The sequence below is a fragment of the Aquarana catesbeiana genome, linkage group LG01, assembly GCF_042186555.1.
Source record: "Aquarana catesbeiana isolate 2022-GZ linkage group LG01, ASM4218655v1, whole genome shotgun sequence".
NCBI lineage: Eukaryota > Metazoa > Chordata > Amphibia > Anura > Ranidae > Aquarana > Aquarana catesbeiana.
The window spans coordinates 473,137,022-473,281,200 of record NC_133324.1 but is presented as its reverse complement, the minus strand read 5'-3'; the positions used below and the strand labels follow the sequence as shown (position 1 = coordinate 473,281,200).

Below are 144,179 nucleotides of genomic sequence, written 5' to 3'. Positions count from 1 at the left end.
TCTACAGGCGTCTCCAGAATGGCAGCTTGGACTTGCCACCTCCAGAGGACAATGTTGAAGGTCTCCCATTTGTGTTCGTTGCTGATGAAGCATTTGCGCTGGGGGACCACCTGATGCGGCCATTCCCGATGAGGACCCTCACCCCGGAACAGAGGGTTTTTAATTACCGGCTGGCCAGAGCCCGAAGAGTGGTGGAGAACACATTTGGAATCCTGGGCAGCCGGTTCCGATTATTTCTGACACCCATCCATATGGCGGAGTATAAACTGAACCATATAATACTTGCCTGCTGTGTTCTCCATAATTTTTTAAGAAAACATTCAGCCAACTATGCTGGCTCAGTTGGGCCTGAGGCCAGAATCCCAAATCCATCAACACTGACGGCGCTTGAAAGTGGCCGTCCTGGCTTGCCCTCCCTGAGTGCCCGTGATGTCCGGTTACGCTACCTGGAGTTCTTTGCGGGTAGGGGGGCTATCAATATGCCAGACAATATGTGAAACCTTTTTCAAATAAAAAAACAACCAAAAGAAATTCTTTGTGGACATTTACTGCTTGTGTTTGTTTTAGCTGACCCTGACAGAAATGTGTTGAGTGCAGAAAATGTCGTGATTGGGTAACCTTATAAAAAACAGTGTTGGCTGGTACTTCCTAAATGCAAAAACACATTTCACTACAAGTGCACTTGCAACTGCACTGAACCTGCACTTGTAGTGCAAAGTGTATTTGCCCTTAGGAAATAACCCCCATTTTTGCATAAAACAGCAATTACATCACCCCAAAAGTGTTGTAGTGTTGAGACAATAATCCACACATTCTTGAGTAAGGCACTTTTTTATACCTGCACAATCACATGTGCATTTACGAAAGGTTTTTAAAACAAACCAACATGTTTGTTGTATAACAATTTTTGCAGTAGCATTATCAAAAATCGAAATATCCATTTCAGATAAAACAGGCCTGTGTAAACCAACAAGAAAGCCAAAAAACTTGAACTTACAAAGTTCACATTAGGTAAAACCTGAAGGCTATATCAGACATCAGTATTTAGGAACTGGGTTTGATATAGCGTTCAGATGGGGGGAAATCACCCCTGGAAAAGCCAAATTTGGAAAATGCACACCAATTTACGAATGTCAACATGTGCTATCTGCCATCAGGGGGGATCAAGGGACGTGTTTTGGGGGAGCAAGCCCTTCCTCAACGCGACTTTATAATTGAGGAAGGGGTTGCACCCCCAAAACGCGTCCATTGATCTCCCGTGATGGCAGATAGCACATGTTGGCACACTGTGTGCATCCTCCAAATTTGGCTTTTCTAAACATTGAAAAAATTTTTGGAAGATTGGACCACAATAAAACAGGTGATTTTGTGGGGTTTAAATTCGCCCCAAAACATCAATGATGTTATTATTTTTTTTAATAACATCATTGATTTTTTGCTGGATGTTTTGCAGTTCGGCATTACACCCCATGATCTCCCCGATCAGGATCTGGGCACTTTCAGAAGTAAAGCGTTCTCTATCCCTCACATCACGATCACCTAAAAAGAGATAAAGAACAAAAAAAAAAGGTCTCAAAAATCTGCCACCATCCATCTCTTTTACCTGAGCCTGTGGTCGCGGACACTCACCTGTTGTGGTGCCAATCTCCACCACGTCTTCTTCTTCCTCCTGCTCAGCATCTTGTGTTTGCGGTATTTCCCCTTCTTCCAGAGGTGGGGGGTCTCTTTTCTCCTCAGATGAGGGGTGTCCTCCGAGTCTTTTCTCCCCTATGTAAAACAAAAATGGTATACTTAGCACACAGATATTTGATGGCAGAACTAGAAATAGGAAACATTGCTTGGAAGTGGGGTACAATTGTCTATTTTAGCAGAGTTCCAAGATGTATATTTTTTAGTGTCCTTTGTCAAGCTGCAATACTTTACCTGTTTGGTACAAGCTTCACAGATGTAGCCCCCCCTATAGTATACACTGGAGCACCTGTGTGCCCCCCTAATAAAAATGGTGTTCTTGTGTCCCACACTAGTGCTCCAGTGTCCAGATGTGAAAACAGCTGCTCAGTGTCCTCTCCTTACAGACAATCTAGTTGGCATTTCATTCTAGTAACAAACCCATCTACACAAACAAATATTTGGCATCCAAGTAGGCCCCAAAAAATGTGTGAAAATGCATATGGCCTAAACAATGGTGTTCTAGGGGCCGAAAGAAAAATGTTTGACACGAACGAATAATGGGCCCATGAACATTAAAGTTGCCCTTTTAAACGTTACAATTAATAAAAGCATATGGAGCAGAACGAACGGAATAAAGACAGAAAGAATAGGAACACAGCACAACTACTTACTTTTTTGCAGCACTCTCTGGATCTTTCGGTACTGCTCTGGCTCTCTCAACTTCAGGTCCGACCACCGCTTCCTGAGCTGATCTTTAGATCTTCGTACCCCGAAATTCCTCTCAAGACTCCTGACCACTTTCGCCATGATCTTGGCCTTTCGGATGTTGGGGTTGGGGTAAGGCCCATATTTTCCGCCATAGTCGGACTTCCTCATGATGTCAACCATCTCCAACATCTCCCCAAATGACATATTTGTGGCCTTAAAACGTCTCCTTCTGGATCGGGACGTGCCTGGATCCGGCCTTTCCTCCTCCTCCTCCTCCTCGTTGCTAGAATTAGCATGCACCTGCTGTAACTCCGCCATCATGCTCTTCACCCACTGCGCCAAACGAAAAGGGACGGGGAATAGACTAGAAAGAACATCAGGGGCGGGTGGAGTTACACACATGCGCAGTGTGTATAAAGCGTAACACGCGTGCGTATTACGTACGATCTGTGAGCGGAGGAAGGAGCATTGGACGCGCCGATCGTAAGAACGAAGGTAAGAGACAAACTTGTGCCTATACTGCTTCTAGATTGAGGCCTATATTGTAACAAGATTAGGAGAGTTTTGTCTGACATTAGGCTTTGTCTTGTGTTGTGTCTTGCAGTGAACATGGATATCTTAATGAAAGACAATGACTTCATGTCAGTATTCGTAGAGATGCTAAGTGAGCTGCCCTGTCTGTGGGAGATTACCCACCCCCATTTCAAGAACCAAGCAAAGAGGAAGGCAGCACTGGAGCAATTGTGTGAAATTGTGAAGCAGGTGATCCCCACGGCAGACATCACTTATTTAAAGATTTTCATTGGTGGCCTGAGGAGCACATATCTGAGGGAGCGCAAGAAAGTCCTGGATTCACAGAGATCTGGAGCAGCAGATGACATCTATGTCCCCAGGATGTTGTACTACGACAGGCTGCACTTTCTGGCAGGCCAGACTGAACCCAGGCCATGCCTCTCCAGTCTTCCTTCCACGCTTCCTTCCCCCCCGGCTGAGGCTTCTGATGCCCAACCTGGGCCTTCCAGGCCACATGTGGAGGAGCCCAGATTGAGCCAGGTATAGCATTCCTCTAAATATTTCTGCTTGTCCAATCAATGATGTTAACTAGATGTTAGTTGGGAGTACTAATTTAGGATTGTGATTGATGATGCAAAACATTACAACTATGTCCCTTTTTCATACACAGGGAAGTCTCAGCCAGGAGGTGGCCGGGCCGAGCCGGCTGGCTGATATCAAGGTCCCTCCACCCCCCCTGAAAAGAGAAAGTGGCAGTAGGAGGAGTGCCCTAGAGGAGGCTGCTATAGCATTCTTTTGGAGGGCTACAGAGGTCCTGGGAGCACCCCACACCATGGAGGAGAACATTGCTGCCTTCATAGCCTATAAAATGCAGAGGGTGGAGGAGGGCCAAAAAGTCTTGTGTGAGGCCCTCATATCGGAGGCTCTGGAGAAAGGTATGAGGGGCCAAATTACACCTCACACACATCTTGGGGATGGTCCTCCTCCTCCTCCTGCAGGTCCTCCCAGTCCTCCTCCAGGTCCCCCCAGTCCTCCTCCTCCTCCAGGTCCTACTCCTCCTCCTGCCACATGTCCAACTGCACAGCCACAGCCCGGAAGGAAGCGTGGAAGGAAGACCAGACAGTGATTGCCCTGGGTTCAGTCTGGTCGGCCAAAAGATGCAGCCTCTTGTGGTACCACAGCCTGGGGACACAGATGTCATCTGCTGCTATCCGGATCTCTGCGAATCCTGGACCAGACTGCCCTCCCTTAGATATGGACTCCTCAGGCCACCAATTTTGATGTTGAAGAATTGATGTCTGCCGTGGGGGTCCCAGGCTTCACTAATTTCTGCTGTTGATCCAGTGTTGCCTTCCTCTTTGTTTGGTTCTGATCCCTTAATAAAGGATTTTTGTTTTGAATTATACTCTCCTATGTGTTTTACTTCAAAAAGGACAGTTGGTTTGTGAGGATTCAGGTACATTTCAAATATACAATGTGAAATGAACAAGGGACACCAACAACAAACAATCTCCTTGAGATTAAATAATAAAAGATATCAATGGTGTTGGGGTAACTTGACACACAAAACACAGACAAAAATATTCGGGAGTAAAAATAAAAATAACATTGAACAAAGATCAGCCTTGGCAAAAATTCAAACATTAAAGAAAAAAAAAGGCTGAAAATCCAAAAAATAAAAAATAAAAAAAAATATAAAACTGTCAGATGTGACAACTAATAACAATATATTCAGGGAATCCCACTAAAAAAACACAAATAAAAGTTTGTGAGAAGTGTGTGTGAATATGAGCAGCAAAACTACTTAATTCTTGTCACATTATAAAGAAGAAGAGAGTGCGCTGTATTAAACCATTTTTAACATTGCAGCGTGACGAAAGTGCTGTATCCATTGCGAACGCTAAGTTTACCAGAACGAGCTGTTCCGTGTCGGAACAGGCCACACACGGTCGGAATTGACGCGATCGGATTTTGTTGTCGGAAAATTTTATCTCCTGCTCTCCAACTTTGTGAGTCGGAAAATCCGATGGAAAATGTCCGATGGCGCCCACACATGGTCGGAATTTCCGACAACACGCTCCGATTGGACATTGTCCATCGGAAAATCCGACCGTGTGTACGGGGCATTACACTTCACACCTTACAAATAGGACCCAGAATGTTACTCATAAAAAAAGTTACAATTAAAAGAAGCACGGATAGCTGATATCAATTTCACAATAATACGAATGGATTTTTTTAGAGGGACTTTGTCAGAGAGAAAAATGCTGCAGGTATAAATTCAGGAACCTAGAGGTATCTGCACACATCTGCAGCTACCAACAAATACTGGACATTTAGACACGCATTCTGGATAGTGTCAGAGATACCTCCTGTCCCCACACGTTGCTAATGGCCCATCACTATGATTCAGAGATGGCAGAAAGGGGCCTGCATGCTTCTGCACCATCAGGACATGCTGGAACTGCAAGAACAGCCCAATATCTAGCTGTAACTGCTAGCTTTTGGAGACTGCTGCAAATGATGTGGGTGCCTGCACTTTAAACCTACAGTAGATAGATTATCTTTGAGGTCAACAAGAACCAAATAATATAAAAATTATGCCAGAAAGCAATCAGCAAAGGTAATAATTTACACAGTTTTCTCCACATTCTGGGGAAGTCATAAAGGGTGTCATAGACACGCTTTAAATTTCTGTTGAGGCGCAGCACTGAAAGTGATGGTGCCTGCACCTGATTCCTGTACCTGTCAGAGACAAGGACTGTACACTAATCTGTCGATGCCTGGACTGGCTAAGGTCAGAGTGTCCATACTAGAAATTCCTTCCTCCATGCATTCCTACCCTCCCCAGCCTCTGTGAGGCCACACTAACACGTACACAGCAGAGAAGTTTTAAACAACATCAGGTTTGCTTTACATATGGCAATGGGTGGATTCATATTCAGTCCAATAGCTTTTGAACCGCCCACTGCAGTGTGGTGTCAATCACAGGCAAGAGGGACCTGATGTAGAACAATTCTCATAGTTCCCTTCAAGCTCCATCAACTCACATTCATGGCCACAATATGGGTGGAGCCAGATGAGCAACTCTGAGAGATTAGCTATCCATCCGTCTTGCCTGTGATTGACAGCACACAGCAGTGGGCAGATTCCAAGCTGCTATTGGACTGAATAGTGGCTCTGAATCCACACACTGACATCAACTGTCATTCACAGGCAAAGCACCTGATGGAGAACTAGTCTCTCAGATTTTCCCATCAGGTTCTACCCATGGTCATTTCAGTGTGACTTACTTTTGATTTACTACAGTTTTGCTACATTAATTGCTAGGACCAGGGAGGCCTTTCTCCTAGCAATACTGTAAAAAAAAAAAAAACACAAACATAATAATAAAGTAATGAACATACAACACCACCCTCCCCCAGTACGCCAACTCCTTACTACTGTCAGTTTGCTTATCTGTGAATTAGTAGTAATTCTTTTGGAATCTGTCCAGCCATAGTAACGCATTCTAAAGGTGGTGATAGTAAGAACTACTTGAATCTGGCGCATGTCTCCTACCTGTACCGATACTGGTGCAAGGCTTTCAGGAATTAGGTGAAGGCCATATTAAAGGAGCCATTTTTAATTTTTTTTTCATCTTTTCATTTCTTCTCTCTCTATTTATTTATTTTTTTTTCTCTTCTTCTTTATGGGGCAGATATCTGCCCACGAGGAAAACTCAATAGCACAAAGTAGTCATTATGGAAGAACAGGTAAAATACCCATAGATATGGATCTTTTATCTGGTTTTTATGAACTGTTCTGGAGAATGAATTTTAGTTATGTAATAACAATAATATAAAGATATATGGGAATATGCTATCTATGTGCTGTGAGTGGAACTTGTGTAAATGTAAATTTTAATAAAATGTGATTATTCAAAAATTAAAGGAGCCATACCATCAGAAAAGTGAGGTTACTGCTTTTTATAAATTCCCCTAAATGTGTCTTCAAGCATTGTCCAGAAGGGCCTATGTAAATGTTTTATTTTCTCAGAGTCAGAATAAGTACAGCCAGCCCCCAACATGGCAATTAGGGATGAACTGAACACCCCCCAGTTTGGTTCGCACCAGAACATGCGAACAGACAAAAAATTTGTGGGAACATGCGAACTCCGTTAAAGTCTATGGGGCACGAACATGAAAAATCAAAAGTGCTAATTTTAAAAGCTTATATGCATGCTATTGCCATAAAAGGTCTATGGGGAACCGGGTACTGCCCCAGGGGGCATGTATCAATACAAAAAAAGTTTTAAAAACAACCATTTTTTCAGGAGCAATGATTTTAAGAATGCTTAAAGTGAAACAAAAAAAAATAAATTTTCCTTTAACCACTTCAATACTGGGCACTTTCCCCCCTTCCTGCCCAAGCCAATGTTCAGCTTTTAGCTCTGTCGCTGTTTAAATTACAATTGCGCGGTCAAGCTATGCTGTACCCAAACAAAATTTTTATAATTTTCTTCCCACAAATAGAGCTTTCTTTTGGAGGTATTTGATCACCTCTGCGGTTTTATTTTTTGCTAAACAAATAAAAAAAGACCGAAAATTTTGAAAAAAAATACAGTTTTTCTTTGTTTCTGTTATAAAATGTTGTAAATAAGTACGTTTTTTCCTTCACTGATGGGCACTGATGAGGCTGCACTGCTGGGCACTGATCAGTTGGCACTGATTAGCACGGATGAGGTTGCACTAATGAAGTGGCACTGATGGGCACTGATGATGGTCACTGATGGGCACTGATAGGCGGCACTGATGGGCACTCATAGGTGGCACAGATGGGCACTGAAAGGCTGCACTGATGGGTACTTATGGGTGACACTGGTAGGCAGCACTGATGGGCATGGATTGACACTGATAGGTGGCACTGTTGGACACTGACGAGTGGCACTGATTGACACTGATAGATGGCACTGATTGTCATCACTGATTTGGAGGCACTTGCAGGTATTGCTGGTGGTCACTGATTGGCATCATATGTTGGCACACATTGCCACTCATGGCCACCAGGGATGCCATCCCTGGTGGTCATCCGTTGTGGCCATCCCTGATGGTCATGGTGGCATCCCTGGTGGTCCAGGGTGGGCATCCGAGGGGGGGCTGTACTGATAAATAATAAGCGCAGACTAGGGTTGCCACCTGTCCGGGATTCACCTGGACAGTTTGGGTTTGTAATCATGTGTCCGTGTTTCAGACTGCCTGAAACCCGGACACATGATTCAGACTGGACTATGGCTTCACAGCAGTTGACTAAGCTGAGAGTGTCTGTTACATTCTTTCACACTGCCCAAAGCCAGCACTAACAATCCCTCCCCCCAAAAAAAAACACACAGATGAGAGAGGAGAGAGGGCTTAATCTACACCTCTTTCTCCCGCCCCTACCCCTCTGTGTCTGCCCACACTCCAATCCCTGGTGCTGTGCCTCAGAAAAGGATACTGGGGGCCGAAAATTGGAAGTCTAGCAGCCTCAGATACATCTGAATGAGAGTTGCCGACTGCGAAGCTCACCATCCATCCCTGTCTGTGACCGAAGTCTCCCCCCCTTCCCTCTCCTGCCTCTGAGTGAGTATACTAAGGTAATTCAGGGTTCTCAGAGAACCCCTTACTTCAACGTTCCCCTTTACACCAGAGGCCCCTTACAGCAGAGTCCTCTCCGTACATCAGAGTTCTCAGTGTTCCCCCTCTTAAATCAGGGTTCCCAGAGCATCCCTTATGTTAGAGTCCCCAGAGTTCTCCTTTACATCAGAGTCTGCAGAGTCCCCCGTTACAGTGAAAGGGAGCTCTGTGGACTCTGATGTAAAGGGGGAACTCTTGTTAATAACGTCATATGATTAGAAGTGTTATTTAAAAGCAAAGTATATGTATAGTTTATACTATTAAAAAAAAAAATTGCTGTGCACCGCTAAAGTGTTCGGGTTTGACTGTCAGACGCGAGTGAAGAAAAGCCGATAAACTCTTCCTGCTCTTCCTGTTTACATTGTTATCAGCTGTGACTGGACACAGCGGATCATGTGGTAAAGAGTCTCTGTCAGAGACTCTTTAACTAGATCAGAGTTGCGGTGTGTCAGGCTGACACACTACAACGATCGCCCCGATGCGCTCCCGGGCGAGCAGCAGCTTGTTATCCTGACCATGTCATATGACATCCGGTCAGGATATCACAACCACTTTGCTGACATCATTTTGCTATATGCTATATCCACAATTTCGCCCCCAGCTACATCACTTGCTTAGTCTCTAAATACCAACCTACTCGCTCTCTTCGTTCCTCTCAAGACCTCCTGCTCTCTATCTCCATTGTCACCTCCTCCCATGCTCGCCTCCAGGCCTTTTCCAAAGCCTCTCCAATCCTATGGAATTCCTTACCCCAATCTGTCCACTTATCTCCTACTTTATTAGCTTTCAGAAGATCCCTGAAAACCCTTCTCTTCAGAGAAGCCTATCCTACCCACACCTAACAACTGTACTTTCTTTTTTTTTTCCCCATCAGCTCATCCCCCACAGTTATTACCTTTTGTCTCCACTTGACCCTCCCTTCTAAATTGTAAGCTCTAACGAGCAGGGCCCTCTGATCCCTCCTGTATTGATTTGTATTGTAAGTGTACTGTCTGCCCCATGTTGTAAAGCGCTGAGCAAACTGTTGGCGCTATATAAATCCTGTATAATAATAATAATATAGCGGGTGGCAAGTGGTTAAATATCGTGCCTGGGGGTCCCCTTAGTCTGCCTGTAAAGTGGTGCACCTGTCTGATGTGTTTTACAGCCCCGCAGCAAAATTACATTTCTATAGGAAAAAATGATATTTAAACCTGCTAGCAGCTGTAATGTATTGTCAGCTCCTGGTAATATAGATAAAAAACAAGGAAAAAAATGGCATGTGTCCCCCCCCCAAGTCTATACCAGGCCCTTTGGGTCTGGTATGGATAATAAGGAGAACTCAATGTAAATTTTTTTTTAAAAAATTGGCGTGGGAGTCCCCCCCAAAATCCATACCAGACCCTTATCCGAGCATGCAGCCTGGAGGACAGGATAGGGGAGGGGGGGCAAGCGAGCACCCCCTCTCCTGAACCATACCGGGCAGCTTGACCTCAACATGGGGAGGGTGCTTTGGGTTCCCCCTTGTTACAGGGGGGTTCCATATTCTCATAAGCCCCACACCCGCAGATCCCAAACAACCAACGGGCAAGGGTTGTGGGGATGAGGCCCTTGTCCCCATCAGCATGGGGACAAGGTGCTTTGGGGGGCTAGTGGCCTGGTATGGTTCCTGACCTGCCAGGTTGCATGCTCGGATAAGGGTCTGGTATGGATTTTGGGGGGACCCCCACACCATTTTTTGTTTACATTTTGGCATGGGGTTCCTCTTAAAATCCATACCAGACCTGAAGGGCCTGGTTCGGATTTTGGGGGGGACCCCCACACCATTTTTTGTTTACATTTTGGCACGGGGTTCCCCTTAAAATCCATACCAGACCTGAAAGGTATATATTAAATACACTGCCTGCATGCCACTAACTAACCTGCCTGCCTAATCTAGCTCAATCTATCTCCATCCACACACTATACATGGCCGCTATGTAAGCAGCTTTATATAGTGTGGGGCGTGAACTTAGTCCCCCTGAGCCATGATTGGTCAGGTGCATGCTTTGGCCAATCATCAGACGTCAATGCACTGCGATCTTGCAGTGCATTTTAGGGGGCGTTCCGCGTTGCTCGAATTTCCCGCGAACGCTCCATATGTTCGTTTCATTTGCGAGCAAACGACCAACCCGATTCGGGCTCATCCCTAATGGCAATGTCCAGGCCTACCAACAGATTACCAAAATATGTTAATTCTCCACTATGATGTAATAGAGACACATCTAGTATATATATATATATATATATATATACACACACACAGAGGGGACCCACTGCATCTCTGGAGCTCAGCCACAGTGATCTTTGGGTTCTTCTTTACCTCTCTCACCAAGGCTCTTCTCTCCCGATAGCTCAGTTTGGCTGGACGGCCAGCTCTAAGAAGGGTTCTGGTCGTCCCAAACGTCTTCCATTTAAGGATTATGGAGGCCACTGTGCAGGAGCCTTAAGTACAGCAGAAATTTTTTTGTAACCTTGGCCAGATCTGTGCCTTGCCACAATTCTGTCTCTGAGCTCTTCAGGCAGCTCCTTTGACCTCATGATTCTCATTTGCTCTGACATGCACTGTGAGCTGTAAGGTCTTATATAGACAGGTGTCTGACTTTCCTAATCAAGTCCAATCAGTATAATCAAACACAGCTGGACTCAAATGAATGTGTAGAACCATCTCAAGGATGATCAGAAGAAATGGACAGCACCTGAGTTAAATATATGAGTGTCACAGCAAAGGGTCTCAAAAATTTGGGACAATGTGATATTTCAGTTTTTCTTTTTTAATAAATCTGCAAAAATGTCAACAATTCTGTGTTTTTCTGTCAATATGGGGTGCTGTGTGTACATTAATGAGGAAAAAAATGAACTTAAATGATTTTAGCAAATGGCTGCAATATAAAAAAGAGTGAAAAATTTAAGGGGTCTGAATACTTTCCGTCCCCACTGTATGTGATGCTGCATTTCCTGGGTAGTGGGAGCAGGTGTGCACCGCCAGCGGCTTGCTCCCGCTGTGATTCTACAGAGCGATAGCCGATCTGCAGGTTCTGCAGACTCGATGTCTACCTGCACCCACAGATCATTCGGTACACAGGCAGAACGTCAGTCTGTCTATGTAAACAATGCAGATTGCTGTTCTGTCAGTAAGGAAGGCATGGATACTGTGTTCCTGCAAAGCAAGGACATAGATCCATACCTTCCCCTACTAAAAGCATCTCCCACACTACACTAAAACACTAGCTAGGCACACAGTTAACCCTTTGATCGCCTCTGATGTTAACCCCTTCCCAACCTGTGTTATTAGCACAGTGACAGTGCATACTTTTAGCACTGATCACTGTGTTAGTGCCACTGGTTCCCAAACAATATCGCAGTCCTGCTATAAGTCGCTGATTGCCACCATTACTAGTAAAAAAAAAAAAAAAAAAATCCATAAATATATCCCATAGTTTGTAGACGCTATAACTTTTGCACAAACCAATCAATATACGCTTATTGGGATTTTAAAAAAAAAAAATGTAGCCAAATACATATTGGCCTAAATTGATGAAGAAATTCAATTTTTTTACAATTTTTGGATAGGTTTTATAGCAGAAAATAAAAAATATTTTTTTATTTTCAAAATTGTTTGTCGTTTTTTGTTTATCGCGCAAAAAATAAAAACCGCAGAGGTGATCAATTACCACCAAAAGAAAGTTTGTGGGAAAAAAAGGGCAAAAATATTTTTTATTTTGGTACAGTGTCGCACGACCGCGCAATTGTCAGTTAAAGTAATGCAGTGCTGTATCGCAAAAAACAGTCATGGGGGGGGGGGGGTAAATCCTCTGGAGCAGTTAATTTGATTTTTTTTTTTTACTTTGTTTTGATATCCTCAATAACCATAAAAACAAATCACATTATAGTTTACTAAAGTCACTTCCATGAAAAATGGTTTATAATTAGTTTCTATGGCTTTCTGTAATTACATTAGCTATTGCGTTAAACAATAATAATATTTTGTAAAAAAATGTTATCAATAAAAAAATAAATAATTCTTAAAATAATAATAATCTTTGTTTTTCCTACAAGTATATAGAGAGGCATTTTTAATTAGCATTTTCTTAAACATTCTAAATATTGGTTTGTACAGCAGGCGTTAATAAAAGTCAGGCATGTATACTGTTAACTACCAAACATAACTGTGTGTTCAATACAAGTCAAAGATTTCCTGTCAACATACCCCTCCCTGAGGTATCAATTACAATGGAGATATTACAGTTCTCCTGGTGACAGAGAAGTGGCAACATCAGTAACAGTTTAACAAAATAACTCTGTTACAGTGCTGAACGAACAGCTGAGCAGGCTCGCATCGCTTCAACTGAGTAACATACATTATTTGTACTCAGTCTGTCTTGGCTAAGGATGTTACCCTTACTGGATGTTAATATGGCATTAGCGAAAGGAGACTTCAACCTTCTAAGAAATCTTGTGGTGTCTGGCACAGACGTTAACATCCAAGACAAGGAGGGCCGTACTGCTTTGATAAACTGCTGCCTTCATGATGGAGAGAATTGGGCTTTGGGATCTGCTAGGCTGCTCCTTACTTATGGGGCAAAAGTAGGTCTGTGTGACAAGGTAGGTCGAAATGCCTTAATGTATGCTATCATGTATGGGAGAAAAGATCTTGTCAAGCTTTTCCTTGATGCACTGGACTATGACCTGGTACACACCGATAAGTGGCATCACACAGCACTGTGGTATGCAACTCACTGTGGAAACACTAACATTACAACAATGGTAAAAGAAGTTTCAAAGAAGTATTGTTCAGATGCAGAAGAGTCTGGAAAAAATCTAAATTTAAATACTCCTATTCAATACAGAACTTCACAACAACAGCAACAACATAAACCAAATACAAGTGACTATACAAAGAACAGATTTAACAAAAAACATTCTACACCCAATATCAACAGGACACCATATTTGCTGCCTTTTAAACCATTGCCGGCAAACCTTTGGGAAAAAAGAGTGAAATTCTACAGTAATAAAGAAAATCTCTCCAGGAACAGCGTTCAAAGACCCATAAACTATCTCCCAGCACTGCAGAGAACCACAAAGCTCAGCACCATTCCAAAGAAGGAAGGAATCCAGGAATGCTCACCTCACTATACCTGGAGAGAAGACATAAAAGGACTGACTGCCATACTGGAAATACAGCTGACTTCGTCATACCACACAAAAGCCAGACTTTTGCCTCCAAGTATAAAAAGGTATCCTAAAATTCCCAAGGATGAGATAGAAGGAAATTTGAAAAATGAGGCACAGGGAAAAAGAAAAGGTAAAAACAGGAGGTTATCATTTGACGGGCTTGATGTCTTGCAAAACAGATTATCTGCAAAAGGTCTTTTCCGGAGGAGATGCAGTGTGGCTGTAATCCCTTTAATCAGATTTAAAAATTACAAATCATCATTTTCTGTTGAACAGGAATATCAAAAATTCAAAAGTTCCTTCGCTTAGCTTATATAGTTGTTTACCCCTAAAATTTTAATGAATCAATGGCAGCATTACATCTGGCCTACCAATGCCCAGGGGTTTAGTTGCTCATAATGTTCAGTGTGGCTTTATTCAAAGCCTAACTCTGGGAAATTTGAAAGTTACCCCTTGCAGTAAAACTGCACCAACATTCCCAATCCTCTGCTCCTTTCTGCTTTTAGACCTGTCCCCTCAGTACCTTCTCCCCTATGCTCCAGCAGTCTAAGGTTTGGATGTCATCAAGACCAAAGCAGGGACCATAGCCAAGCCAAATGTCAAGGGACAGTCCACCACTGGACTGCAGGGGAGTGCCACCTGCTGGGGGAGCAGAGGATCAGGTAAATAAAAGTGATTTTACTCTACCCTAGACTAAACAAGAAATTAAAGAAGTTATTCAGTCTGTAGGAAAAAAAAGGCTGTAGCTACAAGTACTGTAGCTGCTGACTTTTAATTTAAGGACACTTACAGTACCTGTCCAGGAATCCAGCGCTGTCCAAACCCAAGCCAGTTTTTCGCTGGTCTTCGGGTCCCTAGTGTCTATTGTGGGAAGTCAGCTGTGACTCCTTGCTGCTTCACAGCCAGCTTCTTACTGTAAATGTTAATTGTGAATGGTCCTGCAGCCTCCTGGAATCTGTCCCAAGAGGTTGCAGGCAGAGAGGGGGGCTAACTTCTGGTAGAATTGCCTAGGCAATTCCAGTGGAAATGGGATTTCGTACCTTCCAAAAAGGTTACCCCGCCCCCAATAAAAATGAACTTCCAATATTATTAGGAAGGGGAGGAGATTCTTTAAAGTGCAACTTCCCATTTAGTGTAAAATTCCACTTTAACTCTTGCAGTATGGGCACAGCCCCACTTTAAGTGATCATTTTCATGTTTCCTGGAGTTGTCCTTTAAAATAACTTTAAAAGTATTAGAAGTGGCTGACCTCGCCTTTGAGAATTTAGTCAACTGGCTGTCAAACTGTTGCTTTTGGTTCAATGCTTTTAGAGTCTCAGACCTGGAACAAGCATAGAAATAAGAGATTGCGACACTTTTTGGTGCCCATGTACAACTTGTTTGTTTCAGGTATGTGACACAAAATTATGGAAGTTAGACAAAGTCAGGCAACTAGCATTTTCAAAAGAGGGCCAGCAACGGTATCCATCTATACTTTTCTTATGATAGAGTCAATTTAATGGGAAAAAAGTTTCTGGCATAAAATGTATTACAATGAGGCTTTGGTATAATAAAGTTTGGACTGCTTGCACAGTATTAATCAAGCTCTATATTTCTGTTTAGCACTTAAAAAGATCTGATGTGGTAGGTTTTTATATTTGTTCAATAAACCAAAAAGTACCTATAGGTCATCTAACATGAAGATATTATGTTTAAACTTAACTACTGCATATTTAAATACCTGCAGTTTGCTTTAGGCCCCATTTACACTATGCGTAATAAGAACGTTTGTTCCTGCATGCTTTTTTTTGCACGCTTTTCATGTTTTCATGCATTGCACATACTGTAGGTCAGTCCATGCACTTGAATGGGCTGCACTATGGGTGACAAATAAAGCTCATGTGACAAATTGTGGCACTTCACCAGGCGTGTCTGGTGATATGCGTTTTGTCGTGGGCCAAATGTCACCATAATTGCACCATGTTTGGAGGGCCATTAAAAGAGAAGTATGGGTTTGGGCTTTTTTTTAGATTAATACTTACCTATGTGGATGCAGCATGAGTCCGATGCTGCATCTGTCCCCTCCCGGCGCCTCAGAGTGATTGAACATTGCCGAGCACTCGGTTCTTACAGCTCCCTGAGCAGAGAGCTGTAGACTATCAGTCACAGCTCTCCGCTCTGCTCCCTCCTCGTTCATTGGAGCGCTGTTCTGTGGAGGGGGCGGGGGAGGCCGGCTCAGTCTCTCAGCGGCTCAGTGGCTTGCTGAGAGACTGAGCCGGGTGTTGGTCCAGGCACCTGGCAGATCCAGACTTCATTATCACGATAACGGGGTACCTGGACTGACAACTGTGACATCAGTAGAGAGAAGATTTCAGCCCACTCTCTGCTGAAAACGGGTCACAGGAGTGCAAAACTAATTGCACTCCTGTGATCCATAGGTGAAGTACAGCCAAAACGAGCCACTGGCACTGCTAGCACATCACATGTTTTGCCAAATTTCTGGAAACACAAATAGAAACATGGGATTCTGCCCGCATCTTTAGAGTGACCAGGTGTGAATGCATGCCTAGAAGCTCAATCAGTTATAATTTTTTTAATGTAATTGCTACATTCATAATTGTATCCGTTCAATCAGTTGTATCTGTGCTAAATAATTTCCACTTAGTATTTGCACTAGGTTGCTGTGAAAATGTAGGCAGAAACACAACAAAATGCGCAACTTGCTTTCAGTGCCATTATTTCTTAATGGCACCTCAAATGTGGTTTAAATTTGACGTGTTTTCTGCATGACAAAACACACAAACATTGCAGCAAAACATGCATCACAAACATGCCTGGTTTAGCACCAAAATTAGTACGTAAGCATCTTTGGTGTGTTTGTTGCACATAGGACAGGCTATTGAAATGAACGGGCTACCCTATGCAGAATGAATGAAAAATGTGCAAAAAAAACATGTGTGGGAACGTGCGTTCCTGCTATGCCTAGTGTGAATGGGGCCTTTCAATCATGTATATTTAACTTATTAGCAATAATATCTACCTATAAACAGATTTTGGTTTCTGTGTATGTAGGATTTGCCATGTTTACTCTGACAAGAAGAACTGACCATTGTTTTGTCTTTTATATAAAATAAACATGTAAAGTGCTCTTATTAACTAATTAAATAAATATATTATAGAGCTCTGCGGTCACTGTAATTCATCTGCTGTCAAATAAAGTACCTGACTTTTTGTTTGATTACACAAACAATATTTGACTAAGACTTGTTCTTACATGTACCAATAAATCATCTTTTCTTTTTTCAGATAGATTATTAAGTACATTAAATACAATACCATCTTAAAATTAAGATAGTGTTATAGTAAAGCCATGCTTTCTTTTCAGCTCATAGGACGTGACAAGGCTAAATCAACAGATATTTTCTGTACTTGCTGAAAATATTACTAGCCTGAAAAAATGAAAAATAATGTAACCACCACATCTGAGGATTAGTAGGCTGCAATATATTTAATTTGTAGTTTTAAGGTTAGATATGCATTAATACATGAAAAAAGCATAGGTAGTCTGCATTTTCCAATTGGTATAGCATACAGTGGGGGTCATTTACTATAGCGCTGCACACTAATTAGCACTAATTACTGATAATTAGCGCTAAAACGGTATTCACTATAGCACTGCTGAAAAAATACTCCCAAAATCGAATTTACTATAGCTCCTAGAAAACAAATAGCTCCCAAACCCTTACTCTGCTAGAACCTGGAGTAGTGCACATGGAAATAATGTTTTGAGCATGATATGATTGCCTAAATGGTACTGAAATATGCAGTATATTGTTTAAAGATAATATGCTTTTAAATTGTGTGAAAAAGTGATTTCTACACTGAAATATCTTTAAAAGTCTGAGAAGAGATAAATTCCCCATCTCTGTACAACTAGGTGCCAACACAACTTAGCATGCTCAGAAGGGAAACTACTCTCATTTTAACTCCCATGACTTTTTTTTACAGGGCGCTATAGTAAATACCAAAATTAGTGCTGGGATAAAATGCGTTTTTGAGAGTGAAAATCCGCACTATATAGTCCAATGCAAGTTTCAGCCATTGATAATAATGGTACAATTGTAACTTCCCCAAATAAATACTTTTAATGTTGAGATGAAATGTATTTTTCTCTGAAATAAATTTTCATTGCAACAATGTTGCTTCTTCTTTATCTATTATTTTTTTTAAGAATGCTAGAATGTGGAAAGTTTTCATGTTTTGGTCAAATATATTTTTCTCTGTCACTTTCACTTGTTACTCTCCATCTCACAAAAATCTTTACCCAAACTCACACAGGTGTCTTTACAAACCACAAACAACACCATTGCTGATGCAAATTTAAAACAAGTCACAATTTTGTGTGTTATTTAGTATTTCCAAATGATCAGGATTTGAGCCCAAAAAATGTGATATGTGTACCAACATCGGAAACCAGAACATCATTCCCAAAATTCAGAGGGTACACTCACCCAAAAGAACCACCAAATATCACAAAATAAATCAAGAAGCATAACTCCGGACTGATGTTATTCCACCACCTATAGGTATATGTCCAAAGAAATGCAGTATTTATGTGTATTTATGTGTAGGAGGGTTCCCCCACCATTGGAAATCACATCATATGTTTTTCATGGGCAAGGACAATAATCAGCCATACTGAGCCTTCAAAACACATGGCATATGCCAGAAACAGGTTGCTCAATGGCTCTCTGGCCTTCCACAGTACTTCTGCATTGATTAACTCATTGCACCCCTGAGACTTAGGACTGTTCGACAGCACCAAGATGCAGCCCCTATACGTGTGGCAGCACAGTGGCTAAGTGGTTAGCAGTACTGGGGTTGATAGTTCGAATCCCAAGCATGCCACTTTGTGTAGAAAATTTGTCCTACGTTGTTAAACATAACTCCTGACTCAGGTCCTTCCATTAATTATGTCAAAATGTAGTACTTATGTGTAGGAGGGTTCCACCACCATTGCAAATCATGTCATATGTTTTCCATGGGCAAGGACAATAATCAGCCTTAACATTTCCCCACCACCACTAATTGCAGCCTCTTACCAAGGAAAAACTAACCAATTTCGATATGGGTCAACATGCTGATAGTAATCACCCATACCCAGCGGGAATGCTATTTCACGGCCGTGAATTTGCCTGGGCCGGTTTATGACACGCCTCCAGGAAGTGTACTGCTGCTCAGCCTCTAACATGGCCGGGTCACTCCTTTCACAAGAAGAGCAGCTGCTGATTTGCAAGGTAAGTGCAGGCGGTGTCTTGTTCTCTGGGTTGGGGAGATGTGCTAGTAAGCTTTGATTATTTGGGAGGGGGGAGAGACTGTTGTGTGTAGTGATCCTTCACACACATTCACTTCCCGGGCATGCACACACGTCACTGCCTCTTTTCTGCACATTAGACTTCCGGCAAATACACTTTCCTGGTGCCTTCATGGCAGCATACACATGGTTGGTTACTCCGCCCCCAACCAACCCACAGGACCAATTTAAACTCTATAAAAGAAGAGAGAAGAGAGTCAGCCCCCCATACGCTATTCTTTTTTCTGTCCTCAAACCTGCAGGATCATGGATCACCTGGATACACCCCTTACTATACCACTATGTTGGTACAACCATTGCAGGTTCATGCTCCCCTGTATATGGAGTCCCATTACTTAGGCTGCTAAAGGCGCCAACAAGTTTGGGAACCTGTTTTTCTGTGGATCTTTTTGGGGGTCAGGAGCTCAGGCATTCCCTCCGGATCTCTGCAAAGTAAACTGCTCCTAAGAAAATACAGCCCCCCTGTGGTTGTATGAACTGAATTATTGTATCCAGACGCCGCACATGGGAATAAAGAGATCCAATCGTCCTGGGAAAAAGAGCAGAAGCAGCGTAAGTATTGTTCTAAGGCTTGGTTTGACCGTTGCTTTGGGGATGATAGGCTGAAGATAGACATACTTTAATTGAAAGCATTCTGCAGAGCTCCCTCCAGAACCTGGAATTAAATTGCACCCCTCTGACTATTTCTTTTATGAAAGTCTTTGCCGTGTTTGCAGCAGATGGTGTACCCATCATGGGTAGCAGAGGGCAACTGGGGTGTGCTGGATAAGCTGATTGGGCAATCGTGCGAGGAGTGATCCCAGGTTATGGAACAGTAGAGCAAACCAGGAACAGAGTCAATAGCCATGCCAGGGGTCATACACAGCAGGATTAATACGAGATGAGGTACACCAGGATAAACCAGGAACGGAGTCGGTAGCCAGACCAGGGGTCAAACCCCGTGCGGTCAAACAAGATACAAGTGCGGAAACTGGAGAATAGTCAGGTCCAAGCCGGGGGTCAATGCAGGCGGAGAGCAGGAGAAGTCAAGCAAGCCGGATAGTAAACATGAATCAGATGCAGATAGTAGGTACAGGAGACACAGGAAGCTGACGATAATCCAGCAACCTGCATGCATCTGCAGCAGGTTTAATTAGGCCAGAGGGCGCCAACAATGCCACGGTATGTGCACCCGCCGCTGCATACTTATGTGCGCCCGTCGTCGCGCACCTGTGTGTGCGCATGCGCACAGGGATTCGCCCACCGCGACCATGATGGATGCTGGCAGGATTGCCCATCATACGGCCATTTCCCTGACAGTGCCCCCCAAGGGGCAGCCTCCGGATGCCTAATCGGGCCCATCTTTCGGGGTATTGGGCTTGAAACCTCTGCAACAGTCTAGGTGTGTGAATATTGTCTGCTGGTTCCCAAGAATTTTCTTCTACTGAGCACAATTTCCATTTGATAAGGAATTGAATTGTCCTACCTCTCCGACGACAGTCCAGAATGGCTTCTACCTCATACTCTGTTTCATCTCACACTGAGACTGGAGGCGGTGGAGCTTCGTCGCTTCTTGGAAAAGGACTGGAAACAACAGATTTTAGTAAAGAAACATAAAACACTGGGTGGATCTTATAGAAGCTTGGTAGTGACAGTTCAAATGCTACTGAGTTAATTTCCCTTTTGAATGGGCCTATAAACCTTGGTCCCAGCTTGCGGGAGGGGCAAGGAAGCCTAAGATTCGTTGAAGGTTCAACCTTAAAGACAGGGTTTCTCCTCCTCTTGTCGTACTGTTTCTTGTAATTCTCTTGGGCCTTTTTACATGGTTACCTGGAGGGTTTGGTAGTTAGCCTGGATAGAATTTATTCTGTCCTGAACTGCTGGGACTGAAGCCTCCGGTATGACATTGGTCAAGAATGAGGGATGGAACAGATAATTGGCCCAGAAAGGTGACCGATTCATGGTTGTATGAACTGAATTATTGTATGTAGACTCCGCACACGGGAGTAAAGAGATCCAATCGTCCTGGGAAAAAGAGCAGAAGCAGCGTAAGTATTGTTCTAAGGTTTGGTTTGACCGTTGCTTTGGGGATGATAGGCTGAAGATAGACATACTTTAATTTAAAGCATGCTGCTCCCTCCAGAACCTGGAATTAAATTGCACCCCTCTGACTATTTCTTTTCTATTTCTTTTATGAAAGTCTTTGCCGTGTTTGCAGCAGATGGTGTACCCATCATGGGCAAAAAGTGTGCCATTTTGACAAACAATCCACGACTACTAGGAAGGTTGTAAACTCTCTTGAGGGAGGTAGCTCTACTATGAAATCCATAGATATTTCCTGCCATGGTTGCTCTGGCACTGGCAGTGGATGTACAGTCAGGTCCATAAATATTGGGACATCGACACAATTCTAATCTTTTTGGCTCTATACACCACCACAATGAATTTGAAATGAAATGAACAAGATGTACTTTAACTGCAGACTTTCAGCTTTAATTTGAAGGTATTTACATCCAAATCAGGTGAACGGTGTAGGAATTATAACAGTTTATATATGTGCCTCCCACTTTTTAAGGGACCAAAAGTAATGGGACAGAAAAACAATCATCCATCAAACTTTTACTTTTTAATACTTGGTTGCAAATCCTTTGCAGTCAATTACAGCCTGGAGTCTGGAACGTATAGACATCACCAGATGCTGGGTTTCATCCCTGGTGATGCTCTGCCAGGCCTTTACTGCAACTGTCTTCAGTTCCTGCTTGTTCTTGGGGCATTTTCCCTTCAGTTTTGTCTTCAGCAAGTGAAATGCATGCTCAATCGGAGTCAGGTCAGGTGATTGACTTGGCCATTGCATAACATTCCACTTCTTTCCCTTAAAAAGCTCTTTGGTTGCTTTCGCAGTATGCTTCGGGTCATTGTCCATCTGTACTGTGAAGTGCCGTCCAATGAGTTCTGAAGCATTTTGCTGAATATGAGCAGATAATATTGCCTGAAACACTTCGGAATTCATCCTGCTGCTTTTGTCAGCAGTTACATCATCAATAAATACAAGAGAACCAGTTCCATTGGCAGCCATACATGCCCACGCCATGACACTACCACCACCATGCTTCACTGATGAGGTGGTATGCTTTGGATCATAAAAAAGTTCCTTTCCTTCTCCATACTCTTCTCTTCCCATCACTCTGGTACAAGTTGATCTTGGTCTCATCTGTCCATAGGATGTTGTTCCAGAACTGTGAAGGCTTTTTTAGATGTTGTTGGGCAAACTCTAATCTGGCCTTCCTGTTTTTGAGGCTCACCAATGGTTTACATCTTGTGGTGAACCCTCTGTATTCACTCTGGTGAAGTCTTCTCTTGATTGTTGACTTTGACACACATACACATACCTCCTGGAGAGTGTTCTTGATCTGGCCAACTGTTGTGAAGGGTGTTTTCTTCACCAGGGAAAGAATTCCTCGGTCATCCACCACAGTTGTTTTCCGTGGTCTTCCGGGTCTTTTGCTGTTGCTGAGCTCACCGGTGCATTCTTTCTTTTTAAGGATGTTCCAAACAGTTGATTTGGCCACACCTAATGTTTTTGCTATCTCTCTGATGGGTTTGTTTTGTTTTTTCAGCCTAATGATGGCTTGCTTCACTGATAGTGACAGCTCTTTGGATCTCATATTGAGAGTTGACAGCAACAAATTCTAAATGCAAATAGCACACTTGAAATGAACTCTGGACCTTTTATCTGCTCCTTGTAACTGGTATAATGAGGGAATAACACACACCTGGCCATGGAACAGCTGGGCAGCCAATTGTCCCATTACTTTCGGTCCCTTAAAAAGTGGGAGGCACATGTACAAACTGTTGTAATTCCTACACCGTTCACCTGATTTGGATGTAAATACCCTCAAATAAAAGCTGAAAGTCTGCAATTAAAGCACATCTTATTTGTTTCATTTCAAATCCATTATGGTGGTGTATAGAGCCAAAAAGATTAGAATTGTGTTGATGTCCCAATTTTTATGGACCTGACTGTAACAACCCCCAAGACTTGACGTTGGACCCCTTATTCCGCTGACAGGTAGTGCAGGAGTTAACTTATTCCCTGCAGTCGGATTTCAAAGTAGGCCACCAAAAAGATCATTGGACAAGCTCCATAGTCTTTCGCACCTTGAAGTGGCCAGCAAGTTGGTGATCATGCAAAGTCTTTAGGATCTGGATTCTGGCTTGCTGTGGAACAAAGATTTTATCCTGATACCAAAGGAACCCTTCCTGGTTTCTTAGGGAAGATGCCTGTGGTTCCGAGCATTGGGAGGAAGCCTGTTTAAGTGAGGAGCTCAGATCGGATTGGATCATGAGGAAGTTTTGTGGTGACAGGATTGTGCTGGGAGCTATTTCTTCGGGAGTATCAGGAAACATTCGGGACAAAGCATCAGCCTTCTAGTTTTTGGACCCAGGGAGGTAGGTAATGTGGGAATTAAACCTAGCAAAGAACAGAGCCCACAAGCCTGTCGGGTCTTAAGCGCTTAGTGGTGCGAAGATACTCTAGGGTTCTGTGATCCGTGAATATCATAATGGGGTGAGAGGCACCTTCAAGGAGATTTCGCCAATCCTCCAGAGCAGTTTTAATGGCCAAGAGTTCTCGATTACCCACATCATAATTTTTTTCTGACTGATTCATCTTCTGTGAAGAGAAGGCCACGGGATGAAACAACGACTTAGGCCCCTGGCGCTGAGATTAAACTGCCCCTGTGGCAACTTCAGAGGCGTCAACCTCCAAGATGTAAGGCAGAGCAGGATCAGGCTGTTGTAGGATTGGTGCAGAGGTGAATAAAGATTTCAGCCTATCAAAAGCAGATTGAGCTTCTAGAGACCACAGGAACCAAGCATGTGGACGTGTTACTTGGATGATAGGTGAAATGATGGAAGAAAAGTTCTTTATGAACCTCCTATAGAAATTTGCGAAGCCCAAAAATCTTTGCACCCCCTTCTTGTCCGATGGAGTTGGCCAATCCAGGATTGCCTGTACCGTTTGTGGATCCATAGCTACACCACCAGTGCAGATGATTAGCCCCAGAAACTATTGATTTATTTTCAAAATCGCACTTTTCCGCTTTCACGTAAAGTCTTTGTTTTCTCAACGTGTGCAGCACTGTCTTCACGTGTGTTCGATGAAGCATCAGGGTAGTTGAGAATATGAGGATGTCATCCAGGTAAATGATGACAAAGTAGCCTAGATATTCTTGGAAAATATAATTTACAAAATGTTGGAACGTGGCCGGGGTGTTACACAGTGTTCTGACCGCTGTCTTTCATTCCTCACCCTTTCGGATGCGAACGAGATTGTAGGCCCCCCATAGGCCCAGCTTGGTAAATATCCGAGGAGTACGGAATCTCTGAAAGAGTTCAAGGACTAGAGGGAGAGGGTAGTGGTTCTTTATGGTAATTTTATTAAGTTCCCTGTAATCCACACATGACCTTAAGGTCTTGTCTTTTTTCTCAACAAAAAAGATTCCGGCACCAGCAGGAGAGGAAGAGGGACGGATGAAGCCTTTTTCTAAGTTTTCATCAATGTATTGTTGCAATGTTCCTAATTCCATCTCAGAGAGGAGAAATATATGACCAAATACGATTTCGGCCCCTGGGAGTAATTCAATCGGACAGTCATATGGCCGATGTGGTGGTAGAACATCAGCTTTTTTCTTGTCAAAGACATCCAAAAACTCCTGGTAGGCTGGTGGTACACTCTGGTTATTGGCAGGTACAGGTTGAACTGTCAGGCAACTGGTAGCATCTCTGGATTCAGGAACAAGGCTCAGCTGTAGGCAGTAGGGGGAGGTAAACATAATTTCTCTCTTGATCCAGTTGATTTGGGGATTATGGGCTTGGAGCCAAGGAGTACCCAGGATGACTGGGAACATGGGCAAACTCAGGACGTCAAAACGTATTCATTTCTGATGGCTATCAGTAGTAACAAAGTAAGGAGCAGTCTCTTGTGTAACGGGACCAGAACTAGGCAGGGTACCATCAGCCAGGAGAACTTCCAACCTACATTTCTTGGGGAGCAGGGGTAGACCAAGTTTTCTTGCCAAGTTCAAGTCCAGGAAACAGCTGCATACCCCGGAGTCAACTATGGCCTGGAGCCGAACCCCCTCTTCTGTAACGTGATGGGAAGGATAAGGTGAGAAGGGGAAGTTCTGGAAACCTGGAAGTACACTGGGGTGTAATTGAGTGGCTTGCTGGGCCTTATAGGACAGTTGCACAGTAAGTGTGCATTTCTTCCACAATAGAGGCATAGACTGGCTTGACGCCGACATTGTTTTCCCACAGGAGTCAGTGCAGATCGCACCAGACCAATGGGCATAGCGCCAATTTCCGGGGTAGATGTACTCTCTGTTCCCATAAACTGTGGGCCCATGCCTGGGGTTCATTGGACAACAGGGAAATAAGGAACCCAACTTTGACAATCTCAGTGGAAAAAGTCCGGGGCTGCAGGGCCAGATATAGTAAGCAAGCATTAGATAAGGATTGGATAAGCTGATTGGACAACCATGCGAGGAGTGATCCCAGGTTATGTAGCAGTAGAGCTAACCAGGAACAGAGTCTATAGCCAGGCCAGGAGTCATACACAGCAGGATCAATCCAAGATGAGGTACACCAGGATAAACCAGGAACGGAGTCGGTAGCCAGGCCAGGGGTCAAACCCCGTGCGGTCAAACATGGTACAGTTACTGAGACTGGAGAATAGTCAGGTCCAAGCCGGGGGTCAATGCAGGCGGAGAGCAGGAGAAGTCAAGCAATCCGGGTAGTAAACAAGAATCAGATGCAGATAGTAGGTACAGGAGACACAGGAAGCTGACAATAATCCAGCAACCTGCATGGATCTGCAGCAGGTTTAAATAGGCCAGAGGGCACCAACAATGCCACGGTGCGTGCACGTTGAGCACCTATGGACCTGAGCCCGTAGAAGCAGATGGTACCGTTAAATGTTGTAGCCTACTCTCTAACTGGAGGTATCCTTCCTGTAGTCTTTGGACCACTTGAGTAAGGGTAATGGCCTGCTGGCACAAAGCCTCTATTGGGAACGCACCTCTGGCGGTCTCAGACATGGCTGGATTATACTGTCAAGTCCTGGGTGCGATCATGATGGATACTGGCAGGATTGCCTGTCCTACGGCCATTTCCCTGACACCCCCAGTGGCGGCAGTTTTAGGATGTGTGCGCCAGACCCCGCCCTTCCTTTTTGACCACTCATGATCGCATAGACATCACGCTTCCCATAGTGCTCTGTGTCCAGCGCCCAAACACAGTGCACTTAAAGAACCTTTTTGATTTTTTTTTCTTAAAGAGCCCTTATTTTTGTGACTAGGGGGGCGGCGCCCTTGCGCCCCCTATGGACGGGCCGCAACTGCAGCCCCCACCTGTTTGGGCTCTCTTCAGCTCCTTCCATTTTTTTTACTGGCAAGAGAGCTTCTTGAATTGGCAGTAATTATACGGCAAAGAGTGGCCGCATGCGTCCCCTCTCTGTGGATCATCGGTGGCGCTTTGCGCACGCTCCGTGTGAATAGTTTATCCCCTTCAGAGGCTGAGCCGTGTCGCAAGAGATGTGACGTCATTGGCGCATGCGCGGTGGCTTTGTGAAGCCGTTGGTGGCCATCTTGGTGCACCCAGGCTAAGCTATCTATATATAAGGAGCTGCGTGCCTTCATTATGGCAGCAGCTCTCACTAGGGAAGCATCTCCTGTGAGCCAGGAGAGGGTCCCTCTTATAAGCAGACTCGTGCTTTCTCATTATGGAGCCACCCCAAGGCAAGGGAAGCGTGAAAGAGTAAAAAATAAATACATTTTATTAAAAAAAAATACATTATGATTTTTTAATTAAAAAAATAAAAAAAGTAAAAAAAATATATATATATCTTTTTTTCTTCTCTGATCAGTTTAAAAAAAAAAAAAAGTTAACCCTTTTGGTTTCCTTTTGACAGCTGCTTCCCGCAGCCCAGTGTCACAAAAAGATCCTCAACATACCATTAGGTAAGTGGCTGCAACTGCCAGGTAAGTTCAATGAAAAGAGCATCCGGGTGTTTTGTATGGAAAAACAGGATTTCCTGTCTTTTTCTTCTTTACAGCCCACAACGTCAATAATCCCGCAGAGATTCGCTGGATAAGAGGTCCAAAGGTCACAGTACTACAAGAAGGGAACACTCTTCTTCAACTCATGCATCTCATGGCAGGTCTCATCGCAGGTCCCCCCTACATACGGCTAGAAGAGCTTCCTCTCCACATTGCTTTGCCTGCCCCAGAGACAAGACTTGCTGGGTCTGTGGAAGGGAAACACTTCCAGAAAAATTGGTCTGCAAGGTGTGTTTTCTGGAGGCAACTGGGGATAAGAAAAAGGAAAAGCAAGAGTCCTATGAAAAAATTGATAAAGGACTCAATTCAGGAGTTAGCTTTGTCCCAGGATTTAGCAACTCCCTCAACAAGTGAGTTTTCCGCAGAGACCCTGGTTCAGCAAACTAATGCAGATTTCAGTTCAGATGACGAAAAAGACACGACAGAAGAACATTGTTCCTCTTTTGGTTTTGGGTTAATTGAACCATTTGTAGTTGCAGTGAAAGATGGGATCCAATGGGAAGAAGCTCCTGAACCTCCTGCCAAGTCCAGGAAATACTTTCCTCATTGAAAGAAAAAAGCACCAACCTTCCCGCTTATGGAAGAAATAAGGGAGGAAATTACGGAGGAATGGCGGAAGGTGGAAAAAAGGCCGGTCGCCTATAACCGTTTGCACAAGTTATATCCCCTAGCTGACTCAGATGTGCAGCTATTCGATTCCTTACCATCAGTAGATGCTTCTATCATAAGGTTAGCAGGAAATACCACAATGCCCTTAGAATATACAGTTTCCTTTAAATAAGTGCTTGATCGCAAAATTGACGCAGACCTCGAAAAATCTTATCAAGCAGCTGGAGGGGCTTGTAAACCAGCAGTGGCCCTGACTTCGGTTTGCAAAGCGACAAAGGCTTGGACTGATAATATCGAGTTAGCTTTGAAGCAAGGTATCAAGTCAGACGTGATTATTAAAGCCCTTGATAAATTGAAATTGGCTTCAGATTTTAAGGCTGAAGCTACCATCGATACATTGAGATGTTCTGCACGAGCCATGCTATACTCAGAGACCGCCAGAAGAGCACTTTGGTTAAAACCATGGTCAGCGGACCCCTCCTCCAAACAAACATGGTGCTGCATACCCTATGACGGAAAACCCCTTTTTGGCAAAAAGCTTGATACATCCATTAACCGAGTGACAGGGGATAAGAGTGGCCTAATACCTAAGGATAGGAACAGGAGGAAAAAGTTTGCAGTTCGCCCTCCCTTTCAACAGAGGAACAAGGACACCAGGTCATATAGGCCAGGGAGAGAATATAGAAGAGGCTGGAGAGGTTCCCAGGCTACCTTCTTAAAGATGGGAAAGCAGAAGACTCTACTACGCCCGAAAACCAAAAGTCTTTTTGACTTCCTGCCCACCCAGTGGGGGCTCGTCTCAGGGCCTTCGCTCAAGTTTGGGTGAAATCTTGCACAGATCAGTGGGTCACATCCATAATACTCCACAGGTACTTCTGGAGGTTCAGGCACCACCCACTCCATTTTTAGTTTCTACCCACCAAGATCCCAAGTTCCAGAGAGAAACGGGAAATTCTTATCCAGTATGTTCAGACGCTAACACATCAAGAAGCAGTAATATCAGTTCCAGAGTCAGAAAATTTTGGGGGGTTTTACTCCCGAATCTTTTTAGATCCCAACAAAACAGGAGGCTGGAGGCCGGTTATGGACTTAAAGAGACTAAACAAATTTATCAGTCTAGAACATTTCAAGATGGAATCTCTCAGTATAGTAATCCTAGCAGTACAACTGGAGGATTGGATGGTCTCTATAGACCTCAAAGACGCTTTCCTACATATTCCAATTCATCATGATTTCCAGCCCTTTCTACGATTCAAAGTGGGGGAACTCCATCTACAGTTTCAATGTCTGCCTTTCGGCATATCGACAGCCCCCAGGACCTTTACGAAGGCGTTGGTGGCAATTCTAGCTCCTCTTCAGGAGAAGGGGATATTCATCCTACAATATCTAGACGATATACTGATCCTGTCTTAACACAAAGAAATGCTCCAAACTCACCTTCAGGAAGTGGTGAACACATTAACAAGATATGGTTGGCTAATAAACTATCCGAAGAGTCAGTTTTTTGCAGCACAAAAAATGATATACCTTGGGACATTGTTCAATACCCCAAAGAGAGCGTTGTCACTCCCTCCGGAGAAGATCCCTCTAATCATAGCCAAAGTAGGGAGAGCTATGGCGAGCAGAACAATGTCAGCAGTGAAGTGTCAGCGTCTCCTGGGATCTTTTTCCTCATGCATCCCAATGGTGAAGTGGGCCCGGTGGCACCTCCGCATTTTTCAGCCAGGGTTTCTCTCCCAATGGAAGAGGGGATCCCTATCTCAGAAGATTCTGATTACGTGTTTGATGATATCCAGTCTATGGTGGTGGACAAGACCCCACAATCTGTTAAATCATTGCCATCTTGGCCCCATCTCTTGGATCACTCTTACATCAGATGCAAGTCATCTGGGTTGGGGCACCCACTTCGAAAATCAGTTGGTCCATGGGAAATGGCAGTTCGACAAAGAAGGCATAGTGTCCAACATTTTGGAGCTAAGAGCAGCCTGGATGGCGATATCTCATCTGGCATCCTCTGTGAGAGGCAAGTCCATCTTGCTACAGATAGACAACAAATCGGCAGTAGCCTATGTCCAGAACCAAGGGGGGACACACCACGGTAACGAGGTCCAACGAGGTAGCCCCGATGTACCCAATACCCATTCACATGGGGGGGGGGAGATCTGGGGGCCCCTTATTAAAGGGGGCTTCCAGATTCCAATAAGCCCTCCACCTTCAGACCCCGATAACCAATGGCCAGGGTTGTAAGAGGCCCTTGTCCCCATCAACATGAGGACAAGGTGTTTTGCTGGACACCCCCCAATGTTGAGGACATGTGGCCTGGTATGGTTCATGAGGGGGGGCGCTTGCTCATCCCCCCCAATCCTGACCTCCAGGCTGCATACTCGGATAATGGTCTGGTATGGATTTTTGGGAGGGGGGTCCCACGCCAAGTTTTTTGTTCATTTTGGCATGGGGTTCCCCTTAAAATCTATGCCAGACCCAAAGGGCCCGGTATGGATTGGGGGGGGACCCTATACCAATTTTTTTAAATATTTTTGGGGTTGAGTTCCCCTTAAAATCCATACCAGACCCAAAGGGCCTGGTATGGACTGTGGGAGGGGGGACCCCACACCATTTTTTTCAAATTTTTTCCCAAAGGAATAGCCAATGCCACATCAGCATGAGCATGGTTGTTTATATTATATTAAATTAATGGGTCATTTGCTAAATTATTTATATTTATTTATATTATATTTATATTTGCTCTATATTATTGTATAGAATTAAAAACATCAAACACTAGTAAAAGGACTTTGTATGAATAATTGTGCTCAGCCCAATAGGCTAGTGGTCAGCGCTTATACCTTAAAAAACTCAGGCCTTGAAAGACTCATGGGTTCAAATCCCACAGAGTGATACTAAAAGATTGCATTGGTGAAAAAAAGGCGAATGACCATTAGCCAATTAGCCAAAGCAGCATATGCTGAAAATAGGCAAATGCCAATTAGTCAATGTACTTTAGTTTATTATATTAACTCTTCAATAGGGATGAGCCGAACACCCCCCAGTTCGGTTCGCACCAGAACCTGCGAACGGACCGAAACTTTGCAGGAACGTTAGAACCCCATTGAAGTCTAAGGGACTCGAATTTTCGAAATAAAAAGTGCAAATTTTAAAGGCTAATTTGCATGGTATTGTCCTAAAAAGGGTTTGGGGACCCGGGTCCTGCCCCAGGGGACATGTATCAATGCAAAAAAAGTTTTAAAAACGTCAGTTTTTTCGGGAGCAGTGATTTTAATGATGCTTCAAGTGAAAAAAAAAAATGAAATATTCCTTTAAATATCGTACCTGGGGGGTGTCTATAGTATGCCTGTAAAGTGGCGCGTGTTTCCCGTGCTTAGAACAGTCCCTGCACAAAATGAAATTTTTAACCACTTCCCTACCGCACATAGTCAAATGACATCCTTGACTTTGTGCGGTGATATCTGAATGATGCCTGCAGCTAGAGGCATAATTTAGATATCATTATTTCCAGCCAGCGATTCTCTGCACCATAAGAATGATCATAGTGGCAGTTCCACTGCTTGATTGTTCTTATAGGTGACGGGAGGGGACGTGCCCCCCACCGCCATCTGGTGCTTCTCCGGGCTCTCCTGTGCCATCGGGGGCCCAGAGAAAGAATTGTCCGGCGCCGGATGACTACGATAGAGATGACTGGTGACCACATGGTCACCAGTCATCTTTATGACCGTCGGAGGCCCGGGCGCAATGTTATGACGTCACGCCCAGGTTCAACAAAGCCGCGATCGCAGCTGTCAGCATGAGATCGGTGAAATTTTTTTCACCGATCTCATGCTTTCCAGCCTGGAGGAGAGATATGGGGTCTTATTGACACCGCATATCTACATAAAGAGGACCTGTCACATAGATTCCTATTACAAGGGATGTTTACATTTATCAGTGATCAAAAAAATAAAAATATAAAAAAAAGTGTAAAAATAAAAAAAGTAAGTAAAATAATAATAATAATAAAATTTTTTTTTTTCTAAAACTCCCCTGTCTCTGGTAGCTCACGCTCAGAAGCGAACGCACACGCAAGTCCCGCCCACATATGTAAAAGCCGTTCAAACCACACATGTGGGGTATCGCTGCGTGCGTTAGAGCGTGCGCAACAATTCTACCACTAGAAATGCTCTGTAACTCTAAACTGGTAACCTATAAAAATTTTCAAACGTGGCCTATGGAGATTTTTAAGTACCGAAGTTTGGCGGCATTCCATGAGTGTGCGAAATTTTGAAGCGTGACATGTTAGGTATCTATTTACTCAGCGTAACAACATCTTTCACATTATACAAAAACATTGGGCTAACTTTACTGTTTTGTTATTTTTTAATTCATGAAACTGTTTTTTCCAAAAAAAAGGTGTTTGAAAAATGATTGCGCAAATACCGTGCGAGATAAAAAGTTGAAATGACCGCCATTTTATTCCCCAGGGTGTCTGCTAAAAAAAATATATAATATTTGGGGGTTCTGAGTAATTTTCTAGCAAAAAAATTTGGATTTTTACATGTAGGAGAGAAGTGCCAGAATAGGCTCGGTATGGAAGTGGATAAAGGAATAAAAGTAATTTAAAACTGCTTGCGGCTTTAATGTAATGTCAGGTCCCAACAATATGGATGGAAATCAGTGAGACAAACGGCATGGGTACCCCCCCAGTCCATTACAAGGCCCTTTGGGTCTTGTATGGATATTAAGGGGAACCCCGCACCCAAATTAAAAAAAGGAAAGGCGTGGGGCCCCCAGGCCCTATACTCTGAACAGCAGTATACAGGCGGTGCAAACAAGACAGGGACTGTAGGTTTGTTGTTAAGTAGAATCTGTTTGTAATTTTGAACTGGTACATTTTTAAAGTGTAGCTCCAGCCAAAAAATCTATTTAGGAAAGGGTTATCACCCCTGTGACATTTGTTTTGCTGTCTGTGCTCCTCTTCAGAAGATTTCACCTCACTTTCTGTTACAATGACAAATGTTTTTAGAAAATGTGGGGTTTTTAGTGAAACAAGGATTGGTGATAAAGCATCAGTGGAAAAGAGAAACGTTTTTTCCATATTAACTCTTACAGGAGAGAATTTCCCTTCCTAGGGGTAGATTTCATCTCACTTCCTGTTGTCTCCTTCCATTTGCAAGTAGGAGTCGTTTGTAAGTTGGATGCTTGAAAGTAGGGGCCTGCCCTATATACTCTGCAGAAATTGTAGCCTTAGGTGTTGGTGTTGCCATAACACTGTAAGCCCTCACAGGGTCCTGCTGTGAAATATTAGATCAAGAATTGTAATTACATGCCCCTGTTGAACAGGGGCAGAAAAATTGGGCCTTAGGCACTGGTGCTGGTGCCACAACACTGCAACCCCTCACAGTCACTCTAGTTGGAGCGCAGGAACGAGCCCTGTTGCAAAGAATTGCATCAAAAATTGTATACAGTATACAGGCGGTGCAAACAAGACAGGGACTGTAGGTTTGTTGTTAAGTAGAATCTGTTTGTAATTTTGAACTGGTACATTTTTAAAGTGTAGCTCCAGCCAAAAAATCTATTTAGGGAAGGGTTATCACCCCTGTGACATTTGTTTTGCTGTCTGTGCTCCTCTTCAGAAGATTTCACCTCACTTTCTGTCACAATGACAAATGTTTTTAGAAAATTTGGGGCTTTAGTGAAACAAGGATTCGTGATAAAGCATCAGTGGAAAAGAGAAAGTTTTTCCCATATTAACTCTTACAGGAGAGAATTTCCCTTCCTAGGGGTAGATTTCATCTCACCTCCTGTTGTCTCCTTCCGTTTGCAAGTAGGAGTCATTTGTAAGTTGGATGCTTGAAAGTAGGGGCCTGCCCTATATACTCTGCAGAAATTGTGGCCTTAGGTGTTGGTGTTGCCATAACACTGTAAGCCCTCACAGGGCCCTGCTGTGAAATATTAGATCAAGAATTGTAATTACATGCCCCTGTTGAACAGGGGCAGAAAAATTGGGCCTTAGGCACTGGTGCTGGTGCCACAACACTGCAACCCCTCACAGATACTCTAGTTGGAGCGCAGGAACGAACCCTGCTGCAAAGAATTGCATAAAAAATTGTAATTACACGCCCCTGTAAAACAGGGGCTGAAAAATTGGGCCTTAGGCACTGGTGCCACAACACTGCAACCCCTCACAGATACTCTAGTTGGAGCGCAGGAACGAGCCCTGCTGCAAAGAATTACATCAAAAATTGTAATTACATGCCCCTGTTAAACAGGGGCTGAAAAATTGGGCCTTAGGCACTTGTGCCACAACACTGCAACCCCTCACAGATGCTCTAGTTGGAGCGCAGGAACGAGCCCTGCTGCAAAGAATTGCATCAAAAATTGTAATTACACGCCCCTGTTAAACAGGGGCTGAAAAATTGGGCCTTAGGCACTGGTGCTGGTTCCACAACACTGCAGCCCCTCACAAATACTCGAGTTGGAGCACAGGAATGAGCCCTGCTGCAAAGAATTGCATAAAAAAATTGTAATTACATGCCCCTGTTAAACGGGCTGAAAAATTGGGCCTTAGCCACAGAAACAAAAATATTCTTACAAGCTATCAGCATGATCATTGAGGAGGAAGAGGATAGTCATTCAGCATAACAGGATAGTCACTCAGCATCAGCATAGGCAGTCTTGAAGGGATCTGACATTTTAAAAAAATGTATTCGGTTACATCAGCATCAGGTGCTTGGTATCTGGTGGTGATCCAAGACTGATTCATTTTTATGAAGGTCAGCCGATCGACCGAGTCGGTGGACAGGCGCACCCTGTGATCGGTTACAAATCTTCCAGCAGCACTAAATGTGCGTTCCGAAAGAACGCTGAATGCAGGACAGGCCAGTAGCTCAATTGCATACTGTGCAAGCTCTGGCCAGTGATCCATCCTCAAGACCCAGTAACCCAGAGGATTTTCAGTGGGAAAGGTGTCCAAGTCAGATCTTGAAAAAAATGTTAATGTGTGGGTGTGGCGCTGTCCTAATTAGGAACGCATGTGCAAATGTAAATTTAAATATAAATAAGATCCTCTAGTATGTGTGCCATCACTGTGATAATAAACTAACTACACCATTGAAAAACCAGTTTCATATTACGATTACGTAATTACGATTATGTAATATGATACCATAGCCAAATAGACTTTTGCAAAGGTAGTGGACGAAAAATATATACAATGCGTGAAATTAATGTGATCCACTCTAGCACATGATGTCCAAAACATACATAAGTGAATGCATATAGGGGTGGGGGGGAAGAGGAAAGGCAGGGAAAAAGTGAACCAAAAATATATCTTAGCTGCAATAGAAAATAGTGTTGCTAAGAATGCTCATAAGGTGCATATATGAAAAAAAAGTGACTTGTGCTCTGTGCAGCAATAGTAATTTCAAACAGTCTTTATAGGTTTTGCTTGCATTTAAAATAAACAGGTGTATCCAAAACACATCTTCTAGTATTTGTTTTCAGTGGTGACCAAGTGGTTGTATCTCATGCTCTTATTATGCAAACACTTACCAGCTTCCTTAACCCCTGCAGGGGTGACAAGCAGTCACAGTCTATGCCACTGTGCGGCAGTCCTTGGCACTTTCAGGATCGAGGTGGCATTTAGACATAAAAGAGAAAAGGGATGCCCATAACGTAAAACCATAAAAAAGTTTTATTTGAGAAAGATGACAGAGCGGTACTCACATACTGGTAGCTCATATAAAGCAAAAATGTCATCAGTAGAACCGTCAGATTCAAATCCTGTGTTCCCTGGGAGATGATGCAAGACGTAGGTTTAGGCCACGCCCTGGATTTGTCTATCATTGAGATGTTGTGGTCTTCTTCCATGTAAATTTCATCAGTTTGCCATTTGTAGACCTACTGGTTCTTGTAGTCCAGCACATCTCTTTTACATTTTTTTGTTGTATCTCCTTGTCATATTTCTTTACTGCTTCTTGTAGGCTATTTTCTTTATCTTTATACTCCCTTGTTTCAAGGAATGGTATCAATTGATCTCTTATTTGCAGTATTTCTGATTCTATGTTTTATAGTTTATACTGCCTTCGTACCACTATTTTACGCAGAGTCTGGTGGGATATAGCAACAATAGAAATGTATATCACAGAAAAAATCACTCCCAGAAGGCTTAGATGGGATATCTCACCAAACGATGCGGTTAATGATAAAGGATTGATGGAGGAATGGTATAAATTCTTCAATGATAGCGAAATCGCATTACTGCGTACAATAGTGGTACGAAGGCAGTATAAACTAAAAAACATAGAATCAGAAATACTGCAAATAAGAGATCAATTGATACCATTCCTTGAAACAAGGGAGTATAAAGATAAAGAAAATAGCCTACAAGAAGCAGTAAAGAAATATGACAAGGAGATACAACAAAAAAAACAAAAAAAATGTAAAAGAGATGTGCTGGACTACAAGAACCAGCAGGTCTACAAATGGCAAACTGATGAAATTTACATGGAAGAAGACCACAACATCTCAATGATAGACGAATCCAGGGTGTGGCCTAAACCTACGTCTTGCATCATCTCCCAGGGAACACAGGATTTGAATCTGACAGTTCTACTGATGACATTTTTGCTTTATATGAGCTACCAGTATGTGAGTACCGCTCTGTTATCTTTCTCAAATAAAAGTTTTTTATGGTTCTACGCTATGGGCATCCCTTTTCTCTTTTATGTCTAAATGCCACCTCGATCCTGAAAGTGCCAAGGACTGCCGCACAGTGGCATAGACTGTGACTGCTTGTCACCCCTGCAGGGGTTAAGGAAGCTGGTGAGTGTTTGCATAATAGGAGCACGAGATACAACCACTTGCTCACCACAGAAAACAAATACTAGAAGATGTGTTTTGGATACACCTGTTTATTTTAAATGCACGCAAAACCTATAAGGACTGTTTGAAATTACTATTGCTGCACTGAGCACAAGTCAGTTTTTTTCATATATGCACCTTATGAGCATTCTTAGCAACACTATTTTCTATTGTAGCTAAGATATATTTTTGGTTCACTTTTTCCCTGCCTTTCCTCTCCCACCCCCTTTTCTCCCCCCCACCCCTATATGCATTCACTTATGTATGTTTTGGACATCATGTGCTAGAGTGGATCACATTAATTTCACGCATTATATATATTTTTCGTCCACTACCTTTGCAAAAGTCTATTTGGCTATGGTATCATTTTACATTCGTAATATGAAACTGGTTTTTCAATGGTGTAGTTAGTTTATTATCACAGTGATAGCACACATACTAGAGGATCTTAGTTATATTTAAATTTACATTTGCACATGCGTTCTTAATTAGGACAGCGCCACACCCACACATTAACATTTTTTTCATACTCAGCTTTTTCCACCTTGGTGGTGACTGCTTCTGTGGAGGCAGCAGTCCTATCCTACCTTTTGGTTATTTCACTTCATTTATATTCTCTGTTGCGTGGGTTCACTATTATATTTGTTTACAAGTCAGATCTTGCCCCTAGGTATTCCTGCACCATGTAAAACAGATGCTGGTGATGGTTGCTGGAACCGATCATACCTTGGGGCTGCGGACTAAAAAATTGTCTGAACGCATCGGTCAGACAGCCACCTTCTCCACCGCTCCTTCTTTGACTGACCGAAGCCTCGGCAACACGTTGTCCAGGAACAGGAGTTTGTAACCTCCCAGTCTCTGGGAACGCGTTGCACAGACCTTTCTGCAAGGCTTCCCGAAGATGTTTCATTGTCTGCTCCCTCTGCGACGGCAAGATAAGGTCTGCAACCTTACTCTTGTAACGTGGATCAAGGAGGGTTGCCAGCCAGTATTGATCCCTCTTCTTGATACCACAAATACGAGGATCCTTCTGCAGGCTTTGCAGGATCAGGGAGGCCATGCAGCGTAGGTTTGCTGAGGCATTCGGTCCGGAGTCCTCTGGGTCACTAAGGACGACATGATCCGCAGCCACCTCCTCCCAGCCACGTACAAGTCCATGGGTTTCTTGGGACTGTAAATGATCCCTTAAAGACTGCTGCTGATGCTGAGTGCCAGGCTCCACCTCCATGCTGACATAATCCTCCTCCTCCTCCTCGTCCTCTTCCTGTGTGATCGGTGGGCATGCAGAAACACTGTCTGGATAAAGGGGGCCTTGAGAGCTAAGGAAGTCCTCCTCTTCCTGCCTCTGTTCTGCCTCAAGTGCCCTGTCCATTATTCCACGCAGCGTGTGCTCCAACAGGTGGACAAGGGGGACAGTGTCACTGATGCATGCACTGTCACTGCTCACCATCCTCGTGGCCTCCTCAAATGGTGACAGGACAGTGCATGCATCCCTGATCATGGCCCAACCCAACAACCTCCTCTGATCCTGTCCTGTGCCATAGTCGCACAGGTACTCATTGATGGCCTTCTGCTGCATGTGCAGCCGCTGCAGCATGGCCAACGTTGAGTTCCACCTGGTGGGCATGTCACAGATTAGGAAGTTCTTGGGCAGGTTAAATTCCTTTTGGAGGTCTGCCAGCCGAGCACTGGCATTATATGACCGTCGGAAATGCACACAGACTTTCCTGGCCTGCCTCAGGACATCCTGTAAGCCCGGGTACCTGCCCAAGAACTGCTGCACCACCAAGTTAAGGATGTGAGCCAAACAGGGCACATGAGGGCGTGGCTTAGCGATGGCTGTGTGAAGACGTGTTTTTCTGGAGCTCCCTGCCCGAACCCACTTACACAGACCGAACAACATCTTTTAACCCATGTGAGCGAGGCATGAACTACTCCACACAGGACGAGATCATCTACCAGGAGATCTAATCACCGATCTATTCAGCCGGGGATCCCGTACTTCTTTAACGGCAAAACAGCCCTCTCTCCAGGCGCCATTGTGGCTGCTCCATGTGCAACATCTATGGCTGCTGCTTCGGCGAGATCGCAGAGCTCGCCTCCTGCCAACACACAGACACCTATTCCCCTCACGGGAACGCCGGCAATATTCTGCTCAAATATGGAGGGAAACTCGGCTTTCGGGCCCCCCATAGAGGAAGACCTCCGCAGCATGCTCAGAGCCCTCCCTACAAGAGCTGATATAGAGGCCCTCATACAGAGAATTGAGGAGGCCCACAGTAAGGACATCCAGGAGGTGAAAACAGACTTACATAATGTGGAGAATCGCGTCACCTCTGGAGAATGCAGACTTACGGCCCTGGAGGAGAAAATACAGGTATTGGAGCAAACACAACAGGCACACTCGTTAGAAGCCCAGGAGATGCAATTACACATAGAGGAAATGGAAGACCGCAGCCGCCGAAACAACCTAAGGTTGCGGGGGATCCCTGAGGCCACCGGTCCTGAAGATTTGGCCGAAACGGCTACGGCAATTTTCCGTGGGCTCCTGTCGGATCCACCGCCTAGTATGGAAATAGACAGGATACACCGCACCCTGGGGCCCAAGTCGTCAGTCCCGGCCAGACCCCGAGATGTCCTGTGTAGGCTGCACAGGTTCGCCCAGAAGGAAATGATCCTGAGAAATGCCTGGGAACAGGGAGAGATCGAATTCGATGGTGCCCACATCCAAATCCTCCCAGACTTATCCAGGGCCACGCTACAACGTCGGGCCATGCTAACACCAGTGCTGGAAGAAGCAAGACGACGAGGATGTACATACCTGTGGGGATACCCGTTGGCAGTTACCTTCCGGGCGGAACGATCATCCTTCACACTGTGCACTCTGGAGGATCTCCCTGCTCTTTTCACCTTCCTGGAGTCAGAACCAATTACGGTTCCGAATTGGCTACAGAAGATACCCCGTCCTACAGGTCGCCTAAACCTGACTGCTGGAAGAGCTAACCCACCCGCACGCACCCAACGGTCTAGGGGACGATCCCGCATCAGGCCTGGAAATAATGATGTCCGTGAGTCCTAACGGAAGATCGGAATCCTGAGAAACCGCACTTTTTTTTTTTTCTGTCTGTTCTTTATTTGTTTTTTATTACAGACGTTAAATTTTCTGTCCCCCTGGCTTTTGATGGCAAACACTTGTGTATACCCGCGGACAGCCCTAAATGCATAACTCCTCCTAACTGATCTGCAACGGGACATCTGGGAGGTGAGGGTGAGGGGGTGTATGCCGATGCTATGGAAGGCTGGATGGTGCTCTTGCACCCTGGCCACAGGCCCTCCCAGGGAACCGCCACTGAGGCTTTTTACCTACCATATAGGGGTATAGACACCTTCCGTAGTACCGATAACCCAGATGCTATTAAAAGACCAGGGATGGAGGGAGCTAATGGGTGGGGGAGGACGGGGCTGTGCCGCCAGAGATATAAACGCAAACATAATTGGTTGAAAAAGTTACTGGGTGTTCTTGTTCGGTTACCATTGTTCAGGTTAATCATACACAGGGGATGCTGGGAATGTATAACATTATATGTCAGTGATGCCACCTGGTTTCTGCAAATTTATTAACCTCGTTCACATACCCATATACAACAATAGGTCTGGGGGAGTTGGGAAACGGCGGGGCCCTCCATACATGGCCTCGGCTTAACTCTCCTCCACATAGGCAAACGCTTCTGCTTGGGTAATACCAAGAGGCGTGGAAGCAATTTTGTTTTTGCTTAGTCTTGTAGACACAATTGTAGGGGTGGGTGTTTCCTGAGGAAGTTATACTCGGAGTGCACCTAACCACTACGTACTTCTAACCTACTAACTACTCTCTCTCTACTTTACCTACTTTTCCTTATTTCTCTTCCGTTTTCTTTCCCTTGACCCCCCCCTCTCCCACCCCCCCCTCCCCTACATCCCTACCTTTAACCCGCTCATAAACATGGAGGAACTAAATGTGATCACCCTTAATGCGAAAGGGCTCAACGTCCCTGAGAAGAGATGCATGCTTTTAAACGACATGAAGCGACTGAAAGCAGACATTGTGCTGATACAAGAGACGCATTTTAAAGACAATAAATTACCGATACTCAAAAACAGACATTATCCGACAGTTTACCATTCTACCCACTCAGCAGCCAAATCTAGGGGGGTATCTGTTCAGATTTCAGCAAAAGTCCCGTGGACCCTGACAGACATAAAGACAGACACATTAGGGAGATTCCTGTTTGTAAAAGGTCTCATAGGAGGCAGTAAGGTGACCATTGCCAATCTATATGCCCCAAACACTCAACAAGACTCCTTCATACAAAGACAACTAAACACGCTCCAAAAATTTACTGAAGGCCAACTCATAATTGGGGGTGATTTTAACATCCCACTACTCCCTGCAGAGGACACCTCTACAGGTTCCTCATCGATCACAAGAAGTACACGTAAAAAGATACACTCGGCACTCCACACATCACAACTGGCCTTTTCACGGCCACACCAAGCATACTCACGCATTGACCTCTTTCTAATACCCCAAAACCAATTACACGCAGTCAAAGGCTCGAAGATTGGCAATATCACCTGGTCGGACCACGCACCAGTCTCAATGACTTACGCACTAGCCGACTACTTAAAGGGACAAAGGAACCCGTGGAGACTTAATGAAAGCCTTCTACAAAATCCAGAAGTAGTGGCAGACGTGACGACAGAAATCACACGGTACTTCCACACTAATACTACGGACGACGAAAATGGCGGCCTGACTTGGGAAGCACATAAGGCGGTGATCCGTGGAGTGCTTATAAAGCATGGTGCACGGTTGAAAAGGCAAAGAAACACACAACTAACAACACTACTGACTAAGTTACGCGCTCTAGAAAGAGACCACAAACAGAACCCGACCGGGACCCTAGCAAGTGAACTAGACACAGTACGCACACAGATCACGAATCTTTTGCAATTTAAGGCGAAGGCAGCGCTCCAGATATCTCGGGGGAGAATATACGAATCGGGCAATAAATGCAGTAGATTACTAGCTCAATCACTCAAAGCGCAGAAATTAGCGACTTACATCCCACATATATTCAGTCCCACGGGACAAAAGAAGACTATACCCCAACAGATCACACAAGAATTTATGTCTTACTACAAGACACTGTATAACTTGCAGACACCTCCAATCCCTACTGAACACATAAAGGACTATATCACAAACTCTCATATGCCCACTCTTCCGACTGCAACACGAGACCTCCTTGACGAACCTATAACAATGTCTGAACTTCAAACAGCAATAAAACATGCCAAAAAAGGGAAATCTCCAGGCCCTGATGGTCTGACCATACAATATTATAAGACGCTACTCCTGACACTAGGACAACACATGCTCAAACTTTTCAATGACTTAGGTAAGGGTAACGCATTCCACCATGCAACCTTACTGGCCCAAATTGCAGTGATCCCCAAAGAAGGTAAAGACCCGACGCAATGCGGGAGCTATCGCCCAATATCTCTATTAAACACGGACCTAAAACTATTCACTAAAATACTTGCCTCCAGAATACAACAACAGATACCCAGCTTAATCCATCTAGACCAAGTAGGCTTCGTCCCATCCAGAGAAGCACGGGACAATACTACCAAAGTATTGAACCTACTCAATAAAGCAACCACACATAACATACCGACGGTCTTCCTTAGTACTGACGCCGAGAAGGCATTCGACCGGGTAAATTGGTCATTCATGTTTGCCACCCTAAGACACATAGGCCTGGGAAATAATATGTTAAATTGGATCTCTGCTATTTATACTTCACCGTCGGCAAAGGTCAGGGCTAATGGAGTAACCTCAGATACTTTTCCAATCACGAACGGTACACGTCAGGGTTGCCCACTGTCGCCCCTACTCTTTGCACTCTCATTGGAACCTTTCCTATGCCATGTAAGACGGAATCCAGATATAAATGGAGTATCCATTAACCAAACGCAACATAAAGTCTCCGCTTATGCGGATGATTTGATGTTTTCACTATCAAATCCAATAATCTCACTCCCGAATCTATTGAAAGAATTCACTGAATACGGCAGACTGTCCCACCTAAAAATTAACTTTGCAAAGTCGGAGGCAATGGGGGTGGGGATTCCACCTACTCAACTCACACATCTTCAAGCCAGCTTTAAGCTGAAGTGGACGAGCAGGGCACTCAAATACTTGGGCACACTTATTCCCCCATCACTATCTCAGTTGTATGAGCTCAACTTTCCCCCCTTGCTAAAGAAAATTAAACTGCTTCTCACCAACTGGCAGAGCAGTCTACTTTCATGGCTAGGCCGATGCAACATTTTAAAGATGTCCATCCTGCTAAAAATTCTATATCTATTGCAGGCAGTCCCCATACACATCCCCTCTGAATTTTTTAAGCGAGTACAATCAACTTTCACAGACTTTGTTTGGGCAAAGAGGAAACCCAGGATATCCAACAAAATACTAGTACTTCCCAAAAAAGATGGAGGCCTTGCACTACCGAACGTCCGGGCATACTATCACGCAATACATATAGGAAGGCTCATAGACTGGTCTCGCCATAAAGAGACCAAAATGTGGACCCTTATAGAGCAATCACACACCAATATTCCCCTAGAAGACACTCCTTGGTGTTACCAAGGTATGCCTATGGAACTCAGACGCCATCCATTGATAGGCAACACGGCACGAATATGCGCACAACTCATCTCCTAGACGACACTCACTTCTCAAAATTCACCTTTATATCCCATAATAGGCAATCCTCTGTTTAAACCGGGATTAGAAGATGGAACCCTCCGGAAACTGGGAGAGGAGGGACTACATCTAGCAACACATTTTAGCACGGGGGGACGCTGGAAAACATATAGAGAATTGTCTGACCCCAATGGTCTATTCAGACTGGACTTTTTGCGTACTCTCCAGCTGAGACATTTCCTCAATTCCATACCACCCCCACCCGCGGAAAATACTCGAACACTAACGACACTAGAGACAATCCTTACAGAGACAGGTACTTTAACACACACATTATCGCTTGCTTATGGTCTCCTGAATACCCCCCCTCCAGACTTTGTCCCACCTGGGCTATTAAAATGGGAGACTGAGTTGGATGGTAGGTTCAGCGATGTAAAGAGACAACGTATTCTTGGATTCACGCATAGATCATCCGTCTGTGCCAGGACCCAAGAAACAAATTACAAAATACTATCCCGATGGTATAGAACCCCTGAGCTATTACACAAATACTCCCCTGCGATACCGGATACATGCTGGAGTTGCCAGAAGGAAAAAGGGACCCTCTTACATGTATTCTGGTCTTGCCCCAAGTTGGCGCATTTCTGGAAAGTGGTGAGAGAAACAGTACAAAACTTTACGGACAGGACAATTACCGATGACCCCCGCATTCTTTTTACTACACGCGACAGACACCCCAGACAAAATCTACAAGAAGTCGGTGATACGCCATTTACTGGATGCTGCTAAGGCGTGTATTCCACTCTGCTGGAGATCTCCACTACCCCCGACCATAAGTATGTGGTTGGAGAGAGTGGAAGAAATAAGGAGAATGGAGGACCTTTTCCTGACGGCACAACACAGAGAAGAAACATTCTCTAAGACCTGGCAATTATGGACTAAGTTCATATACTCGTCAGCGGGCCAAACTTTAAGAACACCACTGTAATCCAGTTTGTGCGGTCCAATCCCTGATAAACTCCAAACAAATGTCGCCCCATGTTTATGGGTCTCAAAACCCTCCCACCCCCCCCAACACCAAGCTCCATGTCCCCTCCCTCCTTTTCCCCTAACCTTTTTCCCCCCTCTCTCCTTCCTTTCTCTTCTCTTCGCTACCACCTTGATTCTTTCTATACATTTTTCCAAATTTTTCTCCATACAAAAAAACCTAAAAATGGGATCAGGCCCGTGGACACTAACCGGCCAAACACCAAGTGAGAGATTAAAATAGGAGTGTACCCTCTTGAGCATTTTGGTTCACACCAAATTAGTACTGACATTGTTAGAAGGTTTTACTAGAAATAAGTTACCGCAATGCACAATGTTTATCCTTATGTCACTCTGTACTAAACATGTTATAAATGTGATGATGTATACTTTGTGGGTCCATTTGGACCGGGTTCCACTTATAAATAAACAATTTAAAAAAAAAAAAAAACAGGGCACATGAGTCAGTTGTCCCTGTCGGAGGGCGGAGAGGAGGTAGGTGCCATTGTTGCAAACCACCATTCCTGGCTTAAGTTGGCAACCACCCTTGAACCTGCCCCTGCAGAGCTGACAGAATCTCTGCCCCAGTGTGGCTCCTGTCCCCCAAGCACACCAGCTCAAGCACCGCATGTCATCTTTTGGCCTGCGTACTTGCGTAGCCCCTTGAACACCTACGGAGCACCGCTGGTTCAGAGGACAAAGCACAGGAAGAGGCCATAGAGGAAGAAGAAGAGAAGGGGTAGAGGAGAGAGGTGTGTCAGAATCACCAGTAGTGGCATTTTGGAGGCGTGGTGGCAGAACAACCTCCAACACTACTGCACCTTGTCCTGCATCCTTCCCAGCTGCCAGCAGAGTCACCCAATGTGCCGTGAAACTTAGGTAACGTCCATGTCCATGCCTGCTGGACCATGAGTCAGCAGTAATATGCACCTTACCGCTGACCGGCCTGTCCAGCGAGGCCAATACATTGCCTTCCACATGCTGGTAGAGAGCCGGAATCTTCTTCTGTGAGAAAAAGTGGCGTTTGGGAACCTGCCACTGAGGAACCGCACATTCCACAAACTCACGGAAGGGGTCAGAGTCTACCAACTGAAAAGGTAGCAGTTGAAGTGCTAGCAATTTTGCCAAGCTAGCATTCAACCGCTGGGCATGTGGATGGTTGGGAGCGAAAGTCTTTCTGCGGTGCAGCAGCTGGGGCAGGGAAATTTGCTTGGTACAATCTGACGTCAGTGTACCGATAGCAGATTGCCCGCAAGTACTTGGCTGTGACACACCTAATTCTACACCTTCATTCCTCTCAGTGCAGGTCTCAGAGAGGACTGAAGGTATAGTGGGGTTGGAGATCCCAGCTGATGAGGAGCAAGGAGAGGTCCTCTTTGTTCTTTGGTGTGGGTCTTTTAGGTATGCTTGCCAACGAACTGCATGGCAGGTCAACATATGTCTGGGCAAGCATGTGGTGCCCAAGCGGGAGATGTTTTGGCCACGTGAGATACGCTTGAGACATATGTTGCAAATAGCAGCGGTGGGATCTGATGCACTCGTCTCCAAAAAAGGCCCACACCAAAGAACTTTTGGAATAACGCGCAGAGACAGCAGCGCCCTGCACATGCGGAGCTCTGCGGTGTGATGCAGTCAGTGTGCTGCCCTTAGGCTGGCCCCTGGAGGGCATCCTGCCTCGTTGGTGATGTGCCTCCTCCTCTTCCTCCTCCTCCTCCTCCTCTCTCCTATCAGGCACCCAAGTGGAGTCAGTGACCTCATCATCCCCTCCCTCCTCATCACTGGAGCAAACTTGGCAATATGCTGCAGCAGGGGGAACATGACTGCCAGAATGCTGTCCTTCTTGGGCACCCCCTCTGTCTGGGCTCACATTACTGCCTTCCTCTAGCTGAGTACCATCATCGGAGCCTTCAAAACGCTGGGCATCCTCCTGGAGCATGTACCCAACACTGTGGTCAAACAGTTCGGGAGACTCCTCAGGAGGACATGGTGGGGCTAGGGAAGGAGTCACTAATGCCATTGAGATGAGGGAAGAGGCCACGTTGGCAGCAGCTTTGCCAGACAAAGTACCCTGAGCCTGGGTGAGAGAGGATGAGGAGGATGAAGACGGCTTGGTCATCCACTCGACCAAGTCTTCCGCATGTTGCAGCTCAACACGGCCAGCTGCCAAAAAAAAGGCCAAGCGTGTCCCACAGCCACGTGCTGATGAGGATGCACCGTGTCCACGACCAGCACTGTTGCCTCTAGACACAGAGCCTGCTTGCCCTCTTTTATTGGCTTGTGACTGACTGCCTCTCCTTGTTGGCCTTCCAGACATACTATTGACCTGCAGTGAGATGTAGCTGCACAAAACTGGGATGTATATATATATACAGATTATACTGCAACTAGCAGAACCAACTGCCTGCCTGTAGTATTTTTAGTATGAGAACACCTGCACTTCAGGTAGCTATACTGTAGGTGCAACTGTGCAGGGTACACAGTACAGTAACTGTGCAGGGTACACAGTACAGTAACTGGAAATACGTCAAGAGCCTACACAAGCACCTGGCTTCAGGTAGCTATACTGTAGGTGCAACTGTGCAGGGTACACAGTAACTGAAAATACGTCAAGAGCCTACACAAGCACCTGGCTTCAGGTAGTTATACTGTAGGTGCATCTGTGCAGGGTACACAGTACAGTAACTGGAAATACATCAAGAGCCTACACAAGCACCTGGCTTCAGGTAGCTATAGTGTAGGTGCAACTGTGCAGTGTACACAGTACAGTAACTGGAAATACGTCAAGAGCCTACACAAGCACCTGGCTTCAGGTAGCTATACTGTAGGTGCAACTGTGCAGGGTACACAGTACAGTAACTGTAAATACGTCAAGAGCCTACTCAAGCACCTGGCTTCAGGTAGTTATACTGTAGGTGCAACTGTGCAGGGTACACAGTACAGTAACTGGAAATACGTCAAGAGCCCACACAAGCACCTGGCTTCAGGTAGTTATACTGTAGGTGCAACTGTGCAGGGTACACAGTACAGTAACTTTAAATACGTCAAGAGCCTACACAAGCACCTGGCTTCAGGTAGCTATACTGTAGGTGCAACTGTGCAGGGTACACAGTACAGTAACTGGAAATACGTCAAGAGCCCACACAAGCACCTGGCTTCAGGTAGCTATACTGTAGGTGCAACTGTGCAGAGTACACAGTACAGTAACTGGAAATACGTCAAGAGCCCACACAAGCACCTGGCTTCAGGTAGCTATACTGTAGGTGCAATTGTGCAGGGTACACAGTACATTAACTGGAAATACGTCAAGAGCCTACACAAGCACCTGGCTTCAGGTAGCTATACTGTAGGTGCAGCTGTGCAGGGAACACAGTACAGTAACTGAAAATACATCAAGAGCCTACACAAGCACCTGGCTTCAGGTAGCTATACTGTAGGTGCAACTGCTGAGGGTACACAGTACAGTAACTGGAAATTTGTCAAGAGCCCACACAAGCACCTGGCTTCAGGTAGCTATACTGTAGGTGCAACTGTGCAGGGTACACAGTACAGTAACTGGAAATACGTCAAGAGCCCACACAAGCACCTGGCTTCAGGTAGCTATACTGTAGGTGCAACTGTGCAGGGTACACAGTACAGTAACTGGAAATACGTCAAGAGCCTACACAAGCACCTGGCTTCAGGTAGTTATACTGTAGGTGCAACTGTGCAGGGTACACAGTACAGTAACTGGAAATATGTCAAGAGCCTACACAAGCACCTGGCTTCAGGTAGCTATACTGTAGGTGCAACTGTGCAGGGAACACAGTACAGTAACTGGAAATACATCAAGAGCCTACACAAGCACCTGGCTTCAGGTAGCTATACTGTAGGTGCAACTGCTGAGGGTACACAGTACAGTAACTGGAAATACGTCAAGAGCCCACACAAGCACCTGGCTTCGGGTAGCTATACTGTAGGTGCAACTGTGCAGGGTACACAGTACAGTAACTGGAAATACGTCAAGAGCCCACACAAGCACCTGGCTTCAGGTAGCTATACTGTAGGTGCAACTGTGCAGGGTACACAGTACAGTAACTGGAAATATGTCAAGAGCCTACACAAGCACCTGGACTAACAAAATAAATGACTTATGTTATCATAAAGGGTGTACATAATAAACATGTGCAACTGTGGAGTGCTAAGGAAGAGCCTATCAATGCACTTAAACAAACAAAAAATATTAAATATATAAATGCATATACTCTCCTAGTTTTACAAACAACAATATAGATAGCACTGATGCGGACTACTAGGACAATGCTAGGTGGAATAATAAACGAAAAAAGTCACCAATAACAAGGTTGCAAACTAAAAGTATTATGTTAGATGAAACTCCTCCATGTTAGAGACAATTGGCAGACTACCAGCTATCCAGACCATATGGTAAGCAGGACAAACGGTGGACTGATGTTGGAAATGCCCGGAAGAAATCTTTGGAGGACCACAAAGACTCGCGTTCCGCAAAAAAGAAAGAAAAATATATGGTGTAAAACCTTACGGTACCATAGGGTCACCTGCGCATATACGCGCTACTCACGGGACCGAGGATGCAGAGCAGGCAATCAGATACTAGGTCGGTTCGCCGCTAGCCAGCGTGCGTTCCACCAACTCCAGGAAGTGATGTCACTTGGGTTGCTGGTTTGGCGTAGGCAGGATGTTGCGTCGACGCGTTTTGCCCCTCCCCCAGGGCGTTATCAAAGACTTAACATCCCGCTCACGTAAGAGATTATTTATATTGTTATGCTCAGTGAGTGACGGCCATTTACGTCCAATGGGTGAATTAACTCCCATTACTTCCTTTATCATCATATCCTGTTGCAATCAAAACTTTATTTAATGGTTGAAGACACAAACATTTCTAATGACAAATGTATATGCTTGTGTTACACAGACTGACAGATTAGATGCTCATCGTCTTAAACAAAGGCAAAATATGTGTTACAACAGGATATTTAGACGAATACAAAGTATATACAGTGTATGTTGACTATCTGATTACTTGGTTATTTTTAACAATAGAAATTCATTCTTTATTATATAAACATCAAATATGTAAAAAGTCTTTTTAAAATAAAGATGAGAAAATTAAAAAATAATAAAATATATATGTATGTGAGGGAATCCTACACATACATATAAAAACATGATTGGTCATAAAATTACTTTAAAAACATTATACTATACCATGCTAATTACCATCAATATTGCACCAAAAAAAGAATATTTTTATCACATGATCATGGGTATAGTAAAGTATGGAAAAAATCCCAACAAATATTAAAAGTTAATAATTGGTGACAGTGTTAGTGGGCAAAAAATTATAATAAATACATAGAAATAAAAATAAAAATAAAAATAAAAATAAAATAAAATAAAATAAAAATAAAAATAAAAATAAAAATAAAATAAAATAAAAATAAAAATAAAAATAAAAATAAAAATAAAAACGAAAATAAAAATAAAAATAAAAATAAAATTGAAAATCAAAATCAAAATAAAAATAAAAATAAAATTAAATTTAAAATAAAATAAAATAAAAATTGTCAGAAACTAATGAGATGAAATAAAATAAAATAAAGGAATATAACTAAGATGTAATAAAAATTTTTTACCAATTTGAAAGAAAACAATTTAAGTCTAACTCAATGTTCAAACCCAGGGGGTTCAACGTACGCAACCTATGTATCCACTGGGTTTCATTTTGTGAAATATTTTGCCTAAGGTTAGAACCTCGGCAGTGTTCCTCAACCCTATCAATCCCACAAAAAGTGAGTAGACTAGGGTCCCGGTTGTGAAATAACCTGAAGTGGTTGGAGAGGCCGTGGAACTTATACCCCTTTTTTATCCTATTCACATGTTCTTTGAGTCTTATGCCCAATTGTCTAGTAGTTCGTCCTACGTACTGAAGATTACAAGGACAAGACAAAAGGTAGGTGACATGTGTGGTGCTGCAGGTTATGAATTTGTTGATTTCATAGGATCTACCGTCTACCAAAGAACTGAAGTGGGTGGTTTTCCGTTTTCGGAATTTAGATGTTCTACACATTACACACCTGCCACAGCTGTGAAACCCAACACTATCTAGAAAGGTGCATACCTTTCTAGGGGGGTCTATGACATTGTGTGCCAACTGAAGCCTTAAAGTGGGTGGCTTGGTGTAAATGAATTTGGGCTGTTTGGGCAACACCTTCTTAAGATCATTATCCTGAAGCAGAAGGGGCCAATGCCTCCTGACAATTTTTTCCAGGTCACGATACTGTCTGTTGAAGCCTGTAAAAAAGGACAAACTAAAATTTTGTTCCCTTTTTTCTTTTGTTTTAAACAGATCGCTTCTATCCATTTTCCCAACCGTTTGTTTTATCTTTTCTAATTTCTCCGAACTATAACCCTTTTCTAGAAATCTTTTCAGAATAATGTTGGCTTGCGAGTTGTAATCACTCAAATTGCTACAGTTTCTCCTGATCCTGAGTAGCTGGCTTTTTGGAATACCCCCTAGCCATCTTGGGTGATGGCAGCTAGTCAGAGGGATGTAGCCATTTCGATCTACATCTTTGAAGAAGGTACGGGTAGATATTTTGTTCCCCTCTCTAAATAAGGTTAAATCTAAAAAGTTGATTTGTTGGTAACTGAAACATTCAGAAAAAGATATACCAAATCGATTTGTTCCTATTTTGGTCAAGAAATTTGCAAAGGAGTCAGGTGATCCTGCCCAGATAATTAGAATATCATCTATATACCTCTTGTATGATATTCTAATTATCTGGGCAGGATCACCTGACTCCTTTGCAAATTTCTTGACCAAAATAGGAACAAATCGATTTGGTATATCTTTTTCTGAATGTTTCAGTTACCAACAAATCAACTTTTTAGATTTAACCTTATTTAGAGAGGGGAACAAAATATCTACCCGTACCTTCTTCAAAGATGTAGATCGAAATGGCTACATCCCTCTGACTAGCTGCCATCACCCAAGATGGCTAGGGGGTATTCCAAAAAGCCAGCTACTCAGGATCAGGAGAAACTGTAGCAATTTGAGTGATTACAACTCGCAAGCCAACATTATTCTGAAAAGATTTCTAGAAAAGGGTTATAGTTCGGAGAAATTAGAAAAGATAAAACAAACGGTTGGGAAAATGGATAGAAGCGATCTGTTTAAAACAAAAGAAAAAAGGGAACAAAATTTTAGTTTGTCCTTTTTTACAGGCTTCAACAGACAGTATCGTGACCTGGAAAAAATTGTCAGGAGGCATTGGCCCCTTCTGCTTCAGGATAATGATCTTAAGAAGGTGTTGCCCAAACAGCCCAAATTCATTTACACCAAGCCACCCACTTTAAGGCTTCAGTTGGCACACAATGTCATAGACCCCCCTAGAAAGGTATGCACCTTTCTAGATAGTGTTGGGTTTCACAGCTGTGGCAGGTGTGTAATGTGTAGAACATCTAAATTCCGAAAACGGAAAACCACCCACTTCAGTTCTTTGGTAGACGGTAGATCCTATGAAATCAACAAATTCATAACCTGCAGCACCACACATGTCACCTACCTTTTGTCTTGTCCTTGTAATCTTCAGTACGTAGGACGAACTACTAGACAATTGGGCATAAGACTCAAAGAACATGTGAATAGGATAAAAAAGGGGTATAAGTTCCACGGCCTCTCCAACCACTTCAGGTTATTTCACAACCGGGACCCTAGTCTACTCACTTTTTGTGGGATTGATAGGGTTGAGGAACACTGCCGAGGTTCTAACCTTAGGCAAAATATTTCACAAAATGAAACCCAGTGGATACATAGGTTGCGTACGTTGAACCCCCTGGGTTTGAACATTGAGTTAGACTTAAATTGTTTTCTTTCAAATTGGTAAAAAATTTTTATTACATCTTAGTTATATTCCTTTATTTTATTTTATTTCATCTCATTAGTTTCTGACAATTTTTATTTTATTTTATTTTAAATTTAATTTTATTTTTATTTTTATTTTGATTTTGATTTTCAATTTTATTTTTATTTTTATTTTTATTTTCGTTTTTATTTTTATTTTTATTTTTATTTTTATTTTTATTTTATTTTATTTTTATTTTTATTTTTATTTTTATTTCTATGTATTTATTATAATTTTTTGCCCACTAACACTGTCACCAATTATTAATTTTTAATATTTGTTGGGATTTTTTCCATACTTTACTATACCCATGATCATGTGATAAAAATATTCTTTTTTTGGTGCAATATTGATGGTAATTAGCATGGTATAGTATAATGTTTTTAAAGTAATTTTATGACCAATCATGTTTTTATATGTATGTGTAGGATTCCCTCACATACATATATATTTTATTATTTTTTAATTTTCTCATCTTTATTTTAAAAAGACTTTTTACATATTTGATGTTTATATAATAAAGAATGAATTTCTATTGTTAAAAATAACCAAGTAATCAGATAGTCAACATACACTGTATATACTTTGTATTCGTCTAAATATCCTGTTGTAACACATATTTTGCCTTTGTTTAAGACGATGAGCATCTAATCTGTCAGTCTGTGTAACACAAGCATATACATTTGTCATTAGAAATGTTTGTGTCTTCAACCATTAAATAAAGTTTTGATTGCAACAGGATATGATGATAAAGGAAGTAATGGGAGTTAATTCACCCATTGGCCGTAAATGGCCGTCACTCACTGAGCATAACAATATAAATAATCTCTTACGTGAGCGGGATGTTAAGTCTTTGATAACGCCCTGGGGGAGGGGCGAAACGCGTCGACGCAACATCCTGCCTACGCCAAACCAGCAACCCAAGTGACATCACTTCCTGGAGTTGGTGGAACGCACGCTGGCTAGCGGCGAACCGACCTAGTATCTGATTGCCTGCTCTGCATCCTCGGTCCCGTGAGTAGCGCGTATATGCGCAGGTGACCCTATGGTATCGTAAGGCTTTACACCATATATTTTTCTTTCTTTTTTGCGGAACGCGAGTCTTTGTGGTCCTCCAAAGATTTCTTCCGGGCATTTCCAACATCAGTCCACCGTTTGTCCTGCTTACCATATGGTCTGGATAGCTGGTAGTCTGCCAATTGTCTCTAACATGGAGGAGTTTCATCTAACATAATACTTTTAGTTTGCAACCTTGTTATTGGTGACTTTTTTCGTTTATTATTCCACCTAGCATTGTCCTAGTAGTCCGCATCAGTGCTATCTATATTGTTGTTTGTAAAACTAGGAGAGTATATGCATTTATATATTTAATATTTTTTGTTTGTTTAAGTGCATTGATAGGCTCTTCCTTAGCACTCCACAGTTGCACATGTTTATTATGTACACCCTTTATGATAACATAAGTCATTTATTTTGTTAGTGCATCCGCGCATGCTTCTATTTAGCACATGGTGTGCTGTGTTGGATATATATCCTATTCTACATTTTATGTTATTTAATTTTTTGTTTATTTATCACATTCCTTTTTATAGTGCATTTGGTTTTGACACTTTTTTATTTAATTTATTTTGTTGCTAGCGCAGTCCTTTTTTTGGTCATATATATCACTAAAAGTGTAGCACTTTTTATTTCTGCTGCTGCAACAGGCTAGTTTGATCAACACTTTATCACTTATTATTTGCGAGCGCTGGTTTTTATGTTTATATACACAAGCACCTGGCTTCAGGTAGTTATACTGTAGGTGCAACTGTGCAGGGTACACAGTACAGTAACTAGAAATACTGTAAAAACACCTGCCTGCCTGTCAGTATATTAGGAAGAGAAAAACAGGATCTAGCTAAACTGAATACAGTGTATATATACAGTGGGGACGGAAAGTATTCAGACCCCCTTAAATTTTTCACTCTTTGTTATATTGCAGCCATTTGCTAAAATCATTTAAGTTCATTTTTTTCCTCATTAATGTACACACAGCACCACATATTGACAGAAAAATACAGAATTGTTGACATTTTTGCAGATTTATTAAAAAAGAAAAACTGAAATATCACATGGTCCTAAGTATTCAGACCCTTTGCTCAGTATTTAGTAGAAGCACCCTTTTGATCTAATACAGCCATGAATTTTTTTGGGAAAGATGCAACAAGTTTTTCACACATGGATTTGGGGATCCTCTGCCATTTCTCCTTGCAGATCCTCTCCAGTTCTGTCTGGTTGGATGGTGAACGTTGGTGGACAGCCATTTTGAGGTCTCTCCAGAGATGCTCAATTGGGTTTAAGTCAGGGCTCTGGCTGGGGCATTCAAGAACAGTCACGGAGTTATTGTGAAGCCACTCCTTCGTTATTTAGCTGTGTGCTTAGGGTCATTGTCTTGTTGGAAGGTAAACCTTCGGCCCAGTCTGAGGTCCGGAGCACTCTGGAGAAGGTTTTCGTCCAGGATATCTCTGTACTTGGCTGCATTCATCTGTCCCTCGATTGCAACCAGTCATCCTGTCCCTGCAGCTGAAAAACACCCCCACAGCATGATGCTGCCACCACCATGCTTCACTGTTGGGACTGTATTGGACAGGTGATGAGCAGTGCCTGGTTTTCTCCACACATACTGCTTAGAATTAAGGCCAAAAAGTTCTATCTTGGTCTCATCAGACCAGAGAATCTTATTTCTCACCATCTTGGAGTCCTTCAGGTGTTTTTTAGCAAACTCCATGCAGGCTTTCATGTGTCTTGCACTGAGGAGAGGCTTCCGTCGGGCCACTCTGCCATGAAGCCCTGACTGGTGGAGGACTGCAGTCATGGTTGACTTTCTACAACTTTCTCCCATCTCCCGAATGCATCTCTGGAGCTCAGCCACTGTGATCTTTGGGTTCTTTTTTACCTCTCTCACCAAGGCTCTTCTCACCCGACAGCTCAGTTTGGCCAGACGGCCAGCTCTAGGAAGGGTTCTGGTCGTCCCAAATGTCTTCCATTTAAGGATTATGGAGGCCACTGTGCTCTTAGGAACCTTAAGTGCAGCAGAAATTTTTTTGTAACCTTGGCCAGATCTGTGCCTTGCCACAGTTCTGTCTCTGAGCCCTTTAGGCAGTTCCTTTGACCTCATGATTCTCATTTGCTCTGACATGCACTGTGAGCTGTAAGGTCTTATATAGACAGGTGTGTGACTTTCCTAATCAAGTCCAATCAGTATAATCAAACACAGCTGGACTCAAATGAAGGTGCAGAACCATCTCAAGGATGATCAGAAGGAATGGACAGCACCTGAGTTAAATATATGAGTGTCACAGCAAAGGGTCTGAATACTTAGAACCATGTGATATTTCAGTTTTTCTTTTTTAATAAATCAGCAAAAATGTCAACAATTCTGTGTTTTTCTGTCAATATGGGGTGCTGTGTGTACATTAATGAGGAAAAAAATGAACCTTAAATGATTTTAGCAAATGGCTGCAATACAACAAAGAGTGAAAAATGTAAGGGGGTCTGAATACTTTCCGTCCCCAATGTATATATATATATATATATATATATATATATATATATATATAAATATATATATATATATATATATATATACACACACAACACCTGGGATGCATATATATACACTGTGAGTGCAGCTAACTGACTCGACCTGCCTATTCTATCTAACTTAAATCAAATGACACTGTCTCTCTGTCTATCTATCTCTCTCCAGTCTCCACCGCAACACACTACACAAGGCCTGCCACGGAGGCGGCCTTATATAGTGTGGGGCGTGTACTAAACCTCCAGAGCCATAATTGGCCAAAGCCTCCTTGGCTTTGACCAATTACGGCTCTCTGTACATACAGCGCTGTGATTGGCCAAGCATGCGGGTCATAGTGCATGCTTAGCCAATCATCAGTTAGCAATGCACTGCGATGCCGCAGTGAATTATGGGCCGTGATGCGCCACTCGAATTTGGTGCGAACGGCCCATATCATTCGGAATTCGGCGAACGACCGAACACACGATGTTCGAGTCGAACATGCATTCTACTCGAACACGAAGCTCGTCCCTACTCTTCAAATGCATGCAATGGTTAGTAAGCATTCAATAATATTATGGTGTGGAATTTCAAACATCATACACGAGTGAACGGGCAATTTACATTTTTTTGTTTGTTTATTTTAATTCGTTTGTGCACTGAAAAAATAAACACAGCAGGTGGACGGTAGGTTGGCTGGGATTTGAACTCATACCTTGAGTGTTGTGGAGATATCTGAGCAGACCACTAAGCCATTGTGCTAAGTACGCTGAGACTTGCATAATAGTGTAGTATGATTAAAGAATGAACATAAATAATTACCGCTTTATAGTCACCTAAAAAAAAAATAAATTAAAAAAATTTAAAAAAACAACATATAACAAATAGGTAACCGAAATGTTCAATACATGTAACTTTACAGAATAGCAGACATTACTCTGTAATAATCATTCATAACTGCATTTGTTAGCAAAAGAAGGAAAAAACTAGGAATACTAATTGCAATATACATCAATAGATGCACACATGGTAGAGCACATCTCACATAAAAATGTTTCTTTCACATATATGGATCATGGTTGCAGTGCAGTGCTATAAAATAACTTAGTAGAAATTGGCACTTGCATATGCGCGGAATTGCTAATTGCCGCTGATTCTGAATTTACTAACGTATGTTCGCAGCTGATAGCGCGCTTTTTCATTCGCACATTAGCCTGTTGAAATCTTAATTGCCTAAAATGCCCGCTATTACATGTAATAGCGCCCAGTACTTCCCGGCACTATAGTAAATGACCCCCAGTATTTCATCTTAAAGTGATCGTAAAGGAAACATTTTTCTTTAAAAAAAATACAAATATGTCATACTTACCTCCTCTGTTTAATGGTTTTGCACAGAGCAGACCCTATCATCCTCTTCTCGGGTTCCCCGCCGGCACTCTGGGCCCTTCCTCCTTTCTGAGTGCCCCCATAGCAAGCTGATTGCTGTGGGGGCACACGTGCGTGCTCTCTCCCGAGCCGGATCTCTGTGTCCATAAGACACAGAGAGCATGGCTCAGCCCCGCCCCCCCCACTTCCACCTCACTGGCTGTGATTGACAGCAGCAGGAGCCAATGGGGAGAGACCAGGGAGAGCTTTAGGTCTCATGCACATCGCTGGATCGAGATCAGGCTTAGGTAAGTATTAGGAGGGGCTGAGGGGGGAGCTGCACACTAAGGCTCGGTTCACATATGAGCCACATGCGGCTCACAGCAGGGGTCTGGTGAGTCCTGGTTCACTGTTTCAGGTCCAATTTCAGCCCAAATTTTGGGCTGAATTCTGATCTGAAAAGGACCAAAAGACACACAGCGTTTTTATGCAAAACGCACTGGACCCGCTGCGGACCGGCTCCATAGAGAGCCCATCAAAATCTCCCGCTTTTGTGAATTGGATGCAGAAAATCTGCATCCAATTTGCAGTGGTGTGAACCCAGCCTGAAGGTTTTTTACCTACATGCATAGAAGGCAAGAAGGTAAAAAACCTTTAGCTTTTACAAACATTTGAATGCAGCATCCCTTTGAAGCTGAACTCTAGGCAAATAGCTAAATACATAGAAAAAATACATATATGGGCACTGAATTACCTGCCAAAGGATTTATATTTCTGTCCATTCAGTCCTGAGATTCACACAGCCTTGCCACACAGCACAACCCTGTATGGCAGCTAAGGAGACTTTTTTCTGATGCAGTTAAATTGGAACTAAACCCTGCTATCCTTTTTAGCCAAATAAGCTGCCATCTTGGCCTCTGATTGATTTGCAACGGCCATGATGCTGCACATGTGATGAGTTATGACTCCAGTCATTTAATGGTTTGACAGTTTAGTTGAAAGTACAAGCAAATGTGACAGTTAGCAATGCTGGGAAAATAACTTAAAAAAAAAAAAAAACGTTAAATCGATTGGTTTAATTTTGATTTAAAGCTGACCTGGCCAATCAAGGTGACTAAAGGTCAGAACCTAAAAAAAGACTAAAGATGTCAGTGACTGGAGAAGGTGCTGGTGGACAGTGCTGGAGTGGACGTATAGTATAGTTCTGTTTAGGCCACATTCACACGGGTGATTAGCACACACTGCAAATTCCAGTGGCTAGATCTGTGGATTCTTGTGGCTGAAATGACAGGTGTGTACGAGTAACTGCGGGCTGCTAGCCCATACAATGCAATGACAGGCTGAGGTCAGCTGCAGCTATCAGTGGCTGTTCATATAGCCACCACTTATCTGCCATTAAGGACAGATGATCATGGCTGGATGCAGTCTGTGTACATCCAGCCAAGATCACCATGAGTAGTTGCTGGCTGTGCAAACTCCACTCACGTACCTGCCATTCCAACCACAGGAATCCACAAATTCCTGCTGCTAAAATTTGCAGGGTGTATTAATTGAAATAATAAAATGGAGCTGCGCTAAATTAGATGTGTTAACCATAAATTGATACAACACAAAAAATGCCAATAATGTGCATAAATCTTGGAATTACTCCCAGCACCACAAAGTAATATTCTAGATTAGTCCATAAATCATAGCCACACATGTGAAGTCTTGATATGACTTGTGACAACACCACAAACTCGTGCTCCTCCACCACATAAAATGCGTGCTTACCAGAGGGAAACGAAAATGGGCTTGCAGCTGTTAACCTTGCCAGGGCCTTGAACCAAAGAAGTGGCGATGACGGCTCCCAAATGCTTGATATACTGAAGCAGGAACACTCAACAAGCAGCCAAGGGGACTCGATCATTCAATGGTCTCGGTTGAGGACCAGAAGGTAACCCAAAATAAAGAGGAGCTCACCATAGCGTAAATCATGATAGAAACATTTATTAAAGTAAAAAATTGCAACTTCACGTAGTAAGAGATAAACTTGCAAGGATTATAAAAGTCGGCCGGCAAGCGAACACCCGTCCACTAAGGTACACAGCGCGATGACATCAGCACACCACTCCTCCCGACGCGCATTTCGTCACACTCTAACGTTGTCCTGGGGCACGATTACCCAGTGTAATCGTGTCAATTACTAATTACCCAGTGTGAATGTAGCTGAACTCTGATTGCTAGCTCTGGGGACAATCAACCCCTTTATTGTTTTTTTCTTTCATTTTTTTTTTGCGGTTGATTTGAGGTCAGAGGTTACTTTCAGCTGCTTTTTGCTGCAAGGTCTGTCTTTAAACAAATGGGCTTTTGGAGGTAAATTGATCATTTTTTAATGTTGATAGGACCTTTATTTTAGGTTTACCTTGACACTAAATGATTCTTATTCTCTAAAAATAATCTATACACATCCACTACTCAGTGACCTTGTAATCTATTTTTCATTAAATGTTTTTTACTGTGTTTTCCTGCCTTCTTGTAATGTCCTCTATGAGCTCCCGAACCTCTCCTTTCCCCCCTTACTTCTATTTGGAACAAGCATTGCATGTTAGTAGTAGTCATGTGCACTGCTCTATGCCCACACACATCCCAGTGGCGGCCCATGCATTAGGGGCGCATGGGCGCTGCCCCCCCTATCCATGCGTCCGGCCCCCTGATCTACGTGCAGGGCACTGGACTATGGATTCCAATGGGGGGGGGGGGGGAAGGTGTGTTTTTTTTAACTTGTTATTAGAGCCAGAGGCTTTAATAGGCTTCAAAAAAGGGCAAACGCCTAGTGCATTATCACCACCAAATTTTATTGAATATAGAGGCCAAAAACATACTCACAAAAACAAGAAGGTACAAGCGTAACAATACACCACTCCAGCTTAAGGCAATGCCAACATTGCTGTGGTTGGAAATCTATGCGTTTCAGGGGACAAGCCCCCTAAGGGTGGTGGTGGTAATGCACTAGGTGTTTGGGCCCTCCTGTGTCTTTTTACAGTTATCTCTGAAGTTTCCCCACCATTCGATGCAGGCCGGTGCTACAACTAGGCAAACTAGGCAGCCACCACTGCTGCCTAGGGCACCTGGCCACTGGTTTTTCCTACTCTCCTCTCTCTGCAGCAAGTCTCAGCATCAGCAGGCAGCCGCCGCTCCATTCGCACATAGTGTGAAAGGCACAGTGGTGGCGGAGGCCTGTGTCTGTGTCCCGACTCCCGAATGAATGGAAGCAAGCAAACATCCCCTGCTGCGCCGCTGCGCGCTTCTGATCAGTCATCAGCCTGTGATTGCTGTCCGTGATGTGACCACAGCCAGCCAGCTCTGCCTCTCTCCCCATACGTGATTCCTAATCCTGTTTCCCCTGCCCCCCCCCCCCCGTCGTAGAGGCCGCTGTCCCTCCTGGCCTTTCCTGGACAACGTCAGGAGCGTCACTCAAGTGCTATAGCACCTGACGGCGGCACTCCAGGCTTGGTGACAGGTGGAACTTGCCTGAAGGAGGCACCGAGGCAGGCAGAGTAAAAAACTGTTCCACGCACATGCTTGGCAGGGTCGCATCGTCAGATGGATGCAGAGCCCCAGACCTTGTGAGTGAAATACTGTCACCGTCTGAGATTGCATTATCGCAGATTCGCATGTAAATGTCTGTGGTATATAAAGACTGATCTGTCCATATACTGGGGGGCAGGTGCCCCCCTTCCCCCCCTCCCCTCCCTCCTTGGTAGGCTGCATTGATGGGCGCTGATGAGGCTGTATTGATGGGCACTGGTAGGCTGCATTGATGGACACTGGTGAGGCTGCATTTGATGGGCGCCGGTGAGGCTGCATTGATGGGCACTGGTAGGCTGCATTGATGGGTGCTGGTGAGGCTGCATTGATGGGCGCTTCATTAAAAAGGTGGGGTATACATGGGCAGGGCAAAGGGGGTGCAAAAAGGTTTCATTTAGGGTGTCAAAAATCCTTGCACCAGCCCTGATTAGATGTAGGACTGAGTGAGCGCTGAAGCGGCATTATGTTTTTGTGGACACCTCTCTCTGCTGCCTTTCCAGGGGGAGGTATTGGCACAGGGAGGCATAAAAACAGGGCTCAGCTGCACATTTTAGCACCCCTCCCAACCACTAGTGGCAAGCTTTACTGTTTTGTTTTGTTTATTTATTTTTGCAGCAAGGCTTTCCTTAAAAACACATTACTAATTTCCCCATTGGAAGATTTCCTATTGTTTACTGTTCTGGTGACAACCCAGAACTTGGGAAGTTCTTTTACTTTCACAATGGTGTCCGTTTATGAAGCAGTGGACAGCAGTGATCCCGAGGATCGCCACTGATCACAGTCCATAAACGGTTTATGAAATAGAGATAATCGGGGGAGAGCATGTTTGAACATGTTCTCCTGCTTATGATATCCACACACTGAGAATCCTCATTGACCTACACAGAAACGGCCAGTTTATGAAGCTGCGATCTTAGCACTTCACTGGCGATCTGAGTCAGAATTCACACTTCCCGATTCACCAGCTCAAAGGTGGAGAATCGGAGAGTGAAGGCAGAATCCCAAGAGATCTGAGGGGGAAGAAGGAAGATTATTAACTTCATTCTACCTCGATCAGACCCCCCAGGACAGTAACCATGCCCCCTGTCATATTTATGTGAATACATGTATATATACATAATGTGTATAATGTGTGTATATATATAACGTGTGTGTGTGTGTGTGTGTGTGTATATATATATATAATGTAGGGGGACTATTTTATTAGCATTAACCACGCTGTCTGTCCATGTACTGAGCAGTGATAATTTATCACTGCTTAACCACCTCAATACAGGGCACCTACAACTTTCCTGCCCAAGCCATTTTTCAGCTTTCAATGCTGTCACACTTTGAGTGACAATTGCGTGATCATGCTACACTGTAACCATGTGAAATTGTTATCATTTTCTTCACACAAATAGAGCTTTCTTTTGGTGGTATATAATCACTCTTGGGTTTTTTATTTTTTCCTAAAAAAAAAAAAGACCAAAAATTTTGAAAAAAAAAAAAAAAGTTTTCTTAGTTTCTGTCAGTAAATTTTGTAAATAACTCATTTTTCTCCTTCACTGATGGGCGCTGATGAGGCGGCACTAATGAGCACTGATAGGCTGCACTGATGGGCACTGATGAGGTGGCACTTATGGACACTGATGAGGCGGCACTTATGGGCACTGATTAGAAGGCACGAATATGCCGCACTTATGGGCACTGATAGGTGGCACTAATATGTGGTACTGATGAGCACTGATAGGCGGCACTGATGGGTGGCACTGGAGAACACTGGGCACAGATAGGCGGCACTGAGGGGCACAGATAGACGGCACTGGTGGGCACAGATAGGCAGCACTGGTGGGCACAGATAGGCAGCATGGATAGGCGGCACTGATGGGCACTGATGGGCATTGATGGGTGGCATTGATGGGCAGCAGTGATGAGCATTGATGGGCAGTAGTGATAGGCAGCACTGACTGGCATCACTATTGGCCACTGATTCTTGGCACTTGTGGGCACTGATTGCTGGCACTTGTGGGCAATGGTGGGCACTGAATGCAGGCAGTGGTGGGCAATCATTGCTGGCACTGGTGGGCACTTAATTGTAATCAGGGCACTGATGATTAGTGCCCTGATTACATACCTAGCTCTCCCCTGTGAGGAGATGCCGCTGATCGGCTCTCCTTTCCTAACACTCTGACAGTGTGAGGCGAGGGGTGCCGATTACCGGCATCTCCGTGTTTACATGTGACCGGCTGTGATTGGACACAGCCGATCACATGGTTAAAGAGCCGCGGCTCTTTACTAAGGATGGGCTCGGGCGTGTTCGCACACACCCATAGTTGCCAACAGTCCCAATTTTCCCGGGACAATCCCGATTTTGGGACCCTCGTCCCGATTTAATCTTGTCCCGAGTGCTTTCCGATTCTTTGGGTTTGTCCCGAGAAAATCGTGAATGTTTTTGTCAAAAATGGCCGCCGTCGCCTCCACGAGTCAGTGTTATTTCCCCTTGTGTTCAGTGCAGGGGAGAGGGGCAGCCAATCGGCTTCTCTCTTCAGTGTACAAATAGAAAATAGCCTATTGGCTGCAGGGATTGGCGACCCCTCCCCTCTCTCCACTGAACACAAGGAAATGATCAGTCGCCACCGCCAACCCTCCGCTCTGCCCCGTGAGTTACAGTGTCCGAGAGCCGCACTGATGGAAGGAGCGTGTGCAATGATGGTCCTGGCTCCCCCCTTGCAATGAGCAGGCTCCGCTGACTGGGGACAGTGCACTGATGGTCCTGGCTCCCCCTTGCACCCTGTCCCCCCATGTCACCACCATACCTGTTTCCCCCCTCCCCCTGTGTCACCACCATACCTGCACCCCCCTCTCCCCCATGTCACCACCATACCTGATTCCCCCCTCCCCCTGTGTCACCACCATACCTGCAACCCCCTCTCCCCTGTGTCACCACCATACCTGATTCCCCCCTCCCCTTTGTCACCACCATATCTGCAACCCCCTCTCCCCTGTGTCACCACCATACCTGATTCCGCCCTCCCCCTTTGTCACCACCATACCTGCAACCCCCTCCCCTGTGTCACCACCATACCTGCAACCCCCTCCCTCCGTGTCACCACCATACCTGCACCCCCCTCTCCCCTGTGTCACCACCATACCTGATTCCCCCGTGTCACCACCCTACCTGCACCCCCCTCCCCCCATGTTACCACCATACCTGATTCCCCCCTCCTCCTGTGTCACCGCCATACCCGCACCCCCCTCTCCCCCTGTGTCACCACCATACCTGCACCCCCCTTCCCCATGTCACCACCATACCTGCTTCCGCCTCCCCCCGTGTCACCACCATACCTGCACCCCCCTCTCCCCCCGTGTCACCACCATACCTGTTTCCCCCCTCCCCCCGTGTCACCACCATACCTGCTTCCCCCTTCCCCCCGTGTCACCACCATACCTGCTTCCCCCCTCCCCCCATGTCACCACTATAACCTGCAACCCCCTCCCCCCCATATCACCACCATATCTGCAGCCCCCTCCCCCCATATCACCACCATACCTGCAGCCTCCTCCTCCCATATCACCACCATACCTGCCCCCCCTCCCCCATGTCATCACCATACCTGTTCCCCCCATGTCGCCACTATACCTGCACCCCCTCCCCCCATATCACCACCATACCTGCCCCCCCTTCCCCATGTCATCACCATACCTGTTCCCCCCATGTCGCCACTATACCTACCTCCCTCCCCCATGTCATCACCATACCTGTTCCCCCCATGTCGCCACTATACCTACCTCCCTCCCCCATGTCATCACCATACCTGTTCCCCCTCATGTCTCCACCATACCTGCACCCCCTCCCCCATGTCAACACCATGCCTGCACCCGCCTCCCCCCCATGACAACATCATGCCTGCATCCCCCTCCCCCCATGCCTGCACCCCCTCCCCCAAGTCATCACCATGCCTGCACCCCCTCCCCCAAGTCATCGCCATGCCTGCACCCCCTCCGGCCTAGTCACCACCATGCCTGCACCCCCTCCAGCCTAGTCACCACCATGCCTGCACCCCCCAGGTCACCATCATGCCTGCACCCCCAAATCACAACCCTGTCTCCACCCTTCCCTAAGTCAGCCTGTAACACCCCAAGTCACCATTACTCCACCCACACACCTCTCTCCCCTTGTCACCACTCTTGAGGAGATGTAGCTAGACTGTAGCCAACACTCCATCAGCAGCCAACACTCCGCTGGGGGCACTGATTTGAGGCACTCCGCTGGGGACACCTGATGTAAGAGCCACTCCGCTGGAGACACCTGATGTAAGAGGCACTCCGCTGGGGACAGCTGATGTAAGAGGCACTCCGCTGGGGACACCTGATGTAAGAGGTACTGTACTGGGGACACCTGATTTAAGAGGCACTCCACTGGGGACACATGATGTAAGGAGGCACTCTGCTGGGAATGCCTGATGGAAGGAGGCACTCTGCTGGGGCTACTGATGTCAGGATGGACTCTGCTGGGGGAACCTGATGTAAGGATGGACTCTGCTGGGGGCACCTGATGTAAGGACAGACTCTGCTGGGGGAACCTGATGGCATCTGGTGGCAGGCGACGTAACAGGTGACACGCTCAGTGGTCCCACTGATTCTGCATTATGGTGAGTTGAATGATTTCATTGATATTACAATGTAATAATAGAAATAATGCACTTCAATCATCCTGACACCATAACAACCATGGTGCCGGGATGATTGAAGCGCCACCAGGTGTTTGGAGTATCTTTATCTGCTGATGGTTAAACTCTGGAATACACATTGATATTGTGGTGTAGGATCTGGGTCTGCTGTCCCTCCATCCCTCTCCCTCTACCCCCCTTTCCCCTTTCCCCTTTCCTCCTTTCCCTCTGCATCCCTCATTCATCTCAGACCCTAACCACACCCCATTTTAGCCACGCCCATGTAAGCCACGCCCACTATTTTGCGTAAACTACGCCCATTGTTTTGCACGGATCGCCCCGCAGGCCACATTTTTCCTTTTTCCTATGCCACGCCTACTAACGCATGCCCCGCCCCCAATTATAGTCTGACTCCGCCTACAGCCAAAAAAGTGTCCCGAAATTTTTTTTACAATGTTGGCAACTATGCACACCCCATGTGCAGAGCCCGCCAGTAAGTCGGCACTGCGTTGCGCTAATCACAGGCAGTGAGACATTTCCCGATCTCTGCAGTCGCACATCAGGAAAATGTCTCACTGCCTGTGATTAGCGCAGCACCGTACTGAATTCCCGGCGGGCTCTGCATGTGGAGTGTACGTACACGCTCGAGCACATCCTTACTCTTTACACAAATCAGGGTCATGCTGTGTCCTAACAACAAGCGAGCGAGAGCGGTTATTCTGGGAAGCCATCATATAACGTCTCAGTGAATTACTGGTACTGTAATCTCGTTCTGTCTCACAAGATTCCAGTATCAGGGGGCGTTCTCCACGGTTTGAAGCGTTTGTAGATCGCTTCACTCCTCCAAAGGAGAAGCAATCTACAAAGCTTCATAAACTGGCACACAGAGGAGAACGATCTTCTGATCTTCTCTGAGAATCCCAGAAAATGGAACAGTGACATTTTTTCACTGCTTCATAAAATGGATACCTCTGTGATAATGGTAAACAGGACAAATAGAGAGGGTGAATCATTTACTTTCACTCTGTGTGATAATGGCAAACAGGGCAAATAGAGAGGGTAAATCTTTTACTTTCACTCTGTGTGATAATGGTAAATAGGACAAATAGAGAGGGTGAATCTTTTACTTTCACTCTGTGTGATAATGGTAAACAGGACAAATAGAGAGGGTGAATCTATCTTTTACTTTCACTCTGTGTGATAATGGCAAACAGGGCAAATAGAGAGGGTGAATCTTTTACTTTCACTCTGTGTGATAATGGCAAACAGGACAAATAGAGAGGGTGAATCTTTTACTTTCACTCTGTGTGATAATGGCAAACAGGACAAATAGAGAGGGTGAATCTTTTACTTTCACTCTGTGTGATAATGGTAAACAGGACAAATAGAGAGGGTGAATCTTTTACTTTCACTCTGTATGATAATGGTAAACAGGACAAATAGAGAGGGTGAATCTTTTACTTTCACTCTGTGTGATAATGGTGTAGCGCTGGTAGATGTACAATCTACCGCAGATTAGGTAAATTTAGTAAATTGGGTGTTAGGAAGGTTAAAAGTTTGCCTCTGTTCCAGCTTGGCTGACGTTGTGTGTGCTTCCGTGCTGACCGGTGGGTGTCGCTGTTACCACTGGTCAGTGTTGGAAAGGCAACATGTCGAAGTGTATAGATGCTCCTCTGTCTCAGAGGCAAGCTCGGTGGAGGTGGTCCTCCGAGTTGCATTCTGGGAAGGGGGTATTTATGGGACAGACGCCATGTTTTAGTATCGTTTTACAGCCACCTACTGGCCCTCCTGGCCGACAGGTATGCATTAAGGAGCTACCTTGTGGTCTTCCGATCGGGAGGCCCACGATGCTGCGGCACAGGGGTGGGTCCAGAGGCTTGTCTGGAGTCTACCACCGTGGCCGAGGAATGGTCCTGAGCTGTCGGTCCTGTGTGACGAAGCTGGACAGCCGGGGAGATCCCAGGGGAGGACCCGTCTTGGAGAGATCACGCAGCGTGCTGGTCTGTAGAGGGGCCTGGTGACTCGGCTGGAGGACGTATCCAAAAGAAGTAACCATAAAGCATAGTGTTGCCGGTTCGGCTTAAAGGTTCATGCACTGTGACTGACTGTTCACTGCAGAAGATCTGATACATCCTGTGGCAGAGGAGTGTGCAGATTTACCCCCCCAAGTAAGCCTGTGGCAGAGACTTTAGATTCGTGCTGCGTACTCGGTGCTAGACCGGTGAGAGAGGCTGATAGGGTTGAAATAATGACTTAGAGTTCCACTTTAATTGTTTCTGCTTTTTCTTACCTGTGTACGTATCAATTGTTCTATTTAAATTGTTTGTGCTCCTTTCTTACCTGTGTACGTATCAATTGTTCTATTTAAATTGTTTGTGCTCTTTTCTCTTCTTTGTACGTATCAATCTGTATCTAGATGGAATTTGGAACTGCTGAATAATCATTACATGTTCGTTGATAAGAAACTCTTTGTACCTTAACCTCATTTGGTAATGCCGATAAGATTACTGCTTGTAGAGCTGCTTATAAAAGAAGTAAAGGGTGCAGTTCTCTGAGGCTCAGAACTGTGATACAGACATACCTGACTCCGTGTCATGTTTCTTATAGAAGCAATAATTTGACAAAGCAATATAAACTTAAAGCAACTTATTTAAAAGTTGAGCCTAACATTTTGGCGCCCGAAGAACAGGGACTCACCAAGATACTACAAGAGGTGGCTGAGCTACGCTGACGGAACAAAAAGGAATAGGCATTCCGGGAACCACAGATCAAAAAACCTGGCCAGGTAAGAAAAAGCTTTATTTTTCTTATATTCTGTGCTCCCCTGATTTGTGCCTATCCGTTCTGTCAGTTACGGTTCTCCTGGTTTTAAAACACCAGCCTCTGTAGTGGTGAGTCTAGAATTACTGCATATTTTAGTTTATATTGCTGGAATTATTTGTTTGTTTTGTTGTCTGTGTCTGTCTTGTCTGTCTTGTTGAGAAAGTGAATGAGCCTTGTCAAGGATGGTATGAGTTAGAAGGGGATTGCCGAACTAAACAACGGAATGCGCCTTACCTCACATGATTGGGAACTTGAGGGCTTGTGAGCTTGGGGGTCTGATGCTTATGCTTAACCTCACATCTAACTCATAAACCATAGACGGGTTGAGAGTATAAGCCCTGTCTGCTCCATAAAGCAGGGATAAGAGTGTATGAGAGGGATTCCCAGATACGGGGAGGGAATAAGATCTCCAAAAGTCCGGAGATCTAGTCGGATACCTGGCCACTTAAAGGAATGCTTGTATATGTTGTAGCCGCATTTTTGTATATGTTGTAGCCGCATTCTGGTTTGTTATTGGGCTAGCATATAAAGTAATTATTTATTATTGGGCTAGCATATAAAGTAATTCGATTTCAGAAATCTCATTCCGGAGAGGTTTTTAGAATTCTAGCACCCTAGGAGGAAGGCAACGAGGAACTAGTGTAACTTAGCTGGTTTGTTATTGGGCTAGCATATAAAGTAATTATTCATTCTTGTATATGTTGTAGCCGCATTATATTGTACACTAAGTGTCCCACACGCTACCTAGGCAGGACTGTTAGAATGGGCCAGAGGAGCACAAAACCCCGTCAGGGAATTGTGGCGCACTATACGGTGCCACAGATAATTAAGAACATTTATGGGAAAACCGAAGCACAGGACTTAAAGGATGTCCTTCGTAAATTTAAGGTGAAAGGAGCAGCGGGCTTAGACCCGGATGTATGGAGTGAAATAAAAAGGGACAGACAAGGAGAGGTGTTAGAGAAGCAATGGATGCGTCAGGTTCAATGCTTAATTAAGGTCTCAAATAGAGCGAAAGAAGAGGGGTGGAAATATAATCCAGATTGTGATGGTTGGGATATGAAAGATAGAAGAACAAAAAATGTCGAGGCTCCCAGCTCAGCCATCCCACCCCCATACACTGACGTAGAACGTAAACCACACAAGATATATCCTGTACTTAGGGGTAGAGAATGGGTTTTTTCAGGTTTGTGGAGTACAAGAATTTCATTCAGAAACTGTAGCCCCCGTACGCACTGATACATGCATTATAGTAAAGCCAGCTGTTTTCTGTAGATTTGTGACACAGTTAATGAATACACATGAAGCAACCTGGCAGGATGAGGAGGATTTATGCAGACATAAAATGACTCTGACCCTGTTTAACCAGTTTATGACCGACCTGCAGACTGAGCTGAGGGGGATGGCAATTTAGAGACAGGACACGTCAGACACATAGACTCAAGGGCCCCTTTTATTGCTAGATTAGAAGCTTTCTGTCAGGCAAAACAACAAGAGAGGGGGTCAATATCACCCATGAAACAAATGCCAGGACAGACTGTATCAGACTTTTACTTATCTATAGAAAGTATGATGGCAGATGAGGGAATGGATTTAGAGCTGCCAGTCACGATCCGAGCCTTCAATAGACAGTTTATGGAAGGATTCATTCCACAGATAAGTGAAAGACTGAAAGCCTGCACACCACCCTTAATTTGTTGCGATTTTTGGCAGAAAAAGGTTGCAAGGTTAATTAAAAAAAAGTTGCAAGTGTGTCAGGAAAAAGTTATCTTTTTGGGACATTGTATATCACAGGGTACGAGACATCTCACTGAGGAGAGGGTTCAAGTGATAAAGGGAATGTTACCCCCACGGAATTTCAAACAATTGCGTATGTTTTTAGGTATCGTGTCATATTGTAGACAGTGGATACCACACGCTAGCGCTTTGATGCAGCCATTATACGATTGTTTGAAAATTGTACCGTATATGCTTACAGAAGTAGCTTATGAGTCGTTTGTCACTTTGAAAAAGTTGTTGATTTCTGCCCCGGCTATTGGTATCCCAGATTACACCAAGATATTTAATCTGTACATTGCTGAGATCGCTGGACACGCACAGGTGTTCTGACACAGGCACATGTAAAACAAAGACCAGTCGCTTACTTTTCAGCAGCATTAGATCCAGTATCTAGAGGTTCACCGTCTTGTGTACGGGCGGTAGCTGCAGTGTCAATTATCATAGATAAGTCATCAGAGATTGTTCTAGACAATCCAGTTGTAGTGCATACCACACATGACATACATGCAATCTTGTCTCAGGTACAGCCCAAACACATTTCAATGGCTAGGCAATTAAGGTTACAGTGTACTTTACTCTTACCTCCAAATGTTACTTTTCAGCGCTGTACAACCTTAAATTTGGCCACCTTTTTGCCTCTTCAGTCACCAGATTTGGCAAGGGGGAATGATAGTGCTAATAGTACTAGTGAGAAAGGAAATGAGGAAACTGACACTCTCTTGTTTAAGGAAGTAAATGAGCACGATTGTTTTCAGCTCATGGAACAGGAGACAATGGGATTCCCACACGTTACAGATACACCAATTTTAAACGCTGAGTACACCTTGTATATAGATGGTAGTAGGTTTGCTGATGACAAAGGTAAATATCACACAGGGTATGCTGTAGTGACTGATACGCAGGTAATTGAAGCACAGGCCTTACCAGCCCACATGTCAGCACAGGAAGCAGAATTAAAAGCTTTAGAACAAGCCCTAGAATACTTAAAAGAACGAGAAGGGAATATTTACACTGACTCTGCCTACGCTTATGGTGTAGCGCACGATTATGGCCACATATGGAGGACTAGAGGTTATCTGACAGCAGCAGGTACACCTGTAAAACATGGAGAAGGGATTAAGAGAGTCCTGAACAATCTTCAAAAGGTTAAACGAGTAGCCATTATGAAGATAGCGGCACACACGAGCGCAAAAACAATTGAGGCAAAAGGAAATGCATTTGCAGATTTGACTGCAAAACAGGCAGCTCTAGGGGAAGGAAGCCCTGAGACCTTAGCAGCGGTAGAGGTGAGTATCCCAGAACCAACATGGCAGCAGCTGAGTAAATTACAGGAGCAAGCAGGGGAGAGCGAGAAAGATAAGTGGGTCAGGATGGGAGCAGCACCAGACCTTGACAATGTATGGAGGGAAGGAGGCAAAATATGCCTGCCTCTCTGTACCCAGCAATGGCAGCGGCAGTTCACCTACCCACACACGTCAGTTCCAATTCCATGTATAGGATTGTGAACCAAGGATGGCTCGCCCCTGGATTCAGTAGCACTGCAAGAAATTACTGTGCAGCCTGCCAAATCTGTCTCCTGAATAACCCAGGACAGAGAGTAAAAACCCCAGGAAAACACCAGGTCCGGGCCCAATACCCCTTCCAGAGACTGCAAATTGATTACATACAAATGCCTAAGAGCGGCCCCTTTGAATTTGTCCTCGTGTTTATCGATTTATTCTCAGGTTGGCCCGAAAGTTATCCAGTAAAATCGGCTACAGCTAAAGCCACAGCTAAGAAACTGATCACTGAGTTAATACCTAGGTTTGGTCTTCCTGAAACCATAGAATCAGATAGGGGGACACACTTTACAGGAGAAATCATGCAGAACGTGATGACCATGTTAGGGGTTCAACAAAGAGTTAAACAAGCCTTGGTCAGAATGCCTACCTCTGCCTTTATTCTCTATAAGGTACACTCCAACAGGAAAAACAGGATTATCCCCATACGAAATACTTTTTGGGAATGCACCTAGATTAGGTTTATACTTTCCACAGAGTATGCAATTGCAATGTGATAGTTTGACTGCATATGTGATACAATTACAACAACGTCTAACTAAGATCCACAAAAGTGTGTATTCTTCTCTTCCAGACCCTAATTCAATAACAGGTACACATACGCTGCTACCAGGGGATTATGTATATGTAAAGAAACACACCAGAAACATTGGAACCCAGGTTTGAAGGTCCTTATCAAGTACTCCTGACCACAGCCACTTCAGTAAAGCTGGAAGGAAAGCCAACCTGGATACACGCATCGCACTGCAAGAAACAACCTAAGAAAACTCCATCATGAAAATGCTGTTTCTCTATAGTTTGTTTGCACTTATCACCTTACAAGTATATGCATGGACTCCTGGTATTAATGTACTTGAAGTAGAGGAAACAACAACTTTCGAATGGGCTATAGATGATCCTAAAGTAGCAAATGATTATTGACAAAGGTAGACTAGTACATCTTTCCTCACAGATACAACAGGATACTGCACCACATTGGTGGGATATATTTAGTGGAGTGTCTTCTACAGCAACCAATATCTTTCACTGGTTGTTAAGTCCAATGGTAATTATTATTCTAATATTAATATCACTTACAATCACAAATATATGTGTATACAGGAAAATAAATAGGAAAATTAGGAGAATAGACAGGGTATACTGATAAATGTGTATTGACATCACCCTACTCCTATAAAACTCCTCTTCTTGAATTTTAAGATGTTGGTAATACCTAGGAGGATGGGTTCTACCCCTTTGACAACTCGCGGTCAGGGAAAGGACTCTGGGGAAAAACTGACTAGAACTTATTCATGAGGACCCAGGGGGAGGGAGAGGATGATGTCAAAGGGGGAAATTGATAGGGTTGAAATAATGACTTAGAGTTCCACTTTAATTGTTTCTGCTTTTTCTTACCTGTGTACGTATCAATTGTTCTATTTAAATTGTTTGTGCTCCTTTCTTACCTGTGTACGTATCAATTGTTCTATTTAAATTGTTTGTGCTCTTTTCTCTTCTTTGTACGTATCAATCTGTATCTAGATGGAATTTGGAACTGCTGAATAATCATTACATGTTCGTTGATAAGAAACTCTTTGTACCTTAACCTCATTTGGTAATGCCGATAAGATTACTGCTTGTAGAGCTGCTTATAAAAGAAGTAAAGGGTGCAGTTCTCTGAGGCTCAGAACTGTGATACAGACATACCTGACTCCGTGTCATGTTTCTTATAGAAGCAATAATTTGACAAAGCAATATAAACTTAAAGCAACTTATTTAAAAGTTGAACCTAACAAGGCCTATCCAGACGAGCAAAGAGTGTGTCCCACGAGGGGAGCGCATTCCATCCAATTATCTGAAATCTACCGGGACATTTGTTGCTAACATATTAGAAGAAGATATTTGAGTTTCTCCTGAAAGTTTCCTTTTCCACCTCTTTCCTGCAACTTCCTAAAGTTGACTGTTTGAAGCATTGAAAACGTGCTCCAGTGTTGGTGCGTGTGTCGTCTAGCAGTAAACTCAACGGAACCCCTAGACCCGGTGCCGGTGAAACAGATGGAAGCAAAGTGAAGGTAACAGACCCGCTTAAACCAGCAGCTCCACCGTGAGTTATTGCTACATGTGGGGGCGTCGTCCAGGATTTGTTGACCGACAATTATTGCAACCCAGTGGAGTGTTTTACCGGGAGTTTACAGAGAGAGCTGAAAATCTTTTCAGGAAGAGGAAAGGTTAAACTGCGGGACTTTGTTTCTGGTGCGTAGACGCTGGGCGCCAGAAGAGGCCCGTGAGCTACGTGACTGAAAGAACAAGTGGGAGGAGTTACCCTACTTGCTACCACGTGGGACGCGTGTAGTGTGCTTGGCGCCAGAGGAGAAGAGAAGCCTCATGATCGTGCTGAAAAGATCAGAGTGTGGCCATGTCTTTTCCGGCGTTGCAATCGGTTGTGGGACCCAGAGTGTTCCCGGCAAATACCGTGATGAATACTGTGCAATCTGGAACTCTGCTTACTGATACTGGAGTTTGAATGAAACCGCAGGGGAAGTTTGTCCTGTATACCTCAGGAGATGTTGAGGGACTTGGTATGACCTGCCATCGATGTGGAGGATTGGCCGTGCATCTTCGTCCATTCGGCCGATGTCCGCAGTGTGGAGAGTATTTGTGTGCAGTGGAGCCACCTACTATGCCACCCCGTGCCTACCGGATGGATTGGGTGACAGGTATCGCTACAGTGGAAGCTGCTACCGCTAGAGAAAAAGAGCGAAGGGCCGCCACTTCGCCTGTTGTTGCCGATAATGTTTCGGAGAGAGACATTGCTACTGCCGTCTCATCAGGAGACATTACTGTGATTCCTGAGTCCACTACACCTGTTCCTGTAGTACCTACTCAGAAGAAGGTGGGCTATGTGAAAGCTTCTCGCAGCCGTGGTCGAGGCCTACTCCAGAGGTTACCTGAGCCGGAGTTACAAGAGCCTATGTCTGGAACGGGTAAGCCATTGTTGGGGACTGTAAATAAGTATTTGCCAGCAGAGGAATTGAGAGACTCGGAAATAGAATCCATGTCGGATCTTTCCAGGGATGATGATTAGTTCGAAACCATGTCGCAAGAGCTATTGTGGTCACAAGGCGAGGGTGTTTGCCTCCACAATGACCCTTCCTGAATGGACTGCCATGAGTTCTGGGAAGATGTCGCCCTGTGTGGAGACGCACAGTGCTATTGCTGGGACTTTGTCAAAAGTTATTGAATCACTACAGACACCTGCTGGGTCTATGGTGAAAAAGTCATTAGACTCCTGTGTACCGCCTGGTATAGGAAAAGACAGATCTTTGCCAAAACTTGCTCGCTTGCAAAGGATGTTAAACAAGCGCGTGGCTGCAGAGTATGGATTAGAATTTCCTTATGTGACCCAGGATGTCATGCGGGAGATTGAAGTTAATCGGGAACTTTGGTACAATGAAGCTATTTGGGACTACTTATCTGTGCCTAAGCTCTTTAGAAAGACTGGATGTTCTGTCCGGATGGATGAACATTTTAACGGATGCTTTGTTCATTGGAACTATGGTCGGCATATCTATGCTGATAAAGTGGTGATCTGCAAACCGGGAAAGGACAATGCTGTGTATTTTATCACCACTGTAGATAAAGAAGGAAAATATGTGACTCTACCAGATCCTCGGTTCTACTGGTAATTGTGGACACTAATACCTTGAAGTTAGCTAGTTAGATAGCGACAGGGCAAAAGAGATCTGTGTGGTCAAGATTTGCGGATCCTGTTCTGTGTCTAAATCCAAGGACTTCTGTTTGATAGCCGGATTTCTTTGATAAGAAAAGTTCTTATGCAGGGATGGACTCCTAAAGATTATATATATATATTTTGGTATGAATCATAGGAAGAGAGTCTCATTTTAAATATGAGGCTCTGCTCCTGGTGCTGTGTAGTGTATATACGTGTGTTTAAATATGTTTCTTTTTCAGGGATCATCGGATCATATGCAGAGCTGGGAGGCTTTTCAGCTAGTTGGTTAGTTAGGAAAAAAAAAATGTATATCGTGGTTTTGTTTGCGGCTGTGAACATAATGTTTTATAGATACAAGTGTTATAATGTCTTTAAACTGTCCTTTTTCTTCTTTCTCCTTGCCTATCCAAAGTTATGAGAAACTCAAATGCTACTCTCAGGCTTGAGAGTTACTGTTACTGCGTTAAGGACAGACGTTGGGGACAACATCTATTGTAGTGGGGGGAGTATGTAGCGTTGGTAGATTTACAATCTACCGCAGATTAGGTAAATTTAGTAAATTGGGTGTTAGGAAGGTTAAAAGTTCGCCTCTGTTCCAGCTTGGCTGACGTTGTGTGTGCTTCCGTGCTGACCGGTGGGTGTCACTGTTACCACTGGTCAGTGTTGGAAAGGCAACGTGTCAAAGTGTATAGATGCCCATCTGTCTCGGAGGCAAGCTTGGTGGAGGTGGTCCCCCGAGTTGCATTCTGGGAAGGGGGTATTTATGGGACAGACGCCATGTTTTAGTGTCATTTTACAGCCACCTGCTGGCCCTCCTGGCCGACAGGTATGCGTTAAGGAGCTACCTTGTGGTCCTCGTGGGAGGCCCACGATGCTGCGGTGCAGGGGTGGGTCCAGAGGCTTGTCTGGAGCCTACCACCGTGGCCAAGGAATGGTCCTGAGCTGTCGGTCCTGTGTGACGAAGCTGGACAGCCGGGGAGATCCCAGGGGAGGACCCGTCTTGGAGAGATCACGCGGTGAGCTGGTCTATAGAGGGGCCTGGTGACTCAGTTGCAGGACGTATCCTAAAGTAGCGATTATACAGCATAGTGTCGCCGGTTCGGCTTAAGGGTTCAGGCACTGTGACTGACTGTTCACTGCAGAAGATCTGATACATCCTGTGGCAGAGGATTGTGCAGATTTACCCCAAGTAAGTCTGTGGCAGAGACTTTAGATTTGTGCTGCATACTGGCTGCTAGACCGGTGAGAGAGGCCTATCCAGACGAGCAAAGAGTGTGTCCCACAAGGGGAGCGCATTCCATCCAATTATCTGAAATCTACCGGGACATTTGTTGCTAACATATTAGAAGATATTTGAGTTTCTCCTGAAAGTTTCCTTTTCCACCTCTTTCCTGCTACTTCCTAAAGTTGACTGTTTAATAAAGCATTGAAAACGTACTCCAGTGTTGGTGCGTCGTCTAGCAGTAAACTCAACGGAACCCCTAGACCGGTGCCGGTGAAACAGAGGGAAGCAAAGTGAAGGTAACAGACCCGCTTAAACCGGCAGCTCCACTGTGAGTTAGTGCTACAATGGTAAACAGGACAAATAGAGAGGGTGAATCTTATACTTTCACTCTGTGTGATAATGGTAAACAGGACAAATAGAGAGGGTGAATCTTATACTTTCACTGTGTGATAATGGTAAACAGGACAAATAGAGAGGGTGAATCTTATACTTTCACTCTGTGTGATAATGGTAAACAGGACAAATAGAGAGGGTGAATCTTATACTTTCACTCTGTGTGATAATGGTAAACAGGACAAATAGAGAGGGTGAATCTCTCCCATATAGCAATAAAAACCTGACGGGTGTTTTAATATCTCTCCACTCCATCCAAAACTAAAAAGGAATGTTTTGCTTTTATGCTGTGTGATTGCTGCCATCTACAGCTTTACGAACACAGTAGAACATGTAGCCGACTACCTTTTTATCAGGTGATGTTACAAATTGCTTCAAGTGGAGAGAGGATTAGTTTTACGTTACATTATAGTATGTGCAAACATGCTTGGCTAGTCAGCTAAGAGGAACAAGGGGGACATACCGAGCAGTACTGATTGGAGCACGGCATGTCACATGACCAGGAGCATGTCACAACCAGGAAGTGTGTGCAGACAGTCTGCAACGAGGAATGGAAGTAGCAGAGTCTCTGTAATAATAAGTGTTGTATAGAGGATAAGAGGACAGGCTGTGCTGATTTATAGGGTGCGCTGATAGAAGAGGGGGATATAATGTGTTGTGTTCTTACACCAGGAGCACTAACTGAGAAGAACATCATTTATTAGACATAAACACACTGAATTAGACTTATATAGTAGGTAACAGACCCATTTTGTTCTGAATGCAGGAGGTGAATATTACAAGAGCTCAGTGTTTTGTATGCACTATATTTGTGAAAGGGGCTTAGGTATCTAAGACAATACGTCTACGCAGCCCTGCGATTAGAGCTCACGCCTGTACTGGTGATACAACTGAACTTCGTGCCGGTTGGAGGCAACATAAATGGACAACAAAAAATGCGAAACGTGCCAAGAGAAGGATACGGAGCCCGCAATGTCTTCACTGGAGACAGGTAGGCACATGGGCGGCCATGTTTAATGTGGGCAAATGGAACACACGTTGAAAACAGATGTGAGGCAACAAAAGAAAATATGTTCATTCCATATTTTTTATTTCATAGCCTCCTTCTGGAATAGAAAAATAAGTACATGTAACCTGTGAGTTAAGACTGTATGTGAAATAAAGGCACAAAGCGTAAAGCAGACACTAAAAATAAAAAAACATTCCCAAATGTGTCATGTAGGGATTTTGTTTTTTCTGTTTGTAGTTCCAGCCCAATAGTTTGTATAGTTTTGGACATAATGGGGAATAATTAGCGCTTTTGTCAGGTTTTTACTGCTAACAAAAGACTTCAACAATATCCCCTACGCTTGAGTGAGATGCCCTATAAATGTGGTGCCATTGCAAGAATTGATAATTCTCCTGTAGCCTTGCTGCTTTCTAGGACTTGGGTTGTCCTCAGGACACTGTGGAGATAAATAAAAGAGGGCATACTGGCCTAGTGCAATATCCTCTAGCACTGATGTGGCTCTGATGAAGAAGGACATACCTTCGAAACGCATCAGTCAGCAGGGACCCTGGTGAGGTCCCCTTATGCTAGAGGTATCCGCTGGTCTGGGAAAGTGTAGCCACGATTAGTGGCCTGATGAGCGTTTTTACTACTTATGTTTGTGAGTAGTACTTACTAGAGCTGCACGATTATGGCTAAAATGAGAATCGCAATTTTTTTGCTTAAAATAAAGATCACGATTCTCGCAGCGAACATCATGTTTTTTACATTATACAAAAAATTGGGTTAACTTTACTGTTTAGTTTTTTTTTAATTCATTAACCACTTAAGGACCAGCCTTGTTTTGAGATTTTGGTGTTTACATGTTTAAAACAGTTTTTTTTTTTTTTGCTAGAAAATTACTTAGAACCTCCAAACATTATATATTTGTTTTTTTTCCTAACACCCTAGAGAATAAAATGGTTGTCATTGCAATACTTTTTTTCACACCGTATTTGTGAAGCAGTCTTACAAGCTCACTTTTTAAAATTCACCCACTTTTTTTTTATATTGTGAAAGATAATGTTACGCCGAGTAAATTGATACCCAACCTGTCACGCTTCCAAAATTGCGCCTGCTCGTGGAATGGCAACAAACTTTAACCCTTAACCACTTAAGGACCGCCTCACGCCGATTTACGTCGGCAAGGTGGCACGGGCAGGCAGAATCACGTACATATACGTGATCTGCCTCCCGCGGGTGGGGGTCCGATCGGACACCCCCCCCCCCCCGGTGCCCGAGGCGGTCCGCTTCTGACCAGGGGCGATCAGAGATGAGGGGGAGACCATCCGTTCGTGGCCCCCCCCCTCGCGTTCGCCGCCGGCCAATCAGATCATTCCTTTGCTGCTGTATGCTAAACAGCAGCAAAGGAAATTATGTCATCTCTCCTCGGCTCGGTATTTTCCGTTCCGGCGCCGAGGAGAGAAGACATCCGAGTGAGTGAAAACACACTACACACTCAGAAGAACATGCCAGGCATACAAAACACCCCCCTTTACCCCCCAATCCCCTCCCGATCACCCCCTAATCACCCCTCCCCCCCCCCCCCGTCACACTGACACCAAGCAGTTTTTTTATTTATTTATTTTTCTGATTACTGCATGGTGTCAGTTTGTGACAGTTACTGTGTTAGGGCAGTTAGTGTTAGCCCCCTTTAGGTCTAGGATACCCCCCTAACCCCCCCTAATAAAGTTTTAACCCCTTGATCACCCCCTGTCGCCAGTGTCACTAAGCGATCATTTTTCTGATCGCTGTATTAGTTTCGCTGGTGACGCTAGTTAGGGACGTAAATATTTAGGTTCGCCGTCGGTGTTTTATAGCGACAGGGACCCCCATATACTACCTAATAAATGTTTTAACCCCTTGATTGCCCCCTAGTTAACCCTTTCACCACTGATCACCGTATAACTGTTACGGGTGACGCTGGTTAGTTAGTTTGTTTTTTATAGTGTCAGGGCACCCGCCGTTTATTACCGAATAAAGGTTTAGCCCCCTGATCGCCCGGCGGTGATATGCGTCGCCCCAGACAGCGTCAGATTAGCGCCAGTACCGCTAACACCCACGCACGCAGCATACGCCTCCCTTAGTGGTATAGTATCTGAACGGATCAATATCTGATCCGATCAGATCTATACTAGCGTCCCCAGCAGTTTAGGGTTCACAAAAACGCAGTGTTAGCGGGATCAGCCCAGATACCTGCTAGCACCTGCGTTTTGCCCCTCCGCCCAGCCCAGCCCACCCAAGTGCAGTATTGATCGATCACTGTCACTTACAAAACACTAAACACATAACTGCAGCGTTCGCAGAGTCAGGCCTGATCCCTGCGATCGCTAACAGTTTTTTTGGTAGCGTTTTGGTGAACTGGCAAGCACCAGCCCCAGGCAGTGTCAGGTTAGCGCCAGTACCGCTAACACCCACGCACGCACCGTACACCTCCCTTAGTGGTATAGTATCTGATCGGATCAATATCTGATCCGATCAGATCTGTACTAGCGTCCCCAGCAGTTTAGGGTTCCCAAAAACGCAGTGTTAGCGGGATCAGCCCAGATACCTGCTAGCACCTGCGTTTTGCCCCTCCGCCCGGCCCAGCCCACCCAAGTGCAGTATCGATCGATCACTGTCACTTACAAAACACTAAACACATAACTGCAGCGTTCGCAGAGTCAGGCCTGATCCCTGCGATCGCTAACAGTTTTTTTGGTAGCGTTTTGGTGAACTGGCAAGCACCAGCCCCAGGCAGTGTCAGGTTAGCGCCAGTACCGCTAACACCCACGCACGCACCGTACACCTCCCTTAGTGGTATAGTATCTGATCGGATCAATATCTGATCCGATCAGATCTGTACTAGCGTCCCCAGCAGTTTAGGGTTCCCAAAAACGCAGTGTTAGCGGGATCAGCCCAGATACCTGCTAGCACCTGCGTTTTGCCCCTCCGCCCGGCCCAGCCCACCCAAGTGCAGTATCGATCGATCACTGTCACTTACAAAACACTAAACACATAACTGCAGCGTTCGCAGAGTCAGGCCTGATCCCTGCGATCGCTAACAGTTTTTTTGGTAGCGTTTTGGTGAACTGGCAAGCACCAGCCCCAGGCAGCGTCAGGTTAGCGCCAGTACCGCTAACACCCATGCACGCACCGTACACCTCCCTTAGTGGTATAGTATCTGATCGGATCAATATCTGATCCGATCAGATCTATACTAGCGTCCCCAGCAGTTTTGGGTTCCCAAAAACGCAGTGTTAGCGGGATCAGCCCAGATACCTGCTAGCACCTGCGTTTTGCCCCTCTGCCCGGCCCAGCCCAGCCAAGTGCAGTATCGATCGATCACTGTCACTTACAAAACACTAAACACATAACTGCAGCATTTGCAGAGTCAGGCCTGATCCCTGCGATCGCTAACAGTTTTTTTGGTAGCGTTTTGGTGAACTGGCAAGCACCAGCGGCCTAGTACACCCTGGTCGTAGTCAAACCAGCACTGCAGTAACACTTGGTGACGTGGAGAGTCCCATAAGTGCAGTTCAAGCTGGTGAGGTGGCAAGCACAAGTAGTGTCCTGCTGCCACCAAGAAGAAGACAAACACAGGCCTGTCGTGCACATAGTGCCCTTCCTGCTGCATTCGCCAATCCTAATTGGGAACCCACCACTTCTGCAGTACCCGTGCTTCCCCCATTCACATCCCCAACCAAATGCAGTCGGCTGCATGAGAGGCATTTTTATGTCCTCCCGAGTACCCCTACCCAGCGAACCCCCCCAAAAAAGATGTTGTGTCTGCAGCAAGCACGGATATAGGTGTGACACCCGCTGTTATTGTCCCTCTTGTCCTGACAATCCTGGTCTTTGCATCGGTGAATGTTTTGAACGCTACCATTCACTAGTTGAGTATTAGCATAGGGTACAGCATTGCACAGACTAGGCACACTTTCACAGGGTCTCCCAAGATGCCATCGCATTTTGAGAGACCCGAACCTGGAACCGGTTACAGTTATAAAAGTTAGTTACAAAAAAAAGTGTAAAAAAAAAAAATATATAAAATAAAAAAAAATAGTTGTCGTTTTATTGTTCTCTCTCTCTCTATTCTCTCTCTATTGTTCAGCTCTTTTTTACTGTATTCTATTCTGCAATGTTTTATTGTTATTATGTTTTATCATGTTTGCTTTTCAGGTATGCAATTTTTTATACTTTACCGTTTACTGTGTTTTATTGTTAACCATTTTTTTGTCTTCAGGTACGCCATTCACGACTTTGAGTGGTTATACCAGAATGATGCCTGCAGGTTTAGGTATCATCTTGGTATCATTCTTTTCAGCCAGCGGTCGGCTTTCATGTAAAAGCAATCCTAGCGGCTAATTAGCCTCTAGACTGCTTTTACAAGCAGTGGGAGGGAATGCCCCTCCCCCCAACGTCTTCCGTGTTTTTCTCTGGCTCTCCTGTCTCAACAGGGAACCTGAGAATGCAGCCGGTAATTCAGCCAGCTGACCATAGAGCTGATCAGAGACCAGAGTGGCTCCAAACATCTCTATGGCCTAAGAAACCGGAAGCTACGAGCATTTCATGACTTAGATTTTGCCGGATGTAAACAGCGCCATTGGGAAAGCATTTTATCACACCGATCTTGGTCTGGTCAGATGCTTTGAGGGCAGAGGAGAGATCTAGGGTCTAATCGACCCCAATTTTTTCAAAAAAGAATACCTGTCACTACCTATTGCTATCATAGGGGATATTTACATTCCCTGAAATAACAATAAAAATGATTAAAAAAAAAAAAATGAAAGCAACAGTTTAAAAATAAGATAAAAAAGCAAAAAAATAATAAAGAAAAAAAAAAAAAAAAAAAAAAAAAGCACCTCTGTCCCCCCCTGCTCTTGCGCAAAGGCGACCGCAAGCGTCGGTCTGTTGTCAAATGTAAACAGCAATTGCACCATGCATGTGAGGTGTCACCGCGAACGTCAGATCGAGGGCAGTAATTTTAGCAGTAGACCTCCTCTGTAAATCTAAAGTGGTAACCTGTAAAGGCTTTTAAAGGCTTTTAAAAATGTATTTAGTTTGTCGCCACTGCACGTTTGTGCGCAATTTTAAAGCATGTCATGTTTGGTATCCATGTACTCGGCCTAAGATCATCTTTTTTATTGCATCAAACATTTGGGCAATATAGTGTGTTTTAGTGCATTAAAATTTAAAAAAGTGTGTTTTTTCCCCAAAAAATGCGTTTGAAAAATCGCTGCACAAATACTGTGTGAAAAAAAAAAATGAAACACCCACCATTTTAATCTGTAGGGCATTTGCTTTAAAAAAATATATAATGTTTGGGGGTTCAAAGTAATTTTCTTGCAAAAAAAAATAATTTTTTCATGTAAACAAAAAGTGTCAGAAAGGGCTTTGTCTTCAAGTGGTTAGAAGAGTGGGTGATGTGTGAATAAGCTTCTAAATGTTGTGCATAAAATGCCAGGACAGTTTAAAACCCCCCCAAATGACCCCATTTTGGAAAGTAGACACCCTAAGCTATTTGCTGAGAGTCATGTCGAGTCCATGGAATATTTTATATTATGACACAAGTTGCGGGAAATAGACAATTTTTTTTTTTTTTTTTTTGCACAAAGTTGTCACTAAATGATATATTGCTCAAACATGCCATGGGAATATGTGAAATTACACCCCAAAATACATTCTGTTGCTTCTCCAGAGTATGGGGATGCCACACGTGTGGGACTTTTTGGGATCCTAGCCGTGTACGGGACCCCGAAAACCAAGCACCGCCTTTAGGCTTTCTAAGGGTGTAAATTTTTGATTTCACTCTTCACTGCCTATCACAGTTTCGGAGGCCATGGAATGCCCAGGTGGCACAAACCCCCCCCCCAAATGACCCCATTTTGGAAAGTAGACACCCCAAGCTATTTGCTGGGAGGTATAGTGAGTATTTTGCAGACCTCACTTTTTGTCACAAAGTTTTGAAAATTGAAAAAAGAAAAAAAAAATGTTTTTTCTTGTCTTTCTTCATTTTCAAAAACAAATGAGAGCTGCAAAATACTCACAATGCCTCTCAGCTAATAGCTTGGGGTGTCTACTTTCCAAAATGGGGTTATTTGGGGGGGGGGGGTTGTGCCACCTGGGCATTCCATGGCCTCCAAAACTGTGATAGGCAGTGAAGAGTGAAATCAAAAATCGACACCCTTAGAAATCCTGAAGGCGGTGATTGGTTTTCGGGGCCCCGTACGCGGCTAGGCTCCCAAAAAGTCCCACACATGTGGTATCCCCATACTCAGGAGAAGCAGCTAAATGTATTTCGGGGTGCAATTCCACATATGCCCATGGCCTGTGTAAGCAATATATCATTTAGTGACAACTTTGTGCAAAAAAAAAAAAATTTGTCACTTTCCCGCAACTTGTATCAAAATATAAAATATTCTATGGACTCAACATGCCTCTCAGCAAATAGCTTGGGGTGTCTACTTTCCAAAATGGGGTCATTTGGGGGGGGGGGGGGGGTTTGTGCCATCTGGGCATTTTATGGCCTTCAAAACTGTGATAGGTAGTGAGGAGTGAAATCAAAAATTTACGCCCATAGAAATCCTGAAGGCAGTGATTGGTTTTCGGTGTCCCGTACACGGCTAGGCTCCCAAAAAGTCCCACACATGTGGTATCCCCATACTCAGGAGAAGCAGCTGAATGTATTTTGGGGTGCAATTCCACATATGCCCATGGCCTGTGTGAGCAATAAATCATTTAGTGACAACTTTTTGTAAATTTTTTTTTTTTTTTGTCATTATTCAATCACTTGGGACAAAAAAAATAAATATTCAATGGGTTCAACATGCCTCTCAACAATTTCCTTGGGGTGTCTACTTTCCAAAATAGGGTCATTTGGGGGGGTTTTGTACTGCCCTGCCATTTTAGCACTTCAAGAAATGACATGGGCAGTCATAAACTAAAAGCTGTGTAAATTCCAGAAAATGTACCCTAGTTTGTAGATGCTATAACTTTTGCGCAAACCAATAAATATACGCTTATTGACTTTTTTTTTACCAAAGACATGTGGCCGAATACATTTTGGCCTAAATGTATGACTAAAATTGAGTTTATTGGATTTTTTTTTATAACAAACAGTAGAAAATATCATTTTTTTTCAAAATTTTCGGTCTTTTTCCATTTATAGCGCAAAAAATAAAAACGGCAGAGGTGATCAAATACCATCAAAGGAAAGCTCTATTTGTGGGAAGAAAAGGACGCAAATTTCGTTTGGGTACAGCATTGCATGACCACGCAATTAGCAGTTAAAGCGACGCAGTGCCAAATTGGAAAAAGTCCTCTGGTCCTTAGGCAGCATAATGGTCCGGGGCTGAAGTGGTTAAAAATCTCCATAGGCGATGTTTAAAAAATTCTACAGGTTGCATGTTTTAAGTTACAGAGGAGGTCTAGGGCTAGAATTATTGCTCTCGCTCTACCGACCACGGCGATACCTTACATGTGTGGTTTGAACACCGGTTTCATATGCGGGCGCTACTCACATGTGCGTTGGCTTCTTTACGCGAGCTCGTTGGGACGGAGCGCGTTTAAAAATTTTTATTATTATTTATTTTACCTTTTATTTTTACACTGTTTTTTTTTTTTTAAAATTGTCACTTTTATTCCTATTACAAGGAATGTAAACATCCCTTGTAATAGAAAAAAGCATGACAGGACCTCTTAAATATGAGATCTGGAGTCAAAAAGACCTCAGATCTCATATTTACACTAAAATGCAATAAAAAAAAATTATTTAAATACAATGGCCCTTTAAGAGCTGTGGGCAGAAGTGACGTTTTTACGTTGCTTCCGCCCAGCAATTGTATGGAGACGGGTGGGGGCCATCTTCCCCTCACTCGTCTCCATACCTGACAGGAGACAGGACGCGATCGCCTCCGCCACTGCCAACGGCTCTGGTAAGCGGCGGAGGGGACCGGATTGTGGCAGGAGCCCCTCTCCCGCCACCGATAAAAGTGATCTTGCGGCGAATCCACCTGAACGAGCCCGCGAGGAAGCTGTCACTTTACTGGGCTAATCATCTGCAGCTAGGGAATTTTCTGCGCTGTAGATGCAAGCAGGGCCTCCGATGAGGCAGTACAGCCAATCCTCTTGTATGGGGCTTGGGCTCTATCAATTCAACAGGGGGGCTCGAGCACCCAACAAGCAGCTGTAGCTGTACTGCCTTACCGGCAGCCCTGTTTGTACATATGAGTGGTGGGGTCAATCTGTGAAACCAATCCCCCTGTGGCTCCCCTTGAAGCACAGCTGGCTTCTTCTCCTCTCCCTCCCACTGGCTTTCAGCTGCAGTGGGATCGCCCCTCACTGCTCCGTTCACCCCCCTTCTCATTGCTTTGAATACCTTGTTGGCCCCCTTCTGCAGTGCTACCAGCTTTTCCACCTCTCTCCCACTGGCTGCTGCGGGGCACAGGAAGATCAAGTCATAATTACTGGCCTCTTCCTTTCCTGAATAAACACAGTGAGCAATCATTACCAATCGCTTATGTGTTCATTCATAACTGAAGCATAGTAAACTGGATTTTCAGTTTGTGAATGAAAAGGGAGCTTCTGTACAGAGCGCTTCTAGTTCATTCATTCAGTGCAGCTGAGGCTGTAAAGAGAGGGATTGAGGAATCAATGTCCTCAGTCCCTTTCTCTGTCTCAAAAGTAAGACATCAGGGGTTTAGACCCCTGATATTTTAGCAAAGCCCCATCAGGGTTGTTAATAAAATTAAGGGCTCGTTGACACATGCTTTTCTCTCTGAAGTGTGATCTGCTTATGGATCACTCTTCAGAGAGCATTTGACAGGTGATTAAGAGCTGTTGTATCTCCTCCTCACCGCCTGCTTACCCTTCAACCCCGCATTAGCGTGTCTCAACCATGTGCAATGCACATGGTTGCAGGGTGCTTGCAGAACAGCCCCATTCACTTGAATGGATCGCATTCTAACAAGGGTTTAATTCCTGCCACGGCCGCAGGCTCTTTAGCGCCACCCTTTGGGCTCCTTCTGTAGATTTCGTGTTAAAGTTTGGTGAGTGTTGATATGCGCTTTTCAGTTCGTGCTTTTCAGTTCCTTTCTGAACGACCGTTCGTCAACCAGACATGTTGCGGAATCGGAGGAGATAACGTGTTATTTATTATTGGCCTTGGAGTTATTGCTTTGACCCAAGTCCAGTCTAGGAACAGGAGGAGGAGGAGTTCTTGGTCCAAAAATTGGTTGCTTTATTAATCGTGATCAATTATGTCATATGCCTTTGCTGCAGGAGCTCCAGGAGAATAATCCGGATGATTATCAGAATTATCTCCAGATGACGGACCCCTGCTTTCACCAACACATTGTTGACCCCCCTATATTAACAAGCAGGACACATGCATGAAGCTTTTATTTTATTTTTTGTTTCAATAATGATTTGATTTGGTATATTGTCTATATTTTTGGATGCATAGAATGCACTTTTTGGTTAAGTTCTATTGGCAGATAGCATGTCTAATTTTATGTGTTTTCTTTTTTTAATGCACAATAAAAAAATTGTGAAGAATAATACTTTGCTATGTGTTTTACTTCAAATGACAGTTTGGTAGTAGGCAGTTACATTTAAAAAAATAGAAAGTAAAATTGACAAGGGAAACCAACATAGTTGTATCTTTGATCTTAAGACTTAAAAACTACGGAATAATGGTGTTGTGGTAACTTGCCCAAATAAAAAAAAAAAAGCATAATAATAATATTATTCTTGATATCACTAAAAAAAAAAAGCCTTTGAAAATTTGTTTGCAATAACTCTATCAGTATCACCAGCAAAGCAGCTTCATTATTACCCCATTAAAGAAGAAGAGAATGCGCGCTGCATTTCGACATTTCATAATTTGCCAATCACGAATGTTATTTCTCCATTACGAACGCTAGTTTACAAGACCGCCAGCTTCTGGCTCGTCCTTGCTTCCGAGCATGCGTGTTTGTACTTTGGACTTTTGTCCGACAGACTTGTGTATACACGCTCGGAAAATCCGACAACAGACATATGTCCGTGGAGATTTTTAAAACCTGCTATCCAATATTTCTGCAGAAAATCTGACAACAATTGTCCGATGGAGCATACAAACGGTCAGATTTTCCACCAACAGCCTATCGTCACACATTTCCCGTCGGAAAATCCGATCGTGTGTAGGAGGCTTTACACTAGCTGTCTGGATGAGTGGTTTGTTCATGCACCTGGTGCTGCCTTTTACTCTATGGGAACGTAGAGGCTGTGCAAACTCAGCCGCCGGTCCTAATTTAAAAGTGTGCTGGTGTGGGTAAATGGCCCAGAATGCACACTGTCCGAGTTGGAGGCTGTACACCTGCACCCACACGCCTGGCAAATTTGGTCCTGCAGTTATGTTCATACAGTTGCTGCGTCCCCATAGCACAACATAGGCTGCCTGCACAGAGGCAGCTCCAGCCACATAAACAAAATGCTGATTCACCCTTTACAGGCCACAGCACCCATGTAAATTAGCCCCAAGACCTCATTCACACACAAAGAGCTTTATTTACTCAATACAGTTTTATCTTTTAGATTTAGCAGGAATTTTGTAAGGTGTCCACTAATAAGGATTTTAGTGTACTTGTAGCAAAAATATTGTTTTGATATTTTCTGGGGGGGGGTGCCCTTTAGGCTGTAAGGGGCCCCATGATTTCTAATGGCAGCTCAGGTATCCAAAGGGAATGAATATACTATATGTGGCTGCAGGTTGGGGAATGCCTTGGCTGCTTATGATTGGCCCATTACAGTGACAGCCTCCTGGCAGGCTTGTTCAGGTGGGTTCGGACTAAGATCCAAACATGCCTGAGCTCATCCCTAATTGTGATCAGGACAGAAATTGAGAGAAAATCTCTAAGACCCCTTTCACACTGGGGCGGTTTGCAGGCGGTATTGCGCTAAAAATACCGCCTGCAAACCGCCCCTAAACAGCCTCCGCTGTTTGTTCATTGTGAAAGCCCGAGGGCTTTCACACTGAAGCGGTGCGCTGGCAGGACGGTGAAAAAAGTCCTGCAAACCGCTTCTTTGGAGCGGTGAAGGAGCGGTGTATTCACCGCTCCTTCACCGCTCCTGCCCATTGAAATCAATGGGACAGCGCGGCTATACCGCGGCTATAGCCGCGCTGTACGAGGGATTTTAACCCTTTTTCGGCCGCCAGCGGGGGTTAAAACCGCACCGCTAGCGGCCGAATACAGCTGCAAGAACGAAGGTACAGCAGCGCTAAAAATAGCGCTGTTGTACCGCCGACGCCCTCACCGCCCCAGTGTGAAAGGGGCCTTAGGGAGACACTGACAGCTTTAATAAGTCTAAGGCCTCATACACACAGTTTGATTGTTGTATGACCGAGCGTCTGATATTTGTTAAAAGGGCGTGTGCAGGATTTTGTCTAGCATACTATCTGCAGATTGTCATATGACAAACACGAATGTAGTGACGTACTAAGAGTATAAAGAGGAAGTTCATTTCTCAAGCGCCACCCTGTGGGCCCCTTCTGTCAATTTCATGTCAGTAGAAGTTTGGTGAGCGTTGATTTGCGATTTTCAAATCGTTCAAAACAAATTCCTTTTAAGATATGTTTGGCATAACTCCATCAGTATCACCAGCAAAGCAGCTTCATTATTATCCCATTAAAGAAGAAGAGAATGTGTGCTGCATTCTGACATTTCATCAATTGCCGTGACACGAATGTTAATTCTAGATTACGAGCGGTGGTTTACAAGACCAAACTCTTCCCAGTCGTTCCTTGATTGTACTGACCATCCGAAAATCAGACGTTGAGTTCACTTCCAACAAAAATTTTATAGCCTGCACATCCAGCTTTTGTCTGATGAAAAAGTCAAATCGACTGTCGAAAGCATCGTACTAACCATCTGAAAATCTGCAGACAGCTCGTCTTACGAATTTTCCCTTCTGATTTTCGTATAGTGTGTATGTAGCGCTGGTAGATTTGCAATCTACCGCATGTTAGGTAAATTTAGTGAATTGTGCGTTAGGAAGGTTAAAGTTTGCCTCTGTTCCAGCTTGGCTGACGTTGTGTGTATTTCCATGCTGACCGTTGGGTGTCGCTGTTGCCACTGGTCAGGGTTGGAAAGGCAACGTGTTGAAGTGAATGGATGCTCCTCTTTCCCGGAGGCATGCTCGGTGGAAGTGGTCCTCCGAGTTGCATGCTGGGCGAGGGTATTTATGGGACAGACGCCATATTTTGGGGTTCGTTTTACAGCCACCTGCTGGCCCTCCTGGCTGACAGGTATGCGTTAAGGAGCTAATTCGTGGTCCTCCGTTCGGGAGGCCCACGATACAGCGGCGCAGGGGTGGGTCCAGAGGCTTGTCTAGAGCCTACCACCGTGGCCGAGGAATGGTCCTGAGCTGTCGGTCCTGTGTGACGAAGCTGGACAGCTGAGGAGATCCCAGGGGAGGACCCGTCTTGGAGAGATCATGAGGTGCGCTGGTCTATAGAGGGCCTGGTGACTTGGTTGGAGAACGTATCCGAAAAAGTAATTATACAGCATAGTGTTGCCGGCTCGGCTTAAAGGTTCAAGCACTGTGACTGACTTTCACTATAGAGAAACCTATACATCCTGTGGCAGAGGATTGTACAGATTTTGTTCCCAAACAAGTCGGTGGCAGAGACTTTAAATCGTGCTGCATGCTGGCTGCTAGACCGGTGAGAGAGGCCTATCCAGACAAGCAAGAAGTGTGTCCCACGAGGGGAGCGCATTTCAAATAGTATTTGAATTCTATCAGGACATTTTGTCAAGAGAACCCTACCAGAGAATATTTGAGTTTCTTCTGCAAGTTTCCTTTCTACCTCTTTCCTGCTACTTCCTAAGTCGTTTGTTTAATAAAGCATTGAAAATGTACTCCAGTGTTGGTGCGTGTGTTGTCCAGGAGTAAACTCAATGGAACCCCTAGACCCGGTGCAGGTGAAACAGAGGGAAGCAGAGTGAAGGTAACAGACCCGCTTAAACCAGCAGCTCCACCGTGAGTTAGTGCTACATGTACAAGGCCAAAGATTTTCAGTTTGCTTTTTGAACACTGCTATAGATACAGTGGCGAAAATAATTATTTGATCCCCTGCAGACTTTGTAAGTTTGCCCACTTACAAAGAAATGAAGGGTCTATAATTGAAATAAATGTTCCCCTTACTTGCTATTCCGGCACCTGCACCCAACACTAATTGAAGAAACGGCTTGGGTGAGGACATCACTGGATCCTTGGACAGGTACTTATATAGTGCACACAGCACTTTACATGTTAAACAGGAGCTAACTAACATACCAGAGTGTAAGAAGAAACTGGAGTACCCAGAGGAAACCCATACAGGCACAGAGAGATCATGCAAACTCCAGGCTGGTAGTGCTATGTTTTAGAAAGTGGAGTCCTTAATGGGGAAAACAGACACTTGGATCCTTTCAATAATCAATAGGCTCAGCAATAAGTGAGAACTCAAGCAAGAGGAAGCAAACAATGAAAGTTCATTCAAATTACAGCAAAGAATACTAAGTTGTATGTTGGACACTGCTATGAGTGTGAACGTTCGTATGGATTAATCCTAAGCCATCATCTGGTATACAGTGCCCTGAGAGGGGTATCCACTTTCACTGCATCCCGGAAAGGTCTCCAACTATACTCATCCTCACTGCCATTTATCATCCACATGGAGGTAAGAGTCCAGTGAGCACTGAGTGGTGCACACGAAGATTGGCACATTGGCGATTTTTATTGATGAGCACCTTTTTGCACTCTATTCAAGCACCTTCTTCCATTGATTTTTTTTTATCAACTTTTTATGTGTGGATTTATTGAATGGACTCTTATATCACTGTTTCATTGTTGCAGCAGTGAGAAAATGTGAGATTTATTTGATCGATTACACATAGATTATATTATTTATCCCATTGCATTATTGTATTTATATAGGATTTTTTTTTATTAGTATTTGATGTATCTGGTACTATAATCATTTTTATTTGCACATGCATTTTTGCACAGTATCATAGGTGGTTGTTGCACAGCTATATCCATATAGCGTTTTTTATATATATTTAGTCACACAGTGCATTAGCATCACTTTTTATTATCATATATAGTAATTAACTGCTATATATATTTATTTTAAGGGTCTATAATTGTTATCATAGGTGTATTTTAAATGATGAGACAGAATATCAACCAAAAATCCAGAAAAAAACTGATATTACAAATGTTATAAATTGAGTTGCAGTTCAGTGAGTAAAAATAAGTATTTAATCCCCTACCAACCAACAATAATTCTGGCTCCCACAGACTGGCTACAGTATGTGCTTATGTGGTTCACAGATTAATCCTGTCAATTTAGGAAGGTGCTCCTAAAGACAACCTGTCCACAGAATCTTTCTTCCATTTAGCTCTGGTTCACATTGGTAGGAATCGGTGGCAGTTGCCGGCAGTGGCACCGTCCTAATCAGTGCAACGCTGCATTTGCGGCACCGCACTGATTTCAAAAAGTAGTTTCTGTACTAGTTTTTGCAATTTCGGGCTGCGATTTAAAATGAGATGTCTCTGAAATTGCGGCCGAAATCGGGACTGACATGCGGGAGTGAAATCGTGCGAGTTTAGCTGAACTCCCATGGCTTCATTCCTCACTCAGTTTGAACCTAGGCTCATATCTCACCATCATGGGCAAAACCAAAGAGCTGTCAAAGGACATCAGGGACAAGATTGTATACCTGCACAAGGCTGGAATGGGCTACAAGACCATCAGCAAGAAGCTTAGTGAGAGAAGGACAACTGTTGGAGTGATTATTTGCAAATGGAAGAAATACAAAAAAAAAATCAATTACCCTCGGTCTGGAGCTCAATGCAAGATTTTGCCTCATGGGGAAAGGATGATCATGAGAAAAGTGAGGGATCAGCCCAGAACTACACAGGAGGAGCATGTGAATAATGTCAAGGTAGTTGGTACCACAGTCACCAAACAAACCATTGGTAACACAATACGCTGTCATGGATTGAAATCCTGCAGCACCCGCAAGGTCCACTCCTATAGAAGGCACATGTACAGGCCCTTTTAAAGTTTGCCAATGGATGTCTAAATGATTCAGAGAAGGATTGAGAGAAAGTGCTGTGGTCAGATGAGACCAAAATGCACTATTTGGCATTAACTTGACTTGTCGTGTTTGGAGGAAGAAAAATGCTGACTATGACCCTAAGAACACCATCCCTACAGTCAAGCACAAAGGTGTAAACAATATGCTTTGGGGCTGTTTCTTTGCTATAGGTACAGGCTGACATGGCCATGCATTGTAAAATCTTGGATGAGAACCTTCTTCCCTCAGCCAGAACACTGAAGATGGGTCGTGAATGGGTCTTCCAGCATGACAATGACCCAAAACGTACCACAAAGGCAACAGAGGAGTGGCTCAAGAAGAAGCACATGAAGGTCATGGAGTGGCCTAGCCAGTCTCCAGACCTTAATCCTATACAAAATTTGTATAGGCAGCTGAAACTTCAAGTTGCCAAGCGACAGCCAAGAAACCTTAAGGATTTAGAGAAGAACTGTAAAAAAAGAGAGTTGACCAAAAACCCTCCTGAGATGTGTGCAAACCTGGTAACCAACTACAAGAAACGTCTGACCTCTTATTGCCAACAAGGGTTTCTCTACCAAGTACTAAGTCATGTTTTGCTTAGGGATCAAATGCTTTTTTTGCTCACTGAACTGCAACTCAATTAATAACATTTGTATCATGTGTTTTTCTGGATTTTTTGTTGCTATTCTGTCTCTATCTTTTAAAATACACCAATTACAGACCCTTTTATTGATTTGTATGTGGGCAAACGTACAAAATCTGGGGGGGATAAAATAATAATTTTCCTCGCTGTATATAGCCTTACATTTCAATAAAGATTTGCATAAAAGGAGAGGTTTTTGGTTTTAATATGTTGTAACACATGTTTAAACTGGATAAGTACGTGAAAGTGATCCCTCTCTGGCCAGTCTCTACTGCCTAAAATGCCAAATACTGTCCTGCACTATTGAAAAAGAAATGGGGATACTGTGGGGTTGATTTACTAAAGGAAAGTAGACTGTGCACTTTGCAAAGTGCAATTGCACTCTGCAAGAGTAGTTGCTCCAGGCCCCTGCTGACTTTCATCATCCAATCATGTGCAAGGAAAAATGCATTTTCTTTTTTATTTTCTTTGCACGTTATTGGGTATTGCTATATTGGTGTGACTAGGACAGGCCAGAGAGGGATAACTTTGATTTAGTTGGCCAGCTAGAACATCTATTGCAATATATGAGAACCAAGAATCCCTGTTTTTATGCAGAAGTGTGCAGGATGCTCTTTTCAATGCTCTTTTGTTTGAATGGCAACATTGGATATTTTAATTGGGGTGCTATTTAGTTTAAACAGCCTTGTGGTGTGTAGTGTTCAAAAGAAAAGTCTAGGATTAGGGTTGCACCAATACTGGTATCCATGCCGATACTGAGCATTTGCACAAGTACCAACCATCGTGCCAATGCTCCAATACCCGAAACCAATACCTTTTGCCGTGCGATTTGAGCCCATACAAAATGTCTGAATCGCATGCAGTTTCTCGCACTGCTCCTGTGTGAACCCAGGCTTTTAATAGTGATTTCAGCCTGTGTTTACACAGGAGAGGTGCTGGAAACTGCATGTGATATGGACAGAAATCGCACCGCATTCCTTTTCAAATTGCATGTTATTCTGGGCAATGCGAATTGAGCCCATTCATTTTGTATAGGCTCAAATTACACTGCAAAGGTATTGGTAAGTACTTGACCGTAAGTATTGGTACTCGTACACGCCGGTAAATAACCGTTATCTGCGCATCCCTATCTAGGACCCTTAAAAGTTGTGTTTACAGCCCAATAAAAATGAATTGACCATGTTGCACATTTAATACCTTGTGCTTTCATATGACATGAATGTGAGTATAGTAAAGCACTGCAACCATGTGGCCCAAAGGATGGCAGGAAGGCAGCTTTTCCTATTGCAACATAAACTTATTCTTTGGTGGGGGAGCCCTCCAGCTCCCCTGTCAGGCACAGCGGGAGAGATCGCTGCTCTAAACATCACTTAGTACAGCAATCTCTCGTGTGTGTGTACCAGGCCTTGGTTCATTTTACAACACAGCAAAGTAGAAATCTGCAATAAAGTTTAAAGTTAAAGTTTAAAGTTAAGGTTAAAATCTTTTCAAATCTTTTCAACGTATATATATTTGTACGTGATCATTTTGTCTCGGCAAAAGTGCATTTATAGTGCACTTGGCCACCCTACTTAGTCCCCTGATCTAAACTACCCAACCACCCCCCATGCTTATCTACGTTTTGCAGCTGTGGCCCTCCAAGATAGTGTGTATCCTGCTGGCACAACTCTCCTTGTTGCTAGTGCTTGTGCTTTGGGCCCTCATAGATTTCTATGGCGTAATCTGTAGAGACTAGACTCTTGGCAGATGGCCCAATGCCCAGTGGGGACTAGACAGGGTAGATATGTTTTCTTTGAAAGTACACTTGTCCTTTAAAATGGCATTGTAGTAGTGATTCTCTGCAGAAGTGCCCTAATGACACTTTCTTCTCTTTCTTCTGATAGGCCTAGTGTCTGGAACTACAGGCTGTCACTGACAGAGGGGGTTAGGGTTCTGGTCGTGTTTGTGGTTACTTGGTTGTCTGCATGCTCCAGCCTCTGACTGTTTATCAAGTTTCTTTCAGAAGAAGAGAAAAATATCTTAGTAAACAAGTTGTGGTGCATTCTAGCCATATGTATTCCTTACTCCATCTGAACTAAAAATATAAAACTTCTTCTGCTTAAAGGTGAGGGACACTGGGCCATGTAAGAAAGCATGTACTTCCCCTCGTCTGTATGAGCCCTGATAATGTAATGAAGAGCTGGAGTGGCAGCATACTAAAATATTAGGCTCCTTTCACATGGGTGCCCTCCGTTCCATCTCACCTGAGAATCCTTGACTTCCCTAGTGTGTCAGATAAAAACAGAAATGGATATATGTGACATCGGTGTTCATTCTGATTTTATCATGGAGGAAAAAGAGAACATAAAGAAGGTTAAATGTTAGCGGATGTGCGTCCACCAATATCCGCCCACATCTGTTCAGATCAATAAAACCGTATTGCGCTTGCTCTGATAACCTTGAACGGCCCCGGATGAGGGTGGATATAGGTGGACACACATTTCACTTACATCTGACCACCCATACATTGCAGTCCATTTTTGATCCAACTTTCTTCAGTGATCATTTGTTAAAACTGATATTTTCACTAAATAGCTCACTTTTGCATCAGAGAGTGCCCAGAGTGATGGAGTCTGATGTCTCAGAAGTGATGCCCCACTTTGTTTCAGCATTGGCCTGAAGAGGGCAGCACTCTTACTGTAATGCAGTGTTTCTCAACTCCAGTCCTCAAGGCGCCCCAACATGTCATGTTTTCAGGCTTTCCATTATTTTGCACGGGTGATTTGATCAGTTTCACTGCCTTAGTAATTACCACAGCTGTTTCATCTGTGGGAAATCCTGAAAACAAGACGTGTTGGGGGTATATTAAGGACTGGCGTTGAGAAACGTACACCATACAATATAAATATTCATCATCTTACCTGTTGTAGCAGCTGTGCAGGTTGTCTAAATATGATTGTGCAGTCCAGTTAGCACCATAGTTAGATCTTGTGTATGTAGTAATTGGCACTCAGTAGCAGACCTGATCAAACGTGCCCCCTTTTTTCCTCGTCAAAACAAGTCTGTATGAGAGATGTGGCTGTTTCTCAGCTATATCAGCACAGAGCACTGCAATGTGAGGGCAGGAAGCAACATTTCCACTTAGGCCCCTTTCACATGGGTATTCCGTTTGTCCGTTTTTCATCCATCCGTTGACTAATGAAAAACGAACATCAGTGCATCTCTATGGAAAAACAGATGATCATCCTTTTACATCCATTTAGATCCCTGTTTTTTGAAACCGATCAAAGCCCTATTTTTGTTCCATTGAAAAAACAGAACGGATAAAAAATAGATGTAACCAGACAAACAGTTCTTTTTTGCATCTGTTTTTTCATTGGTAGTAGATGTAAAAAAAACTGATGTAAACTGAATCCATTTTTACTTTGAAAAAAGTGACTTAACTGATTAAATAAACGGAACGCCCATGTGAAAGGACTATAGAAAAAGGTATTTTAAGCTATTCTAATATTAGGGGCTAGAGTACTATAAAGGAATAAAAAAAGTTGTGAGACACCAGTTGAACTATTTATAAACTATTTTGCAAAGTTCCCTAAAAAATAATAGTGTTGACGTTTTGAAGAGATTAATAGAGTAATTCTATGTTATGATCTATTTTCGCATATTCGGAAAATAATGACATGCCATTTCATTTTCTTTTCTAGGAAAATTAAATGCTATTTCTTTTTCTTTTCTGAAAAAAATATTTGAACAGGTCATCTGTTGACCAAACCAATTGGATACATTGAATCCTGCTTTGCTGAAAAAAATGGCACACCAAGGCAACCTTCTGTTTGCAGTTTGTCTCGTGGATGTTTAAAGATAAGCAAGAGTGTTTTCAATAATCCTGAGCATTCTGTGATTGATCTACAACAGTTTTCTCATGTGTGGTAAGTTATTAGAATTGGAGTCTTGTCTAGAAAAGGTTTGACATTGTGAAAATATTTGTGTTGCATATTTAAAAGTTCAATAAATATTCTAGTCTTTAAGGCTTGGTTCACACCTATGCAGTTTTGAATCATTTCCGCAGTGCTTTTTGCAGTGCGTTTTTCATCTTTGCACATGTATTTTTCACACTTTTTTTGATGCGTTTTGCAGTTTTTATGCTTTTTTTGGCCAATTTGTTGTTGTGTGGATTAAAAAACGCAAATTGCGGCACAATCCTGGCAAAAATGCACTACATGCTTCTCTGCAGCTTCTCCAATGAAGTTTATTGAACCAAAAAAAGCACAGTTTTGCGTTTAAAAAAGTCCCTGACCCTTTCCAAAAACGCAGTGGCTAAAAAAAGCATAGATGTGAACAAGGGCTTGTTCACAAGGAGTATACTAAAGCTTATGCCTGTGGAGGTCCGGGTTTACCCACACGGGAATGCACAAGTGTTCAGTACATCCCCATGCAAGCAGTCCTATTGATGTCAGTGGGGACACAGCAGCAGCACAGACAAAGCCGATGCTCCCAATTTGACATCGGTTTGGATGCGAGCGCGTGTCTCTAAATGCACACTGTGTGAGTTTGGGGACGTGCACCTGTACCCACAGCAGTAACAAGGTCAAAGGCTGCAGAAGGGGCTAGTCTGTGTCAAACATTTGTTATTACATTGAGGAACGACATAAACACCAGGATGTACTTGACTGTGTCCTCTGAGCTGGTATCTCAGTCCAGGAAATAGATGCTGACCATGGATGATGATTGAACAAAGATGGCTGTTTCCTTCTAAAAAGGAAAGATGACAGAGGCACTGTCAGGGGAGTACTATGATCTGTAAGATGTAATAAATACCTGTAAGTCCCACATTTACACATAACTGGCATGCATGCATTTAAAATGTATCTGATGCTAGGTTCACTTTGAGTTTCTTTCATGAGCACCAAAATGAGTGTTTAGTAATCTGGTAAAATTTGTATTTGGCTCTTTCCAGTTCCCAGTTTGCAAATAGTTTAAGACAAACAGTACAATATATTTTAATATGAAATTCACCAAACAAAAAAGTTCTACACCAAAGTGAACCCGGACCGTACTTCTTTTTTTAATTTAACGGAAGCCATGATTCTAGTAATCCCGTCCCTGGGCTTACTCATACACAGTTATAGTTACTGGGTCAACAAAGAAATACTTTTTTATTATAATAAAAGAAACAGTTTACACACCTTTTTATGTGGCCATTTCAAATGCATTTGGCTCTTAGCAGAATTCCTAAAACAGACAACTTATTTATAAATCCACTATACAGAAAAGTTCCGAAAACAAAAAATTAATAAGTAAAGTATAATTAAAAAAAGAAGATTAAGTCACACAAACAAGGCTCAACAAGCATTTTCTCACGTGGTACAGGCTCATCCATATTGGTAGATAAATATGTGCAAGAGATGCACTTAACCACCTCAATACAGGGCACTTTCACCCCCTTCCTGCCCAAGCCATTTTTCAGTTTTCAGCGCTGTCGCACTTTGAATGACAATTGCGCGGTCATGTTACACTGTACCCTAATGAAATTTTTATCATTTTTTCCCCACAAATAGAGCTTTCTTTTGGTGGTATTTGATCACCTCTGCGGTTTTTATTTATTGCGCTATAAACAAAAGAAGAGGGACAATTTTGAAAAAAACACAATATTTTTTACTTTTTGCTATAATAAATATCCAATTTTTTTTTTTTTTTAACAAATTTTTTCCTCAGTTTAGGCCGATACGTATTCTTCTACATATTTTTGGTAAAAAAAAATTGCGCTAAGCGTATATTGATTGGTTTGCGCAAAAGTTATAGCGTCTACAAAATAGGGGATAGATTTATAGCATTTTTATTATTTATTTATTTTTTACTAGTAATGGCGGCGATCTGCAATTTTTATTGTGACTGCGATATTGCGGCGGACATATCGGACACTTTTGACACATTTTTGGGACCATTCACATTTATACAGCGATCAATGCTATAAAATTGCATTGATTACTGTGTAAATGTGACTGGCAGGGAAGGGGTTAACACTAGGGGGCGCTCGAGGGGTTAATGTATTACCTAAGGAGGTGATTCTAACTGTGGGGGGAGGGGACTGACTGGGGGAGGTGACCGATCGCTGTCCCTATGTACAAGGGACACGCCATCGGTCTCCTCTCCTCTCTGACAGGACGTGGATCTGTGTTTACATGCACAGATCCACGCTCCTTCTCTGTTACCCGGCAATCGCGGGTGCCCGGCGGACATCGCGGCCGCCGGGCACGCGCACCGGGTCCCGAGCGACGCAGCGGGCACGCGCGCGCGCCGCCGGCGGCGCGCGCGCGCCCCCTAGTGGCTCGGAAGGCGAGGACGTCATATGACGTCCTCCCAGAACAATAGAAGCCTCGTCCAGCCGTCATATGACGGTGGGCGGTGGCTTAGCGGTTAAAATGGAACTTCAGACATTTTTTCATCTATTAAATCTTCTGCCCTTGTTGTTTTAACTTTGGATAGTAAAACATTTTTTTTTCTGCCAGTAAATACCTTATAGAGCCCACTTCCTGTTTTTTGTCTGGTAAAAAGCCTAGGTTTATGACATCAAGCACATCTCTCTCTCTCACTCTTGTGAGAGTTTGCCAGGAAGGAAGGGGGGTGAGTCATAAGAGGGCCAATGAGAGCTGCAAAGCTGGAGGTGTGCCTCTGTGTAAATCCAGGAAGTGAACAGACAGCAGCTTCAGCTGCCCACAGTTAAAATGGATGCAGCCAGACTTAGTGGAGGGAGATTTCTGCAGCATATTTGGCAAGTACAGAATCCAAGTATATATAAAATAATATGCAAAGTGGTTGGAGGGAAGCTTCAGAATGGCAAAGATGTTTTTATTACAAATTATGTGAGCAGACTGCAGTTCCTCTTTAAGTCTTGTGTACTTGGATGCAAATTATTTATATGGATTATGCGTTTATAAAAACTGTCTTCATTTATTTATCTGGCCATAACAGTTGTCTTAGGCTTCTTTCACACTAGTGGTCTGATCGGGTCTGCCTGTCAGTTTTTCAGGCGGACAGAATCCGAACTTCCATTCTCTTCTATGGAGCAGAAGGTGTAATCGAACAAGTGTCTGTTTACACCTGCTTACATCTGATCCAATCTGCTAAAAACAGATGGGTGGGGGATCTGTTCCCTTCCATATAGTGGATCCGTTTACATCCGACCACCCATAGAGGAGAGCTGGCTGTGTCTTTGCATACGTGTTCGTATGCTGCACGTGCCGAGCCCGCCAGGAAGTCGACTTGGCGCATCGCTAATCACAGGCAGTGAGACATTTCCCGATCTCTGCAGTCGCACATCAGGACAATGTCTCACTGCTTGTGATTAGCGCTGCGCCGTGCCGACTTCCTGGCGGGCTCTGCACGTGCAGCATACGAACACGCCGGAGCTCATCCTTAATCAGCAGATAGATTCCCCTCTGAGCAGGTGGACTCCTATCGGAGTCCACCCCGTAAGAAATGCAGGCTAGCACTGAAAAGCAATTATTTGGTTCTGATCTATGCTGTGCACAGTACTATGCTTAGCTTATTGAAGTGCATTGCTTGCTGACCTGCATGTGCAGGGTCACTAAAGCAGTGAAAAGAGGCTTGAAAAATACATGAAGTCATACAAAAAACCTGATCAGTTGACATTTCTATGTAATAGCAGGTTGCCCCAAGCAGTTGGGTGATTGTAAGGGAGAAGGGTGCTCCACACACCAAAGACAGCCATACATGGATGAATGAAAAACTGCTTCAGCTAGTCTCCTCCAAGGCCATGCTCTTCTGACATGATTCCCCCCACCCACAGGGCTTAATCGTAGTGGTGAAGTGCACTACAGCTGTTTGGGTTTTGTGCATCATCAGCTGCTATTATCAGACTGAAATGAATTACACAGATGAACACCCCATGAGATAGAAGGCATTGTCTGTCTGTATGTCCTTATCTATATTGCATACGTGTTTTTATCTATCATTATTTATCTTTTTATCATGGAGCCATGAGGATGATAGCAGTGACAGGTGCTCCGGCCACCTCTCCTCCTGGGGAATGCAGCAGAGGGGCGGGGTCACCGTATACATCCAGGGCCGTCTTTAATATTGATTGGACCCTGGGCAAAAAAATTTCTTGGGCCCCCCCTCCCCATGCAATTTCACTCTCCACCTGCTCTGAGACATACAATAAATAGCAGCTAGACTTAAAATCAGTTTACTGTATCAGATCAGGCAGCAATTGTGATTGGTTGCCAGCGGTTACAGCATATCATTACTGCATACTGACTGGTTGCTAGAGGGTACAGCACACATTACGGCTTACTGATTAGTTGCTAGAGGTTACAGAAAATTATTTCTGCTTGTTAATTGCTTGCTAGAGATTACTGTACAGTAATACTGCTCACTGATTGCTAGAGGTTACAGCACATCATCTCCTCACTGCAGGGGGGCATGATATACATATGAATGCCACCTTTATTTACATATCATTGCCACCGGCCGCAGCTATTTAGTTATGAATGCCGCCGCTATTTACATATGAATGCCGGTTATTTACATGTAAACGCAGGGTCTGCAGGTGAGTCATCTGTACACAACAATAGGGCAGAGCTGGGCAGAATTAATAACAGAACTTCACACTGAGATATTGGGACACAGCACAGGACTAAAACTTCAAGGGACAAGGGAATTTAAACTGGGATAGTTGGCAAGTATGAGGCCGCTGCTTTGGGCCCCGCAACAATGACAGGGCCCAGGGCAGCTGCCCCTTTTGACCTGCCTTAAAGACGGCCCTGTATACATCCATTCCACGGGGGAAAGCCAGTGAGAGAGCTGTAGGTTGCAGAGTGAAAACAGGGTGGAGTCATGTCGGGGATAGCCACCTGACCTGCATTGTGTGCAGCAGCAGGTCAGTGTGTAATCACAGCAGTTTAGAGCCCTTTCACACCGAGCCGCCCATAGCATCGGTCGAGAAAAGGTTAAAAACGCCCGCAATGCGCCGCAATAGCTGCGTTTTGCCGGCGGTATCCCAGCGCTGCCCCATTGATTTCACCACTCCAAAGAAGCTGTTGACAGGACTTTTCCTGATGTCCTGCCAGCGCAGCGCTCTGGTGTGAAAGCCCTCAGGCTTTCACACTGGAGACAATGCTGCAGCTGTTTGAGGGTGGATTGCAGGTGCTATTTTTAACGCTATAGCGCCTGCAAAACGCCCTCGGTGTGAAAGGGGTCTTAGAGTTTAGTATGATCACCAGCCAGGCTGACTGGGAGTTCCTAGACTGACATCTATGCACTCGGTGTATAGATGTCAGTTATATATTGGGAATAACACTTAGTGCTATTACCTATGTGCTTTTCCCTAACACTGATATCAGTATACTGAGAGCTATTCCTTTATACAACACAGATATCTGTACACTTTGGCGGAAAGAATGATCAGTGAGAATATTGTCCCTTACCTTTCTGGTCAGCAGAAAGAATATTCCTTACATTGGTGGTCAGTGAGAAGAGTGTTCCTTACATTGGTGGTCAGTGAGAAGAATGTTCCTTACATTGGTGGTCAGCAGAAAGAATGTTCCTTACATTAGTGGACAGCAGAAAGAATGTCCGTACATTGGTGGTGGTCAGTGGGAAGAATGTTTCTTACTTTGGTGGTCAGTGAGAATAATGTTTCTTACATTGGTGATCAGTGAGAATAATGTTTCTTACATTGGTGGTCAGAGAGAATAATGTCTCTTACATTGGTGGTCAGAGAGAATAATGTCTCTTACATTGGTGGTCAGAGAGAATAATGTCTCTTACATTGGTGGTCAGAGAGAATAATGTCTCTTACATTGGTGGTCAGAGAGAATAATGTCTCTTACATTGGTGGTCAGAGAGAATAATTTCTCTTACATTAGTGGTCACTGAGAATTATGTTTCTTACATTGGTGGTCAGAGAGAATACGTTTCTTACATTGGTGGTTAGAGAGAATAACGTTTCTTACATTGCTGGTCAGAGAGAATAATGGTTCTTACATTGGTGATCAGTGAGAATAATGGTTCTTACATTGGTGATCAGTGAGAATAATGTTTTACATTGGTGGTCAGAGAGAATAACGTTTCTTACATTGGTGGTCAGAGAGAATAACGTTTCTTACATTGGTGGTCAGAGAGAATAACGTTTCTTACATTGCTGGTCAGAGAGAATAATGGTTCTTACATTGGTGATCAGTGAGAATAATGGTTCTTACATTGGTGATCAGTGAGAATAATGTTTCTTACATTGGTGATCAGTGAGAATAATGTTTCTTACATTGGTGATCAGTGAGAATATTGTTTCTTACATTAGTGATCAGTGAGAATAATGTTTCTTACATTGGTGATCAGTGAGAATATTGTTTCTTACATTGGTGATCAGTGAGAATAATGTTTCTTACGTTGGTGATCAGTGAGAATAATGTTCCTTACATTGGTGGTCAGTGGAAATAATGTTCCTTACATTGGTGGCCTGTAGAAAGAATGCCCCCTTACATTGGTGGCCTGTAGAAAGAATGCCCCCTTACATTGGTGGCCTGTAGAAAGAATGCCCCTTACAATGGTGGTCAATAGGAGGAATGCCCCTTACATTGGTGGTCAGTGAAATTGATATGGTGTTATTGTGATATAGTGTTTGCTGGAGATCCAGAGCTCTGTGTCTGGAGATCTCCTCTCTGTTCTGCTGGGTGCTGCACTGACAACCAATGAATGAGTTACTATGTAAAGGAAGGACACCCTTATCCTCCTCTTAGCTCAGCAGCACCCTGAAGGTTGTCACCCAGCTCAGCACCTCTCACTGTGGACTATCACAGCCCAGACACCCTGCTGGACTAAACTTCACCTCTGAGCTCCTCGCTTGCCTTGCAACTTCTTCCGTTGGATTGTATAAGCAGAATCTGGGAACACCAGAATCCAGAGGAAGCATACGGACCTCAAGAATGTACCTGTAACACCCCCCACTTCTCATCCGAGGGGATAACTTGAGAGAACTTGGATATTCACATTGAACTAGCAAAGCTGACCTTTTAGAATCAAGCTCCTGGGAGGTCTGCAGGACAGAAGCTAGCGGTCCTGATTGATGTGATTTCACCCAACCTGAGGTCTGATCGCTGAGAGATTACCAGCTTTGTAAAGGGATTGAGCTCCTGCACTAGGATGTCGAGCACAGGATAAAAGACTGTTACTCCCAACACTGGTCTTGCGCTGTTACCCCATTACCTGAAGGTAAGGGGCCATTACTTATAAGTCTGTGGTTTGTTGCACGAAGAGGAAACACCACTGTAGATCTGTTTCAGCTGTTTCACCCTGTGAAGGAGGACCTTCATATGTTCATTGATTATTATATTTGGACATTATGAACTAGCAGTCACGAGGATTGACTTTTGCACAAGTCACTTTGTTTTGTTGTATGTTTGCTGTGTGCATGTCACGCACAGTATTATATTGTCCACATTGTACATTTTGCACTTTATCTAAGATAGGCTTTTTGCAGCAATTTGCACTTTTTGCATTTAACAGGTATATTTCCTAATTAAGTTTATTCATCGGTGCTATTCTCACTTATTGTGTTTGCACGTTGCACTTTTATACACTTGTAATTGTCCTTCACATGATTTGTCACATGTTTTTTACTTACCCTTTTGTTATTGATATTAGTTGCTATTTATCCTGTAGTGTGTATATTATTAGCACCGTCACTTTATTTGTATTTCTATTTTAATTTTCTGTTGCTGGATTAGCGCAGCACCACATTTTATTTCTTTATGTAGGATGAGCACATATTTGTAAACAATAATGGCGCCACGCATGTATGGTATCGTCGGTAACGTTGGAGTAAGAGAAATTCTAGGGCCATTATTCTGTAACATGCTGGACAGAGTTTTTTATTTTTTGTATATTTTTTTATCAAACTGTTCAGCTAAGAAGACATTTGTTGCACCTGTTTATATTGTGTTAATTTTATGAAATCCTTAATTTTGGAAATGTAGCATTGTTGCACTTTCTTTAATGTAAGTTTATTTTTCTTTATATTCTATGATAAACATTTATTTTGAACATAGTGCAGAGAAATTATGTGACAAACGCATGTAGTGTGGGCAGAACAATATGTAGGTGGGGATTTGTGTGGGTGTGGCTTGAGTGTGGGCGGGAACAGGGGGCCCCAGGATCACCTATTGCCTGGGGGCCCCATGAGTTGTCAGTCCGCCCCTGGTAAGGACTAGTTTTACAAATTGAAAGTCATTGGGAAGGTAAAATGCAGTGTATATAAAAGTATTCGGCTCTGCCCTCTTACGCATTATATCACAGAACATGTGACCTCAGGAAGGAAGTTAATAGAAATCATTTAAAGGTTCTAAAGATAAACAAATTTATTAGACAAATCCAACCTCTTACCTGTCAATTAAGGCCTGAGAGGACAGAAACTATAATCTACATCAGGGGTAAGGAACCTTTTGAGCACAGTGTGTACCTCCTGCACATCTGTCCCACCTCTGTTCCCCCTGCTCTCCTGCCCCACCACTGTTCTCCCTGCTCTTCTGTCCCACCATTGTAACCCCCTGCTCATGTGTTCGACTGATGTAGCTCCTTTCTCCTCTGCATCCCTCTGCACATCTGCCCCACCTCTGTACCCCCCTGCTTCTCTGCCCCACCGCTGTAACCCCCTGCTCATCTGTCCCACAAATGTACCTCCCTTCTCCTCTGCCCCGCCAATGTACCCCCCTGTACTCCTGCCCCAACACAGAACCCCCCCTGCTCATCTTTCCCACCACTGTAACCCCCTTCTCATCTGCCCCAACACTGAAACCCCCCGCTCATCTTTCCTACCACTGTAACCCCCTGCTCATCCGTCCCATCACTGTACCCCCCCCGCTTATCTGTCCCACCGCTGGACCCCCTTCTCATCCCTCCTACCACTGCACCTCCTGCACATCTGCCCCACCACTGTACCCCCTTGCTCTTCTGTCCCACCACTGTAACCCCCCTGCTAATCTGCCCCATCAATGTACCCATTTTCTCATTTGCACCACCACTGTACCTCCTTGCACATCTGCTCCACCGCCGTTTTCCCATGCTCTTCTGTCTCACTACTGAATCTTGTTATTATCTGTCATAACAATGAACTCATCTGCCCCACCACTGTAACCCACTTTCTCATCTCCCCCACCAATGTACCTACTGCACATCTGTTTCACCCCTGCCGCACCTCTGTACCCCCCTGCTCTCCTGCCCCACCACTGTAACCCCCTGCACTGCTGTCCCACCAATACACCTCCTTTCACATATGCCCCACTGCTCTACCCCCCTGCTTTTCTGTCCCACCACTGAACCCCCTTCTCATCTTCCCCAACATTGAACCCCCCTGCTCATCTGTCCCACCACTGTAACCCCCCTGCACATCTGCCCCACAGTTGTACCCTCCTGCTCTTCTGTCCCACCTCTGAACCCTTCCTGCTCATTTTCCCCACCGCTGTACCCTCCTGCTCATCTGCTCCACCGCTGTACCCTCTTCTCATCTATGATATGCGTGATATGCAGAGATGAGACACATCTACCTGTCCTGGCCCACTCATTCTGCTGATCCACCTCTCGCATCCAGCCCACGTGCTTGTATGTGATGTCACATACAAGCATCTGGAATGAATGAGCTCAGGTCAGGGGCATATTCTGAAAGCAGTGGGCCTGTGTGCAGGATCATAAGTTGGGCTCCTACAGCTGAGAAAAAGTTTCTGCGCCGCAGCAAAAGTTGGGTGTGATTTTCATTGCGCTGAACACTGGCTGTGGCTTAAAGGGACACAAAGTGCAGGGGTTCAGTAGTAAGTGACGCAAAGGTTCAGGAATAATAGCAACAAAGTTCCCAGAGGCTCAACAGTAATTCCACAAACTGTCACCTGATTGTGGTTTTCTCAATCACAGTGAAATCCCTTCTTTTTGAGATTGGTAGTGGCAACCAAGCGAGTCATCTTCCTCCAGATGGTGGACAGGGCTAGCAGGACTGTGATTGGCTTTAGCAGGGGCCAATGACAGTGCTCCTGAAAACAGGAACCGCCCCCCCTAGCAGAACTGCACCCAATCTCTTCCCCATCACAAAAGCTAACGATCGCAGCTACAGCAAAGTTAGAGAACCAAACAATGTTTCCCATCTTTTACAATGTGTGGGGGCACAGTGCTTCCCTCTCAGTGCAAGTGCGGCATGGGGAACTCTAAAATTGGAATCCATAAGGCTGGGTTCACACCTATGCAGGTTTCTCCGCATCCAATTCGCATGACAGGAGAATGTAACCGGCTTTATATGGAGCCGGTTCACATATCTCTGGGGCGGCTGTGGAGCGCACTGCACAGAAACGCTGTGTGTCTTTGGCTCCATTTCAGGGCCAGATTCAGGCAAAGATTCGACCCTGATTCTTCCCTGAAACCGAGAACAGGGACGCACAGCGTTCCTGTGCGATCTGCGGCCATCTTAGGTGTGAACCGAGCCTTAGTGTCTCGCTGACACCTCCCTGCACTGCTCTGCTGACGGGGAGGGAGTCGAGTACCGGCAAAAAGGGCTTCACGTGCCGGGGGTTGCCTACCCCTGATCTACATTATGCCAACAATCACCCAACTGTAGGAGGTACAAGATGGAGCTCACAAGCAAAATAAGCTGTAGTTTTTCCCTACAGTGCCTCCTAGGGGCAAAAATGCATATTTCTCTTGTTTGAAAACGACATTAAGAAGTACAGTGTTACTTGAATTGTGTTCCAAGATTTGCTTATCTTCAGCTGAGAGAACTTACAATAATTGAAGACTTTACATAATGCCTCAGAATCTTTCATTAATGTCTTCATATATATAGTTTGAATACCATGTCCTAGATATATTCTTTATTGTTGTAAAAGAACATATGCCACACTTCTTTTTTTTTTTTTTAGTTTACCTGGAAAAAAATAATCAGCTTTGAAAAAAAGCATTTTTTTTCCCCATTTTTTTTCAGGCTGTGCCATCTCTACTTTTGTCTGAAGCAATGTTGGACAGACAGACATTGTATTGCTTTTCTATTTTTTATTTCTCATTTTTTATCCAGCTGCTTTATAATTTTTATGTCATTGATTTCAGTCTGATAATAGCGGCTCATGATGCACAAAACGCTGCATTGCACTCCCACCTCTACAATTAAGCCTTGTGGGTGAGGTGAAATGTATCAGAGGGGCTTGGCCTAGGAGGAGACCAGCTGAAGTTGATTTTTATTTATCCATGTATATGGCTGCCCTTGCATAGTTAGCAACATTGCAAAAAAAAATGTATAGGGACACTATTTTTGGCTGTAGGCGGAGTCTTGTTATAATTACTGTATAATTAATATGTGAAATAGTGGGCGTGGCTTATATGGGCGTGGTTCAAATGGGGGTGTGGTTAGAGTCTGAGATGAATGAGAGATGGTGAAAGAAAGGGGAAAAGAGGGAGGGAGAGGGAAAGAAGGAGGGAAGGAGAGAGAAGGAAGGAAAGAAGGATGGAGGGACAGCAGGCCCAGATCCTACACCATAATAGAAATGTGTATTCCAGAGTTTAACAAATCAGCAGATAAAGATACTCCAAACACCTGGTGTTAGCGCTTCAATCATCCTAACACCATGGTTGTTGTGGTGTCAGGATGATTGAAGCGCATTATTACTATTATTACATTCTAATATAAAATTAAATCATTCAACTCGCCATAATCCAGAATCAGTGGGACCCCTGAGCGTGTCACCTGCCACGTTGCCTGCCACCAGATGCCATCAGGTGCCCCCAGCAGAGTCCGTCCTTTCATCAGGTGCCCCCAGCAGAGTCCATCCTTTCATCAGGTGCCCCCAGCAGAGTCCGTCCTTTCATCAGTTGCCCCCAGCAGAGTCTGTCCTTACATCAGGTGCCCTCAGCAGAGTCTGTCCTTACATCAGGTGCCCCCAGCAGAGTCTGTCCTTACATCAGGTGCCCCCAGCAGAGTCCGTCCTTACATCAGGTGCCCCCAGCAGAGTCCGTCTTTACATCAGGTGCCCCCAGCAGAGTCCGTCTTTACATCAGGTGCCCCCAGCAGAGTCCGTCCTTACATCAGGTGCCCCCAGCAGAGTCCGTCCTTACATCAGGTGCCCCCTGCAGAGTCCGTCCTTACATCAGGTGCCCCCAGCAGAGTCCGTCCTTACATCAGGTGCCCCCAGCAGAGTCCGTCCTTACATCAGGTGCCCCCAGCAGAGTCCGTCCTTACATCAGGTGCCCCCAGCAGAGTCTGTCCTTACATCAGGTGCCCCCAGCAGAGGCCCTCCTTACATCAAGTGCCCCCAGAAGCAGAGGCCCTCCTTACAGATCTGTGTACCTGGCAGCGGAGCCCCTCCTTACATCTGGTGTCCCAAGCAGCGGAGCCCCTCCTTTACATCTTGTGTCCCCCAGCAACAGAGCCCTCCTTTATATCTGGTGTCCCCCAGTAGCGGAGCCCTCCTTACAGATCTGTGTCCCCCAGAAACAGAGCCCTCCTTACTTCAGTGTCCCTAGCAGCTGGCAGCAGTGGAGCCCTCCTTACAGAGCGATCTATGTCACCAAGCAACAGAACCCTCCTTACTTCAGTGTCCCTGGCAGCAGCAGCGGAGCCCTCCTTACAGAGCGATCTGTGTCCCCCAGCAGCGCAGCAGCTACAGTTCCCAGCAGTTCCCAGCTTTCTCGTGTGTGTGCTCAGTGGAGAGGGTAGAAGCTGATTGGCTGCCCCTCTCCACTAAAGACAAGGGGAAATAATCCGCTTGACGGCGGCGGCAGCCATCCTTTTGTAGCCCGCAGGACATTTTTTCCTAAAACATTACCGATTTTCCTGGGACAAAGGCAAAATCCCGGGAAATTAATCGGGACCAGCTCTGATTGGGACGAGGGTCCCAAAATCAGGATTGTCCTGGGAAAATCGGGACAGTTGGCAAGTAAGCCCTTGGTATGTGGCGTTCCCTTTTCCCTTACTATCGTTCTAGAGCAAGCCAGGATAAGCTTCTTGGATGCTGACACCTGCCAGCAGTGAAAATCACCAGATATATCCATATTGGTGCTTTGAGCAGCACTCCACGAGTTTTAGTTAGAGCAATTAGGTGGTTTTGATATTGTTTGTCCCAGGAACACTCTCCTGAAATTCACTACTAAGCAGTAAGAGCACCTGTCAGAGGCAATGGCCAGTATTAAGGTGCAGAGGCATGAACTTGATGCTGACATGCTCTGGAGGGAGTTGGTTGAATCTAGCAAACCAAAGTGCACTTATTTTGGAAACCAATCTAATTTATTAGGACTTTGTCACATTAAACAGCACTTTACCATGCTTTCTAGACTTCACTTTTGTGTATTTAAAGCCCAAAAGCCCACATTTTTGTATAAAGCTGACCATAGATGGATCCATATTTGGATGTATCAGCTCAGCTCAACCAAATTTCAATCCATGTGTCGCTACCCAAACTTGACAAAAGACTTCTAAAGAACTGGAATGTTAAACTTTTGTCGAGTACAACCACTGATCATTGTATTCTGACAGAGAAGAGGCCATCTATGGCCAGCTTTAGTTTTGGAGTGTGGAAGAGTTAGAATGTCTTGTCAAGTTTTGCTGTCTCTGCTGGGTAGATTCATCCTCTCTGTTTGACAATGGTGCAGAATGTGGTGGGAAATCCCAAACTACAGTTGTTAAGGTAACAGAATGTGAGAGGAAATCTCCCAATGGGGACATCTGTTTAAACTTTTTGTAGAGATTCTATCCAAATTCCCATTGTATCTTTAGGACAGAAAGTGAAAGATAATCTCCCCAAGACAGCGAAAAAAAAAAAAAAAAACTCCTCTATCCAAAACTAAACAAAACGTAATTTAATTGTAATTTCTGCAATGTCCAGATTATGTGTAGAATGTCTGTAGAGCTTTGTTGGTGAGTAAACTGTGTAGTAAAGAGTCTGCTGGTTGTTGTCAGCATTTGTTGTCTCAGGCTAGCTTAACGTTTGTGCATTGCATTGCACTCCATTGTATTACATTGCATTGAAATGGAAAAATTGCATATGTTCCCCCAACACACAAGAATTGCACATCCCTTTTGCAGGCACGCAGCGCTGCCATTAATTCTTGATGGCACTTCAATGCGCCTTCCTAATGCTAGAGTCCAAACTGGTTGTAACACAGTACCATACGTTTTGGTGCGGCGCAATTTGAAAAAAGTAATGCGATTTCTTTGTTCAATTTTCATGCGTAGATAAGCCCATTAAAATTAATAGGCTGTCCTAAATGCGATGCACAAAATCCATGCAAAAAAGTGTATGCACCATCATACCTGCACAGGTGTGAATGAAGCCTCAGTGTTCACTCTGCATGGTATGATGCAAAAATAAATGAATATTTACATTGTACAGTGAAAGGAGATAAAATTTACCAAACTTTCTGATTTATTTGTGATTTTCCTTATGTTGCTCTACATTTTATGTTTATTACTATCATTTCATTTGCAGGATATTATTTATTTTCCACAAAAATGGACGTTTAAGTTGCAAAGCAAAAGTTCAACCACCAAGACTGAATGGCGCAAAAACTGGGGTGTTCTCTACAAGAAGTCCTCATAGACCTAATGCAATGGGACTGACTCTTGCCAAACTAGATAAAGTAGAAGGTAATGTAAATGTAGTTAAATAGGCAGCATACTAATATACCAATCTTTTGCATCCACTTAAAGATCTCTTGAAATGCAGATCCTCCCAGACTTGCAGTGCCGGATAATCAAGGACCCACTTACCATTCTTGTCAATGCTTAGGATTATTTAGGCATTGTAAAACTTCTAACCCATGAATAAGGGGCAGGCCTGCTTAAAGCGGAGCTCCAGTCGTGTTTATGTTCATTAATAGTCAGCAGCTTTTAATGACTTTTATTAAACACATACATCTGTCCTAGGATCCAGCGATATGGTCACCCAAACCCCGCTTCTCTCCCTCTCCTCTCCCTGGAGCCGGCATTTCAGCTGTGGGCACCCATCTGTGCTACCGGGAAGGAGGGGCAGAGAAGAACTTCTGCTCAGATCACGATCCGTGCGGAAGTGGAAGCGTGTGTTTGTCAAAACCAGGTACCCTCCCCTCCAAAAAAAAATTACATGCCAAATGTGGTGGGTGGAGCTCCTTTTTAAGCATAAATCAGTTGTAGGAGGACCTAATTGATATAGGAAAACGGAAAGTTATGTTGAACAACATATAGTTGTCATCACTCCAGACCACTGGTGCCCAACATGCAGCCCGAGGGTCACAATATGGCCCTTTGGTACTTACTGAGTAGCCTTCATGCCCCAGCAGCCATAATATTGAGTAGGTCCCTCTTTTCTACCAAAATAGCTTTTAATAAACATACACTCATCTGTCCCAGGATCCAGCGATATGGTCACCCGAACCCCACTTCTCTCCCTTTCCTCTACCTGGAGACGGCATTTAAACTGTTGGCACCCGGCTGTGAAGCTGCAAGTCGGCAGTCTAGAAGACTACAGGGAGGGAAGGGGAGAGAAGAACTTCTGCTCCAATTGCCTAGGTAGGCGATCCGAGCGGAAGTGGGAGCGGGTGCTTGTCAAAACCAGGTACCCGCCCCCCCGTCCAAAAAAAAAAATATGACATGCCAAATGTGGCCGGGGGGGAGTGATGGGTGGAGCTCCGCTTTAAGTGTATAAATTAATTGTAGGAGGACCTAATTGATATGGGAAAATGGAAGGTTTTGTTTAGCAACATATAGCTGTCATCACTGCAGACCACTGGTGTCCAACCTGCAGCCCGAGGGTCACAATATGACCCTTTGGTATTTACTGAGCTGCCTTCAGGCCCCAGCAGCCCTAATATTGAGTAGGTCCCCCTTTTGCTGCCAAAATAGCCCTGACCCATCGAGGTATGGATGCCACTAGACCTCTGAAGGTATGCTGTGGTGTCTGGCACCAGGCTGTTACTAGCAGATCCTTTAAGTCCTGTAAGTTGCAAGGTGGGGCCTCCATGGATCGGTCCTGTTTTTCCAGCACTTTCCACAGATGCTCGATTGGATTGAGATTTGATGGAATTGGACATCAAGTCAACACCTTGAACCTGTGGTTATGTTCTTCAAACCATTCATGAACCATTTTTTGCAGTGTGGCAAGGCATATTATTCTGCTGAAAAAGGCCACTCACATCAGGGAATAGTGCCTCCATGAAGAGGTATACTTGGTAAGCAACAATGTTTAGGTAGGTGGTATGTGTCAAGTAAAATCCACATGAATGGCAGGACCCAAGGTTTCCCAGCAGAGCATTGCCCAAAGCATTATGCTGCCTCCACCAGCTTGCTTCTTCCCATATTGCATCCTGGTGCTATTTCTTCCCCAGGTAAGCGATGCACATGCACCAGGTCATCCACATGATGTAAAAGCGAACGTGCTTCATTGGATCAAGCCACCTTCTTCCATTGTTCCATGGTCCAGTTCTGATGCTCACATGCTCATTGTAGGTGCTTTTGGGTGTAGACACAAGTCAGCATAGGCACCCTGACTGGTTTTCAGCTACACAGCTCCAAACACAACAAACTCTGATGCCCATTTTCCTGCTTTCAATATATCAACTTCATAGACAACAAGTTTACTTGCTGGTACAAAATGGTATTCCTGCGCTATCAGATATGGAATTGGCTATAGATGGGACAGCTGCATGCACCTAATAGGTAACACTTGGCCTAGGTAAATATTATATAGATGGATGGTGCCGCGCTAATCCTAATTAAATATGTTCCTACTATTTAGATTAAAAATCCAAGTGATAAAACCCACTGTGCCGACTGAAATAAATAAATAAAATTTGAAAAATTACGTGGGTCTAAGCAATATGCAGTCTACAAGCTGAGAAAAATATAAATCGATCTTGACTGACCAAAGATATAAATATTGTGATATTGTGGCAAAAAATCAGTATATTAAAGTGGCATAAAATTAAAATAAATCAGTTGGCAAACTCAAACCAACAAAGTGCCTAGTGCCAACGCTGTGCAACCTAAATATCTGGATCATAAAATATCATATAAACATAGTGATATTGTGGCAAAATTCAGTGTATTAAAGTGACATATATTTAAAATAATAGGCAAACACAAACCAACAAGGTGCCTAGTGCTAACACTGTGCAGCCTAAATATCTAAATCGTAGAGTAACTAGATGCTGTGAATCAATAAATTGTCCATAGAGTGCAACGTGCAATTAAGCAAAAATAAACGTGTAAAGTCCAAATTAAATAGTAATATAAATTGAATGTCCCAACAAATTGAGTAAACCAAAGTAAATCACACCAAAAAGCACGTCCTTATTAGTAAAAAAATCTTGTGACATATAGTGCTGGCATGCGCATGTAGCTGTTAAAGTGCCTGGTGACTTTGAGTTTCATGCAGCTTCGTGTGCAAAACACTCCAGTGAGCAGTGGCCCCTTACCTCATGGGAATGGGGCAACAGCATGTAACTAGTTCTTTAACCTTTTCCACCTGGCGGCTCCTACATTTTTCTCACCGTCCTGGGGTGGGATATCCTCAGATATGGTCCAGGGGTTATTTAAAGACAAGGATAAAGGAACCCAATAGTATAATTCCGTATTACCGATAACCAAGTTTATTTAGACAAAAAGCAGCAAGTACTCACATTTAACAATGAATAAAAGATGTTTGTATCCGACGAGCGGCGAGCTCGTAGCTTTCCTTCAGTGTATTCAGCCTATCCTGTCCCTACGCGTGACGTCACACCACACGTGACTTCATCTTTTATTCATTGTTAAATGTGAGTACTTGCTGCTTTTTGTCTAAATAAACTTGGTTATCGGTAATACGGAATTATACTATTGGGTTCCTTTATCCTTGTCTTTAAATAACCCCTGGACCATATCTGAGGATATCCCACCCCAGGACGGTGAGAAAAATGTAGGAGCCGCCAGGTGGAAAAGGTTAAAGAACTAGTTACATGCTGTTGCCCCATTCCCATGAGGTAAGGGGCCACTGCTCACTGGAGTGTTTTGCACACGAAGCTGCATGAAACTCAAAGTCACCAGGCACTTTAACAGCTACATGCGCATGCCAGCACTATATGTCACAAGATTTTTTTACTAATAAGGACGTGCTTTTTGGTGTGATTTACTTTGGTTTACTCAATTTGTTGGGACATTCAATTTATATTACTATTTAATTTGGACTTTACACGTTTATTTTTGCTTAATTGCACGTTGCACTCTATGGACAATTTATTGATTCACAGCATCTAGTTACTCTACGATTTAGATATTTAGGCTGCACAGTGTTAGCACTAGGCACCTTGTTGGTTTGTGTTTGCCTATTATTTTAAATATATGTCACTTTAATACACTGAATTTTGCCACAATATCACTATGTTTATATGATATTTTATGATCCAGATATTTAGGTTGCACAGCGTTGGCACTAGGCACTTTGTTGGTTTGAGTTTGCCAACTGATTTATTTTAATTTTATGCCACTTTAATATACTGATTTTTTGCCACAATATCACAATATTTATATCTTTGGTCAGTCAAGATCGATTTATATTTTTCTCAGCTTGTAGACTGCATATTGCTTAGACCCACGTAATTTTTCAAATTTTATTTATTTATTTCAGTCGGCACAGTGGGTTTTATCACTTGGATTTTTAATCTAAATAGTAGGAACATATTTAATTAGGATTAGCGCGGCACCATCCATCTATATAAAGTTTACTTGCTGCCTAATATATCCCACCAACTTTCAGATGCCATTGTAACAAAATAATCAGTGTTATTCTCTTAACCTGTCAGTGGTCATAAAGTTATGGCTGATCTGTGTATATAGGGAAAGTTGGAAACTGGTTCCAACAGTGGGCACAGAGAATGACACTATGGCTCAGAAACGTGGGCAGACTTCAGTATGCACAGATTAAATTCAAATACTTTATAAACAGATCTCACTTGGGCCCCTGTATGTGAGGCTAGGTTGAACAAGAACAAACTCTGATTTGGAACAAAGTCCCTCTGTCCTGCTTTCCTCCTCATGTGTCCCTCATTTTGGTCTGATCTGAATAGTTGTGTATATAAAAAGCACTTTTTATCTTTAAAAAAAAGTTTCCTAGTACTAAACCTTGCAATAAATTTCTAAATTGCTGCATTTGCTAATTTCTAAAGCCAATATAAAGGAGAAGTAGTGGTAAGAAAAAGCACTTGTGGGTTTAACCAAAATTTTTTTGTATAATTCTTCTTTAAAGGGGTGACAGGGGGTGTGTCCCATGCCCACATACTTTTGGTAATAGGTGTCCCTCGTTCCCATCTCAGAAAGTTGGGAGGTATGCCTATGTACCAATATAGTATTAATGTACTTATTTTGCAAAAATAAAACGGCTTTCCATTAAATCTACACATAATATATGGTAAAAGTGCAGCGCTAAGAACGGTCACTAAATAAGAGGCCGTATAAGTGATGAAAAATACATATGCATATAATAACTCTTATGTTAATATAAATGTAAAAATGAACATAAACAGTGAAGTAATGTCCACCAACGTGATGCGTGAAAAAATAAATAAAACTAATTTAAAATAATGCATGCAAAGGGCATATAAGGTGAAGCCAAGAGAGGGTTGAGTCTGTAAGTGCCGGTTCACACTACAGCACACTACTGTCTTAATGTACACTACTGAAGTTGCTCCGACTTCAGAAAAGGTTCCTGTACTACTTCAAGGCGACTTCTAGGCAACTTGTACCCACAGATTTCAATGGAAGTTGCCTCCAAGTCGGATCTCCATCTATATTGAAGCGACTTTACAGAAAAAGAAATTAGTTTACCCAGGCAAACCCCTCCCTCCCAGAGAGCTGATTATTCTGTGATTGGCCACAGCCAAAGTCGCCTGTCCTGGAGGCAACTTAAAGTCGCGTTGTAAGTTGCTTAAAGTCGCGCTGAAGTCGCCTCCAAATCGCCTTGCAAGGTCGCGCTGTAAGTCGGGTTGCCCCTGTGTGAACCAAGCCTAAGTTGATCCTGGCAGTTGTATATGGAGTTTAACTGGATGACATCATTGGAACATCACTGGGAAAACAATTGAGGAAAATAAGTATAGGAAGAATAACCACCAACGACAATGAAAAGACTTACTGGAGTTAATGGACTCCAAGGGGCATACGCCCCCTGAGTCGTCAAGGCTTGTGGTGAAACTTCACTGGTTAGTCAAGAACTTAACATCTGTAGCCACTGGCACGAAATAGAGGACACTTACTTCTGCCCTCAACAGGTTCCCAGCGCCGCCACCAGACAGAAACTCCCACAGAGGTGTGGGCCGGATCGTACCCACATATACACACGATGTAACCAAGAAATTAAAAAAGGTTCCATATAGTGTGATATTGTTGATAAAAAAGAGTATTTATTAAAATGAAGATTAGGAACACTTACATTTAGGTAGAAATAAAAGCGCTTGTAGAAGTACTGTAGAATAACGCAATGACATTGGGATGAGCTCTGCCAATGTCATTGCGTTATTCTTCATCATTTATACAGCCTCTTATTATTTAGTGACCGTTCTTAGTCCTGCACTTTTACCAGATATTATTTGTTTGCAACTCTCTTTCTCTAGCTGTCACAATTTGCAACAGCTGATTTATTATAAATGGGTTGCCAACACGCCACAACAGCTGGAAAACCATGCATGACTCCTTTGTGACAATGCAACACTCTGCAACAGACAATATGTGCATTGTGTTCTACTGTATAGTGAGTGGTGGTGCCCTAAAGGGGCCCTAAGGCCTTTTTCACACAGGCTTTCAAATCAGGTCCATCTGTCAGTTTTTCAGCTCTATAGGCAGGTAGTTGTGTCCATTTACATACGCCTAGCTCCGATTCCATCCAGGTCTAGGGAAAAAAAACAGAAAAGGACTTTCCCATTTTTCTGGACCTAAACTTGATGGATTGGAGGTAGCCTCATGTAAATGGCCACAAGTCTGTTTACATCTTGCTGCCCAGCTCGGGTCCACCACAGTCTGCTGTCAAAATGTGGACAGAAACCGAATGGGCATTTATGTCACAAAACTGACATCTGTCATGTTCAGCTTAATTTAGCAGGGGATCATCTCACAGATGTGGCTGAAGAGAATTACAAATCTATCCGCATATAACTTTACATATGTGTATTTCAACTACATATTTAGCTGTTTCCTTAGATTTTCATGTTTTTTTTTTTTTTTTTTTCAAAACACTCTGATATTTTGTGAGCAAAGACAGTTGCTGTTAGTTCAGAGATCATTTACTGTTTTGCATATAACTGTTAATACTATCAATGATTAGAATATCAATAAGAAGCTTAATTTGTGGAGTTACATGCAGATGTATTCACACAGCTAGCAGCCATACTTTTTCTGTGATTTCTTAAAATGTTATAAATTACTTATTTGCAGAATCAGTGATTAGTTTTGATTACAGCCTGTTTCATTAAATAGCTATTTCGCTAAATCAAGATGACTGATGTGCAAATTCCCATAATAATTCAGATAGCCTCTTGTTTTTTTTTTTTTTTTTTATCAATTTCAACCGGAGAGCAGTCAATCTTATTTGGGCCTTCGATATTTAGTGTTATCGGGCAAATAACCAACTATTTCCTATTGAGGGCTATAGGTTAAGTTAGAACTATGGTTAAATTCACAGGCCTGCATGAAAAAAAAAATCCTACCTGGTCTTGTTATACAGCAACAGTAATAAAAAAGCTTATGATCATTATAAGATAGCTCACCTGGGGAAAACATACCTTTCTCCCCATTCCTGCTATTTTCACTGTGTGGCCCTGCCTTGCACCACACAGCCTTTGGATAGAAAGCTTTATGGCTGGATTCTCCTCTTACTGCATATTTGCCCAGTGGCCCAATACATTCCTAAAGGTGAGACTCCGTCTACTATAATGGATGCCTGGCGACTGCCATGAGTATAGATTACCCATAGGAATGAATGGGGCCTTGGGTATGTGTGTAGTAAGAGAGCCTGTCAAGGATATCTAATTCCAAAGGCTGTGCAGTGACAGGCAGGGCACACACAGTAAAGTTCACTGGAACAGGGATGAATGTAAGCATTTTACCAGGGGGGATGTACTCGGGGTGGTGGGGATTACTTAAAGGACAACTATGACTGTGCCTAGACCCATACCTCCCAACAGTCCCAGATTGGGCAGGACTTTCCTGCATTTCAATCTTTGTCCCGATGTACAGGGACTTTGTCCTGCATTACTCCATTGCTGACAGCCTAGCAGGACATGCAGCAGTGTGAACATCCATCCATCACAACCAGGGATTGGTGGGCAAGCCGGCGGGAATGAGAGCGAGAGTGAGTGCAGCTGATGTTGGGCATGGGTGGGGCCGATATGCGGGGCTCTGCGCCCTTTGTCAGGCAACCAGTGCATAGACAAACAGCGGGCGTTTGTACATTGCTGGCCAGGGAAGAAGGTGGCAGGGTGCAGGGCCAATTGTAACTACTGCATGTGCACCCACAGCAGTGTATAATTCAGGTTTATTATACACCGCTGTGTGTGCCATTCCTTCAGAGCTCCATGCTGTGGCCATGACTCCCACGTGCGCCTCATCACGGATCAGCCAGTCAAGCGGCCGCAACTCATGAACCCAGAAGGAAGACCGGGTGATGATGGAAGCCTCTGCAGCGGTGACAGCATGCCACTGGAGGGCTTTGTTTCAAGGTAAGTCTTTCATAAAGTGCTAGTGTGCTAGTATACTACCATTTTCAATCAAATTGTTTTTTCATAATACAACAACAGAGAAAAACTCACCAACTCACAAAACATTTCCCACGTCCCCCACCCAAATATGCCACCCTCAAAGGAAATAAAAATTAATCTCCTCATTTGCGCTCACCAGTTTACATTTCCTTCTTTACTCAAATACCCTCCAACACAATATTAAAAAAGAAAATAAAGTTCCATCTCATTATTGATTTTCCTCTGTATCATTAGTATGCTCAGCTGGCTACTCAGATAAATTAGAAACTAGCCACCAATGCCAACTTTTTGCAAATTTTCTAGGACTCCTCCTATGTTTATATGTAGATTCCTCTCTTAAATTAAAATTAATCGCTTTAATCCATTGATCTATCGTTGGCGGGTATTTTGAGATTCATTTTTGTAATACGAGTTTACTGGCCATATACATAGTTCTCAACCACATCATATGCATTTCAGCTGGAAGGTTATCTTCTGGTATAACCCCTAACAATGCTATTTTTGGATCAGAATGAACCAGTGTAGAGTTTAAGGTATCAAATACACACTCCCAATAATGATGCAATTTAGGACATTGCAACCACATTTGTATAAGTGTGCCTGTATTAGTAATACACCTTGGACAATTTGATGTAGCTGCTGTTCCCCAGGAATATAACTTTAATGGAGTATAATGGACTCTGTGAATGATAAATAACTGATTCAAACATTGTGAAGAGGATAGGGATACCTCAAATAAATTCTTAAAGGATTGTTCCTATTCCCCATCACTGAGTGTGATGGGGAGTAGGAACCACCTCCAAAACTGCCCTCTTGTGGATTAGTTCCAACTGTCGTTTGTAGAGAAGAGTATATACTCCCTATAAGTCCCTGTTTAGAGCATTTTACAGTTACTGCCAAGGCTAAAATTGATCAAGGATTATATTTTAATAGGAAAGTCCTTGCTTGGCTCTGCAAAGCATGCCTTAGCTGTAAATATTGAAAAAATAATTTATTAGGCAAATGGTAACTCTGCCAACTTTATCAAATGGATGCAAAACCTCATTATCGAAAAGTTGACAAAGAAGCTGAATGGCAGCCCTCTTCCATAGATCAAAATCTTCAAGCTTTGCCATAATACAATCTGGCATTAGGAACAGCCAAGCCTTCTTCTTTAGGCAACTGCAATATTTCCAATCTAATCTGAGGATGTTTATATTTCCAAATAAGATCTCTAAACAGAGTGTCTGTTTGTTTAAAAAAATTCCAAGGAAGTCATACAGGGCAATTATGCAACAAATATAATAATTGTGCCATCCATATCATCTTTATCAGTTTGGCTCTACCTATTATCGTTAAAGGCAATTTACTCCAAAATTTCCCCACTTGCCTAAACCGTTTAAATAGTGGACTTAAATTCCACTTCACATATGTATTCACTTGTGGTGTAACTTGTACACCTAAATATTTTAAATACAGAAACCACACCTATCTGAGAGGCAAATGTTGGCAGATTGGTCACTACGGGGTCCACAGGTAAAAGAACTGACTTATCCCAATTAAGTTTAAATCCTGAGAAAGATTCATAAATATTAAAGACATCACAGCCTTTAAAGAAGATGATGCATTTCCCAAAAATAACAATGTATCGTCAGCATATAAAGCGATCTTATCTTCTTCTAAAGATCTACGAAATCCAACAATATTAGATGATTGACGAACAGATGCAGCTAACTGTTCCAAAGCTAAAGCAAAAAGTAAAGGTGATAATGGACATCCTTGTCTTGTTCCTCTTTGCAGTGAGAAAGGCGCGGATATGTGCCAATTTTACCTGCACCCGTGCCACCGGGCAGCTTAAAGGAGTTGTATCCATCTTATAAACTGAGATCCAAAACCAATTTTTTCTAAACAATGTCATAAATAGTCCCATTCTATGTCGTCAAAAGCTTTGGCCGCATCAAGCGACAATATAGCCCCATTACTCAAGTTTTCAGACGGGACCTGCAAATTAAGAAATAGGCGTCTTAAATTCACTGCAGTAGATCTATTTTGAATGAAACAAGACTGATCTATATGCACTATCTTGGATATTACTTTTGTTAATCTAATGGCTAACACCTGATGCTACCACTTTAAACAGGCCAGGACACTCCTGGACTTTTTACCCTTAATCATGCCTACTATAAGCCACACACCCCACCAGTTCAGCCCACACTCGCCACACCCATTCACAAGTATAACTCCCATAGGATCGTGGGAATTGTCATTTCTACAAGTGACACCGCATAGTGAGAGGATATGACACTTGCTTTATACCTCCTCCAAGTGCCCATCCGAAGTTGTTCTTTCTTAGTTAAAGGTGTGTGGTCACAGAGATCTCAAAGGTACATTTCTCAAACTGAGAAGATATCATGTATATCGATAAGCACCTTTGTAATGTACAGCTGGATTAGGAGTTGAGGTGAAAGTTTACAAGTTATCCAAGAATTTGGCTTTAAATATGTTATTGAAAGTGATCTGTTTAATAAGTACAAAATATACCTTTTGATCCTTCCAGAAATCCACTGAGCTGTTAAAGTGGTTGTGAAGGCAGAAGGTTTTTTATCTTAATGCATCCTATGCATTAAGATAAAAAAACCTTCTATGTGCAGCAGCCCCCCTAATACTTACCTGAGCCCCATCTTGATCCAGAGATGTTGCACGAGAGGCTTGGCTGTCCGGCCCACCCCCCCCCCCCCCCTTATTGGCTGAGACAGCAGTGAAGCGCCATTGGCTCTTGCTGCTATCAAAGTCAGTGAGCTAATGAGGAGAAAGAGGGACGGGGACGTGATGCGGTCTGAATTGATACCGGGAGCTGCTTGTCGGCTCGGGTGCACCCATAGCAAGCTGCTTGCTATGGGGTCACTCAACAGGAGAAAGAGGCCAGGAAGCGCTGAAGAGGGACATGAGAAGAGGAGGATCTGGGCTGCTCTGTGCAAAACCACTGCACAGAGCAGGTAACATTAATTTTAACAAAAAAAAAAGCTTTTTTTCCCAATTTAACTTCCTGTAGTGAGCTAAAATGCTGCCCTGATACTGCTGAACTCCTCCATCTATTTTGTAAAGATGAGGAGAAGGGTAGGTATTCTCTAGTCATTTTACACGTCGTATCCTAGGGTGACAATGGACAAACAAAATATTTGGGGGGCACACCCTAAGACCCCTTTCACACTGTGCCGCCACCTGCGTCGCCAGTAAAGCGGCGCTATTTTTAGCGCTGCTTTACCATTGTTTTAGCGGCGCTATTCAGCCGCTAGCGGGACGGTTTTAACCCCCCGTTAGTGGCCGAAAAGGGGTTAAATCCGCCCGCAAAACGCCGCCGGAGTGGTATTTTTCCGGCGGTATCGCAGCACTGCCCCATTGATTTCACTGGGGAGCAGCGGTGGAGGAGCAGTGAGTTCACCGCTCCAAAGAAGCTGATGGCAGGACTTTTTCTGACGCCCCGCCAATGCACCGCTCAGCGTGAAAGCCCGAGGGCTTTCACACTGGAGTGAATGGAGCAGCTATTTTTAGGGCGGTTTGCAGGCGATATTTTTAACGCTATAGCGCCTGCAAAATGCTCCAGTGTGAAAGGGGTCTAAAAGATGTATTAAAGATGTTGCAGCCATAAAATGCTCCCCAGACACAGTACAGTGAGTAAGCTTTGCCACCCTAGGACTGGAAGCTGACAGCATCTCCAGGTAAAAATAAAGAGGGAAAAAAAATCCTGTAAAGAAAATGTAACCAGCACATCTAATAGTAGTAGTAATAATAAACTAGTAATCTGCAATAAAGTACACATTTTTTCTTGGGTTTACAAAAATTTTAAAGTGTAACTTCACTTTTGTTGATGAGCATTCCCATCTAGGTGATTTATGTACATTGCAAGGATTTGCTGCAGATTCCTACCTTTTGTTATTCTAAAGAAATAGCCGTTTGACTGTGTCCTTGTGCTCAATAAATGTGAATGGGCATGATTTCATAATTATCAAGTAGCTGCTGTACTCGCAGGCCTCTAATGAGTAAACCTCTGGAATGTGCATCCCTTTAAACTTGATTTCTCTTTGGGAGTATCTGAACAAAAATTACATTTTTGTTGCAGGGATGCCAAAATATGACTTGTATCTGAGAGCAGACTTCTGGTAAAATCAATAAGCCAATCACACAAGCAGGAAATGACATTTCTCGGGGGGCGTTCTATACCCATTCTGTGTACAGAGCACCTCCAAGTAGCCATATTGCATTGCATTTTACAGAAAATTACAGAGCTGCAGATTGAAAAGAAAAGGTCATTTTTAATAACATTCAATTACAATATGACTTGTGTAGAAAGTTCTGCTAGATTATTTTCTTTCCCATGAAAGTGGAGTTAGCCTTTAAGTGAGGACTGTTCATTAAGGCTGGGTTCACACTATTGCCAATTGGATGTGTGTTTCCCCGCATCCAATTCACATGTCACTAGATTGTGACCGGCTCTCTGTGGAGCCGGTTCACACATCTCCGGAGTGAATTCCACAGGGGTCCTGTGCAGTGCATCTTCTGGTCCGTTTACGGTCCAAATTAAGCCAAAAATTGGGACTGAAATCGGACCTGAAACAGTGAACAGGGAGGCACCGGACTCCTGCTGTGAGCTGCTCCGTGTAGCAGTGTGAACCTAGAAATGAGTAAGCATGTTTAGTGTGAAACGCATCTGCTAAGTATCCCGTTGATTGTGTGTCATGCTTTTGTATTCATGGATCTTTAAATAAACTACAACTTCTTCATTTCGGATGTTCCGCCACTTTTTCTTTCTGTTGCAGTGTGAACCTAGCCTAAAATAAGAGATTGCATCTTAGCATGCATCAGTTCTATAATGTACATATTTATTTTTTTACAGGCGGAACACTGTATCTGTCTGGAATTGACATGATACAAGGAACGCCAGTTATTGACATCAAGCCATATATTGCAGAGTATGATTCACCAAGATCAACGCATTCATTTGTTGAGCCAGAAGAAACCAAAAGGCATGAGGGTAGTTGTGATACATCAAAAAACCGGCAAGAGACATCTTCAAAACAATTTAATATAATCTGTCCTAGTGTGGAAAATAAAGTGGAAGATAAAGCAGAGATATCTAGCAGTCATGGTAATGTATTAGATGACCATAAAGAGAAGGTGGCTTTGGAGACTACTGAAGGATCATCTCTTCCTGTGAAAGAATCATGTTCATTGCAGGAATATTCTTCCAGACAAGAAGGAAAGGATTTAAATATACTAGATCAAAGGGCAGAGCTTACAAATCAAGTGAACGCAGGTATAAAGGATGGTGAAGACAGAGCCAGCACTTGTGATAGTTTTGTCCCAAATTGGGTAACAGAATCACCCGTGCCCAAGTTGAAAGTCAGGTTTACACCACATGCAGAAATGGAATTGAAGCAGTTTCAAGCAGAATTTGACTCCGGTAAGATATACAACCTGCTTCATTGGAATAAGTGTAGAATTTATTGTGAAAGTTATATTTTGTAGCATGCTGTTCCATTACATAGTAGGATATCTTTTTAACATAGATTATTAGCATTTCATAAAAGGTCACTCTACCAAAACATATTTTAATTATTGGTGGAGCCAGAGGAAAATCTAGTGAAACTGGCGCCTGTGGTAAGCACGGAAACTGCGCCCCTGTCAAAACATTTGAAACCCATCTTTCAGATAACCTTAACAAAAAAAATAGCTAACAAAACTACAAGTCAAAATTTCAAAATATAAAATTGTAGTATATTAGTGATGGTGACGCCCCCTATTGTAAGTGGAGTTATTTTATTTCTTGATCACTTATATATTGCAACTTGTTATCAAAAATCTTTTTAGGAAAAGAGAGGGGGGAGAGAGAGAGAGAACTGGGGGGGAGAGGGGAAGGGAGGAGAGAGAGAGAGAAGGGGGGGTAGAGAGATAGAAAGGAGAATTGCAGTAAATGTCTATTCCTGTGCACATTCTCCAGATTAAATTCACCTGAATGCATTCTTTTGCTTCTCTTGCTCATTTCTCCTCCTTCTCTGCCTCTTCCCCAGTACCTACAGCAGCTTGGTTCTTTCTCCAGGCCCAACATAGCTCCAGTACTCTGTTCTTGTCAATCAAAGGTGGCAGCTTGAGAAGGGGGCGGGTTACAGCAGCACCCATTGGCTCAGTTAGCAGCAGAGGCGGATCAGCTCCTGCTGTTAACTCTTTCTTGTCCTGTGGCATTCCTATAGTATGAGGCAGCTGGTTCCTTTCTGCTGCTTCTAAAGTCAATGACAGGACAGGAGGGGGGAAGCTGCAGGGCGCTCCTATGCACACAAAGCCACTGGGTAAGAAGAGCAGCAGTGTCAGGACTGTGAAGCTGGAGAGGAGGGAGAGCGCAGCGCACCTCGGGGCTCTTTTCCCCTCTCCTGCACAGCAGCCTATTTTGCAAATAACCTAGGAGGGTGTCGGGACCAGGATGCCACTGCCTAAACTGCTCACTCCCTTTGTGCACTGCAGTCAGTGCCTGTGCCTCACATGTTTCTTGTGCACGTCGGAGAAGATGCAGGGAGGAGGTGGGAGGAGCTAAGCAGTGGGTGCGGAGGAGGAGGAAGTGAAATCCTCCTCCGCTCTGAATGCTGGGCCTCTGAACGACTTAAAGCAGTCTCCGCCGGCCAGGATCCCACCCCAGGCGGATAGTGAGTAACAGTGGCAATACCAGGGCCATTTTAAGAAGAGACTCCTGTAAGTGCCTTGCTGCCCAGCCACTCACGAGCGCCCCCTTCATATGGCACTTGCCATATGTGCCATACCCTGGATACGCCACTGGGTGTAGCCCAATAGGCAATGTCCACTCATAAGTTCTTAAATGTCTTAGATACTCTAAAATAAGATCTCCCTGCTATAGTTTCCACTGATATACCTATTCACTAGGGTAATTCTGTGTGCAGATATCCCTGCGAGAGGCATGAGAAGGTGGTTTACATTTCCAGCATCTGCTGAAAACTGAAATGCCAGCTTTGAGTGAAATGACACTTCACCAACCATAATTTTTAGGATTTCTAATGGTTAACAGTAACTATGAAGAAGAAGACACCATTCCCTTCTTAATTCAGCTTAATTCAGCTTTAGCAGCAGAGAAGCAATGATAGCGAGCTGCTTGTATGCATATACTGTATGTTATTTCATTTTACAGTACATTTTTATACTGAATATGGATTTCCATTAACATTTCATAGCATAAAAAAACAGGTCTCTATAAAAATTGTGTTTACATGTCTTAAAGTTTTGCCTATAGCTATATTTTAGAATTTGTAAATGAATTCTAGTTGGATTCGACCTATAATGTTTGCTATACTGAAATGGTACCCATGCAGTGAAGCTGTACGACTCCACAATACCTGTTTTTGTGGGATGTAATGCTTGTAAAAATTATGGTAATAGCATTGTTCCTGCAAGCATGATGCTTAAAATGAATAACCATAATTTGCTTGAATGTATTTTCTCAGGGGGACCATCCTTCCGATACTTTCAGTCAATTGAAGAAGCAAAGTGTGCAATCAGCACTGTGCTATCAGCTGACCCTCGCTCCGTTTACAGAAGAAATCGTTGCCTGGATCGTCTGTTTTATTTTAGCCTTGATACCATGCACATGACATGCTGGTTTGGTGATGGGTTTGCAGAAGTAGTTAGAATACAGCCAGTCTCACAGGCTTGATACCTGTAGTTTTGTACCTTGAGATTGAGTCATTTTATTGAAAAAAAAAAAAAGTTAAAAATATCTCACAGGTATAGGAAAAAGAAGTAACAGGTACTCATAGTCCTATATTTACTGACCCAGAAAGGCATCTGCTGCTGTAGCTTTTCGACACAGCGCTCCCCATAGGATTCATTGAGAGTGCAGAGTGCTTGCTTGGGCCTAGCCAAGAAAATTTTGACTAGCAGCTATGCGATGCTGACAAGGTCATATATTCAATATCTTGATGGATCATGGACTAATGACAGGACTGGGGGGGGCAGGGAGGATTATAAAGGAGCAAAATTACTCTGAATTTTAAAAATATTGTTTAGGCTGGTTTTACACAATGGTGCACTTTAATAATATGCACTGCACATATATTTTGGGGTATAGTACACCCCAGTAATGCATGACTGTTATTACACTTGTGGTGCAGATAATATGTCACCAGGAAACCCTAATTCAGGTAGAATGTTTGATTTTATTGCAGCATGATAAAATTGCATCATAATGCAATGTTTTAGAGCCAAGCAGGATTCCTTCATGAAGAATAAAAATAAAACCTCTACCAGTAGAATAACCACGTTCACATACCATAACGTCATAATGATCTCATAATCTTGAAAAACAAACATTTTTAATTTCACATAGGTACAGTATATTAAGACTTAATTATGTTCATTGTCATCTGAACAATAAAAACGTATTTCCTCCAAAGTAAATAGACATTAGTAAAATCATTCATTGTGCAGCAGTGTCATGCAGCTACCCCCCTTGGCACTCGGTATGGTCCTGTTAGTGTACATGTAAGTACAATCACATACCTAAATACTGAGGGATAACACATCATATTTTTGTTGCATTAGGCTCATAGAAAATGAAAGGGCCAAGGCACATGCCCAAGCCTGAATGGGTGCTTACCCATATGGTACTGTTATTGTTCGTTTTGTGTTCACATATAGTCTTGTTCCAAAATGCTAAATACTACTTATCAGAGCCAGTAGAAAAACAAGACAGATGGATTCCAATAAACCTGGTCATCAAAGCAGAAAACATAAAATATTTGGTTTTGTGCTGCACTTGCATTTCATTTTAAAGTAATAAAATATTTGCAATAATTGTTTTATCTTTCTTTTAATAAAATTACAGAAAGCTTTTGCTCTAACGGCCAGTACAGATGCTTTCCTGCATGCATGTTTACATGAATTTTTGTTGTGTTTAATGCACTTTTCCCCTCTTTTTCTTTATTTACATGCGTTCCAGTGTATTTTCCATGTGTTTTGCGACGTTCCAGATGCAATCCATACAGAAAAAAAGCAGCATGTTCTGCTTTTGTTGACTGCACTGGAACGCGCTTGCCTGGTGTGAACTAGGGCCAATGGGATACATGGAAAACACTGTGCATGCATTTTTAATGCAGGGTAAAAATGCACTGGACTGCATCTGGTGTGAACCAGCCCTAAATGGAACCCCATCTGGTTGTGAAACTGCAATAAACTGTAAGATGACTAGTTTCAATCAAAACCGAATTTGTTAAGCAGCAGTGCCATCTACTGATGAAATTGGGGATTATGACTCTTTGAATTCTGAACTCTGGCCAGTCATTCAAGATTCATGTATCCGTGCTCCATGAATAAGTTTAGCTAGTTACAAAACTTGACCATCATTATGCTTGTCTTTTGTATGAATATACACTATATTACCAAACGTATTGGGACACCGTGTTCTATCGGGTTGAGTTCAGTACTCTGTGCAGGCCAGTCAAGTTCCTCCACCCCAAACTCACTCATCTATGTTTTTATGGACCTTGCTTTGTGCACTGGTCCAAATCATTTGGTGGAGGGGGGATTATGGTGTGGGGTTGTTTTTCAGGGGTTGGGCTTGGCCCCTTATTTCCAATGAAGGGAACTCCTAAGGCGTCAGCATACCAATACATTTTGGACAATTTCATGCTCCCAACTTTGTGGGAACAGTTTGGGGATGGCCCCTTCCTGTTCTAACATGACTGCGCACCAGTGCACAAATCAAGGTCCATAAAGACACAGATGAGCGAGTTTAGGGTGGAGGAATTTGACTAGACTGCACAGAGTCCTGACTTCAACCTGATAGAATACCTTTGGGATGAATTAGAGGGGAAACTGCGAGCCAGGCCTTCTTGTGCAATATCAGTGCCTGACCTCTAAAATGCGCTTCTGGAAAAATGGTAAAACATTCCCATAGACACACTCTTAAAAGTTGTGAACATCATTCTCAGAATAATTAAAGCTGTTATAGCTGCAAAGGGAGAACCAACCCAATATTGAACCCTACGGACTAAGACTGGGGTGCCAATAAAGTTCATGTGTAAAGGCAGGCATCCCAATACTTTTGATGATATACTGTATATACGTTTACTTCTACCCCTTTCCCATGTGGAGAGTCAGGTTTCAACTTGATCGTTAATTATGGGACTATAGCAGATGCATGATCTTTTAAATAAACTACCATTACTACATCTGTCATAAAATATTAAAAGTGAAAATGTGATGTGTCCATTCAGGATTGGACTGGAGTATAATGTTACATTATTGCTGAGCCTTGACAAGTATGCTGTATAAAAATGTTTATGTTGCCACTGCTGTTATTGCTGTGTTAGTAATGTACAGTATCTCACAAAAGTGAGTACACCTCTCACATTTTTGTGAATATTTTTTTTATATATTTTTATGTGACAACACTGAAGAAATGACACTTTGCTACAATGTAAAGTAGTTAGTGTACAGCTTGTAAAACAGTGTAAATTTGCTGTCCCCTCAAAATAACTCAACACACAGCCATTAATGTCTAAAATACTGGCAACAAAAGTGAGTACACCCCTAAGTAAAAATGTCCAATTTGGGCCCAATTAGCTATTTTCCCTCCCCGGTGTCATGTGACTTGTTAGTGTTACGAGGTCTCAGGTGTGAATGGGGAGCAGGTGTGTTAAATTTGGTGTTTTCGCTCTCACTCTCTCATACTGGTCACTGGAAGTTCAACATGGCACCTCATGGCAACGAACTTTCTGAGGATCTGAAAAAAAGAATTGTTGCTCTACATAAAGACGGCCTAGGCTTTAAGAAGATTGCCAAGACCCTGAAACTGAGCTGCAGCACAGTGGCCAAGACCATAAAGCGGTTTAACAGGACAGGTTCCACTCAGAACAGGCCTTGCCATGGTCGACCAAAGAAGTTGAGTGTACATGCTCAGCATCAAATCCAAAGGTTGTCTTTGGGAAATAGACATATTAGTGCTACCAGTATTGCTGCAGAGGTTGAAGGGGTGGGGGTGAGCCTGTCATACGCCGCACACTGCATCAAATTGGTCTCCATGGCTGTTTTCCCAGAATGAAGCCTCTTCTAAAGATGCACAAGAAAGCACGCAAACAGTTTGCTGAAGACAAGCAGACTAAGAACATGGTTTACTGGAACCTGTGGTCTTATGAGACCAAGATAAACGTATTTGGTTCAGATAGTGTCAAGCGTGTGTGGCGGCAACCAGGTGAGGAGTACAAAGACAAGTGTGTTTTGCCTACAGTCAAGCATGGTGGTGAGAGTGTAATGGTCTAGGGCTGCATGAGAGCTGCTGGTACTGGGAAGCCAGAGTTTATTGAGGGAACCATGAATGCCAACATGTACTGTGACATACTGAAGCAGAACATGATCCCCTCCCTTTTGAGTCTGGGCCGCAGGACAGTATTTAAACATGATAACAACCCCAAACACACCTCCAAGACAACCACTGCCTTGCTAAAGAAGCTGAAGGTAAAGGTGATGGACTTGCCAAGCATGTCTCCAGACCTGAACCCTATTGAGCATCTGTGGGGCATCCTCAAACGGAAGGTAGAGAAGCGCTCTAACATCCCCCAGCTCCGCGATATTGTCATGTAGAAGTGGAAGAGGACTCCAGTGGCAACTTGTGAAGCTCTGGTGAACTCCATGCCCAAGAGGGTTAAGGCAGTGCTGGAAAATAATGGTGGCCACACAAAATCATGATCACTTTGGGCCCAATTTGGACATTTTCACTTAGGGGTGTACTAACTTTTGTTGCCAGCGATTTAGACATTAATGGCTGTGTGTTTGAGTTATTTTGAGAGGACAGCAAATTTACACTGTGAAGCTGTAGACTCACTACTTTACATTGTAGCAAAGTGTAATTTGTTTAGTGTTGTCACATAAAAAGATATAATAAAATATTTACAAAAATGTGAGGGGTGCACTCACTTTTGTGAGATACTGTACGTAATTTGTGTGAACTTCAGTAAAAAACATGTAATCAAGGAAAGACCGCTCACCATTGATGAAGCACCAGAATTTCCTCAGCCGGTGATTCATAGCTTCATTTCTTCAAGCAGCGTCAAACAATTCATAGATGAACTGTCCTCCATTCTTAAATAAATCCACTTACAAACTTTATTTGTGCAATAACATGGTAGATGTACATGTCCTTAATCATAGTATAGAACAGGTACATTTGATCCATCTATAAGGTGGAGGGTAATAAGTCATGACCAGTTTGGTAGCACAACTTACAGAATGATAATCACGTTTGGGAAGAAAGCATGTTCTTTGCATTTTTTATGTTTCCAGTACTCTCCTGTAACCAGTGCAATGTGAGATATTATTCTTTGTTATCAACCTGCTTGTCATTAAAGAGAAACACTTTATATAGTTAATATAAAAAGTCTACACACCCCTGTAAAAATGGTAGGTTTTTGAGATGCCCACACCTTTTTCATGCAGATGCGGTGCAATTTGAGCCATCAAAATGAAGCGTCTCAAATTGCATCGCACAGAATCGCATGTCATTTGCACAGGAATGTGGTGTGATTCCTGTGCGAATAAAATGCAATGTGACACTGTGAACAGTGGCTTAAAGTGGTTGTTAACCCTTACATATACCCAGTGAAGTGACTGGCCTCAGGTGATACACAGAGATTAAACAAACCTGCTACATAAGTTGCACCTGTCTATCTGTAGGCCTCTCTTCTCTACATTGGTTCAAGCTCCAGAATTTATAAGCTTGTCTGAGAGTTCAAAAACAGGGGTAGGGAGCTGAAGTTAAATTCTGCAGAGCCTAATGAGGAGAGCTCTGAGAGCTGATTGGAGGGAAGGGACACACCCCTCTGCACACAACACACAGGAACAGAGTGGAGGCTGTCAATCTGCTGGGGGTCCCTCCCCTGTCACCATTTATCTCTTGGTGTCAGGAAAACTTGTCAGAAGTAGCTCATGTAGATAGCAGAGGAACGGAGCAGAAGACAGAAGTGACACTTAGTGCTCTGGATTGAGATACTATGATCACTATGATAGCCTCTGATTGGCTATTGCAGTGACCAGGCACTGTACTGCCCGTCCTTGGGGTTTTTCCCTCCTCTAAATGAAGAAAAAGATGCATTGGGATTGATTTACTAAACGCAGATTGACTGTGCACTTTGCAAAGTTCAGTTGCACTCTGCATGAGCAGTTACTACAGAGCTTAGTAAATGAGCAGAAGCTCTGCTGACTTCCATCATCCAATCATGTGCAAGCAAAAATGCTGTATTTTTTATTTTCCTTGCATGTGATTGGGTATTTTTTGTATTCTTTGCAAAGTGAAGCGTTACTTAATTTACTAAGCTCTGGAGCAACTGCACTTGCGGAGTGTAACTGCACTTTGCAAAGTGCACAGTCTAGTTGCCTTTAGTATCAACCCCATTGTGTCTTTTTCTCCCTGCCAGTGGAGAATAATGTAAACAAACAAAAGTGTGTAAAATGATAATTAAAAATGAAGCTAAAATAGCTAGATCAGGCTTTGATCTAGGTCAGTGTTTAGGGTTCGGATCAAGGCCAGAGTCAAAGGTCACTGTCAGGGTCAGTGTATTTTAGGTAAGATTAAAAAAGTATTTTTAAATTAGTATCAGTGTGTTTTAGGTAGGATGAAAAAAGCAAAATGTGCACCGCTGTTTCTGGGCCTTACTACAGGTTCAAACAACAAATAACATACACACATGTGGTTTTGCTGTGATCATCAGGAGCAGGAGAATTTATGTTGGCATGTTCTTTGGCAGTAGGTTATGGTAAAAGAAAGAAATGTACAGCTAAATAAAAAAAAAAAAAAAAAAAAAAACATTTTTTACTAGGGCGTATTTTGGGACAGTTTTCCTTTGATACTAAAGAATTTCAGGAGATATCCTTTACCATTTACCACCAAAAGAAAGCGCAATTTGTCCTGAAAAAAACAAGGTATAATTCACCGTAATGCATTAACCGCATGCCAACCGCGCTATAGCTGAATGACGGCTGCAGCACGATCGGATAACTCTGGGAGGGCGAACATTGACGTCCTCCCAGAATCCCGCTCTCGCATACCCCCTGGGGCGTGCACCCGGGAGCATCTGTGACCGCCGGGTTCAGAGGTCCATTCATGCTCATCCATGCCACATCAGTTATCATCCATGCCACATCCATGCCACTACAGTGCCTCACAAAATGTAATAGGTAGTCAAATTAGATTTGAAACTTATGCCCCTAGAACACCTGACGGTGCTCCCTGCATGTTGGTCCTCTGTATGTGGCCTCGCTGTGGAAAAGTCTCACACATGTGGTATCGCCATACTCAGGAGGAGGGTTAACTAAGGCTACTCCATTGCTATTGTCCAGTAACACCAATATTGGAGATGGACTATCTGTACCCAGTAAGTGGATACATAAAGGTATATTTAAAATTTGTACGTTTTATTAACCACTTCAATACAGGGCACTTATACACCTTCCTGCCCAGACCAATTTTCAGCTTTCAGCGCTGTCGCAGTTTGAATGACAATTTAGCGGTCATCCATTACTGTACCCAAACTAAATTTTTATCACTTTGTTCCCACAAATAGAGCTTTCTTTTGGAGGTATTTTATCACCTCTGCGGTTTTTATTTGTTGCTAAACAAATAAAAAAAGACCGAAAATTTTGAAAAAAATAAAAGTTTTGCTTTTGTTTTTGTTATAACATTTTGTAAATAAGTACGTTTTCTCTTTCACTGATGGGCACTGATAAGGCGACACTGATAAGGCAGCACCAATGAGGTGGCACTGGTAGGCGGCACTGATATGCAGCACTGATGGGCATTGATAGGCGGCACTGATGGGCACTCATGGGTGGCACTGGTGGGCACTGATAGGTGACACTGATGGGCACTGAAAGGCTGCAAAGATGGGTTCTTATGGGTGGCACTGATAGGCGGCACTGATGGGCATTGATATGTGGCACTGATATGAGGCACTGATAGGCATCCCTGGTGGCACTGGCAGCGGTAGGCATTGTGAGTGGGCACTGATTGGCAGCTGCCTGGGCATTGATTGGCAGCTGCCTGGGCACAAATTAGTATTTCCCCGGGGGTCTGGGGGGGCATACCTGGTGGTCCAGTGTGGATGGCCATCCCGGTGGTCCTGGGCGGAATCCGAGGGTGGGCTGTGCTGATAAACAATCAGCACAGACCCCCCCCCCCGTCAGGAGAGCAGCCGATCGGCTCTCCTCTACTCGTGTCTGTCAGACGCGAGTGAGGAAAAGCCGATCACTGGCTCTTCCTATTTACATCGTGATTGGACACGGCTGATCACGTGGTAAAGAGTCTGCGCCAGAGACTCTTTACCTAGATCGGAGTTGCGGTGTGTCAGACTGACACACCGCAACAACGATCGCCGCAATGGCGCGCAGTGGCTTAATATCCTGATCACGTCATATGACGTCCGGTCAGCATATTGAAACCACTTTGCCGCCATCATTCTGCTATATGGCGGGCGGAAAGTGGTTAAGAAAATTTGTTAAAAAGACAATGTAACGTATATGACAGAATTGTGAAAGTTAACACATTAACAGTTATTTTTTCCAAAAAACCCATCAGGTAGGTAGGAGCAGGATGATGCAGGTAAGAGCAGATCTCACCACTCACTGAGTTATACCACTATTTACCACACTCCACCTATCCAATTCTATTTTGACTGTTGTAACTAAGCGATGTAATAACAATTTTTGTTCTATGTAACTATGAGACTATATCTATTTACTTTAGACGGTTTTTGGTAACACCTCCTGAAGAAGCGACAATAGTCGCAAAACTATATAAAACTTTTTTTTTTCTTTTATAGCGCAAAAAATAAAAAACCCAGCGGTGATTAAATACCACCAAAAGAAAGCTCCATTTGTGTGAAAAAAGGACAAAAATTTCATATAGGTACCATGTTGCATGACTGAGTAATTGTTATTCAAAATGTGAGAGCACCGAAAGCTGAAAATTGGTCTGGTTAGGAAGGGGGTTTAAGTGCCCAGTGGGTAAGTGGTTAAAGAGGAACTGCAGTCTGCTCACATAATTTATAATAAAGACATCTTTGCCATTCTGGAGCTTCCCTCCAATCACTTTGCATATTATTTTATATATACTGTGATTCTGTACTTGCCAAATATGCTGCAGAAATCTCCCTCCACTAAGTCAGGCTGCAGCCATTTTAACTGTGGGCAGCTGAAGCTGCTGCCTGTTCACTTCCTGGATTTACACAGAGGCACACCTCCAGCTCTGCAGCTCTCACTGGCCCTCTTATGACTCATTACCCCCTCCCTTCCTGGCAAACTCTCACGAGAGTGAGAGAGAGAGCTGTGCATGATATCATACGCCTAGACCCTTTACCAGACAAGAAACAGGAAGTGGGCTGTATAAGGTATTTACTGGCAGAAAAATATGTTTTACTATCCAAAGTTTAACCAACAAGGGCAGAAGATTTCTTCGATGGAAAGATGAAAAAATGACTGAAGGTCCGCTTTAAGTAGTTGTGATGATATGCACAGTTTTACTAACACATGTCAAAGTTGCAAAGCTGTTCAGGCATTAGGATTTGTTTTACCATCAGCATGAAGGGTTTAAAAGGGAAAAAAAAATGTAAAAACTTACAATACAGTAGTTGTATAAATATGCACACCTTTAAACTAATACTGTTCTAAAGCACCTTTTGATTTTATGATAACATACAGCCATTTGGGTTAGGAGTCTTATCAGCATGGCACATTTTGCCTTGTGAAACGTTGCCTACTTATCCTTGCAAAAGTGTTCCCAATCTGTCAGATTGTGAGGGCATCTCCTCGGCTCTCTTCATGTCACCACACAGATTTCAAGTTGGGTTCAGGTCTAGGCTCTGGCTGGGCAAAACGTTGATCTTCTGATGAACCCATTCTTTTTTGAATTGGAGGTATGCTTTGGGTCGTTGTCTATAATATTGGATGCCCATGATCTTCGGGCCCTCAGACAGCACTGTATTAAAAACAGGCATGATTCTGCAATGGACATCACTGCATGGACTGAGGAATGCCTGAGAACACAGTTCACCATGCCATCCAAAAAAAGCTCTGTCATGCAAAGAAGAAACCATATCTGAACATGATGCAGAAAAGCCATTGTCTTCTCTGGGCCAAAGCTCATTTAAAATGGTCTGTTGTAAAGTGGAAAACTATTCAGTGGTTAGATGAATCAAAAGTTAACATTCTTTTTGGCAACCATGAGCGCTGCGTCCTCCGGACTAAAGAGGTGAAGGACTTTCTGGCTTGTTATCAGCACTCAATTTAAAAGCCTGCATCTCTAATGGTATGGGGGAATGCATTAGTGTGTATGGAATGGGCAGCTTGCACGTCTGAAAAGGCGTCATCGGTGCTGAAAGATATATGCAGACTTTAGAGCAGCATATGCTTCCATTCAGATTATGTCTTGTTCAGGAAAGACCTTGCACATTTCTGTTAAACCGCATACTTCATCGATGACAACAGCATGGCTTCATAGTACAAGAGTCCGGGTGCTTAACTGGCCTGGCTGCAGTCCAGACCTTTCATCAAATTAAAAATATTTGGTGCATCTTGAAATTAAAAATACGACAAAGAAAACCCAGGCCTATTGAGCAGTTAAAATCCTAAATCATGAAATGGGACAACATTCCTCTCCCAAAACTCCAGCAACTGGTCTCTTCAGTGTTGTTAAAAAAGAAAGAATGCTACACTGTGGTAAACATAGCCCTGTCCCGTTTTTATATATGATATGTTGCTGCCATCATTTTTTTTTAAAAACATTTGATATGTTTTCTATTGTGAATAAAATACGGTTTTATGAGATTTTCAAATCATTGCATTCTGTTTTTATGTAGATTTTACACAACGTCCCAACTTTTTTGAGTTGTATTTATTCCCTACGTAGCAATCAATCAAATTGTCCCTTTTCTGTTTTTAGGACAGATAAGCACATCAGGAATTGCCAACTAGTTACCAGGAGGACAGCACAGACTGGTTGGGTAGGTCATATATGAGGGTTATTATGACTCACAGATTTCTCATAACACCAGGTGTCAATGTCACCAAATGAAAAGCAACTTCCCGGACAAGGTATAAGGTTTCATGAACACCAAAATTGTAGTTTGTATACCTTATTTTCCCTTCAAAGGTTTTTCCTTTTTTAATGCAGTGAAGGATCTTTCATTGACAAATGATCCTGAGAGCAGTACCAGGGATAGCATAGCTATCAGGTTAAGCTGCTCATGTCAGGAAGCTCTCAGATGATATCCCTGCCAAATAGTTTTTAAAATATATATATATTTTTATATATAAATTATATTTAAAAGCACTGGTAAGTAGCAAACACTGGCTAATTACAACTGATGCATTTTTAGTTACATAGCATTTCTCCTACCTAATACTATAGATGCATTGTTTCCTGCACAAGTCTGTTTTGTTTTTAGAGATAAAATGACAGTTTACTACCAAACGAAGTGGTTGTTTTACAAAGTACTATTGTCATTTCTGGAAAGGTTTTAAACTATGCACAACAATAAAATGCTAATGTGAAGCAGTGCCTTTTCATAATTACTTATGTGTTTTTGAATACCCCAGAAGCCTTAGGGCCTCATGCATGCTGGGCGTTTTAACCACTTGGGCACTTAAACCCCCCTCCTGCCCAGACCAATTTTCAGCTTTCGGTGCTCTCACACTTTGAATGACAATTACTCAGTCATGTAATACTGTACCCAAATGAATTTTTTGTCCTTTTTTTCATACAAATAGAGCTTTCTTTTGGTGGTATTTGATCACCTCGGGGTTTTTTTATTTTTTGCGCTATAAATGAAAAAAGACAAAATTTTGAGAAAAAAAAACGTATTTTTCTTAGTTTCTGTGATAAAATTTTGCAAATTATTAATTTTTCTTCATAAATTTTGGCCACAATTTATACTGCTACATATCTTTGGTAAAAATAACCCAAATTAGTGGATATTATTTGGTCTTTGTGAAAGTTAGAGAGTCTACAAGCTATGGTGCAAATCATAAAAAAATTATTACACCTGAAGTACTGACGGCCTATCTCATTTCTTGCGACGCTAACATGCCAGGAAAGTACAAATACCCCCCAAATGACCCCTTTTTTGAAAGTAGACATTCCAAGGTATTTAGTAAGATGCATGGGGAGGTTTTTGATGATGTCATTTTTTTCCCACAATTTTTGCAAAATGAAGATTTTTTTTTTTCCCACAAAATTGTCATTGTAAAAGGTTATTTCTCTCACATGGCATGTGTATACCACAAATGACACCCCAAAATACATTCTGCTACTCCTCCTGAGTATTACAAAACCACATATGTGGGACTTTTACACAGCCTGGCCACATAGAGAGGCACAACATGCAGGGAGCACCATCAGGTGTTCTAGGAGCATAAATTACACATCTAACTTGTTGACTACCTATTACACTTTTGAAGGCCCTGGAGCACCAGGACAATGACACGTGACACTGATGTGGCACTGATGACAGATGGCACTGATACGTGGCACTGATGGCACGTGACACTGATGTGGCACTGATGACAGATGGCACTAATATGTGGCACTGATGACACGTGGCACTGATGACAGATGGCATTAATATGTGGCACCGATGACAGATGGCACTAATACGTGGCACTGATGACACGTGACACTGACAGATGGCACTGATACGTGGCACTGATGACACTGATAACAGATGGCACGTGACACTGACAGGTGGCACTGATGACAGATGGTACAAATATGTGGCACTGATGACACGTGACACTGATGTGGCACTGATGACAGATGGCACTAATACGTGGCACTGATGACAGATGGCACTAATACTTAGCACTGATGACAGGTGGCACTAATACATGGCACTGATTACAAATGGCACTAATACATGGCACTGATGACACGTGACACTGATGTGGCACTGATCACAGATGGCACTGGGGACAGATGGCACTGACATGTGGCACTGGGGACAGATGGCACTGACAGGTGGCACTGGGGACAGGTGGCACTGGGGACAGATGGCACTGACAGGTACTGTGGGCACTGTATTTTCTATTTTATTTTTCACTCACCGCTGCAGCCGTTCACTCTCCCTCCTCACACGCTGTCTCTGTGTGAGGAGAGAGAGCCGGCAATGAGAGATGATCTCATATGTTTACATATGAGATCATTTCCCATTGGACACTCAGATCGATTGGCCATTTAGCACGTTCTGTAAATGGCTGTGTCCAAGGGACACGGCCAACACAGAATTTCCCCGAAGCGCGCCCACGGGCGCGCGCATCACGGAAGTAAACAGGAGGACGTCCAGGGGCGCCCTCCCGGCAATTGCAGTCCCCGCTGTAGCCGTCTTTCGGCTATAGCGCGGACGCCTAGTGGTTAAACAACGCTTCTGGAGGCATTTTGCATTTTTTTTCTGCCTCTAAATGCCCATCCAAGTTGCACACATAGACATTTACAGGCTTTTAAATGTGGGGAGTTCTGAGGCAAAAAAAAATACCGCCAGTGCATTTAAGCAGTAAGCATCTAAGCACGCTTACGCACTAGGCACTTCAAACGCTTCCCCGTTCATTGATTTCAGTGGCCAGAAAAAATAATATTCTGGCCAATAAAATGAATACTTACATAAGCACTTGATGTAGCTTTAGGTGCTTTTTGACACTGCTTTTTTCCTGCCAGGAGAAAAGCGTTTAGAAGAGCTGGGCAAATGCCCAGTGTGCATGAGGCCTAAATCTTGGTATGCTCTATATAAAATACATTTTCAAGCAGTGTTGTGTGCTTGCTCCACCCTTTAACCATTCCCGGACCGCCCACCGTAGATATACTGCGGCAGGGCAGTCCGGCTGTGCAAAATCACGTACCTGTACGTGATTTTGTGTACATGGTTTTGAGGGCGCGTGTGCGCCGCCGGAGTGCCTCTCCTTCTGTGATTGGACACAGCGGGAGCCAATCATTTAGTGGAGACACAGATCAGCAGTGTGCCGATGTAAACAAAATACACTGCTGATCTGTCAGTGAGGGAAAGCGAGATCTAGTGTTTCAGCTAAGCTGAAACACGATCTCAGCTTTCCTGCAGTGCATCTATCCCCCATTCAGTTATAAAGCACCTCCCTAGGACACACTTAACCCCTTGATCACCACTAGTGTTAACGCCTTCCCTGCCAGTGTCATATATACAGGGATCAGTGCATTTTTAGCACTGATCCCTGTATTAGTGTCACTGGTCCCCAAAAAGTGCCACTTGGGGTCAGATTTGTCCGCTACAATGTCACAGTCCCGCTAAAAATCGCAGATCGCCACCATTACTAGTAAAAAAAAAAAAAAAAATCCATAAATCTATCCCCTATTTTGTAGACGTGATAACTTTTGCGCAAACGAATCAATATACGCATATTACGATTTTTTTTTTTTTTACCAAAAATATGTAGAAGAATACATATTGGCCTAAATTTATGAATAAATTTGTTGTTTTTTTTGGATATGTATTATAGCAGAAAGTAAAAATATTGTTTTTTTTTTTTTAAATTGTCGCTCTTTTTTTATTTATAGCACAAAAAATAAAAACCGCAGAGGTGATCAAATACCACCAAAAGAAAGCTCTATTTGTGGGAAAAAAGGACATCATTTTTATTTGGGTACAGCATCGCACAACCGCGCAATTGACAGTTAAAGCGACGCAGTGCTGTATCGCAAAAAATGGCCGGGTCAGGAAGTGGGTAAAACCTTCCAGGGGCTGAAGGGGTTAAAGAGGAAGTAAAGTCTTCCTCTTTAATTGTACCTACAGGTAAGCCTATAGTAAGGCTTAGCTGTAGGTACTGTAAATATCTCCTAAACTTGCACCATTTAGGAGATAATTCACTATATACCCTGCATGTGCACTGAAGGAACAGCCCGCTCGTGCAGTTTCTTCAGGACCAGTGCTGTGACCAGCAGCACCCACGCACATGCGCGGGAGTGACGTAATTGCGGCTCCGGCCCATCACAGCACCGGAGCCCGTGAACCTGGAAGTAACTTAATGAAAGATGTCGGCCGTGTGAGCAGAGTGCGGGCGGCACTGGAGGGCATCGTTCTAAGGTAAGTATTTCATAATGAGCTAGTATGTGATGCATACTAGCTTTTTATGCCTTTGTTTTGCATAGTGGTCCATCACTATGATGGGTGGTCTAAATGGCCAACAGATGTTGAAACGGCTAACAGATGTCAATAGAAACCTAGTGGTCCATCATTATGATGGGTGGTCCAAATGGCCAACAGATGTTGAAACGGCTAACAAATGTAATTGGAAACCTAGTGGTCCATCACTATGATGGGTGGTCCAAATGGCCAACAGATGTTGAAACTGCTAACAGATGTCATTAGAAACCTAGTGGTCCATCACTATGATGGGTGGTCCAAATGGCTAACAGATGTTGAAACAGCTAACAGATGTCAATAGAAACCTAGTGGTCCATCACTATGATGGGTGGTCCAAATGGCCAACAAATGTTGAAACGGCTAACAGATGTCAATAGAAACCTAGTGGTCCATCACTATGATGGGTGGACCAAATGGCTAACAGATGTTGAAACAGCTAACAGATATCAATAGAAACCTAGTGGTCCATCACTATGACGGGTGGACCAAATGGCTAACAGATGTTGAAACAGCTAACAGATATCAATAGAAACCTAGTGGTCCATCACTATGACGGGTGGACCAAATGGCTAACAGATGTTGAAACAGCTAACAGATATCAATAGAAACCTAGTGGTCCATCACTATGATGGGTGGTCCAAATGGCCAACAAATGTTGAAACGGCTAACAGATGTCAATAGAAACCTAGTGGTCCATCACTATGATGGGTGGTCCAAATGGCCAACAGATGTTGAAACGGCCAACAGATGTCAATAGAAACCTAGTGGTCCATCACTATGATGGGTGGTCCAAATGGCTAACAGATGTTGAAACAGCCAACAGATGTCAATAGAAACCTAGTGGTCCATCACTATGATGGGTGGTCCAAATGGCTAACAGATGTTGAAACGGCCAACAGATGTCAATAGAAACATGCAGCACTGTAGCCTAGAATTTCAATGTATTCCCCTGCCCCCCTTCTCCAAGCTAACATGCTGACTGGAACCTGCACTGTCAACTGTTAGTGCTTTCATGTAAACACTGGAAGTTCAGAGAAGCAGCACAGAGAGAGCAGGAGCCAGCAGCACTGACAGTTGTAAACTGCAAGTGCTGGGGTAAGAATTTTAACAAACATTTTACAAGAGAATGTTTATTTTATTATGTTCAATGTGTGAAGCTAACAAAACGCTGAGAGTTTCATACTACTTTCACATCTTATCTACCTACTTGCCTATACATTATGTTTAAATTACAATTGTTATGAAAGAAATATGTGTGCAGTATGTCTGCTTCTAAAAATGTTAGCTGCCTGCCTATCATCAAGCTATACTTTGGTTTATTTGCTATCACTGACCAAAGAACAAATATGGAGTATTAGGCATTCAGACACTGTTGTGAGCGTTCTGGGTCCACAACTCAGAAGTATTGAAGACAGAGACAGCCAGGCAATGGACAATTTCAGATCAACTCTATAACATCAGTCTACATATTGCTCTCCTTGTGAATGTATGTTAAAGTCCACATTTTAGATCATGCTTCT

General features: G+C 43.5%; 1 protein-coding gene across 1 annotated transcript; it reads left to right on the top strand.

The window, feature by feature from the left end:
- The first annotated feature begins 77,469 nt into the window (after positions 1–77,469).
- Positions 77,470–129,351, top strand: TRMO (tRNA methyltransferase O). Its single transcript, XM_073591250.1, has 5 exons — positions 77,470–77,986; positions 97,488–97,662; positions 112,207–112,364; positions 125,346–125,912; positions 127,957–129,351. The coding sequence occupies exons 1-5, from the start codon at positions 77,917–77,919 to the stop codon at positions 128,163–128,165; spliced, it is 1,179 nt and encodes a 392-aa protein (XP_073447351.1). The 5' UTR covers positions 77,470–77,916; the 3' UTR covers positions 128,166–129,351.
- Positions 129,352–144,179: the final 14,828 nt, after the last annotated feature.

Bases quoted from the DNA above. Each gene is read 5' to 3' on its own strand.
- TRMO (XM_073591250.1), top strand. From the start codon at position 77,917: ATGGACAACAAAAAATGCGAAACGTGCCAAGAGAAGGATACGGAGCCC. The intron at 77,987-97,487 runs GTAGGCACATGG...ATATTTGAACAG, and splicing joins AATGTCTTCACTGGAGACAG to GTCATCTGTTGACCAAACCA. The intron at 112,365-125,345 runs GTAATGTAAATG...ATTTTTTTACAG, and splicing joins CAAACTAGATAAAGTAGAAG to GCGGAACACTGTATCTGTCT.